Genomic DNA, 144,179 nt, shown 5'->3' on the forward strand with positions numbered 1-144,179 from the left:
AACAAAACTACTTGACCCAGCAGTTGTTTGCTACATTTTCCCCAATTTGCACATAGCATATATATGTTATCTAAATATACTCACCAGTGGCCACCTAATTTCCCTATTTTTTCCTGACTTGTTACTATTTTTGTTTCCCCCACATATTTTCCATTTTTTATTTCTCTCTCCTAAGGAACCAATCAAACATTTATATCTCAGACACTGAAAGATAAAAGTGAAAATGTGCCTGCTCTCAACCAAACAACCTAGGGCATTGAGCAGCAGTGGGTAAATTTCGGGGTGGCATTAAACTAAATCAGCACATTGGTTCACTCCAAGCCCTGAAAGCTAGGGAGAAAAGAAAGATGATCCTTTCCAGTTCTAGACCTTAGAATTAAGGAGGAAATTGTTGTTTTTCAGGGTGTTTTACAGCATGATTCTAATCATATCAGGGGCAAGTTTAAAGAAAATGTGGGCCAAAAAATTCTATCTTCAAAACTAGGCAAATAAATGATATCCTAAATTCCTCTAGGTCTAAAATTATATGAATTTCTTATCCCCTTATTCCTTTTGCCTATCAATTAACCACTATTTTAGCATAGCTTGAAATAGGGACCATTTCCATGGAAGATAATCCTTGAGCTTGTTCCATTCAAAAGTGTACATTTATGTTCTAACCAACATCTCAATCTTTAGTTTACTAAAGTTTCCTGTTATACTAACTGAAATCTAAGAATTTGATCTATACCAGAGTTCTGTTGATCCACATGATCTGATTTGAACACCTTTTAGAATTCTGGCTTGTTAACAATTACAGACAGGAAAACTTACCTGAAAAAATCTGTATGCACCTGAGACTGGCAGAAGGTGGCAGGACCACATTCTTTTGAGGTCAGGGAATGAGTCATAGAAACAGAAACTCCCAGTGGATGAAAAAACTTCTTGTAATACCAGATTTGGGGGGCAGAAGATAAGGCAGCTGTTCTACGGGGTTTCAGGATAGCAACTGGCTTAATAAGGTAAAGCAATCAGATTTTCCTGAAGGATGTGTATGTTTTTTACATAGTGATTGTCTAATTAGATACAAAAAGCCGTTAATTTGAGTATGAAGGTAGTTATCCAGCAGGATTGGCCCATGTATTGGGGAAGGAAGGCTCATTCAGGAGATTGTTAGTTGGGGAAAGAATCCATGGTTTTACTACTGACTGCATAACACTTAGGAGCTACTGAGAATGAGAAACCATAGTCCACCATACCTTCCCCCAATTTTAAGAAGGAAGGTGAGGTCTAGAAAGTTCCCACTATTTACTCAAGGAGATTAAGCTGGCTTATATGAGAATTTAAGATTCAAGTCTAACATATTTAATGCTCTTTCAGCATACTAGCCTATGAGCTGTTCCTTACCCTAACTCACTCCATAGTAAGGAAAAAGATCCAAATAGACATATACAAGAATAGCAATGCTATTTTGTCAACATCTATTCTCAATATGGCACAATCATTCATGGAATTGAAAATTGAACTCTGAAACTCCAGGACTGAGCTGGATAGAAACTATATGCCTAATTAGATGTCAAAAATCTATCCCAGATAAGATATAGGCCCTATTGATTTTCTAATTGCCTTTGATGTCAAATAAACAGCAAAATCTAAGTATTCCCTGAGGCTCAACTGATACCATATCCTTCAAAGTCCTCTGGATAAGTGGTCAGCTCTTCCCAGGAATGTTCCTATTGTTAGTTGGGAAAGCTTTTATTTATTTTTTTCCTTTTGGACCTTCATGGTTGGTCTTAGAAGTAGCCAGTGTAGAAGGGAGGGACTGATGTGGAAACACTAACACAGCTTGTTGGACTGGTTTACAGTTAAAAGTTCTTCTCAAACTACATACTCCTTACTTTAGGAAAGGCTTTCGAGTCCTCATTATCTAAATGCATGGGGCAACAAGAGGTGGGCTCCTCTGAACTCTCAACAGATAATAGTCCAAGGATGTGAATGTGTAATTTTCAATAGAAGAAATTTAAACTATCAAAATTCACATAAGACCCTACACAAGATGTTACAGGTACAGGTAACAAACCATAACTGAACTCTCAACAATTCCTCCCAAACAATTTAAAAATTATATCTCAAGTCAAACTTGGGGGCAACAGAACCAACAAAAAGGTCAAGATAAGACATTTTTCTAGCCTAAGAACTGTGGAGGTGAACAGAAGTCTGTGACAGTAGAGTAGGCAAGGGCCTAGAACACTATAAAGGCCTTGAAAATAGCTTTGGCAGTAGCAAGAAGAGCTTTAGGACTGTCAGTTCCGGGATAATAAGGTGATTGGACAACTGGTCAAAAGAAATTTCAAGGACCTTTGCTAGCACTGGAGGGCAACTGGTCTTGATTGGCACAAGCAGTTCTGGATCACAGAGTTATAAGTGGAATGGAGTGCTTGTGGTCAGTCACAGAAGAACAGGGGACTTGGACCCAGTTGCAGGGCCAAAAAGAGCGCTAGAATTTGTGATGGCAAGCCATCAGGAGTCTTCCCTGGACAACGACCATAAACAAAGAACAGAACAGTAACCATGACTCTCATTGAATTCTACCACCTTGGAAACACTGAAACCTGTAGATCCCCAGAATTAACTCTGAAAACAGCAATGTGGAAAAAGCCTGGATGGAGCTTAGGTCAGAGGCTCTCCCTTCTTTCCCTCCCCCCCGGGGAAGCAGATTCCAACTTTAACATAAAGTACAAAGTTAAGAAATAGGCTGCAGGAAGGAAGATCGATCATAAAAAGCTATAGTGATATCAAAGAAGATTGAGACACAAAGCTAGGGATAGGGATGAAAACAATCAAAACCAATGAAAACAAAACCAATACCTCAAAAAAAAAAAAAAATGCTAACTAGACTCAAGGCCAGCAGGAATTCCTAGAAGAGTTAAAGAGATAAGAATGGTAGAAGAAAAATTGGAAAAGGAAATGAGAGTGATGCAAGAAATTATTAAAAAAGAACCAAGAGTCTGGTAAAAGAAGCGCAAAAAATACTGAAGAAAACATCTTAAAAAACCAGAATTAGTCCAATGGAAAAGATGTGAGCACCACATTGAAGTAATATTGAGATGAGATGCTAGAAATCATAAGGAATTAAGTAAGTTTAAACCATTTACATTCCTAAGCAGAGATGATAACTTGCAACTCCTAAGAATTTTATCATTATTAGGAAGTTAAAAGGAGTCTACACATATGTAGAGAGAGGGCACAGGTGTGAGTCAATTATGTTGGGATGATTCTCCCCATAAAAAAAAAAAAGAAAGAAAGAAAGAAAGAAAGAAAGAAAGAAAGAAAGAAAGAAAGAAAGAAAGAAAGAAAGAAAGAAAGAAAGAAAGAAAGAAAGAAAGAAAAAGAAAGAGGGATGCACTGGAAGAAGGAAGAAGGTAAAATGGGAGAAATTTCCTCAAATAAAAATGAAGGAGAAAATGAGGGGTGGTAGTGCTGGGCAATGCTTGAATCTCATTTTTTCATTAGAACTAATTCAAAGAGAAAAGAATACACAGACACAAATGCACACAGAACTTCGTTGGGTATAAATATCTAATAAGGGAAACAAGGAAGGGGATAAGAGAAAGGGAGAGACAAGAATAAGAAACAAGAAAAGGCAGAATAAAGTGAAGAAACAAAAGAAATGGGGGGAGAAGGGAACACAGTAATCAAAACTATGAAAGTAAATGGAAGGAGTTTACCTTTAACATGGAAGAAGAAAGCAGAATGGATTAAGAAACAGAAACCAACGAGATGTTTAACAAAGAAATACACTTGAAAGAGACACAAAGAGATTAAAATAATGGACATAATCTGATATGCTTCAACAGAATTTGTAAAGGAAAGATTTTTAAAGTCATGACCTCAAGCAAACCAAAAGCAAAAATGGATCTAATTAAAAAGGATAATCAGGAAAACATTTTGCTAAAATATACCATAAACAATGAATATGAAAAGTTCATAGCCTCACCTTTCAAGTATTTAAGAAATTAAATTTATAAAAAACAGCTCATTCCCTATACCCCCAAAAAAATCATTAAAAGGGGAAAATATTTTTAGCAGCTCTTTTTATAGTGATAAAAAACTGGCAAGTGAGGGGATGCTCATCAATTGGGGAATGGATGAACAAGTTGTGACATATGATTGTGATGGAATACAACTGTCAAAAGGAAATATATGAGGAGACTTGTATGAACTGATAAAGGACAGTGAGTAACAAGCAAAAACAATAAAAAGAAAATATTGTTTAAAAAAAAACAACAACTTTGAAAAGACATAACAACTTTGAGCAAAGATCAACCACCATTCTAGAAACTCATGATAAATATCCTACTTACCTCTTGCTAGATACACCAATAGATCCAAGATACAGATTGAAATATATTTTTTAATTTGGCCAACATGGGAATTTAACATTATAACAAGGGCTCTCCACCCTCCCCTCCCCCCCCAATTAGGGATGGGACGGAGGAGGGACAAATTTTGGTTCAATGAAAATAATAAAATTTAATTCACTCCCTGCAAAAAGAAGTGTAGACTCTGCTAGATCAGTGCCTAAAATCTCCTTTATATCTCATGCCTATAAGTATACCCAGAAAGAGATGTTATTTTAAAAAATCACTTATAAGAAAAAAATATCTTACTGGAAAGGATGGATTTGGAAGTCTTGGGAGGTATTAGGAAGCCTGGATTTGAGTTTTGATTGCTCTGTTTGTGAACTCTGAAGAACTGGACCTCAGTTTTCTCTAGATTAGATGTCTTTTAGACCTCCCTCCACACCCCATATGGAAAGTTTCTGAATGCGCAGAACACTTGTGGAAGATCAAATAAGCAAACACTTGCCACCTTCCTCATGACAAGAGACTGGGGGCCCTCTAGTGGCAGTACGCTACAGAAAAAAAATTCACAAATTACAAGAGAATTCTACAAGTCACTGCAGAAATCCAAATATAGGCCTTGTTTATTCTTTCAGGAATCATGCTTCAGAAATCCAAGGAAATATTTCAAGATGAATATTCATGGAGCAGATTTCCCAATTTTTATTTTTTCAAAATGTTAAGAGACCCTACTAATGGGCAGGATTTAATAGGGATTAAATTCCTGATAGTTCATAGCTATGTGAACTTGAGCAAGTCAGGGAAATCCTTTCTGCCTCAGGCACTTACCTAATATAATTCAAAGGCTGGGTAGAAATCTACTTTAGTGAAAGGAATTCCCAAGGTTACCCAGATCCCTACATGAAAAATGTTCTGGGCTCAGAACCTATGGGCTTCTTTGTATAATTAGACTAATCTGAAACCCTGCAATAAAACAATCACTTTTCTTAGAAAGATACAGTTATTTAGATATAGAAATAAATGATGCCAATGAATAATGCAAGGATTCTCTGTGGAAGTTAAAGTGTTTATTGATGTGTTTAAACTTTGTACATTCCCCACAGACCACACTAAGGAGTTTGCAGGTTAAGTTTAATCTGTGCATAGTGGGAGAGACATGGGTGGGAAACGGGGAAAAAAAAGGAAAACCCAAAAAGTCACAGAAAAATAGAAAAAATACACCACAGGTTACCAGAACCTCCAAATTTAAAAAAAGCTGTGAGCATCAACATCAACTATACAAGCATTACAAAGACATGATGGTGAATGCAACAAAAATTGTCACTGCTCTCCATGGTGCCTATAGATCCAGTTTTCTATAAAAGTTGCAGTATCCTTTTTTCCAAATGAAAGCAAACATTCAAATTCTCCCCACCTTTTTTCCCTTCTCCCCATGACAGCAATAGGGAATGTCTAGGTCCAGGAGTATTATAAGCAGCCCAGTCGCTCCCATGATTATAAATATTCTACAGGTGGACACCAAATAACTTGATGACAAGGGCAAGGGAGAGGTGGTGAGATGAAAACATGTTTAAAAGGGTAAATGCCAATGAAGCAAAAATTCAAAGCTTTGTTCAAGGAAAGAGTCAAATAAAGTCAAATAAACTTGATTTTGTTTGGGGGAGGGAGGAGGGAAAGTAAGTTACATAACAGACCGGAGAGGGATGGCAAGCATTGAGCACAACTGCACAGACTTAAAAGAGAACAGATTTAAGAAGAAAAGTGGTTACAGTTACTGCCCTATCTGTGTACATCATGCTGGCGAAAGACCTCAAAATACAACCTTGGGTTCTTCAAATGCACATTGGTGCATGCAAACACCAAGTAACCCAGCAGTGGAAGCACCAGATCTCTAAGAAACTAATTTTTTAAAAAGTAATGTTTAAGAGATGCCACACAATGTGCTGCAGTGGTCCAGCACTACATCTCTACCTTTCATTTGATCACTTTGCAACTTTCCACAAGTTCATTTAAAGGAATACTGCTTTTATATATAAAAGCCAGAATGATAAATGAGCTACAAGTTCATTTATACAATGCAGTACAAACGACCTTCATATACAGTCTATTAGAAATAAAAATCAACATCTTCCATTTATAGAGAGAGCTTGTGTGAGACAATACAATAGAATTGGATTTTCAGATTAATTTAAAAAAAGAAAAAACTACAGTCATATATCTGCAATAGATCAATTTTCATTTCATTTAAGAAGATTTATATATCATATAGTTATATTATCATTTTTCACCCATTTAAAAGAATGGAAATTGCAACTCTACAGTAGTACTTATAGTCTTAATGATCCAGGAGTTCTGAATGTAAGATGAAATCCTCTTGAAGCAACAGTTGGTCAGTAGTTGATCCAAAACACTGGACCCTTTTGGCCCGCCTTTTACCACCTCCCTTCCCACCAGGAGTGCTACATTTTCACATTATTTAAATCTGCATCTGCTCCAGGTATTTGTAAGTTGGGTTCTCGTAGCCATGGTTCTGCATCTTGTTCAGGTGGCGCTCCTCAGGAGTGAGCATTGGATCAACCTGGGAAAATGATACACAGCAAAAGTCAAAGCTACATAATCTAAAATCCAGCTTCTTAAACTGTACTGTGCAACCCCATATAGAACCTCATCACAATGTGGGGGGGAGGGAGAGGATCACAAAATTATGATTATCAATAAATGTTTGATTTGTACACCTATTTTATATACCTATATACTCTCAGGGCCACATAAAAATTTCTCTGGGGAAAAGAGGTTACAAGTGGGGAAAATGTTAAGTAAAAAAAATGTTTAAGAAGCCCAAGGCTAAAATAACTGGGCTTTCAAGTCTAATTCAAACAGTACAAACCCACCCCCCACATAGGTATGAGTCTGAATTTCCTTTGCTCAAAATGTATTTCAAACAATTGCATTCAGGATCCCAAGCCTGAGTCAATAATCTACATAGTGAAAATAATAACTTACTGTTTTCATCTAAGTAGTGGTGAGAAGATAATCCAATTATGATTTAGGAGGAATTATAAAAAGATAACCTACTATGTTGATTATTCCTATGTATTGAATTATGATTCTAAAAATCAGTTTTCTTCTACTAGGAAAAAATAGTTCTGTAAATTTTATAATCTATAATTATATAATTAGAGAAGATTTAGCCTTTCTTTTGGGATTTAAAGGATGGGAGAATACTCAAAAGCACAGAAAGCAACATAAGATGGGATCAAGATGGAAATAACATTCCAGTGTAATAAAGATGCCAGTGAACTTGTAGTCTGGAAGACCTGGATCAAATCCTGACCCAGAATCGTAATTTAAAGGATCCCCTTACTGACTATGCAACTCTGGGTCAACTCACAGGTTTTCAATTTGTTCCCTTATCTATAAAACTAGTCAATTATTCTAAGGGGCCTTCTAGCTTGGCTATCCATGGACTAAAGAAAAGGAACAAAAAAGACTGGAGAAGTGTAACTGCATCTTATCACAGGGAATTAAGTCTCAACTTCAAGTAGTAGAGGTTAAAAATATGAAGGGTGTAATTAGAGATAGTCATAAAGATAATCAAGGCAGTAGAATCACTGCAAAGGGAAAGTAGGGTTGTGGAGAAAATAAACAACTCAATTTTGGACATACAATTCAGCTTGGGAACCTTTTTCATAAGATCTAATAATATAATGAACAACACAACTGAAAAAACTTAAATGTGTCCAATACTTGGAAAGGTTAAGATGATAAACTTCCAAGAAAAACTTGTCATAATCGTCTGGAAACTCAAAATCAGCCTGAAATAAAAATAACAGAAAATTATTTCTTACCTCCACAATCCCATGGCTAATGGTGCCATATTGCCTTTTCCTCAGCATCACCAGGCTGATGACGATAACAGTAGCAATAGCTACAGCAATGACGAGCAGGCCAATGAGAGCACTACTACTTAGGCTGAAATCATCCCGTAGTGATCCTTCAGACTCCTGAAATAACAACCCACAAAAAAGGGAAAAAACCAGCAAGAACCCTCAGGTTATCTTCTGTACACAATGAAAACTTCCCTAGAGGCTAGTGCCTCACTGAGGGCACTCAAATGATATTTACCCATAACAAACTAGACATCTATCCCTCAAATACAATGTAACACCAAAACACACATATATCATGACTCTCAATCAAATGAACATATGTAGACACTGGCAGAAAACTCCAAATCTGTGCCCAAGCGTAAGCCCCTACACAAAGGTTTTAAGATCATCTCCCAAAGGTCTGAAAAATCAGGAACTAACAAGATGCTGAAGATATGTTAAAAGCAGGTTTAATATAATTCTCCTTTCCAGCTCAAATGAAGGAAGGGGGAATAGAGAAGCCTCAGAAAGAATGGCACTATGCCCTGGGACTACATACATACCGGCTCTTCCACAAGTCCTCCAACTCTCTCAGCATTGAAAATCATTTCTTTAACATCCAGGGTTTCGTCAATGACCTAAAACAGTCATGAAGGGATGAGTGACTGTGCAGAAGGGGAGATTTAGGATGGAACACTTGGGAGATATTGTTCATCTTCCATACCAACAGGAATGTGGCAGAGGAAGTCAAATATATACCTCTGGACACCAGTCACTAGCATTGCCCATGCTCCATCCCTCAAATTGGGGGTAATTTGTAGGCAAGACTATGCTGCAACTCATCCAAGTGGTTTTGGAGTGCTGGTTCTTCATTCTATCATGAAAACTTTGCATTATCATGACACTGCATTAAGGTTACTTAAAAAACTAATCACACATCGACGTGGCACAATATTTTGGGATCCACAAGGCCAGTAGACTTGGCTTCAAGTATCAGACTTCAGTAACTAAAGCCCAGAAAGTACAGTTTTAGGGAATAGGACTGTGAAAACAAGACAAATCTCCGGGCAATCAGAGAGTCAAACCTAACTTTTGCCCTCAGTCAAGTTACCAATCCTCCACTCACTTGAAAGTGGCCTCATTCAGTTTTCCTGCTAAGAAACCTTCCTCCCCCCACCTCCAAAGTTCAGCAAGTAATAGGCAATGACAAGTCTTGCTTCTGCTGTAATAGAGGTTCTCTACTCCCTCTTCAAACCCAGATGTGAATCAGGATAGTTAAGTCTGTAAGCAGTCAACCCAGACCTACTAAATCTTCTGGCACCATAAGGATAATGCACACATGATTATTCATCTGTAAAGCATGTGAAACAATGCTACTTGTTTTAATTATACTTTCAAAATGAAAATGAGAGGAGAGAAAAGAAGGCTCACCACATTCTCATCCACTTTATTCTTGCTGTTAATCACTTTCTCTTCAGCGCCAATCAATCCATCTAGCTCTGCCACACCAGATCCTATGCACAAAAATATTGCTAATAAGGTTTCAAGAATTTGCTGGCCAAATGTAAACCTCATAATGTCAAGGACCACTGAAAGAATAGGGGAACCTTTCACATACAACTGATATTACATTGTTTTTCCCCCTTACATTTTAGGAGATGTACTATAAACTATAATGAAGAAGAGTGACACTGGTGCTTTTTTTGAAGATTATATGGTTATGATGGAAAGGAAGACAGAACTGACCTAGGAAAATGGAAGCTGAAGCCCTGAGAGGTTCCCAGGAATGAATGAATAACCTAAATAATGGAATCTTTTATAATGTAGATCACCTTCTATCATGCCCTAACTGCTCCTGCAAAGACATGCTGGTGCCCTTCAGAATGAACAGTGAATGAAATCGATCCTAGACCCAGAGATGGGAATATTTCTAACCTAAAGATATCCTCCTACCAGCACAGAATATCACCATCCAACATCACACATTTGTGGTTCTGTAACACCAAGTATCATAGTGTGAACAAACCCAGAAACAAAACTCAAGAAGAGAACAAATTTCTTACTATTTTAGATGTAAAATATAGACTGAGTATATATTGAGGGAAGGAAAAGGGGGAGCAAAGAAAAGGAAAGTGAGAAAATTATTGGGGGGAGAGGGGAAGGAGAGAAGCACAGAAAAGGGAAAATAAGAGAGGGGAAGAAAAAAGAGGTGAAGGTACAAAGGAAGGGGAAAGCAAAGAGTTCAACTCAAATATCAGCATATGTAAAGGTACTATCCTTCCTAGAGAAAAAGACAATGAAGCTTTAAGTCAGGGAAATAAAACTTTTCAGCTCACAAACTAAAACAGTATTTAATATTCAGCAATTAATAACAGAGCTACCAGAGTTGCTGAGTTTGCAGCTTTGCTAATGCATGACGCATTAACTCATTATACTGAAGCCAAAACAGGCACAATTTTCCTCAAGCTTCCCTTTTAAGGAAGAACTGCAGACTTGGCTGTTGGTTAAGTTAAATAAGGACAGGTTTTATTGTTTTAAAAAATGCCAAGGAGACAGCAAAGCTATGCTCCAACTATTTAAGAAGGAAGAACCTGGAAATTTATTGCCTTAATCAGTATTGCTCACTTTAATTTTAAAAGCTTACATTTTATGGAACTAGAACCTAAAAAAAATAAATGGCAGCATTAAATTAAATGAGAGAAAAAATTCCAAATAGCAACTGAAACTAGCTTAATTTTTTTTGTGCTTCAACTTAAAAGTGTTTCTTTAAAATGGCAACTCATTTTGATTTGGGGGCCTCAAAAGTCAAACAAGTAATTTCTAGAGAGCAAGCGGTAAATAGCATCTTAAAATAAGTCAACAATGCACCTAAAAAAATAGATAATGGTAAATTAAATGTCTTAACACAAAGGAAGGCCATACTTTATTGGTTATATATGACATCTGAAAAAAATTCTGGAGACAACTCAACTTCACTAATAACAGTCCTAGTGACACAGATTTGCAAACAAATTTCCAAAAACAGATGCGAAAATTGATTCTATACTTAGACTACTTCATTAAATAAGGACATTGTTCTCTAATAGGAAATTCACATTAAGGTGGATGAGGATGCATTTATATGAATGTACTATCCAGACCCACCTAGATATACTCAACCATAGACTACTTTAACAACCACAGAATGTTTATGTAGTGCTCTTGACCGTATCCTGTTTATATAAGGATGTCAAACAAGAAAATCCTGTAAACTGGAAACAGCCCATTGCTACCAAAGAAGTTACAAACCAACCTGTAAACGAGGTGCTGTCCCAAACACTGAGGAGGAGCATAGTACAGGGGAAAGCATGTCTGACATGAGTCCAGAGAACAAAGTCTTGTGTACTAGCTCTGCCACTTAATAGCTGTATGACTGAACAAGTTCCCATTTCTTGTTCTTCGTTTCCTCAACAGTATAATAGGTACCACATGTTTACTACCTACAAGTGCTCTGTAAACCAAGAAGCAACACACAAATGTGTAATGTTTTTGGAAGAACAATGACATATGACTGCCCTTGTATGGGCAAATCTTGTTAGGGTAACTTTCCCCAAGTGCAAAGTAGGAACCAACCCATATTTTATAATCTTCTGAGTTACCTGTGACAAAGTTTAAGATTTTCTCCTGGTCACATCAATATTATTTGTTAGAGGCAGGAATTGGAACCTTCCTGATTACAAGACAAATCATACAAAGCCTCTACTCATTACACCAAGCTATCTCTCAAAGGTACCAATTGTGGAAGTCATTAAAAAATTTAGTTTGTTTTCCAAATAACCCTTTTCTTCATCCTAATTTCTAATGACTTAGGGAATACTACAAGCCAGAAAGAAAAGCCCTCTGAAGATGAAAGACTTCTAAAAAGGAAGATAAAAGGTAATGAAGAAATGCTTAAACAAGAAAGATCAGTGGCTAAGACTAATATTTCTTGCTGGCAAAAATATCCCTCAATAATCCAAGACAAAGTTCAAAGACACAGGTATGTCCATTAGCTACTATATATCAGATATTCTGTAAGAAGGCTAAATCATAACTATGTCAGAGGGCCCTCTTTGGCTGCCTTCAGTGCCACAATTGAAAAATGAGGTGGAAAAAAAAAAATCAGGTGATGGTATGAAACATAAAATGAAACTACCAACACACTGAGGAAGTGGAAAGTGATGGAAGGCTTATAAGGAGCAGCTTTTACAAACCAACCTTTTTTCATTGGATGGTACAAATCCGGCTGGGTGTCTAGCAGAAGGGAAAACAACAAACACAAAATAGCAAAAAAGAGGAGATTAAGAAAAAGAAAATGGCTCTCCTTCAAGATTCTTGTTTTAGAGCTTTTGCAACTTCTGTAAAGAACAAGGGGCTTTGTATTAAAAACAAGACAAAATCCTGAAACTTCCTACTATTAAGACCCAAAGATTTACTAGAAAATACTCTGGTTTAGGATTCTTGAGCCTTTGGTGGTAACTGCAGGTTAGTATACCCTTAAAAGATGAAGCTTAGTCTGCAGGATAAAAGTTCCTTAGGGGGGGAAAAAAGAAGAAATCTAAATTAGAATTATCTATGATATGCTAACAAAGTAATATTGTCACTTCCAAATACCCAGTTAGATGTACAACCAAATCAATGTGCCCTTAAAATATGAAAAGAACCTTGGCCAATTAAAAGGATATACATTTTCAAGGGAATGTGAGGAGATATAATAGGAGAAATAGCTTTAGGAATGAAGTAGTGAAATAGGGCATCATTAAATTATGCTTAATCAATTATCTTTACACTCCAAGAAAATGAGGATAATGGAAATTTCTACTGCTCTTCTGACCTGGAAGCAAAGCCCAATCCCACCACTTTCTACATATCCCATCATTCCCCTTCCAGTAACAGAACTAAGGATTTAATGCAATGACTGAGGCATGTGACCACATGCCCATACGTAGCCTGTCGATAGTAATTCTCAGTAGGCATTGGGCCCAGAAGCTTGTTTACTTTCAGTGCATATTCAAAGCTTTCCAAGTTCTTTGTGGAGACATACAACTCTCTCTTCTTCCCATCAAATCCATCCCAGTATTTAAAATAAGTGATATCAGTATCCTAGCTCCCTGACAGGGAGTCACACTTTCAGCCATACATACCTTCATTCTCAGGTAAGGATGGGAAAGGATGGAATGAATGGAAAGGTGGAACCTCATCACTTTCTTCAGAGCTAACCCGAACATCTACTGGAGACTCTGAGATGGATGAGGTAAACTGATCCATATCAGCACGCTGTTCTTGAAGTAATTCATCTTTAAAAAATTAGGCAAGGAGCAAAAGAGAATAAAATTAAATTAAAAAGACTTTTCATATGCCTTGTTTTCAAAGAATTTCAAGAACAAGACTGAAGGTACAAATGCATATGACTTTAGATAAATGTTCTTGGCTTGGTTGAATAAATAGAAGGGAAGGGAAGGGAAGAAAAAAAAAGACTGAGAAATAGCAGTTGTGAAGAAAAAAATGTTAACACAGGCTACTTTCCTGCATACTTGCTATTTTACACCCTAGATTTTCTTCCTATATTCAAATTTATTACATGGTCAGTGAAACAAAAGGCATTTGTGGATCAGTCATTCTAGCAACTCCCATGTCATTTTCCTAAGCTTGGAATATAGATCCCACACAGAAAATTTTGATTTCAACCTTCAAATATATAAAGTATTGGCATAATAACTAAGTTAACCTCACCTTCAGTTGTTCCCATCTTCTCTAGCTTCTTGCCAACATAATTAGTAACAACTAATTCTAGACAGAAAAAAGCTTAGGACCACATAGGTGGCGCAGTCAATAAGCCCTGAAATCAAGAAGATTTGAGTTCAAATCCAGCCTCAGATATTTAACACTTCTGCTACTTACCAATTTCTTCCTGGATTTCCTGCGCCACATAAGGTACTTTGTATAACAGAGACAAACTCTGATTTCTTCTCTCTTCAATCACATGGAGATGAGTCATTACCTACACAGACACAATCATAGTTAAACTGGTAGCTTTCCTTTTTCAATAGCAACTACTATAAAATATATCTCCCTACAAGACCATTTCCAGACCATTCAAAATCTCAAACAGACTAACACAACTTACTAATAAGAACCCACTCATCACTAACGACTAAATTAATACTTTAACAATAAAATATAAAAAAATCCATGCCCAGAAGAAATTAGGAACTTAGTAAATATAGACTTCATTCATAATGATGCCTATTATTTAATTTTAAACTTAAGATACATTTTGATTAATTCACGTAATTAAGAAAAAGAGATTAGTCTAGTCCAGAGCTTCTTAAACTTTTCCACTTGTGACACCTCTTCACCCAAGAAATTTTTACATGATCCCGGGTTTAGATATGTACAGAAATAAAATATTTACTGATAATAAATCATAATTTCACAATCTCACATTCAGTCACAAGAACCCATATGGGGTTGCAAACCACAGTTAGCTTAAGAAGCTGGAGTCTAATCAACTCATCACCTAAAATATAGTGAAGCCTGCTATCTTGGAGAGAGAGAAAGGAAAAGAAAAAATTTTGGAAATCAAAATCTTACAAAAATGAATGCTGGAAACTTTAAAATTCTATTAGAACTCAACCTATACAGAACTGTAATTTCAATTATATGGGGCCAAAATATCCAAATCATGGAATTCTCTTACTTCTATTTTCCTAGGAATATGTTAATGTTTATCTCCAGGGTCTAATAGAAGAGACTAAGGTCAATTCAAAACAATTTTAGTATTTGACACAAAATACTAAATCTGATAAAAAGTTACAAGAGATAAGGCTGAAACTATTGCTAAAGTAGACAAGGCTGAAACTATTGCTAAAGCAGATTTTCTGAATGTCACCCCAAAGCAAAACTTTTTTCTAGATAAAAACACCATAGTATTAAAAGTATTAAAAAAAGGTCACTTATTACAAACAACTGACATAAGTTTAAGTAACTAACTTGGTAATATCTGACCTTATTATATAAAATCCAATGGTCAAATAAAAAGACTAAAATAAAACATCCACCTTGATAACGAGAGAGCTATTCAATCTTAGTAGTCAACCAAGAAAACTGTGACCTCTCCCTTCCAAAAACAAAACAAAATAAAACCAAGTACTATAGTTCAAAAGCCACAAATCCTACCTAGGATGTGCAGGAGAAAACTAAACATGTATTGACAACTTTTTACCTACAGAGGGTACTATAAGCCAAGAATCCCAAACATCTGAACTGGAAAATTAAAAGGAACTGCTTTTATTATAGATTAAAGTCTTTCTAACTTTTAAAAATAAGGATGAAAGCAATTTCATTTTATCTTTTCCAGTCTGTCAGTCAAATAAACTGATGGAAAAGCAGAGTAATGGGAGAAATAATGTGAAATAAAATGGAACTTAAATATTCTATTTTAACATAAGTGTGTTGATGTTATAACTGAACAAACCAGCAAAAACACTCAAAGAAATGAAAGCTAACAAATGAGTTTCATTTGCACATAAACCTGGAGACAAGTTACAAGGGCATAAAAGCCAAGTCTATCACCTCTGGGATCTTATGGAGATCAAACTAGAATATCACAAAATGATAAAAGAAAAGTTAGAAAGCAGGAATAACAGAATGTTTAATGCACTTATTGTGACAATCAAAAATTCGTGAGGTCATAAAAATAAAGGCTAGCTGAGGACATGACTGCTGCTCTGAGAAAAGCTATTCAAACTCTAGGGGTGAGACTCCCTCCTCTCCTATTGTGCTTGTTGATATGACTCTTTCTACACTGCAGCCTTGTGACTCATATTAGAAAAATTAAATTTAACACACAGGAAGGCACCATGGCATCACTGATAAAAAGTAGGCCTCAAGAGTCAGGAAGTCCCTGGGATTCTATAACCTTGAGCAGGACACCTGAACTCTCAACAGCCCTGGGAAACTGAGCTGCACAGACCTAATTGAAAACAGGTCCAGAAAAAAATGACATAAAATAAGAATACTCAAGAGAAAGAATAAGGTCCAACCACCTATCCTTAGTAAGGACAGGGCAAAAATTCAGTACAATTCTCTTTGTTTATTTATCTCAGGCTTCACAATTCTAGTTAGTAACACAGCCAAAGAGTCAGCTTTTTATTTTGTTCTTTTCATTTAAAATCTTTGTAGAAGCAAAAAAAAAAAAAAAAGAAAAGAAGCAGCAGCAGCAGCAGCAGCAGCAGCTAAATATGTTTGTTGATACCTCCAAAATGTTAAGAGTAAAAAGCAAGTCTGCTCACACTGGGCAGATCAACTATGAAACAAAGATATGAACAAAAAGGTACACATAGAAAAATTTGGGGAAATAGTAATTTATGCTAAGTAGTAAAGACTGGAAAAGGGATATCATAGATCAAGTAAGTATTTAAATAATATCCCCTTTGAAGAGCAAATTTAAGAAAAAAGATACAGATCTGATAAAATCAGTTGGTCTATGAAATGTATATATTTTTTGCATAATTCCACAGGACTATTTCCTCTCCAGGTACCTGATAATATTCAATCAATGACTGAACAGTTTTTAAATGGTCAGTGTCAGATAAAGCATAATAATTTCAGAGTTTTATATTCTATAAAATTAATTCTGGTTTGTCCTCAGTTGAATGTTTAGTCCTGGGGATTGACCACCATTTCTTTGCTCCTTTTTAAAGGAGACACCTGGTTCTTGAAAATGGAAAAGTACTTACTTTTTTAAGTGCACTTTGTCTATAGGAAAACTGAGTATCCACTAGCTCAATGGCACTGTTTTAATAGCTACATCACAAATTAACCAAGGAAAAGTGATTCATTTGCAAATCCTATCCTCCATTAAAACACTTCAGTGAGAACTAATATGGATTATTAGGTTGTACAAAAGTCACTGAATTTCCAAGGTTAGAAGTTTATTGACGTGATGTACCTTAAATCACCAGATAGAAGTGAACAAACTATCAATTAATTACTTCAGACAATATCATAATCAGCTCAAGTTAACTATGCTGAAAAACGCAAATCACTTCAGAAATAGTTTCTTTCAAATATAATTTCACATATCTATAGTTAGGTGTTAGTGCCCAAAAACTATAGTTCCTTTGCAACAAGAAACACATATATCATATCATGTCATTATCCATGGATTACGATTATCACGTCAAATAATGATTGCATAAGCAATCAATTAACCATCTCAAATTACTTTCTTCAAGACTCAGTTCAAATTTTCCCCCCTTAATTTCTTTTTTTTTCTATTTTAACCTATATTTATGAAATTAAAACAAGCATTTCCACAATAAAGTATAATAAAAAAGATGATTGAACATGAAACTGCAAATTTTATACAATTTATTCTTCCTTATAAATGTATAATAAAGTTGTCATGTGATATTATTGCTAGTTATATTATTTCTATCATACCTGGGATTTCATCTGGGCAGCCTTTTCTGGGTCAACTGCCAAAACATGCTGGTAATGGCGGATAGTATGCAGGCGATCCTTATTCTCTGCACGAACATAACGCCTCAAGGCCTGGAGGATTCGATGGGGCTGAGGGAGGAAGAATGCAAAAATCCAGTGACTAAAGTACTAGAGACAAAATAGAAAACAACTATTAAAAGACAAAGGTGGTTTTAATTTCTATATGTTTATTCTGCAGCTGAAATAATTTTGGAGTTCTATTCACAGTGATGATAAAAGTTCAATATAGTTTTTTATTGGGCACATAACTAATTCTCCATTATTATTAGCCCAACTTCCATTCTCAATCCATCAATTCTAGTGTGTCTCTCTTTTTTTGCCTTTTCATTGCTCCCCAATTCGTGACAGTTAGTAATGTACTCAATTCTTGATCTATTAATTTAGAATTACAAAAGTTAAAAGATACTGGTTCACAATTCTCATGTTCTAAGAGCACAGACATGTCCAGAAGGTAATGAGGGTGGAATAATGGAAAAAAAGAATTTGAGACCATGGAAATGAATATCTCTCCATTTAGGACATGAACCTTTCACAGTCAGCTTGAAGAATAAGTTCTTGCTATTTTATGCCCCATTTATCTCATATGAAATGGTAGAGGAAGATGTTAGGACATTAAAATTTGATTCAATTTGGAAGGATTATTTTTATTGTTATTCTCCTTACACTTCAATCTGAGCAAAAACTATCAGAGGGACATTTAATGATACATTATTTCACAATTTAGTTTGATCCTGCTTCTCCATATTGACCAAAGTCACAAGCACAAATTGGTATCCAAAAGAGGCAACTTCTTTTACAAAAATGTGGTTCATCAAGAATAAACTAAGAACACAGCTCACCCGTGGTGGGTCAGACTGCAAGGCAGCCAGGTAATTCTCTAGAGCCATGCGACGACGATCATTCAGCATAGCTTCCACTCGAGCCAAGTGAGTCTCCACCAGCTGCTGCTTCTCACTGGCTGCTTCTTTCTCTAGAGATTTAACCATTGCTTGGAAGTGCTATACCAAGAGAAGTAGAAAAACTGTGCCATTTACTAAAAACCAAAAAGTTGCATTAAATTCAGGGGAAGAGAAACACACATGTGAATATATATGTGAGCTCTACAAATAAGAGAAATGAGATTCTCCTGCAAATGAGATTGCCTATTTGTGAAGGATGATGTTATTCTACAGCATTTTAGGGAAAGTAAAGGCTTAATTTTTTATACTATATTTTGCCTGCTTAAGATAAACACTATGAATCATATAATAGATTATGCTCAATCATCTCCATTCACTTCTAGGATTACTGGCAAGAATGTATAGCTGACTGGGTTTAGGATAAAATAGAATGTGCTGAATATTTTCTATGAAAAACTCATTGGTATATAGAGGAATTAAATTCTTTGATCTTGGACTCATGAATGTCATGCTCTAAGTCACTGACCCATATCCATACACTGAAAGAAGTGAAGACATAGTTGAATTGCTAAACATCTAAAATAACAAGTCTGGGAGTAATAAAATATCTCAACTTTTAAGATGACAGTCAAAAAAAATTATTTCAATCAACCCATGTGAAATCCTAAATAAATATGCAGAAAGAATAGCAGCTTCCTCTATAGCCTACATATACTATTGATCTCGAGACGGCATGCTTTGCCACTGCTACTTTAAAGGTTACATTCTTATAAACCTGGAAATCAAGTTTATCAAAAATTGTTATTTTCTATCTTTTCAATTGATATACAAAAAAGATTCAGTTTTGTTAGGTAAAGCCATAATATAAGACTGAAAATGTCAAAAGACATCTTCCAGAAAAGCAAAACAATGGCGAAATACCATAGATACATCTTGTTATCAGCTAGAAGATGGTCTGATGGAGAGTTGTCTTTCTTCCTACCAGAGGTAAGCTAGCTAGATAGATAAAAACACAAACTATGCAATATAAGCTCTCCCACCAAAAGGTATTAGAATTCCAAAGACAGACAGTCTCTCCTACCTGAATCAAGGTCTGTCTTTCTGCCTTAGGAAGGTTCTTTGCTTGATGTTCTGCTTCTTCCCATTCCTTCTTGACCTATAAGGCAAAAAATTAAGGAATGTACCTAATGATGTCTCTCCCCCTCTTCTAGGGAATAGTTTTTGTCCTGAGCACATGGAGAACTCTATATGGGAATATCTATGGGCAAAGTTTCTTATCATTTTTTCTAATGGTTATTTCCAAACAGTAAAATGAGGTTGTTGGACTAGATTATTACTGAAACTCCTTCCAAAGCTAACACTGTATGGGTATGATTGGATTAGCACTACTTCAGATGTGTTCACTTTTAGAATATTTCTATATATCTACAATCTGACCCCATACTCCTGTTTTTCCCATCCACAGTGAATCTTCAAAACCTCATTTGCTCAGTTGGCCATTTTAGATTGAGGTACCTGTTTTCTGAATTCAAAAAATATTGGTATAAAAACTATACATAGGTTGGTGTACAATTTTAAAAGTTCTAGTTTTAATGGCCTTCTTACTTAAGAATTCCAAACCTCTATTTTCTAACTGATGTTCTCAATGTGAAAAACTACATACAAGTAATTTGTGTCAGGTGATAAATTGGGTTTTTTGGTGGCTGTTTTGTTGGGGTTTTTTGGGTGTGGTTTTTTTTTTTTGTGTTTTTTTTTGTTGTTATTGAGGCAACTAGGGTTAAATGACTTGCCCAAGGTCACACAGGTAGGAAATATTAAGTAGCTGAGGTCACATTTGAACTCAGGTCCTCCTGACTTCAGGACTGGTGTTCTATCCACTGTGCCCACCTAGCTGCCCCCAGGTGATCAATTGTTAAGATTATCAGTGATGTTTTACTGTGTTTGTAGAACTGTTGTCTCAAAATAGTTTGATGTTTCACTAAGGAAACCAAAATGGTTAACTATGATTAACTATAGAAAAGTGTAATCCTAGTTACTTGGAGTTTAGGGTTGGAATGTGAAAAAGGCAAAGGAAACCAAAACTTCTGTTTATGGACTGTGGGACTCAGTTTCCCTTTTTGAAAAAAATGGAGAGGGTTGGTTTAGAAGACCTTTGAAGATAGGGTAACAGGTTTGGCTTTTGATAATGAAAACTCTTGTTAGCAGAGCATCAAACTGACATGATGCTAATATCAGAATCTTTGCTTACTCGGTCCATTCGATTGCGATGACGAATTTCTAGCTGCTCCTTAGCCTTTTGGAATCGAGCATGTTCATTGTCATCTGCAGAGGTCTCGAAATACACATCAACATCATTAGTTGGCAGAGGAGTTGGAGGAACTGAAACAAAATTAGAAGAAAGATTTTGGAATCAAGACCTAGAGCTAAAATTGTTGCTCTTCTCCTAGTGGGAGAAATGGAGGCCTGGGACCTGTAAGTTGACTTAGGTTGTCTTAAGTTATGCTAAGGAGTATAGAATTTTTGTTGTCTGCCAAGACTTCACTTTGCTACATTGCAATAAGCAATTTTCTACACAGAAATGTTAGTCAACTATATCAGATCAAATTAGTACAGAAATTTAATGATATATCAACCACTTACAACCGCCTAGATTATCTTCAGCAACAGCAAATCTTCAGTTCATGAATGCAAGGTAAAGGATTTACTTACTCTATCCTATTCCATAATTTCTTGTAATCTTAACTGTTAACCACTTTTCAAATTCTTCTATTCTTCACAACTAGTACAATATGAACCAAGATGGATCTACAGGATAAATCTGTGACTTCAAAGAAACCAACTTTGATTTATGAACATATATTTGATTTAAAATTATTCAAAGCTGAATGTTCTAGCTCCATTTCTCTTTCTATTCTCCACCTTTATATATGATTTTCTCAATTCTTTACCTCCTTTATAGGACAGGCAAGGTAAAAAAAAAAAAAAAGAAAGAAAGGAAAAGGAAAGGTGATATGTATAAAGGCCAAGTTATGTTTTTGTTTCACAGGTTCTATGAGGACCTGAAAAGAACCAACTAAAAATTAAGTTATGTACTGCTGAAAAGCACATGTTAAACCTAATATTTACTAGGAACATGGAAAAATAAGCTGTTATACTGAACAAAGACAGGAAACACTAACTCTAAGTTACATTTGAATTTATGAACATACATTTAGTTAACATCTCCTGTCCATTAAGTAGGAAAAAAATTTATTTAAAAACGAAAACATTCTTCATTCTATAAACTGTTAGACCCAGGAAAGTAGTTATCTTGCACAGCTGATTCTGCCAACATGATAAGAATAAGGATTGATGAAACAAATCCATTTGTTCAAACTTTTAAGACAATATTTATGGAAGTTCTTGACATGCCAACATAGTTTAAAAAAACAAACAAACAAAACCCTCCCACAACTGTGTAATGCACACAACTTTAAATGAAAGACAAATGTCAGAAACCTATAAGATTATGTCTTCACAAAACCCCTGTGACTATTTACCTTCCTCAGCTATTATAAGATTAAAGCAAGTAAGTGACATGCACTTATTCCAAACTCACACAAATTTAACATGCTACTGCCAAAGGGTTTTTGTACCTTATCAAGCTAAATCTTTTTAAATATATTTATGTACTAATAGGTGAACAAAATAGAAGGTACCTCACAGAGGCATTCTAGTCCAACCCTTCCTTTTATAGATGAGGAAACTGAGACAACTCAGAGCATTTAAGTGACTTCCCTCAAGTCCCACTCATTTAGTTAAGTGACAATAAAGAAAATGTAAACTGCTGCTTACACCAACCATTCCCTGGTTTGACTATAAAGGCTTTATAACTGGTATTATTGGAAAAAGGAGACCCAAATTTGATTCCTAAATCTATCGTAGTTGACATTTACCAAATAATACTGAGACTCATTTTTCTAAGCTACAAATGAAGATATTAAGACATACCTCATAAGATTTTTAGGGAAAACCAAATCAGAAAAAGTTTTAAAAAAAAGAAGGTTAACACTCAGAGAATGTAACACTCAGAGAATGCTTTGGAGCTTACAAAACATTTTCCTCATAATTATGGAAAGAAGTTTACACAATTATTATCCATAGCATATAAATAAGGGAAGATTCAACTTGGCTATATTACACAAATGGTCAATATGATTTAAAAACAGGAGGACTCTTCTATTGGCTCCAAGTGCAGTGTCACATATTAGAATACATCTCTCTATATATAAAAGTAGGGTGTGATCAGAAGGTACGGTTAGGTTACTGTGAAATGTACTTTTGTTCCATCTAAATTCGACATGCTGAAAATAGGTCTTTTCTATCTATAAGTGATACCCCACACATACAATCACACCCTAAAACCCAAAGACACAACACAATAGGCATAATTTGCCTTTAAAGGGGATATTAACTTTATGAATTGAATAATTTTCATAGAGTCCTGGACAGGTATCATTACCACCATTTTAGGCAACATATATAATTTAATGAGTTCTTACTATCTAATTTCAGATTCTTTAAATTTAAGCAGAAACTAAAGAAAAGTTTCTGATTATTTGCATAAAAAATGGTTTTTACCAACCATTTTTAAAAGCAAAGAAAAAAAATGAATAAAGTGAATAAATTAGTGAATAAATGAATTTTAACTACTGATCATAAATAATGGATCTCCACATCTAAGCATGTGCCTGCTTCTGGAAGTACATACATACACTTAACAGTGTCGTCTTAAATTTCATATAGGTCCCAGCTAGAAATAATTTCTTAACATCAAAGTCTCCAAAGCTATCAGGTGTATACCTATTTGCCAACTATCAGTTATTGTACACACACACACACACATCAAATGTATGAAGCTAGAAGGAAAAAAAATAAGTTTAAGCATAAGCTAAACTTCAAAGCTCCCACAAATGCAAAGTGAAAGTGTTAAATTAAGAAGATTTTTTAAAAACCTTATTTTTGTTCTGATTCTTCTTCACAACATGACTAATATGAAAACATGTTTAATATCATTATATGTGTTTAACCTATACCAGGTTATCTGCCATATTGAGAAGGGGAGGATCATGGAAAATTAATATGGAACTCATACTCTTATAAAAGTGAATGTTGAAAACTATATATGTAATTATTAAAAAATACTATTAAGAAATTATGTGGAGGATGAGGTAGGAAAACGTTACTTTGATTAGGACCTATCAAAAAGTAGAATGAAATAAACTCTAGAACAAATTCCAAGATCAAGTAGTAGCTAACCATTCTAATGAACTGCAGAGTGCAGAGAATGGCCTTGAATGTGTTCCAAGAATATTAAGAAGAACTGCAAAATAAGGAAGAAATCTTAACAAAAGAACATGTTACTTAGACAGCTGGGGAAAGGGAAGGCAATCTTCTTACTCCTATCTAAAAAAGGCCCAGGCTCATACCCTGAAGCTGTCATTTACATTAACTTCTTAGTTGTACAGGGGATTTTTCCTATTGTATAAGGCCAAGAATCACAGGAACCTAATAATATTGACATCTAAAATATAAGCATGAGCAGTGATACCTCAAACACTGGCATGTCCTGATTTCACAGTTTTCCAAGCTAGTATCTTAGTTTCCAGGCACATTCCAACCAATGAAGGAACCAAAACAACCAAATCCTGGGTCAGCAATCCAAAATGCTAAAAACAAATCTCCAGACGGCTAGAGCCAAACCAGGAAATAGCCATATATCACCAACACTAGCAGCAGACAAAAGAATGAGTTCTTGCAACTGTCAAAAGGAAAGTGAAACCTAAAATCTAGGAAGCACAGAAATGAAAAAGCAAAAACAGAAACAGAAACAGAAAACAACTGCAAACATCAGCAAGAGTCAGCAGCAGGGCACACTACACAGTTGTGGTCACAGGGACTAGCCAGAGAAGGGACAGAACGCCAGACAAGACAGGGGCTTGCTGCCCAGAGCCAGCCTGAGGCAGGACTTACTCATCGTTTTACACACAGCCATACAATAGTCCTCAGACTCAAAATTGTTCCTGTTGCCTCCGCAGCCGCCATATATAAAGCGCACGCATTTTCCCTTGGAGAGGTCGAAGTACCAGCGGGGCATCACGGCCCGGCAGGGCCCTGTCATCGCCTCCTGGGAGCAGACAGCTGTGTGGAGATGGTTAGAGTGTCAGCAGGGAAGAGGCAGCAGCTTCAAATGCTTTTAACATGCTACAAACCAGCAGCCTTTGGGTAAGGTTAATGTTGTAGGTTATGCAACATCCAGGAAGCATCAAAACTGGAAAATCAGTGCCAAGTACTTTATCAGCTACCTGACTGTTCACAACCTCCAAGGGTTCTTAATTTTAAAAGGTAAGCAACTATCAAGAAAATGCAAGTTAAAAGTCATTTGCACTGTATGATGCCTATGACAATATCATGAATAGATGACAGATGGAGGTATCTGTAATGTGCAACTAGAGGCCTGGAATCTTCCATAGCTCTACTCCCTAAATATAGACACTTGACCATGGCCTATGCCTATCTTTATTTTTCAGCTCTACAATGAACTCTTAACATGCAACCTTCTCTAATTTCAGGAAATTACCTTATCTCTTCAGTATGCTATTAAACTTGCTAGATAATTTTTACCTAAGAGATTAAAATTTTTTTCCCTGATTCAGTGACATACTAATAACATACTAAGCTAATTTTGTAATCAATATTTCTAACTATGAAATGCTGCTCTGGACAGTCACAGCAATCTATACTTTGGAGAAAAGAGAAGTGAAAGGGACTTTACTACATATATATAATATAGATGAATAGGCACAGATGTCTCTATGAATATATGTATATGTATGTATATATAAACATATTAATACATATGTATGTGTGTCTATAGATACATAAAGGAAGGAAAGAGAAAGGGACTTTCCACTTGGGTCAATATCTCATTAGCATATTTAACATATGTTTAACATATTGATTAAAGTAGACTATCATGCCTCTCATTTCCTAGTAAAAGGAAGCAAGCAGTTTTTAAAAAAACAAAATAAAACAAAAAAACTCTAAATATTCCAACTGGTGGTAAAGCCTTAAATATGCTGATATCCTATTCTATAATTATATAAAAAAAATTGTTTATGATTCAATATCTCTCTCACAACATATATTAGCTGCTAGGGGTACTTTGTCAAGAAAAGTGCCTACCAACTGTCAGAATGGGATTATCAATGCACTCCTGACAGTTAATTTCACTTTTTGTGCAATACAAACACTATTCTTTAATTTCTGATTTACAAAGTGATTAAAATTGAAGTACTAACAATAACAGGATTCAATTATAATATGAATTGAAAAGTCATGATCTTACCCACAGACAAGGCAGGAATTACCTTTAACATCATGAGTTATTTCCTTCTCAGAGAGAGTCCCATCACTGCTAGGTTCAGTTGGAGTCTCTTCAACATAGCTATCTACTTTGTAGTTGTTATCATAGTAATAATCACGATCTTCTACCACTTCTTCTTCTTCTTCCTCCTCCTCCTCCTCCTCCTCCTCTTCTTCTTCTTCATCCCCTTCTTCCTCATCATCTTCTACAGCTGCTTCTGTGAAGTCTTCTATATCTGCCTCAGTAGGAAATTCACTGAAAGATCAAAATTAGAAATGAGGATTATTTTAATCCTACATACACAAATTCTAACCTACCAAATGATTCTTAGCATTCACACATAAGTTTTCCTATAAAGGTTTCAATTGTCAAAACATAGTGCTATGGCTTGGAACGATCTAAACATTAATTATTACTAAGATTCTTCATGACTGACTGAGATTATTTTAATTAGCTACTTCAGGATGAAATGAAGTCTGCTTCCATATTCTCCTTCTAGAAGATTTCTAAAAGTGATATGGAGCCTCATGTGTGTACACTAACAAAACAAACTTTTTCTAAACTTAGAAAAATATTACCTTTTATAAATATCATAGTCTTCATCTTCTTCTTCATCTTCATCTTCATCCGCATCCTCATCTTCATCTTCCTCTTTTGAGGAAATGGATTCAACTATTTTTGTTTGGGGGCAGCACACATACTCAGTGCCATGAAACTGGTCAAGCCCACAAGGTAGTAGCATGCCATAACTATACAAGGTCATTCCCTGAGACATACATGCCTAGAAGAGAAACAGAGATCAATATAGTGAATTTGGTTCAAATCTTTCCCATTTCTACCATAGCACTTACCTACAGAAATACTTTATGGGGGGAAAAAAAATCAAAGTCACTATCTAAAATTGGAGAGAAACAGAGCATCCTGGAGATAGATTATCTAAATCCAACCTGCTCTTTGATTCTGTTTTTTATGCAACAAGAAAACAGATAAGTAGAGAGGCAAGAGAAGTTTGTCTAAGGTCACAAAACAATTTAAGGGCAGAGTCATAACAAATTCAAATTCCCTAAATAAGTACAAGACTCTTTCCTTTATACCAGCCTCTATGAATTTCCTGAAATGTACAATAATTTATGTTACTCTGAATAGGAGTAATATTGAAATACTTACCTAACACCCACAATAAAAGCTCTATTCCTATCACCAAAAAGGAAAGCTATATGTCAATCATTTAGGGAGATTCACAAATTTTATAGTGATTTGCTATGGAGCAAATGAACAAAATCAGATTTTTTTCATTTACTTAACAAAACAGAAACAAAAAACCCAAGATTTCCATTGCTATCTATACAAATACACTAACATACTGGCTGTTAGTGGCTATTACTTGTCAGTAAGCCAATGTGCTTTTAGAAAGGACCTAATATTTTCAGGCACTCAACATTCATTTTTGAACTTGAACAACCTATCAATCACAGATCTAGTAGCACAGCTATATCATCAATGACAAACTCTGTTCACAAGGATTACTAATTTTCCACTACAGTTTTCTTATTAGAACACTCATATCTCAACTCTAAAAAAATTAGCTCTTCTCAGAAATACAATAATTTAAGACAATTCCAAAAGACATGAGACAGAAAATGCCATCCACATTCAGAAAAAGAACTATGGAGTATGAATGCAGAAAAAAAGCATACTAATTTCACTTTTTATTTGTTTTTTTGATTTTTTCCTTTCTTGTGATTTTCTCCTATTGCTCTGATTCTTTTTATATAACATGAATAATATAGAAATATGTTTAACAGGATCACAGTACAATCTTACAACACTGAATATTGAAAACTATCTTTCCATATAATTGAAAAAATTAAAATATTCTTAAATGCAAAAAGCAAATTCATAAAGACAAAATAATGAATCAAATAAAGTACAAGCTAAGTATTCATAATTCTCATTTGTACTTAGCCTTCTTTTTCTTCTTCTTCTTTTTTTTTTTTTTTTTTTACCTCTTTTGTCACAGCATGCCAGTGCTGGTGATACTCGCATACATCGGTTTTCTCTTTATGGAAAAACTGACACCTCTCTGGGACCAGTAGAACATCACTTACAAACTCACCCACTGGGAGGGGAAAAAAAAAAAAAAAGGTTTATCAGAGGCAAATTTGGTTTTCAGATTTGTTGAACAAAGTAATCTACCATGCAAGCACAAATATTTAAGGCTATTTATAGAAATAATGACAACTCTATTTGTAATTCATTTGAAAATTACTTTACATTTCTACAGCCACCCCCCAAAAATAAACTGGCTTCAAGTGACTTTGCTGGTTTAGCAAAATTTAGGTCTCAAACAACATCTCACACCAAATAACCCTAATAACCTCCAAATGGATACAGAAACTAAATATAAAAGGCCACATCATAAACTAAATGGAGGAACAAGAAAAGAGACACTTTTTTGTTACCAGAGATAGAGAACTTTCTTGGACAAACATGTGGGAGGAGAGGATCAAAATAAACAAAATGAACAATATTTTGATTATAGAAAAACTAATACCTTTTGCACAAACAAGATTAATAGAGCTAGAACCAAAAAGAAAATGGTGAAACGAGGGGTAAAACTTTGTAGCAATTTACTCTCACTCAATTGGAACTCAATAAATACAGAAGTAAGCCATTCCACAATAAATAAATGGCTTAAGGATAAACAGACATTTCTCAAAGGGCAAGTCATCAATAACTATATAAAAAACATATCAAATTATTGAATAAGAAAAAAATGAAAATTACAACCATTATGAAGTTCTATCTCACATCCATCAGACTGCCAAAGAGGACAAAAAAGGAAAAGGGCAAATGCTGGAGGAAATAAAGAAGAAAAGGTACATTTTTGGTACTCTTTGTAGAGCTGTGAATTAGTACAGCCATTAAAAAAAAAGTCTAGAATTGTATGCAAAAAATTAATTGATCTGGGAATGGCCCTTGACCTAGTGATATCACCATTAGGCACATGTTCAAGAAACATCAAGGAAAAAGGAAAAGGAAAAGAATCGATATGTAACAAATATATTGTGATAGCCCTTTTTTTCCTAATAGACAACTGAAACTAAAGCTCTGCTTAAAAACTAAGCAATGGTAGGACAAATCTTGTTACATAAATATAACAATATTTTGTTGTAGCATAAAAATGACAAGGAATAGATCAGAGAAATCTGGGAAAACTAGTATAAGTGATACAAAGTAAGACTCAGAACAACATATATAATTAGCACCTACACTGTAAATAAAACCAATCTAAAATACTGAAGAACTTGAGGACGAAATAGTGATGATGCCAAAAGAAGCAAGAAATACTGTTTATTCAATAAAGTATTTTTTAAATACACATAAGGAAATAAGGTTCAAAGGGAAACAAACAGCTGGTACTAATATGCCAAATTTAGTAATACTCTTTTTTAAAAAATCTGTAATAATGAGACAACTTTATATACATATTACTTCTATTTTTTATATGTAGAAAAAATTAACATTTATGAACTTCAGAATAAGAAACAAGAATAATTTTGCTACATTCTTATGTGCTAACAAATAGCTCTTGTAAAAACAACAATAAAGGACACAATGATGGGAAGCTGGCTTACAAAAAAGATAGGATAAAAGTAAATTAAAGAGTCCAACCAATCCAGTTAGATCTAAAATTATGGCCCAATCTATCAATATATTTTCAAAGTTTAAGTTCCCCAAACTTTACTTTTAAACTTTTGGTTTTGGAGATAGATGGGGATATAAGACAGGATGTGAATTAAATAAAAAAGAGAACTGCTGGGAAGATGCAGATGAGAATGTTCTCTGGAAAATAGAATCTTTTTGTTTTTACAATTATTACTTCATCCTGCCACTTTCATTCAACAAGAATATATTCTTTTTCCTTTCCAACTACCCCTTGAAAAATAAAAGAGTTACAAGTATCATTTTCCCATCTAGGGATTTGTAAACAGTCTAACCTTTAAATAATGTTAGGTTTTGTTTTTGCTGTTTACCTTTCTGTGTTTATCTTTAGTACAATTGTTTGAAGATAAGATTTTATTTATTTCTGGCTTTTTGAATAGAAATAACTGAAAGTTCCTTACTTCACTGAAGATCCATCTCATTCCCTGAAAGATGATGCTGAGTCTCCCTGGTGGTTGATTCTTGGTTGTGTAAACCCCGGTCCTTTGCTTTCCAGAATATGATATTCCAGGTCCTCGGATCTTTTATTATAGAAGCTGCCAAATTCTGGGTAATCTTGACTGTTTCTCCTTGATATTTTTTTTGGGGGGGAGAAGGTGGGGAGAGTGGGAGGGTGCGCAGTTTGTAATATTTTTTTCTTGAGATGGTAGTTCTGAACTAATGTTCCTTGGGGCTTTCCTCATAAGATCTCTTTCTGGAGATGATCAATGGATTCTTTCAATGACTATTTTGCCCTCTGGTTCAAGTGTATCAGGGAAATGTATCTGAATGACCTCTTGAAGAATGCCTTCCAGGTTCTTTTTTTTGGTTGTGACCTTCACATAGACCAATAATTTTTAAACTGTCTCTCCCTGGATCTATTTTCCAGGCCAGATGTTTTTCTAAAGAGGTATTTTACATTTTCTTCCATTTTTCCATTCTTTTTAGTTTGACTGAGTCTTGATGTCTCATAGCTTCCATTTGTCCTGTTCCAGTTTTTAACATAGGATTTTTCTTTAATTAGCTTTTCTATCTCTTTTTCCATTTGATTAATTCTACTTTTCTTCACTGGATTTTTTTTTTTTTTCATTTGACCAATGACATTTTTAAGGGACTGTTTTCCTTTTCCAAGCTACTGACTATCTCTTACATATAACTTTTATTTCTTTTTTCATTTTTCTTCTACCTCTCTTATTTGCCTTTTAAAATTTTTTAAGAGCTAAGAAGCTTCTTTGAGATTGAGTCAAATTCACATAATCCTTTGAGATTTCCCATGTAGGCATTTTGTCCTTATCTAAGTTGGTGATCTGGTGGTCTTCTCTATTCATCATAGTAGCTTTCTATGGTTAAGGTTCTTGCGAATTTTCTTTCTTTCCTTCCCCCTATTTTATTAGGTTGAGCTCTGTAGACAGTGGCCCAGCAGCCATTTTTGTAGTGGCAAGGAACTGGAAATTGAATGGATGCCCATCAATTGGAGAATGGCTGAATAAATTGTGGTATGTGAATGTTATGAAATAGTATTGTTCTGTAAGAAATGACGAGCAGGATGATTTCAGAGAGGCTTGGAGAGGCTTACAGGAACTGATGCTGAGTGAAATGAGCAGAACCAAGAGATCATTATACATGGCAACAACAAGACTATAAGATGATCAATTCTGATGGATATGGCTCTCTTCAACATTGAGATGATTCAAACCAATTCCACTTGTGCAGTGACAAAGAGAGCCATCTACACCCAGAGAGAGAACTGTGGGAGGTGTGGAACACAACATAGCATTCTCACTCTCTCTATTGTTGTTTGCTTGTATTTTGTTTTCTTTCTCAGTTTTTCGTTTTCTTCCTTCTTGATTTGATTTTTCTTGTGCATCAAGAAAACTGTATAAATATTTATATATATATTGGATTTAACATGTATTTCAACATATTTAACATGTATTAGACTACCTGCTAGCTAAGGGAGGGGGGTGTGGGGAAGGAGGGGAAATTGTGCTTTTGCATATGTTTTGTAAATAAAAAGCTTTAATAATAAAATTTAAAAAACAAAAACAAAATAAAAAAAAACCAACTGTGCATATCCTTTGTCCAGCAGTGCCACTACTGGATTTTTTTTCCCCCAAAGAGACCATAAAACAGAAAAAAAGACCTCCATGAGCAAAAATGCTTGTAGTACTCTTTTTATGATGGCAAAGAACTGGAAAATGAGTAGATGCTCATCAATTGGGGAATGGATGAATAAGTTATGATATGTGAAAATAATGGAATATTATTGTTACATAAAAAATGATGAACAAATTGATTTTAGAAAGGCCTGGAAAGATTTACATGAATTGATGCTGAGTGAAACAAGCAGAACCAGGAAAACATTGTATATAGAGCAGGAAGATTGTTCAATGATTGAACTTGGACCTTCTCAGAGGTACAGTGAACCAAGGCAATCCCAATGAACTATAAAGACTGAATATAAATCAGCACATGCTATATATTCAAGGAAAAATATAGCCCTTGTAAAAAAATAGTCAAACAAAATAAATTCTCATCTTGACTAAGTCATGCCAACATGCTTCATCATAGGTGCTCTGGAATCGGGGCTTGTCATTGCAATGACCAGAGTTCTCCTACATTTCAAAATTGTTTTTCTATAAAAAGTTGGTGGATGAAATTGGCAAACCTGACAAAAGAAAGCAAAATAAAAAATGCTAGAGAAGCTATGGGAAACAGGGTTTTTAATGCTCTCTTGGTGAAGATGTGAACTGGGTTCCAGCCATTCTGGAAAACAATTTGGAACTACGCCACTAAAACTATTAAATTCTACATATAGGACAGCTAGATAGATGGCACAGTGGATAGAACATCCATCCAGGAGTCAGGAGGACCCAAGCTCAAATCTGACTTTGGAACTTAACACTTACTAGGCCTAATTATTAGGTGTGTGACCTTGGGCAAGTCACTTAACACCCCAACTGCCTCTCAAAAAGAAATTTTACGTACCCTTTAACTCTGTGGTAACTGCTTTTAGTCTATACTACAAAGAGATCAAAAAAAAAAGGAGAAAGAATTCAAAATTTACAAACACATTTACAGTAGTCCCTTTTTGGAAAGAATTAAATATTTGAGAATGGCTAAATAAGTTATAGTACATAAAGGTGACATAATAGTATTGTACTCTAAGAAATGTGATGCAGAATAGCTTCAGAAAAATTTAGAATGCTGCAACATATTCAAAGTGAACTAAGCAGAAACAGTAGGACAATTTAATGCATAACTTTAAAAAACAGTAACTGAATGACACAATGATCAACCACATTTCTGAAGGACTCATATGACAAAACAAGCAACCCATTTGCAGATAAAGAGTTGATGGAGTCAAAGTGTAGACTGAAGCAACATTGGGAAGAGGACATGGCTGATAGAGTAATGAGTTATTTTAGGATAATTTTTTTTAATAATCTATGGTTATTAATTAATTTAAAAATTGTTCCTCTGATTCTGTTCACCTCATTCTAAGTTCGTGGAAGCCCTCCAAAGTTTCCCTGAAACTGTTTTATGCCAGTGATATTCCAATATAATTATAAACCACAATTTCTTCAGCCACTGTCCAAGTTCCCTGTATTTTGAAATTTTATTTTTGCCAATACAAAACTCTTTTGTACATATGGATCCTTTTAGGTTAAATATCTATTTATTAATGGTATTGTTTGATCAAAGAGTATTATCATTTTGATAATTTTTTTTCATATTGCTTTGCAAAAATGCTTATCTGACCATCTCTTCATCTCTTCAACAGAAAACTGGTATGCCTATTTTCCCACAGCCCTTCTAACATTTGTTATGATCTTAAAAATTAAATTTTTACAAGGCAAGTAGGGGATGCAATGGATAAAGTGCTGAATCTTGCCAGAGTCCCTTAACCTATGTTTTTCTCAGTTTTTTCAACTATACAAAATAGGGAGAATTTGTGAGGATCAAATGAAATGGTATTTTTTAAAGCTTAAAAGACAGTACACCTGGAACATAGTAGGCATTACATAAATGCTTAATATCATCCTATCAACAAATGTGCCACAATGACTTTTCCCAGTTAATTTTTTTTCCTTCTACTTCTTCTAATTTAAATCTATAATATTCCTTTTTCAGTGAATGGTATACGATTTTTAAAAAAAATATTTTATTTTATTTTATAATAACTTTATATTGACAGAATCCATGCCAGGGTAATTTTTTTTACAACATTATCCCTTGCACTCGTTTTTGTTCCGATTTTTCCCCTCCCTCAGATGGCAAGCAGTCCTATATATGTTAGATATGTTGCAGTATATCCTAGATACAATATATGTTTGCAGAACCGAACAGTTCTCTTGTTGCACAGGGAGAATTGGATTCAGAAGGTAAAAATAACCCGGGAAGAAAAACAAAAATGCAGATAGTTCACATTCATTTCCCAGTGTTCTTTCTTTGGGTGTAGCTGTTTCTGTCCATCATTTATCAATTGAAACTCAGTTAGGTCTCTGTCAAAGAAGTCCACTTCCATCAGAATACATCCTCATACAATATCGTTGTCGAAGTGTATAATGATCTACAATCTGGTTCTGCTCATTTCACTTAGCATCAGTTCATGTAAGTCTCGCCAGTCCTCTCTGTATTCATCCTGCTGGTCATTTCTTACAGAACAATAATATTTGAATGGTATATGAATAATAGGTACAGATGAGTTTTCCATTTACATTATCTTTTACCCTAAACTTTACTATTTCCTTGGAAGGTACAACAATCTTTCCATTCTTCTAATCTTCTTAATTTCTTCCCCTCTTTATCTCTAAATCTACAAATCTAAATTCAAGCTGCATCATTCAACATTACTTATGATCTTTGTTTATCAAATGTGATGGTCTGTTTGACTTAATAATTTTTCTGCTATATTTTATACTACTGATCATGTCTTTCTCCTGGATATTCTTTCTCTCTTGAGTCTCCATCCTAGATAACTTTATCCATTTTCCCTAGCTAATAATTGTCTACAAATCATTGTCCCTAACTAAGGAAGAGCCGTAAAATTCTCTATTCTTAATTTCCTCTCTATGGACTCTTTATCTCCACTGATTCTTCAAAGAGCTGCCAAAATGATTTTCCTAAAATGTAGGTCCAAAGATATAATTTCTTTATGCTCAAGAAACTCCAAGTAGAATTCCCTAATCCTATCTACTCTATGATTAAATATTTTTTCATCCTTTTTTTATTTTATGTTTTGGCATGAGTTCTACAGCATACACAATTATTAGTTCAATTGTATACGTGTATAATTAATAAATAAATGCATGTGTTTATAAATAGATACATGAGTGAATGTGAAATTTAAAAAAAAACTGATTGGAGTATGTAATCAAAAAAAATCTGGCAACTACTGAAAAAACTAAGTAGCTTATTCCTCAGTCACATGACCAGGCTATGTCTGAGGTGAGGCAGGATTTGAACATAGGTGGTCTTCACTCTGAGATTAGCTCTCAATTCATTATGCTGTGCTGTTTCTCAGTAATATCATTGTAAAAATTAAATACTCAATTCTACTTACATACCAATCAACTTACAATAATTTACTGATTCAATTACAGCTGATTTATAAGAAATATTTAAATGACAATCAGAAAAACAATGAAAACTTAACTTTAAAAAATCTATTTCCATAATCAGTCTTAATTATATAAAGGAATGAGTTACTAAATCTTTGTTTACTTTTGTTGAATGCACTAAATTTTTGTTTACTTTTGTTGAATGCTTACTCTGAATATTCTATGAAAAAGTAAGACTTACCAGATAGAAGAATTCTGTTTTAAGCTTTGTGGAAGGTTTTATGACAGGATGAATTTATAATTTTGTAAGCCACAGAGCTTAATACAATATATTTTTTTTTAATTAGAACCCTGGTTTTAATTGGCTAAGAAATAATAGCTATGATCTAAAAAGTAAAGTCACAGGATAAAAGCTGCAAAATGCTCATTTATTCATAGATCAATATAAAGCTAATACTTGCTTTGCATTTCAGTATAAGAAAGTGAACCACATGAAAGCATGACATAAATGTCTAAAGGATTATGATTTATACTAGAAGCAGAAGAGTTACAATTTATATCCACTTTTCACTTCTCAATCATGAAGTTTATATTAACAATCTTCATGATGCATAGTAGTGGTTAACTGATCTGGAGTTTTTCTCTTTTTATGGTTGCTGAAACTCTTTTCCATGACAAAAGACTGTCTTCTACTCCCCTAATATTTCCCATTTCTCATCTGATACTAAATTCCAAGGAGGTGGAAATAAGAGTCTTATTCCTGACTATCACAGTTTCAAAGTACAAAGGAATGGAGAAATTTCTATCTTTCCTGGGAATATGCCTTGGGCTTCAGTTTTGAATATTTACATTCTATAAAAATGAACTGGGCCTCAAGGATCAAATTTCCTATAGTATGGTAAAGTTAAGTTTCACAGAACATTTTCAAATGGCTCAATCACCTCCTCCAATAAGAATAAAATATTTAATTTATAGATTAGTTGTCCTAAAGAAACCAAATTATAGTTGTTAAAAATCGGTACTTCACTGCTTCAAGGATCAGTTTTGAGGGACTTTAAAAGTTAATCATCTGAAAAGACAGATTGAAGCTACACTTTTTCAAGAGTTCTACAAACCAATTCAGAAGCATTTATTTATTAGAAGATTATAAAGTTCTATATTACACATGTATTCAATCCCACTTTTGTAGCCAATAAATCAATGTTTAGAAAACATTATTTTTGCAGTAAAGAAATTTTTATCTTTTCTTGTTTCAGAATAACTATCTCCAGTTCCATTATTCTGTTATTTTTTACTAATATAATTCAACAGAAAATGATTACTGGTAATGTAGAAAATAATAGAGCTATGACTATTAAGTACTGAATTAAAACTTCTACTGGAAAGATATTAACTTAAATAAATTCGAACAGTTTTACCAAAGTGTATTTTAGAATTCTTTCAGGGATCATGGAAAAAACTTCATGACTAGAGAAGAGGAAAAAAAGCTACACAATACTTTAAGATTACTATATTTTAGCCACATCAGTTACCAGTAACTTTTAAACCACTCTCAAGCTTGGTAATCAAGGCAATATTTTAAGAAGTCTAATGCTAGCAAAAATCAATACTCAAAAGCTAAAGTAAACAATTTGTGGCACTCAAATTGATTGTAAGAGGTACTGCCTATTAAGTAAAGCTCTTCTCCCATTCTCATCTTTCTTCACCACTTTTCCTTTATTCTTCTTCTGTCAATATATTTGAGTTTTTCAGGAACAATCACAGTCACTGCTAAGTCACTGACAGGCTAATTCAACAAGCAGTTTGAATACTATAGATAAATTCATTTTTATGACAAACAAAAAACAAAAAAACACAATAAACAAAAACCAAAAACTTTTTCTAAGGACTAATTAATACATAAAATGTATACCAAGTACCAAGAAGTGGATATAAAAATGATTAAAAGATTTTGTCATTGTCTTCAATGAACTTTTAATTCATAAATAAGATACATAAATTGAAAATTGAAAAATAAACAATACAAAGTACAGTGTGAATAAAATGTTATTTAAAAGTTCATGAGAAAAAGATGACCCAAAGGTTTTAAAAAAAAAAAAAAAGGAAAAACTGATACTAATAAGCTTTGGTGGCTCATTAGAAAAGTAAGTAGGCCCTATTCCCTGTTAGTTTCTATTAAATAACACTTTATTTTTTCAAGGAATAAAAAAAAAAAAAAACTTCTGGTTAGACGTCATTAATGTAAAGAAGACAAGGATTCTGACTTGTAATTAGTATTTAGGTAAGTACTAGCTACTATACTGAGACTAGCTGAGGAACCCTTTCCCAATGTCAGAAGCAATCCTCCCTTATTCCAGGGAATAGAGATAAATGATAACTTGTTTCTACCCTGAGATTTCAAAAACTTCACCTGGAAGATGTACTAAAGAAATCTCTCATAATTATTAGTTATTAAAATCTTATAATAGTCATTGTTCCCCTAGATAAAGTCACTTCACTAACATTTCTAATGCAGAAATCAAGGAACAAATGTTGCTTTGAAGAGGAAAAACTCAAGGAAGAAAATAGTGAGTGAATCACATTATTTAGAAATAAAAGGGACTTTAGAAATCATTGATAAAAAAAAAGAAAAAAAAAAAGAAATCATTGATAAGCCTATCCCCTTCTCCTCATTTTCAGATGAAAAAAGAAAGGCCTAGAGAGATAAATGAAAATCTAAAAGGAACAAGCAGAGCAGATATAAGGGACAAAAAACAGGAAAGGGTATTTTTGCCAGCAATTCAGATTTGCTGACACCCATTATCCTCCATGCCTTGAATTAGAAGTGGATAGACCAGTTATAAAAGCACTTAGTACTCCCAATTCTTTCTTAGTGTCTTTCCTAGAGTTGCTAAAGATCTGTTGATTAAAAGCCTGAAACAACCAACCAGTCAGCACACTACCAGACGCTACCATTTTCCCCAAACTAAGTTCATGAGGGTCTGGAATGATTGCTCAAATTACTACCCTTGAGAAAGTTTTAACCACTGACAATATTCAAGGTCTAAACAAGTTAAATGTCTAGTATCTTGTTCAATGATCAAAAAGCAAACAGATTTGGGATGTCTATTTCTAAAACACAAAAAATGTATTTTATGCATTTTCTTGACTGGCAGCATCACCATTTAGCTAAGTATTGCTTTAAAATTCTGTTATTTAGGGGCAGCTAGATGGCACTGTGGATAGAGCACCAGCCCTGAAGTCAGGAGGACATGAGTTCAAATCCAAACTCAGACACATAACACTTCCTAGCTGTGTGGGCAAGTCACTTAACCCCAATTGCCTCAGCAAAAAAAGAAAAAGAAAAAGAAAAGAAAAATCTGCCATATCTGAGATAGACAATAAATTATCTCTAATTTAGTAGGGTAGTTACAAATATTGCTATTACCTAATATTTCATAAGGCAGCCTGGCATCAGCTACCTTAGCTGTTTTTTAGTTGATACTGTCTGAGTCCTTACTACTCCACACCTTACCATCTTAATACGCTCTAGTTTTCAGTTTATTGGAATAATCATTAAGAACTCAGGGTTATCTCCAATGAACAAAGTGCTAGATAATGACTTTAGAGGAGTGGGATTTTTAACAATTTGAAAAACAAGTTATAGCATTTGGCAAATGGAATGAGAAGGCAAAATGTTTTGTTGTATGTGTCTGCATGCAAATCTCTTTCAAGGTAATTATCACAAACAAAACCAAGTACAAATATCAAGACATATTAATTTGTAGTAGTATCAAAAATTATCTTTCTGAAAAATCATAACAGATATTTTCCCCCATCAGAGACAATTAGAAAATTTGTGCAAAATTTGCAAATGTTATTAGTATATTAACTAGTATCTAAATATGTTAATACAAAATCATCTTGTTAGGTGTGGCTCTTCTAAAACTATGAAGGTGATATGCTGTTCTAATTAAATGCAGAGAAACCTGTTGTGAATTAATGAAAACTTAGATCTATATCTTCTTTGATCATAGGTATGATGGGAGTATATCCATAAAGCAAACAACCTAAAGCCTTTAAATGAATGTACCATAAAAATGATGCATTTCAACTAATTATCAAAACACACACAAACGTCTTCTCTTTCCTTCCCCATTCAATAAGCCTTAAATAAAACAAAATGCTACTTATATTTGCTGAATCTCTATTTTCCTGTTATGGAAAAAATTATTTTTACTACTCTACTTTTCAAGGTTAACTTCCAAAACAAATTATAAATATGGTAAGTACAAGTTATTCCAGAAAATGGTATATAACTAAGCAACTGAAGCAATAGAATTATGAAGCAATAATTCTATTCTCCTATAAACAAAAGCTTTATTGGAAAAAAAATACTTCACTGTTTCAAAAAGTCACAAGTACCTTGACAAATCTTAAAGCTACAGTATTTTACATGGGGCAACAATACTTTTAGTGATTTCTGCCCTCTAAGACAGATATATCTCTTTTTTCCATACATAAAACACATATGTTGATCTGACCAAAGAAGAAAATCTATATATGTGATACTTCAAGAGATCATTCACAACAAGTCTGAGGCACAATCAGATTGTTTTAAGGACAATATGGCTAATTAGTTCCACAAAAAGGGAAAAATATACTTGTTTTAGCTGGAAAGAGAAACGTACAATTACTCTGGCAAAGGAAGTCAGACACCAAGATCTGCCAAGCAACAAAGGCTGCACTCTCCTTTCCCCTACTGCTCTCAACCCCCACCTTTGGGCCAAGAGAAGATAAACTTAAGAACAGGACGTAAGTTCCCCCTCCCCCCAAAAAAATGCTCACCTATACATTTGTAGGGAATAACAATATGAGACCGAGGCTTGCACTGCTTCTTGCCTTTCTTGCACCAGTTGTCAATAACAACGTGTTTGTTTGCTTCCATCACATTAGTGATCTCAAGTTCTGGATACATCTATCAAGAGGCAGGAGGAAGAGAAACCATCAAACAAACTACCCTTGAAGACTGATATTCAGAGTATGCAAATCTAGACCAAGTTACTACAGAAGTAGAACCTTTTTACCTCTTTTCAAGATGCTCTAAAGTTTTGTACCATAAAACCCTACTCATGTACAAGGTAATGTAGCTACAAAAACTAAGAATGTAGTAATCTCTGCTCTACATGGAGAATTTATACCCCATGGGGGAAACAACAGTTGCATAAGTTAAGCATATGTGGAACAAGTATGAAGATTAAAAATACAAGGTAATTGGGAAGATGACAATCATAATTTCAAGGATGAAGAAAAGGTTTGTATAGAAAGTGCTGCTTGAGATATGTATTGAAAAAAGGAGCAGTAACAACATATTTAACATACATAGGACTGCTTGCCATCTAGGAGAGGGGGTGGAGGGAGGGAGGGGAAAAATTGGAACAGAAGCAAGTGCAAGGGATAATGTTGTAAAAAAATTACCCTGGCATGGGTTCTGTCAATAAAAAGTTATAATAAAAAAAAAAAAAAAAGAAAAAGAAAAAGGAGCAGTAAGATACTAACTTGGGAGAGAGTTTTATTAGTAATTAAGGACTACTTTTTGGCAAAGCAACACTAGATAACATTCAATTGTATTAGGCAGGCACAAAGACAACCTCTGTAAAGACACCTGGAATTAGGTGAAAAAACACCAAAAAGAATCACACTCCCCTCCCTACCCCCCCAACCCCTATTTCCAAACATAACCCAAAAAATCTTAAATTCTGATTCTATTACTTTTTTTTTAAATATGAGGAACTGTAATATCCTAAATTGAAAGAATTTTAAATTTATGTCATACTAGTATAGCTCCTTATTCCATATTTCCCCACAAGTTAATCCTTGTAAGATATTATACCACCCAGGCGTGCATGCACGCACATACACATGTACATATACAAAATAGCATCTCTCAAATTATTTGCCTTTTATAGTAGAATTTAGATGATTGTTTCACTAGATAAAATTGTTCCATTAACATTTTTAAGGTGGGTTCAATGAAAACACACAGACACACACCCTTGAATCATTTTCTAGGCCAACAAATGAGATTTTTTGGGTTAGATGCGACTTTTGCCTTCAACTTTAGGCATTGAGACAATAAACTGGAAATCTTTAACCACCACTACTGGTTACTCCACATAAAAATGTGGACTTTCTGGAAACCATGCCATCTTTAAACTACTAAATGCTTGGAGTGAAAATTAGTCTAATAGCTAAAGTGAGTTCCTATCCACCTTCACTATGGGATATACTGCAAAAGTACTACTCCTTAAATCAAATTTTTAAAGTACATAGCTAAAATTCCCATGAAATCTTAATAATGAGCCCAGTAATAAAGGGCTGAAGTGAGATTTAAATGAGCAGTAATGAACTACTTAAAACCTATGTCTATTTATATGCAACCCAAATTGTAATAAAGAAAATAAATGAACAAAAATTTCTAACATCTTACCTCCTGACAATATTGAAGAACTTCCTCTCTTGTTCCAAAACAGGTCTTGGTTCCTGATGGGTCTGGTTCCCATTTCCCAGTTTGAATGTTGACATGCATATTCAACTTTCCACAAAACATTGCAATCTGAGGCTCAGCTACAGCAAATCCTGTTCCTGCATTTGCTGCAAGTGCCTGTAAAGAAAAAATAGTTGAATTTACTTTTATTTTCATCTTTTTTTTGAATATGTCTACCACTTACTGTCACAAAGGTGACCCTTGATTCTGGAAGGCGATAACACCAGAGTATAGCTCTGGCAGGTTCTACCATATTGGAAAGGCTTCAGATATGACTCTAGCAACGACAATATGCTGCCAAACAGTCAACTTAGCTAAGAAAAGAATTTCATCACCATTATGATTGGCAACAAAGAATAAATTATTTGGTTATGGCAATCCATGAAAAGGAAAAAAAACAATATTGAATCACTGTGGAGTATCTTCAGTTTTCACAATGACAATGATTTAATGGCAGAAAAAGGAGCAGAGTGAAATAGAAATACACCATTTAAAAAAATGTCTACTGGCTCTCTAAATGAGGTCTTTGCCCAATGATCAATGAATCAAACTATGATTGAAACTAAACAATCTAGAAAAGGCCTCTAGTACGTTGGGCACAATCTACCAAAAAAGCCTTCCTAGCTATGTGACCCTGGGCAAGTCATTTAACTCCAGTTGCCTCATCAAAAAAACAAACAAACAAAAAACCCTACCTACCAAAAAAGAAACGTTCTGATCAATGGAAGGACCTACAAAGGATTTACAAAAATCTGCTGCATTGTCTATAGATAAAGCAAATCAAACCTAGTTACATTAATTCAATGTTGAATTCTGCTAACATTGTACCTTCATACTGACCCAAAATCAGACTAATCTTTGCAGTTTGTAAGATTCAAAGTGAATTTTTCAGAAACATTTAACCCAAAATCCTTTCCTTGGAGGAAAGAAGCAAAGGATAACATAAAAATGTCTCCAAAAGTAATTTGATAATTTGAAGCCTATAAACAATTTACTTAGAACTCTTAAAATCCAAGTTGTTATAAATTCACTTTACTAACTACCAATTAGTTTCATGTAAAAATAAATATAATATTCTGAAAATATTTTCTTGGATAGCAATATCTTAACTGGTGGACAGAACAAAAATAATTATCCTATCTGTTTCCAGGTAACAAAGCACAAGCTAAGAAAACAGTGTGGATATTTTAATAAGATTCTTGTAAACTAGTGCAACTAATCAACTCTGACCCCTTTGCATTGTTAGTAACACCAAAATAATGAAGGTTATAACTTTATGTCAACAATAGTCCAAGTTTATTCCAAATATAATTCTTTTTTAAAAGCAAGAAAAAAATTATCAGGTCAAATTGGGCAAGATTTTATACAATTTTTGTTTCTGCAATCTCTTACAAAACACATACCAAAAACAAATTTGGTTTGAAATCTAAGAAACAAAAAGGCAAGCATAACTTATCCTATACTAAGGAAAGGGACCACTGCTACAGATGATCTCTTTAACAAGATAAGGTATTCATACCCAATTTTTAAATACATGGTTAATATTTTTTCTTTTGTCACCCATTTGCCTTCCTATTTTTGTATTGAACGAAAGTAAAATTAGTTCATATCCATGAGTAACAAAACAATTTTCAGGAGTAACAGGCATCTCAGAAACAAATTACAAAAGTTAAACACATTAAAAACTTGCCAAGACTCAAATTGGAAAATTTGTGACAATGTCCACAGGAAAGAATTATAGTTTTAAAGGAGAATAATACTTGTCCAACCTTCATATCAAGAATGAAACAACTTATTATGCCTTTATTGTGAAAGTATATAAAACAACTGACAAGATTAGGCTTCTGAAATATAGACAAGCAAAGTAAAGCTACTTCAGAAATCTAAACTCCTATTTGTTATACCATAGTTCTCGGGTTTCCATAATTTTCCTGACTGCATTTCCCAGCTTCTCTGCAAAACCTTCCCTCACTCTTTATCAGAATACTGGATAAGGATAAAAGATCTTATGTTTTAGAATATCAGAATGCCTCTCCTCATCCAAGCTATTGGAATGTCAGATACTGTCTTATCAAGACGCCTCTCCACATGTCAAGGGTGCTTCCCCCTGATTATGTCATCTCATCTCCAGTGGCTCACCCACCCTATCAGAGTCCCATTCCCGTTTTCAGCACCCTGACTCTGCCCCTGCCTCAGTCTACTCCCTGCATCTGAGCCTAGTGTCTTTGAGAACTCAAATTGTGGGATGGATTCTTGGAGATGATAGTCTCATTCAGCCCCGGGACCAAACCATGGATCTATTTGATCCCAGTATATCTCTCCATTCAATAAATTATTAAATATTCTCTAATCATCTTGCTAAGTTTCTCTGGCATTACGTATTCATCTAAACATCTAATGATTCATTTCAAATAAGATGACAATGAATACTAGATCCAAATTAATGGAGTGCTAAAAATGATTTTCATATCTAAATAAAATATTCCTCTAATCCAAGTCCACCTTCTTTAGCCATTTAATAAGTATTTCTAAGGAAAAATCTTGATAATTTTTGCATTGATTGATTTTGCTAGATTTTTTTTTCCACTAAAATTATTTGTTACAAGTAATATAGTTAATAACTGGAAGAACAAAAAAGAGACACAACACAGAAAATCTAGACGGGGTTTATTTTTTTAAATTTACAAAAATATATTTAAAAAAGACATTTTCAAAGTCCCATTCTAAAACTCTACTGCAATAAGAGAGTTCCTTGAATTCTAATTGAACGAGATGAGGTGAGATCTTTCAAGACAGTTGTGAAAATCGAGTAAGGCTTCATCTATTTCAGAGTTTGAGTAGGCCTGAAGGACTTTAAGCATTGAGTCAAGGGCATCTTAAGTCCCCTTCCTGATATCCTCCTATGACATCAGTGTCTCCCTATTTCAGTCAAATATGGGCAACTATGTACTTAATTGGTCAAGTTCAATTTCTTGGGTAGTAGAATGTAAGATCCTCAGCCAATAAGGATGAGGCTCAATGGTGGGAGGGGGTATTTGCGTTAGGGATTAAAAGTGTTGACCCTGCCCCCGACGGTGCTTCCTCTCTTCCATTGTCTGCTAGAAGAGTAAGACCCCTTCTTGCTAGAATGTATAATAAACTTTTGCTTTGCCTCTAGAGATCTCTCCAGTTTTTTTATTAAATGATGACCCCTTCACCATTTCTCAACCACACATAATCAAGCAAATCAACAGGTCTGATCAAGAGTTACCATTAAGATTCAAAAACTCAAAGTACAGACCTAACAAGGGAATAGTTGAACTAAATTATATTAATTATATCAATATTATTTAATATAATAATTACATTATAATTATCAATTATTATAATTATGTTGTTATAATTTTTATAAATAATATAATAATAAATTGGTATCAATATAATTATAATGTGTGGTCTTAATAACAATATATTAATTATATTAATAATTATATTAAATTATACTAAGGCTTATTATTGCCACAAAATTGACTACTAGGTGATAGGATATTTTTCTATTTATATGGCTTACTATTAGTCCTGAAGATTCACCTTGATGAAAGACAAAGAATTTTACAGATTTCAATAAAGCAAAACATTTCACAGGACAACTTCAGTTGAGCTTAAATAAAACCACTACATTGAATCAGATCACCATACCAAATTTGTGATAAAGGAAGAAGTATTAAAAAAATTCTATAAAGGATTTGACAGGATCCTCTGAAATAAGATATAGTGATATAATAGGACTCTTTGGTCCCCTGATTTTTATGGGGGTCCTGGGTCAGAAAACCCTGAATCTTCTGGCTTTGGACCATCCCCCACCCCTAATTCACCTGGAGATCACTCTTTAATTTCTAGCCTGGGAAACTTCTAAAATAATCACCACCTTAATTCACCTGGAGATTACTCTTCAGGCTACCACCCTCCATCCTTAATTCATTCAGAAATCGATCCCTAGCCTCCAGGTACAGAAGACAAAATAAAATTAATCTCTATCCCCCAGTTCCCAGCTACTTTGTTAATCAGGATCTTAGCCTGCTGAGAAAACTCTCAGTGTCAATAAATCCTCTGGAGTCAACCTTAACTTAAAAGAAGGGAAGTTCAAATTCTTTCACAAAACCTACGACACTGACCTGTGAACCCTCAAAAGCTGTTAAGAGTGTCTCATCCCTCAACAACAGTGTATCTGATTATTTTAATTTGATGATGAATGTAGAAGAGGAAAATTTAGTTTAGGAATAAGAAATATTTGTTTATTATTTTATAATTTAAGTATGAAGATACTGAACTTGTAAGCACCAATAATATCACAAAATACTAGTTCTCAAAGCAGCAATCACTTCAAAATGAGTTGTCTATGAGGAGTCAGATCATACGGTTTGGAGGCAAAAGGTCATAATGAGTACCAAATTAGAAAAAAGATGAAGAGACACTATGCTATTAAAGAAGTTCCAGCCAGAGTTAAATATATTGTTGAATCTGAAAAATGAAACCAAAGCAACTATTTTAAGCAGTACAGGATCTGTAAGGGGTCAGAAGAGATTAAACTGTTCCATAGAAAGTGGAGAAACATGGCAGGCTAAGCTAACTTTCTTTTACAAAACATTATGGGAAGTTAGGAAAAGAACTTTAAACAATATCACCTCAATAGATAGTAGAAAGAAGTTGAGATGAAAATGACCTTGCACAGAGCTTAGTGTTAGATCCAACTTTCCCAAGAGTGATCCTAGATCAAAGTGAAAGGACAATAAATAGCAACGGCAACTATGTAGTGAATGAAGTGAACAGTAAACGCTATCTCACAAATTCTGAAAATTGAGTGAAGGTCGGCTGTGTCCCAGGCCCAAGTTTCTTTCTCTAGAGATCATATATGGTTTACAAAGAAAGGGATCATATAGCCCTTTTCTTTGTGAGACTAAGTTAGGGCCACCTTGGCATTAAGATTCCCATATAAGGTAATTAATAATCCTAAAGATGTGATTGGGTTAGAAGTTTTTCCTAGTTGATGATTTAGAATGTGAAGTCATTTGGCCTGATTAATCAGAGCAAAGGTTCAACTTATAGGGAGTACTACTACACCAGACACCTCTATATAGTCATTGTTTGTTTACTGTAACTTGCCTCTTCTTGTCTGACTACTTGTTGGGAGGGAGAAGCCCTTTCTCGAGAGATCTTAATAAAATTCCTTTCTGCTTCTACATTGAGAATCTCCTGGATTTATTTGAATCATTGTTCTTTGTCCCACACACTAATGACATATGATATATCAACACTCATCTACCTACTCTCAAATGACAGTGAAATTATCACATCTGAACTTTAAGAACTCAATACTTAATTTCAGAGGTATAAAAAAGTACATCGAGAAAAATATGGATTCATCTAAATGTGGTTAGAAAAAAAGGATTCAGCAGAAACTAAGAGAATGAGAACAGAGATGAAAAGAAGGAAACATTTCTGAAAGGCAGTAAAGAGTCTGCACTTGAAATTTCCCTATTTTTAGCTTGTTTAAAATTCAAAGAGCTTTTCAACTCATTGCTTTCTATTCCTATAACCTACATAGAGAAATATGAAAAAAAAATCTGGAAAGTTTTAACAAATATATGAATTAGTAAGGAATTCAGAAGAAAAAAATAGATTTTTTTTTTTTTTTTAATATTTTGAGCTATAACAGCTCAACTTTAACAAAACCTCAAAGATAGCCTTAATTTTCTCACCTGGGTTCTTGCAAATTTTATACAAAAACCTGTAATAAAAAAGCAAGCTTCTATTACTACCCTTTTTTTTGTTATAAGTATTTAATCCTTTAAAGATAAAAGCCAGAAATGAACTTAATTCTGAAAGCAGAATAGAAGATTCACCTCAGTTAACTTGTATCTCAGAGTCATGACTGTTAAAAGTGGCCAAATTTTAACAGAAACAGCTATAAATCGGGCCAAAAGATTGTATTTCACATATTACTTACTCATTATCATTGGTGACCGAAAGACCACAAGAATTCAAAGTGTGTAAGTGTTCAGTTTATAGGTCAACCACCAAGGTCAATACACCAATGGTAAGTGCATTTGATATTTGTGCCAAGGTGGTCAATTATCTCCCCTAAAGAGATTCTAAAATACCAGAGGTTAGAAAGCAGGAAGAAGCAGACAAACAACATATCAGTTACTACCACGCATAAAAAATAAAAAAAGAATCTGGAATCATTCCAGACAGCTAATATGCTACAGTGATTCACTTTTAAGTTCAGAGAGATTAATCATTGTGGTCATGAGAGACTCTCAAAGAGTTATCATTTGAAACACAAAAAGTCTCAGTGGACCACACACATCTAGGAACCAACACATCAAATTTTCACTTCCTTCTTGCTAAGACTAGAGCAATAAGGCTATATCTTCCCATTTTTTCTAACTTATGCCTCTTACTAAATAAATACCAAATCTGTCCTATTTTCTTTATATGGAATGACATAGACATCTATTATCAATTTGTTATCTAATCTAAAATGTTACAAATGCTAATTCTGTGTTAAGTGAGCATTTTTGATGGCCTATGAACCGGGAACCTCCAGTTAAGAAATTAATGTTAGTTCTTTTGGCACTTAAACTGGTGTTCCTGTGATCTATGCAGATTGCAGCATTTTTAAGAATCTAAAACCAAACTTTATTCAAATGCTTTTCTGGTCCAGTACTTCCATTTTAATTAATAATTTGGTCTCAAAGTTGAAATCTCATTTTATAAAAAGGCTTAGCTACACAATACCATGTAGCTTCTGAAAATTTAGAACTTTAATTAGGAGAAAAAAATTTCAGGTCTAAATCTCTCACACCTTGATTAAATCCAATACAAAAATAAATCCCAGACACTGTACTAGAAACAGTCCAACCCACATCCACACCCAAAATATTATATTCTATGGTGATTTTATGAACACGAAGTTTCAACTTTGAGGGAATAACTAGAGTGACAGAAAAAGGTAAGGGGGAATCACATGCTTTGAAGAAAGCTAAGGATTTTGAGTGAAAAGTGAAAATGAAATGCATTCCAAGTAGAGAGATACTGAGGCATGGGGGCAGGAGATGAAAGCTTTTGTAGAATTAATAAAACTGTATTAAGCACCTACTGTATTTGAGGCTGTGCTGGGGATACAAAAAGAGACAAGGACAATACCAGTCCTCATCCAGCTTTACACCAAAGCAAGCTATACAGAGATTGAATAGGAAATAATTAACAAAGGAAAGGCAGCGGAATAAAGAGGGGTGAGAAAAGCTTCCTGGAGTTGGCGGGTTTCAGTTGAAACTTTACAAGGAAATCAGGGAAGACCCACAGGTGGAAATGAAGGGGGAGAGCTTTCCCAGCATGAAGAAAATAGTTAGAATCAAGAACTGGAAAAAGGAAAAGAAGTTAAGGAAGAAAGAAATATGAAATAACACTGGAAAACTAAAAAGAGACCAAACTTTGAAAAGCTTTAAATTCTGGATTTAAGAGTTTGTCATTTATCCTAAAGTTAATCAAACTATGGAGGTTTTTTTTAATGGAGAGGTGACATGGTCAGATCTGTTTCAGGATATTCAATTAGGCAATTATGAAGGACAGACTGAAAGGGGAGAAAATTAGGAAGAAAGTAAAACTGAGTGAAGGCCTCTCCTAACAATGTGGCTTCAGACCTATGCCCTAATTGTGACTTGAGACATTGCAATAACATGTTGAGCTATAGCTGAAAAACTGCTGGTGTTCCATTGCCTTGAATGAACATTCCCTTCAACTTTCTCACTACCTCTTAATTAGCATGTAAATACTTCTTTTAAAGGCAATTTATTCTTTTGTTTCTGGGATAACTTTCTACTTAGAATGAAAGCCATGATCCCAGACAATGGGAGAAAAAGTCAAGAGGGGGGTTGTGTTTTGCAGTTTGTGCTTTGCACTCTTCTACTGAGGTCTTGTCTGTGGGGAGTTGTCCCTTCTGAAGAGACCATAATGAATTCCTTTTTGCTTTTCTTCCTATGAGAATCTCTGATTTTAATTTGAGTTCACTGTCCTACACAGGGACACTAAGTAAAAAGTAGCTAGAAAGAGACAGCAGAGACTCCCAGATCAGGAAAGACCGATTTTCTCAAACTGTTAATCACTTGGCAATTCATTCAACCTCTTTCATTTCATATTTCTCATATCTAAACTGGGGTTAAAAAAAGTACCTACATTCACAAGATAATCATAAGGATAAAGATAACAACTGAAGTTCTCTATAAATGTTAAAAGTAAAATGTAATTTTACCAACTAGTAGTAGTGGTGGTGATATAAATTTTGTGTCCCCTTTAACCTTTGGGGGGGTCTTAAACTATGTCCACTTTAATCTGAGAGAGAAGGGTGATTCGGAGTCTCAAGCTTTCCCCAGGAGGGGCACACCATTCTGTCCATAAGGGAAACACCCAGTTAAGTAGTCCCAGTAGGTCTGGGGCATACTCAATAATGAGTGGCTCAAATTCCCAGTTAAGTGATTTCATTCAATTGGAGATCTCATAGTCAATAGTCCTCTATAATTCAAACTGCTCCCCCTCCCAAAGTGTACCCAATATAACCAAAGTTTGGTCAAACCTATCTTAGAAGAAGTCCTAACAGGACCTTGCCCACTGCTGAAGATATTTTCTTCTCAGTGCAACCCACCTTTGCTACATTCCTTGCCCACTAAGAAGTCTGTATTCCTAGCAAGCTGGCTTCTTAGTGTAATTAAATCCTATCCTTTGCCACAAACCTTGTGCTTATATTCATTGGGGTTTGTGAATTTTTTTGCAAAGCCTGCCATTGGCCAAGGGGATCCCACTGCTGTTAGGGGATCTCTTTCTATTTTGTACCTCATCATTTGCACCTCATCAGTGGCAGTAAGGATATGACAAAGGTGGAGTAATGTGAGTAGGGCAAAAGGGACTATGTAACACATATTGTGGAGACAGGATTGACAAGATTTGGCACTCTTGGCTTTGCAGATTTACAACCCAATATGCAGGTAAAAATGTCTAGCAGGCAGCTGGTGATGTATGAAACGAATTCAGGAGAGAGATTAGGGATGAGTACATAGGCTAGGTTTGAACTCCATTCTTCCTGATTTCAGGCCCAATGCTCTATCTACTTCCTTGTTTCCTGCCCTGATGAATACATAAGAGCTGATCAGATCACCAAGGAAGACAGAAAGGGAGAAGAGATCAGAACTCATATTTAGTGGCTAAGAAAGGGTTGATGATGCAGCAGAAAAGACAGAAGAACAGAAAGGTGGAAAATCAAGAAAACAAAGAAAAAAGACTGGTTGCATACTTCTTTCTCCTCCTTTTCAAGGAGTTATCTGGCAAAGTCAAAATGATTTGGGTCAAACAGAAAAGAAAAATGACAAAAGATTTAGGAAACCATTGTTGACCTCAGAGAAAAAGTATTCAGTCAAATAGTAGTACAAATGGAGGTACTAGTACAACTGCAAAGAACGAGGAATACCTAAGAATTTCAGAAATGGAGACATAAGTTTAGAATAATATGTACAATGATCAATGATTATAAGATAATTTAAAGGAGAAATCACTTTAAAAAGGGAAGAGATTCAGGAAGAAAGCAGCTTGGAGAAAGTAAGCAGCTGAGGTGAACCTTAAAGAAAGATAGAGATAGATTTGCAGTATAATTTAACAACTAAGGCTTGACACTACATAAGATAGAAGAAAGCACCCCTTTCTTCTCAGTGGAAAGTGGGGGGGGGTTAAGGAATGGAACACTACATATGTTGTCAGGTTTAAGTGGTGTCAGTTTTGCTGAATTACTATTTTTCCCTTTTTCTTATAAAAATTTTGTTACATAGAATAGACTCCCTGGGAGGAGATTGGGAGAAGAAAGAAATGATGAAATGATGGTACCCAGCTACCACATATTGCTTCCATGGAAAATCTGAAATTAAAGCAAAACCAAATAATGATCCAGAATCCCAATGAGAAACTACTGTGACTTCTTCCAATCCGAGAGCTGCACAAAGTTGTCAGGGAAAAGTCTATTGGTACCAAAAAAGAGTGCTAACAGCAAGACCAGCACGAATACTGGCAAACAAAACTGCAACTTCCACAAAAGCAATGCTTGGATACTGTTTTTCAAAATGGGTCAGATACATTTTTAACCTGCAAGGCTCTGGGTCTGGAGGCAGCAAGGACAAAGGGGCCAATGTGATTAAAACCTGGGAAGATTAAAAGGCATTAAAGTGAATAATTTGGAAGCCACCAAGAGCAGGAGTCCAGGTCTGAGGATCAAAGGTATCAACCATTCTAAGATGCCACAGAAGGCTCTGAAAATCTTGAACACTCATGGAAGCCTAGTGAATCCAGATGATCTATAAAGAAACCAAGCAAATAATCCACCCAAAAGTGAAGCATGAGCCAATATCTGGCCTTAGCACAAAGCCCTGAGGAATTCAGAAACTAAAGCTGGACAACTGAATAAAACCACAGAACACCAGTCCATATCCAAAATTGTTGCAAATCTAAAGATGTGTCCAAATCAGGAGGAAACAACTCCACAGACTCAAAGGGGGAAAAATGGATTTTCTACAAGCATTACAAGAATAGCAGGAAGAAATAACTTAAAACAGAAACCAGTAAACCTTATCCAAAAAACAGAATCCTGAAAATTAAACAAAACAGAAATCAATGACTGCATAATATGGCCAAAATAATAATAATAATAATAATAACAATAAATAATATAGTGCAAAATGAAGATTTGGAGCACAAAATACCTAATTTTAAAGCTAATGGGAAAATGATTAGGGGAAGAAAGAATTTTTTGTTTAACCCTAGAGAACTTTTTTTTTTTTTATTATTTTTTTAAAATAGCTTTTTATTTACATGTTATATGTATGGGTAATTTTACAGCATTGACAATTGCCAAACCTTTTGCTCCAATTTTTCCTCTCCTTCCCCCCACCTCCCCCCTCCTCCTCTAGATGGCAGGATGACCAGTATAAAATATATTAAAGTATAAATTAGATACACAATAAGTATACATGACCAAACCGTTATTTTGCTGTACAAAAAGAATTGGACTCTGAAATATTGTACAATTAGCCTGTGAAGAAAATCCAAAATGCAGGCAGGCAAAAATATAGGGATTGGGAATTCAATGTAATGGTTCTTAGTCATCTCCCAGAGTACTTTTGCTGGGCATAGCTGGTTCAGTTCATTACTGCTCCATTGGAACTGATTTGGTTCATCTCATTGCTGAAGATGGCCAGGTCCATCAGAATTGTTCAAAAACAATCAGTATTGTTGTTGAAGTATATAATGATCTCCTGGCCTTGCTCGTTTCACTCAGCATCAGTTCATGTAAGTCTCTCCAGGCCTTTCTGAAATCATCCTGCTGGTCATTTCTTACTGGACAATAATATTCCATAATATTCATATACCACAATTTATTCAGCCATTCTCCAACTGATGGGCATCTACTCAGTTGGGGAAGAAAGAATTTAAGAATCATCGGACTCCTTGAAAACATGACACAGAGGGAGAAAAGATGTTTGGACATTGTTTTTCAAAAACAACAAATGGAAATAGGCACACTCTCTTAGAATTAAAGAGTAAAGTAACAATAGAAAGAATCCATCAAACAACCACTCTGTGAAAGGAATTCAAAAAAAAAAAATTCTTATTAGTGTCAGAGCCAAAATCCAGAGCTCATATGGCAAAGAAAAAAATAATGCAAGCATCAGAAAGAATCAATTCAATTACCAAGGAACTATAGAATCATGACCATACAAGACTTGGCAATTTTGTTAAAAAGAGATCTTAGAATACAATATTATATTGCATAAGCAAAAGATACAAACTTAGAATGATTTGAAGGATAGCCTACAATGCAAAAATAGTCACAATTGTGGAAATATGTATAGAAGAATTGCACATGTTTAACATATATTAGATTACCTGCCATCCACAGGAGGGGTTAGGGGGAAGGGAGAGAAAAAATTTGGAACACAAGGTTTTGCAAGGATGAATGTTGAAAATTATCTATGCATATGTTTTCAAAATAAAAAGCTTTAATAAAAAGCTTTTATTTATTATTATATTTATATTTAACTTAAAAAGGTTAAATAATCATTAAGTAGAAAAAGATGAGCTTTTTTGAGAAAGAACTTCAAAAATTTCTGAGGAAAACATAAAGCTTAGTAGAATCTTTTTTTTAAATGAATTTTTAATTTTTTTTTGCCTCATTGTTGTTTTCCCATATATCTCTCCCCATATCTTTCCCAATCACCTCCCCCCCCCCCAAAAAGTGTTTGTTTATTGAGAAGAGAAGAAAAAAGAAAGAGGGAAAAGAATGGAAAGGGGAACAGGAAGAAGAGAGGAAGCCAAAAAAAAAAAAAAAGTATAATTAATTAATGCAAGGAGGGGAAAGGCTAATGTGTACAATTTACTATACCTGTGAATCTGCCACTCCCATTCCATGGAGTGGGCTTGGGGACATCCTATAATATAATATCTCCTTATTCTAAACATACATAACCTTTTAAATTTTGCTGATTTCTGTGTAACACCTTTATCTTTCCGCCATTTAGTGTGATCACTGTGTGTGTATTGTTTTCTTGGCTCTGCTTGCTTCAATCTGCATCAGTTAATGTAGATCTTTGTTTACAGGATAGTAATACTCCATTATTCATGTAGCACAATTTGTTTCATCATTCTCCAATTTACGAGCAAGAATTTTAAAACACAAACACAAGAGTCCAAAAACATTTAGGAAAGGTAAATTTATCTGACAATTGATATGACTGTTTGATGCAGTGTTAACATTCTAAAAGTAAGAGAAAATACGACTTTTCAGAACATAATTGTTTTCAGAGGGACAGAAGATGTGGGGTTGGACTGGTTCTGTTCTGAGGGTTTTAAGAAGGGAAGGACAGATGACAATGTAAAAGGAATATACTTCCATATGTAAAAAGGAAGAAGATGGGAATGGAACTTCACATAATTGAGGCATGTGAGAAGAGAATAAAATCAATGAAGTCAGTAAAGTATGTGATGGGAGTGACATAAAATAAACATCAGTCTTCTCTGAAATGGACAAAAAAGGGTTGAAAAGGTGTTCATGTAGCACAGTCAAATCTGGTCTGTGAAGAGTTTTTGTAGCTTTGTAGGGGGACAGATTGAAGAGGGAAGAAACCGGAAGCATGAAAGCAATTGGAGAGGTTATTTTAATAATTCAGTCAAATCAAATTTAGCATTCACAGAATGAAACTACTGCACTAAATATATACTATAAAAATGTGCTAATATTAAATTAGTCAAGTTAGGCTATTAACTTTCTGAAGGTGCTACATAATTTTGTTAAATTTGAAATGGAATCATTTCTACATTAAGGAGTAAGTTATTACTATTTCTCTTGGAAAATATGAGCAAAGATATTGGGAGGAGACATCCTAACTGCTTCACTCTTGGCAGTCACACTAATTAGTAGAGGCTTGTGAACCATACTTGTAACCTATGACTTTTGTTCACTACAGAAACAAATAAGAAAATTCACAATAAGGCCTAATGTTCTATTCAACACCTGGATTTAAGATAGAATCAACATGGAAAATATCAGTCTAAAGAATTTAGCTCAATGTTTCTCAACTGTACTAAATGAAATACCTCTGCTGTCATATTATGTGAAAACGGTCTATGAAAATATTACTGTTAACAATATCTAAAATGTTAAGATATGAAATCATATATTAAAATGTTACACACAGGGGCAGCTAGATGGCATAGTAGACTGACCACCGGCCCTGAAGTCAGGAGGACATGAGTTCAAATCTGACTTTGGACACTTAACATTTCCTAGCTATGTGACTCTGGCCACGTCACTTAACCCCAAATGCCTCAGCAAAAAAAAAAAAAAAAAAATTCTATATGCAACACTACAAAATCATACTTCCCATTATGAAATTTAAGACTATTACTTCTGATACAAGATCTAATAAGAAATATATCATTCTTGGATAGTTTCAAATGTTGACTATCCTTAACAAGGCCTAAATTTCTCAAAACATCAATTGTGGAATAGGTGAAGATTAAAATTTAGTGCCTAAAAGACAAGCTTGAAACATTTCAACCCACACCCACCAAAAAGAATCAAGATTCTTAATATAAAAAATAGCTTCATGCATTAAAACACTAGCCAAAAGAACATATTCCTAAGACTGATAGCTTTGCATCATGTCAACTTGAAAATACTCAATTCCTTCTTACATTTTAACCTAATTCAAATTACAAATATTTCCAAATTTGGTCTGTAAATAACCTCAAATTGTAAATGGCTGATTGAATGACTCAGCCACTGAAATCTAACAGCTGCAAGCTACTTTTATGGGTCTAAAATTTACACAATTAACCTCTGCTTTTAATAGAGCATTAAATATTTAAGTATAAATGAAGTATCATTTCCAAGAATGAAAATGGTAAGGATTGTCGCCAAAGCTTTTTATAGGAACTTGGTAATTTGTCCATCTGCATCACACTGGGAAGGATCCAAGAACCAACATTCAAGAATATTGCCTTTTAATGTCTGGTTTAAAAGAAGGATTCTTTCAAGAGCAAGTTATTAGAAGAAAGTCTAAAAAAAATTCTGCCCTCTATGACATTCTCTTCCCTAATGTTTTAGATCAGACCAGTGTTAGCCTAAGTTTATGCCAAATAATTTTTATCCTTTCTCCTAGATAGCACTTTAGAGTATTTTTGTAATATAAAAATAGACTTAATTATCCTTAAGTCACCCTTTCATAATGCTGGAAGTAGCTATATAGCTGGATTTCCCCAAATTAGCTTTTATGGGCCCATCAATATAATAATTCAAACTCCAAATTGCTCCATAGTTGAAGTCCTTTAACACTTTAAGAATATGTAATTTTATCAGTGTACAGACTTTTACCCAAAATGAAGGCACCAATCCCTGTAACTTATCTGAAGATATTCAAGCTGTTGAAGCCATGGCCAGCCTGGTGATGATCTAAGACAATATTTAAATTGTCACAAATCTCTCAAGGCTCAGCTTCCCTAAAAGACTTCCCTGCTTTTTCCAACCTCAAATTACTTTGAATTTTCTTATTTGTCTATGAATTTCTATGCCCAATTTCATGAGGGCAATGACAATTTTTTGTTTTTGTATGCTCAATGCCTAGTAGTTACTAATAGAGAAGGTTTTTTAAATTTATATATATGTAAATATATATAATACATACATAGATCAGACCAGTGTTAGCCTAAGTTTGTGTCAAATAATTTTTATCCTTTCTCCTAGATAGCACTTTAGAGTATTTTTGTAATATAAATACTTAATTATATATAATATATATGTTTGTGTATTATATGTGCAATGAAATATTTTTCTATAAAAAATGAACAGTTTAGAAAGACTTACATGACCTCAAGCTAAGTGAAGCAGGCAGAAGGAAGAGAATACTATACAGAGAAATAGCAAGATTATATGATAATGAACTATGATGGCCTAGGTTCTTAACAACAATGAAGTAATTCAAGGCAATTCAAATACACTTGATGGAAAATACCATCCACATCCAGAGAACTATGGAGACTGAATGTGGATCTAAGTTTAGTATTTTCACCCTTTTTGTTTATAGTTTTCTCCCCCTCCTCATGGTTTTCTTTTTTCCCCCTTTTAGTGCGATTTTTCTTAACTGCTTAAAAGAATTGCACATATTTAATACATAAGACTGCTATCTTGTAAAGGAAGGAGGGAGAAAAATCTGGAACATAAAAGTTTTACAAAAATTAATGTTGAAAACTATCTTTACATGTATTTGGAAAATAAAATTTAAAATTAATAAAAAAGAATCCTGACAAATTGCAAAAATAAAAAAAAAACTTATTTTTATTTTGAAGTTAAACATGCACACATATATATAGCAGAATATGTTTCTATACATATAGCAGAACAGAAAAGGAATTTTATATCAATTTGATATATCCATTTGATAAAATGCTTGTGTGTTCCATAAAATGCTTTTCTAAATGTATAATAAACTCCATGTGTTTCTTTTTAAACTATCTTGATTGTCTAGACTTCCTTCTCAATTTCCTTCTATTCTCTTAATGCTCATTTTTTAAAATGTCTAAATGGTCCTCTCTTTTTTTGTCATTATTACTAACTTTTTTCCTACCTTCCCCACACTCATGCCAAATTAACCATGAAGAAAGGTAAGAAATTAATCTTTGTAACAAGTTACTAAGCAGAATCAATACAAATGGTTGTGTAAAAATAAACAACATTTCTTTGTATCTTGGGTGTCCAACATCTTAATCAAGAGATAGATATGTTTCATTATAAAGCTATAGTTGATCATTGCTCTGATGTGGGTAGATAAGTTTGTTTTTTTAAATTACATTTTATTTTGCTTTCAGGTCAAACTTTTTTCTCTCACTTATTCCATATGTCATTAAGAAAGCAAGAAAAACAAAACTGTTATGTAGTCAAGCAATATAAATTTCCATAATGACCAATGTTCTTTTTTTTTTAATCTTAATCTGCAGAAAGTGTTTAAGACTTTCAAAGTTGTTTTTATTTATAATACTATTATACTTGTATACCTTGTATAAAGGTCCTCTTGGTTCTGATCAGTTTCAATATGTTATTTCCAGAATTCTCTGAAATTACATCTTTTGTAATTCCTTTACAGCAGATAAAGATAGCAGAGTAAATAAGAATATTAAGCCTGGAGTCAGAAAGCTCTAAAATCAAATCTAGCCTCAAACTTTTTTTTTTAATTTTTATTTACTTTATATTGACATTATCCGTTGCACTCATTTCTGTTCCGATTTTTCCCCTCCCTCCCTCCATCCCTTCCCCCAGATGGCAAGCAGTCCTATATATGTTGCATATGTTGCAGTATATCCTAGATACAATATATGTTTGCAGAACCAAACAGTTCTCTTGTTGCACAGGGAGAATTGGATTCAGAAGGTATAAATAGCCCGGGAAGAAAAACAAAAATGCAGATAGTTCACATTCGTTTCCCAGTGTTCTTTCTTTGGGTGTAGCTGCTTTTGTCCATCATTTATCAATTGAAACTCAGATCTCTTTGTCAAAGAAATCCACTTCCATCAAAATACATCCTCATACAATATTGTTGTCGAAGTGTATAATGATCTCCTAGTTCTGCTCATTTCACTTAGCATCAGTTCATGTAAGTCTCGCCAGTCCTCTCTGTATTCATCCTGCTGGTCATTTCTTATAGAACAATAATATTCCATAACATTCATATACCACAATTTACCCAGCCATTCTCCAATTGATAGGCATCCATTCATTTTTCAGTTTCTAGCCACTACAAATAGGGCTGCTACAAACATTTTGGCACATACAGATCCCTTTCCCTTCTTTAGTATTTCTTTGGGATATAACCCCAATAGAAACACTGCTGGGTCAAAGGGTATGTAGCCTCAAACTTTTAATAGTTCTGTGACCATAGATGAATCACTTGAACTGTTTCCTCAAATGTAAAATGGGGACAATAATAGCACCTACTACCTAAAGTTGTTGTGAAGATTAAGTGAAAATATTCATAAAGTGCTTAATGGAGTATCTGGAACGTAATAAATACTTAATAAATGCTTTTTCCCTCTCCCTCTAACCCCTTCCCTTTACAAAGTTCCTACGGAAGTGTTTCACTAGACACATTAGAAAGTCCTCTATTCCATTCAAATTCTAGTTATTCCCTATAATATTTTATACTAATCTTTATAGGATAAATTACTGTCGTTTATAAGTCTGGATCTTGGAATTTCAGTAAGGGACACCTTAGAGTCAATATGGATTATTGGTTGGTCTTCATTCTCAAAGAGAATCATGACATCAGGGAAGTGCCGCCATAATGTACAAGTAAACTGGATTTAAATGAGAGAGAACTATGTAAGGTCACCTCCCTCAATTTTCCCCTCCAGGGAGTCTGGGTAGCTGGCACACAGTACCAATATTCTGCTGCTCCTCTAGACTTTCATTGTTCACATAATGGAGTTTGCTCAGAGCCCTCTATTTCTGCTTCATGAGGACATGTAGTCTGTGAAACAGACTACAAATGCGTTATCTCGCCACGATGGTATTCACTTTTGCTGGAATTGATCCATTTTCTATTGTTTCTAGGTTTCTGGCTGACTGCAATTTTGGGATGGAAGATATCACATATTTTGTTTGGACTAATGAGAACTTCAGGGTTTGCTAGAGTATTTTTGAGAGAGCTGGGCAACCTGCCGCATGTTTTAGGCAACAATTTTAGCAGTCCACACTTAAGGCACACAAAAAGGTTTAAGTGAACTAAAGAAATTTTGACTTAACCCATTATGAATTCTAGATTTTGGGAAAACAGATATCAAAGAGTTCACTGGAAAAAAAGGTTTGAGGTGACTAATATGCTTCAGGAAAAGCTAGCCCAGGAGGACAAGAAAAACTCACAACAAAACACACACACACACACACACACACACACACACACACACACACACACACCCCAAAGTAAAATAGTTCCAATGAGCAGAAAAAAATGACTTTTGTCTAAGAGTTAACAGATTCAGAGGGCTCTTATCAATTTAGATTTTTAAAGGAAATATGCAGAAGATGAAAACAAGACCAGATAACAGACTTAAAAGTATAACAGAAGGTATAGTCCTATTTTTAATAAGGAATGCAAAAGCTTGGAGTAGAACTGGAAAATGATGTGAAAATAAATGGAAAGTTTTTGTTTCAGGACAATTGTTTGTAGTGGATAGAATGAAGATAATACAATGGAGATCAGAGTTATTCCATCTCCTTTATACCAGAAGTGATAAAACAAGAAAGATAACAAGGATTATTCAATACTCAAAATGAATAGGTTTATAAAGAACAACTGAATGAATTCAAGTCACCTGACCTAGATGAACTATGTCCTTGCTACTACTGGAAGAACAGATCTAATTCTTGAAATATTGTTAATAATATTATTATTATTATTAACCATGCAAAATAAAAGATGTATTCCAGAGATGCCCCAATTTAAAAATTTAAGTCTGAAAACTACAAGCTAGTGAACTGAATGAAATGAAAAATTCTACAACAAATCATTTAAAAAATGTTTTATATAAACATCTAGGAAAGTGAAATGGGGATTGCAGATAGTCAATATAGGTTTATAAAGAATGCCAAATTAAGCTCATTTCCTTTTGGAGAGGGGAGGAGATGTAGAGAAGAACATGGTTACAAAAACTAGTAGATGGGAGGCATGCATGCTATGAATGTAGTTTCTGGCTATTGTATTTTGTTTGTTTGTTTGCTTCTTGTTTGGTTTAATTATCTAGATTTTGTCAGACTTTTCTACAAAATAACAGCCAAGGAAATGGAGATAAGAATCAGGTGATAATAGAATCAAATGGATTCAGGAGACTGAGTAAAGTATAAAGCAGCAAGAGATAACAAAGTGAATGGAGCACCTGGGATCCAAAAAGATCTTGAAAGTTTAAATTAATTAGTATAAATAGAAAAACATTTCACTTGGATACCAAAAAAACAAAAACAAAAACAAAAAACCCTCAAATATAAAATGAGGAAGAAGCATAGATAGACAGCAATTTAAAAATATCTCCGAGTTAAGTTTCAGAAAACAAGGAAAGAAACAAGCAGTCATTAAGTTCTAACTCAGTTTCAGGCACTATGGGGATATAAATATATAAGGTTAAAAAACATTCCCTGGCCTCAAAGAGACTATACATTATACTGAGAGAAACCAAAACATACAAAAGGGAGCTGAAGCAGAGGTGGGGAAAGGGGACAAGGGAGACCGGGTTTCTGAAATCCTGAAGCCAAAAAGTAACTATTACTCCAATAGACTATAAATTCCATGGATCAGGAGTATCAGGTAGAAGGCAAACAATGTAATTTGATTTTGAACTGTATGGGGAGGAAGAGGGAGTATTACTTTCAGTAGGTGAAAAATCACATCATGTACTTTGCTCTCAGACAATGAATGGAGTATTGTTCTCAATTGTTAGGGTTCAAGAAAGACTTCACAATCTCAGATATGTCCAGAGAAGGGCAACCAGCATGCTAAAGGTCCTTAAGTCCATGTCAAATGAAGGTAGACTGAATTGAAGGGCACAAGGTTATGCTTAAAACGACAAAAACGATTTTTTTTAATGGGGGGAAGGGAGAGGAAAGGGGAAAAACACAGACATAACATCTAGCTTCTATTATCTGAAGGAATTTAAAGTGAAAGAGGATTAGATTTTTCTATCTGACTGGCCCCACAAGTTAGAATTAGGCACAAAGAGTAAAAGTTTCAAGGAAGCAATTTTGTGCTTGCTGTCAGGAAAAAACTGTCTTATAGTAAGAGCTGCCAAAGAGTGAAATAAGCTACACTCAAACGTGGCAAATTTTCCCTGCATCGAAGTCTTCAGAATATACTGGAAACCTAAAATTATGAGATGTTTTAATTAAAATTTCTTTTACTTATGGACTGAATTAAATAAAGATCCCCTTCCTACTCTCAAATTCTGCGAACTTAATTAGACTATAAGATATTATATCTTTCCTCATATCTACAAGCTAATTTAGAATATAATGGGAAATATGGCTTCAAGAATTTCTTAGTTCAAGTGGTGAGGTCTTGAATGGTGTTTTTGACAGAGTGAAACTAAAGAATTGATCTGGGAGGCAAGCAGGGAAATCAGTTTAGCTCCATGTTCCCATCCTCTGGGAAGATGTCCAATCTAAAATCCAAGTTGTGTCAAACTCCTGAAACCTACCCTCTGTAGACTTGAGCAGTCTCATCTTGCCATTCCTGGTCAAATTCCAGTCTGAGGCTAAATTTTCCTTATAAAATATACTTATGGGCCATCCCATGGCTGCCTTCCTTTGGGTCAGGGTGCCATGGCACTCTGCCTCATGATGTCTTTCCCCTTCCCCTATGCTATGTGGTCAGTCTCCTAACTCCACTCTGCTTCCCAACTCCACCTCTCTTTCTTATAGCTAACTCTTTTAGGGGGTCCAAGTCTCTTTCAGGATTTAGCCTGTCAACTAAGGGCATGCCCCAACCTCATGGAGTGCTCCCTTTCTGCTGGGTAATTGTGAGTTCCACTGAAGCACTTGTCTTTCATATGCTCTCCCACTCATTTCATATTTACCATTTCTGGTATTTATTGTGTCCCTTCATTTTGTCTGTAACCTATTCCCCTAAATAAATCTACCTTTTGCCAAAGAGAATTGGCCATTGGGAATTCTTCACATGACCAAACCCCAACTTTTGGTGTCTGCCATCATTTGGTATCTACATCAACAACATTGTTTGATGCCAAACTCTGTATTATAAATCACAAGTACATCAACTTTTGGTGCCTTTTGGTTCCAGAATCATCATCATAAACACTTAAGTAGTATCTGAAGTTTATAAAACACTTCTCCCAAACAACATTATTAAGATAATATTATGTGAAAAATCCTTATTTCCCCCTTTTGAGTCTCTACTTATAGTTATTTAAACCGTTAAAATTGCAACAATCTTTGATACTGGCTGGAATTTTGATTTATTCATCTCTCCATTATCACTGATTAAGGTTTTTCTCTCTATTGTCATGTTAACACTTTGTCATCATACAAATGTAGAGAAAAACCAGGAATTGGTTTTTGCTGCACTTTCAAATGGGGTGGTAGGCACTTGTTTGGTCTCCAAGTGAGCTCATTATGAAACTGTTGTTCTGACACTGTGTACTGGGTTATGCTGCGGCTTTCTTTGGGAAATCTCTCAACCTTACTACTTTTCCAGGGCTTATTTGATTGCACAAGTGCTCCCCCCCCCCCCCCCCCCTGCTTACTGAAGAGGTCACCTTTCATATTGCATAGAAATTTCTAGCTGACTTTTTGTGCCATCTTAGAGTAGAAAAAATGTCATTTAATACAGATTCTCAACTGAGTTTCCTTTCATCATTCAGACTGGCTAGATCTTCAGGATTTTGCTGAAGTAAATACTTGGTAGGGGGGTAATCAGGCAATCATGGTAAAATTCTTGTTAGGTTTGCTTATTTATAAACAAACTTTCTAAAAATTTTAAGTAAATAGCACACAACATTTACAAAGAAATATCTAATAGGAAAAGCTGTATGCATCTTAAATAACAATTAGCATGTTAAATCTATTCAAAGCTGTTAACAGGATATATCTAAGGATACTTCTACTGCTAACACTATCAGAAATGCTTACTTGGCTAGTATAATCCTGTAATCACATTTCTAGTTTTTTTTTCCCCATTAAAAACCTTACTAGATAGTAATGCTAAACCTGTTTCAACTTACAGGCTCAGTGAAGAAGATATACAATAAACCTTTAAGTCCTACTTACTCCAACTATTATTGGCACAATAACTATTATTGTGCCATGAACTTTTAAGTGAATTAAATTTATTTTAAGGCCCTCTTAAGAAATATCCCCAAACCTAAAACAAACTATCCTAAATGACAAAAAATGGACTTTTCTCAAATATAATAGTTTATTTCCACTAGAACTGCTAGTCTAGAACTATGTTATCCAAGCATGCTGAAAAGTCTAAAACTAAAGGAAATAACATGTACAATGGAAAACAAGAATTAACTAAGTTGTTTTTTAAACTGTAAAAAGTAACTGATCAAATTATGCATTTTATTTTTACAAAGAACTCAAATTTCAAACAGTATGTAGTGCAAACTTCTGTATTCAAGACTACAAATTGCAATTATCAAATACCCAATTTTACAAAAAAAAAGTTTGTTTTTTTTTTACTTTTTTGAGAGGCAAAGAAAAAAAGATGTTTACTACTATCCCCACCCCAAAATAGAGGAAGCATTATACAAATGCCAAATTCTTGGTGTCAGATGCTCATTTTTTATTATTTGTTATTCCATAATAGAAACAGTTAAACCTGCTAAGTTCAAAGGATCTAGAAACTTTTACTCTGGTTTATGTAACATAAAAAGCGAAAAACAAATACAAGGGAATATTATCAGATCACACCAGATCTACTTGCAGACAATAATTCTTCCTGTCTTGGACCTCTGCCCAAGTACATTATTGTAATTATCAGCAATTTCAAAAAATAAAGCAATAAAACTAGGGATGAGCTGCTCAACTGTTGCCTGCTGTAGATTTACTGCCTGCTGTGTCAGACATTGATTAGTCTTTCTGGGTTCAAGCCACCATACTACTAAATAAATGCAAAAAAAAAGCAGAAAGAAATACGTAGCACAAATGGAAAATTATGTTCCTTTATAAACTATAACAAATTTTATGCTTTATATAATATTTATGCTTAAAAAAAATTTCCAAATATTATGTTACAACTCCTGTCAAATTACAAGATAACGCCATAGTGATTTCTTGGAGTATTTATTTAAAAATTATCATATATTTTGAAATTTAGTAAGAATACTACTAATTCTAATGTTTACTTATTAGAACCTTGACTGATGTTATCAAACAAAGAAAATACTTCCTATTAATTTTATGGTGTTGTTTGTTTTATTAGGTCACAAGCAAGAAAGGGTTAGTTCAGGAACTATGGTTTTACCAGCCATTCAAAAACACAACTCAACTTGGGGCAGCTAGGTGGCACAGTGGATTGAGCACCAGCCCTGAAGTCAGAAAGACCCAGGTCAAAGGTGGTCTCAGACACTTAACACTTCCTAACTGTGTGGTCCCTTGACCCCAAATTGCCTCAGGAGAAAAAAAACACAACCAACACAATGACTAAAGAAAACCTTAAACAAATTAGGATATACAAATGTATAACATAAATAACACTGTGCTATAAGAAAAAATGAATACATAGAAGCATAGAAAGACATGAAATGATAAAAGGAAGCAGTCAGTAAAACAAACACAATGAAAATTACAATGTAAATATAAATCAAAAATGACTTGCAAAATGACAAGCTTGGCTTTCTAAAGAGGAAGTAACTAAAAACATCTCTATCTCACATATTTCTTTGCAGAGTGCCTCTGTGTTCTGAATTGGTGAATCTGTGAATATGGATTATTATATATGTCATCATTTTTCAATCTATTGATTCATTTTGCTTAAATTTTTTCTATTTTTTTCCTATTTTAAAAAATTGTTACTCTTTGTGAAATAAAGATTTCAAAATGAATGAATAAATAGTAATTGTTCATGTGCATTTTGAGCTAATGTATTAAAAATGATTATTACCAAATTAATTTATTCAGTGCCATACAAAACTAGCAAAGGATTAGAATTAGAAAAATAATAAAAATCATAAGGAGGAAAAAGAATCTCAAAGATAATAATGAAAAAAAATAAAGCAGCAAAGAAGAGAATACCAGTATCAAACCTCAAACAATATACAAAGTTGAGCAGAAATCATTCACAATGGTTTGGTATTGCTTATCAAATAAAGAAGCCACATCAGTGGGACAGATTAGCTGTATAATATGCTAACATAGCAAACTAATTTTAGACAAACCCAAAGGGTAAGAACTCATTATTTTTCCCAAAGACTCAAGATGGAAAGTGAAGACTAAAGATGGAAAATGCTATACACATTCAGAGAAAGAACTGTAGAGTCAGATTAAAGCATACTATTTTCACCTTTTTATTTTTTCTTTCTCATGTTTTTTCCTTTTGGTTTTGATTCTTCTTTCCCAAAATGACTAATGTGGAAATATGCTTAATATGATTGTACATATAAAATCTGTAGCAGATTGTTTGCAGTCTTGCAGGACAAGTGAATGCCTCCACAGGGAGGGAAGGAAGAAGGGAAAAAAATGGGGATCAAAATTTTATAAAAGTAAATGTTGACGCCTTATAATCAGATAAGGTTGAAATGGGTTCATGATTAAACATAAAGGATACCATAATAAAATTAGGAGAGCAAGAGAGAATTTACCCCAGATCTTTAGAGAAGGAAGAATTTATGGACAAACCAGAAATAGAGAACATTATGAAATGCAAAATGGTTAATTTTGATTACATTAAATTTGAAAAGTTTTGCACAAACAAAAACCAATGTAGCCATGATTAGAAGAGAAGCAGAAAACTGGGGGGGGGAAATTTTACAACCAATTATTTCTGATAAAAGCCTCATCTAAAATATATAGAGAACCTAATCAAATTTATAAGAATACAAATCATTCCCCATTTGATAAGTGGTCAAAATCTACGAACAGACAATTTTCAGAAGAAATTAACATCTAATCATATGAAAAAAATCTAAATCATCACCGATTAAAGAAACACCAATAAAAGCAATTTTAAGATACCACATCACATCTCAGATTGGCTAAAATCTTAGCCAATCTGAGAGATATAATATGGCACACCAGAACTGTTTTAATTTGTATTTTTTTAAACATTTATTTTTGTAAGATTTTTAAGTTCCAAATTTTCCCCTTGATGTGAGAAAACATAGACACTAAAGCATTGTTTTTGAGTTGTGAAATGATCCAGCCATTCAGGAGAGAAATTTGGAACTATGCTCAAAGGGTTATCAAACTGTGCATGATCCCTTTTGATAGAGTAGTGTTTCTACTGGGTCTAAATTCCAAAGAGCTCATAAAAGAGGGAGGGGAAAGGATGCACATGAAGAGATTTACATAAACCGATGCTAAGTGAAGTGAGAAGAGCCAAGAGAACATTGTACACAGAAACAAGTAGATTATGTGATGATCAACTTTGATGGACATGGCTCCTTTCAACAATGAGGTAATTCAGGCCAATTCCAAGTCTTGGAATTAAAAAATAGAGATTGGAAATAGAGAGCCATCCACATCCAGAGAGAGAACTATAAAGGACAGAATGTGGATGAAAGCATACTTTTTTCTTGTCATGATTGTGTGTATTTTTTCCCCTTTTGATCTGATTTTTCTTGCACAGCATTATATATCTGGAAATATATTTAGAAGAATTTCACATATTTAACTTATATTGGATTACTCTGCTGTTTAGGGGAAGGAGGAGGAGGTGAGAGAGAGAGAGATATAAGGTTTTGAAAATAACCTGTTCGTATATTTTGAAAAATAAAAGCTATTATTATTAATTTTTAAAAATTTTAATCTAGAAAAATGTTATCAATTTCAGGCCATTTCAAATCTATCTGTCATTTCCATATATACAGAAAAATTTCAGAGTCATAGGCTTATTTTTGAGAACCGGATCATGGTACTAGAGTTGGAAGAAATGCTCAGGGAGGATCCCTCAAATTGGATGCTAGGTCATTTAATCTTTTTTTTTTTTTTTTTTGATTTTTTTTAAAATTTAATAATAACTTTGTATTGACAGAATCCATGCCAGGATAATTTTTACACAGCATTATCCCTTGCAATCACTTATGTTTCGTTTTTTCCCCTCCCTCCCTCCTCCCCCCCCCCAAGATGGCAAGCAGTCCTATATATGTTAAATATGTAGCAGTATATCTAGGTCATTTAATCTTAAAACACATCAATAAGTCTCTTTCAAATTCATGTTTCCTTTTCTTTTTTCTTTTTTCTTCTTTCTTTCTTTATTCTTATTTTTTAAATAGCTTTTTATTTACAAGATATATGCATGGGAAATTTTTCAGCATTGACAATTGCAAAAACCTTTTGTTCCAATTTTTCCCCTCCTTCCTCCCACTCCCTCTCCCCCAGATGGCAGGTAGTCCAATACATGTTAAATATGTTAAATACAATATATGTATACATGTCCATACAGTTGTTTTGCTGTACAAAAAGAATTGGACTTTGAAATAATGTATAATTAACCTGTGAAGGAAATAAAAAATGCAGGCGGACAAAAATAGAGGGATTGGGAATTCTATGTAGTGGTTCACACTCATTTCCCAGAGTTCTTTCACTGGGTGTAGCTGATTCTATTCATTACTGCACTATTGGAACTGATTTGGTTCATCTCACTGTTGAAGAGAGCCACGTCCACCAGAATTGATCACCATATAGTATTGTTGTTGAAGTATATAACAATCTCCTGGTCCTGCTCATTTCACTCAGCATCAGTTCATGTAAGTTTCTCCAGGCCTTTCTGAAATCATCCTGCAGGTCATTTCTTATAGAACAATAATATTCCATAACATTCATATACCACAATTTATTCAATCATCCTCCAATTGATGGGCATCCACTAAGTTTTCAGTTTCTGGCCATTAGAAAGAAGGCTACCACAAATCATGTTTCCTTTTCTGTAAAATGAAGATAATGAATTTCCAAAGCAGAAAGAGAACAATGAAGTTAGTGGAGATGTTAAATGATCTTGTAATTGTCATTTATATTATGACAGGATTTGAACTTAGGTTTTTCTGATTCCAAGTTCAGAGCTTTTTCCACTAACTTTATCCAAATTCAGACATCTTCCCTATTATAGCATAATAAGTTAAAAGCTTTGATGTTTGAATTCTATTAGAAATGAGTTTATTTTTTAAAATATTGGTGAATAAATCATTTTGCTTAAAAAATGAATGTTGAAAACTATATATACTGTAAAAATAAAATACTAATAAAACAAAAAGTACTAAAAAAAGGTAAAGATTAAAAACTAAAAAATAAATTAAACAATGATAATGATGAAAAAACTGAATGGTGAAAATTATCTTTATGTATAATTGGAAAAAATAAACTATTACTAAATAGAGAGGAAACTCACTTTCCAACAAAAATTACTTGTAAAACTGGAAAACAATCTGGCAGAAATGTTTCTTCTCCATTCTACGATGTATAATGTGAAGACAGAAAACAAAAAAGCTAATAGTAAGTGGTTGCTGACTCCCTACTAAGGGGAGCAGTTATTTGTAGAAGGTAACAAAAAAAGAGATCTGATGCAACAAAGAAACTGCCCAAGATTTGTCCAACCAAGGGGTGACCAATCACATCTTGCTACTAATTTGGACCCAGATAATAATGCCAAAAAGATTAGAAAACATTCTTAAAATGCTATAATAGAATCTTGACAAATAATAGAAGATATTTGGGACACAGATGTCAGTTTCATAATTTCTGTCATTCAATCACTCCCCTCATTAAGGGGATTTAGAAAAAGAAAGCTGTTAAAAAGAACAGCAAGGATAAGATGATACTATGAACAAAACATTTTCAAAAGAAAAACAGCAAACTATTATGAAAGAAAGAGAAATGTAAATGAAAACAACCATAAGGTTTCATCTCACACCCTAAAAATAGACAAAGATAACAAAAGATGGGAATAATAAATGCTGGAGGGATTGTCAAAGTTAAGATACATCAACATATCAAGTTCCCATCTTTCTTTATAATTAGACATTTTCAGTCGACAATCTCTACCTGGTAATCTCAAAGGCATTTTAAACTTAAATACAATGCAGAACAAATCAGATTTTCTTCCATCTCCTATCCTTCCCCCCAAAATCCCCAGTTCCATGAGGATACCACAATCCTTCAATTCCCCCCAACCTAAAAATCAGTCTTCCTTCACTTCTAGTCTTTTCCACTCCTACCTTGATAAAAATTTTCATCTCTGTGTTTTTCTCTATTCACACAATCTCTATCCTAATTTAAGGACATCTCATTTCTCTTCTAAATTACTTCAATGGTCTCCTAAATAATTGGTCTCTGCACTGAATCAAGCTCTTCTTTCAAATTGACCGCAGCCCAGTTTAAACAAAAAATCTGGCCATTAACTATTTAATCATATTCAGTGGATGTCAACTGCCTCTAAAATAATTATAAACTATTCAACCTGACACTTAAAAGTCTTCTAAAATAAGCTTCTTACTATTCCCTCTATGCTCCAGTCAAATCTTCTCTATTTATAATATTCAGTCTATTACTTTCCCTAACAGGAAAGCCTTTCTGACATGATAAAATCCCAGTTTATCACAATTTTGCACTGCTTCTGTCTGTGTAGCCTTGGAAGTCCTTCCAATGCAAATTTATGTTCCTAGGAATGAACTTACTTTTTAGAATTCCTAGTTTCCAAGTATTCCCCCTACACAAGGTCTTCCCAAATTCTCATTCCCTTCCAATTTGTCAAAGCTTTTTCCTTCCTAAAACTACTCTGTAAAACTATGTTACATCTTTCAAAACTTATTTTAAAAATTTCTTTAGTATATCATTTCACTGAATATAAACTGCTTGCATTTTTATTTTTCTTCCCAGGTTATTTATACTTTCTGAATCCAATTCTCCCTGTGCATCAAGAAGACTGTTCGGTTCTGCACACATATATTGTATCTAGGATATACTGTAACCTATTTAACATGTAAAGGACTGCTTGCCATCAGGAGGAGGGGATGGAGGGAGGGAGGGGAAAAATCGGAACAGAAGTGAGTACAAGGGATAATGCTGTAAAAAATTACCTTGGCATGGGTTCTGTCAATAAAAAGTTATTAAAAAATAGTATATCATTTCACCTCAGTTATTTAACACAAATAAACTATTCTCCTTCCTCCCTCCACATACTCTCTTCCCCAGAGAATGCAAGCAATTCAATATAGGTTATACATGTGTAATCATGCAAAATATTTTCATAATGGTGATGTGAAAGAAAACATGGACCCAAAAGGAAAAAAAAAAACCCTCAAGAAAAATAAAGTTAAAAAAAAAAAAAAACCAACATGCTTTAATCAGCATTCAGACACTATCAGTTCTTCTTCTGGGTATGGATAGCATTTTTTCAACCAAAATCCTAAAGAGTTGTCTGAGTTCATTGTATTGCTTACAATAGTTATGTCATTTATAGCTGATCATTTTACAACCCTGCTATTACTTTGCACACCATATATTTCACTTTATATCAATTCATGGATGTCTTTCCAGGTTTTTCTGAGACCAATTCCATCATAATTACATGTCACAATTTTCAGCCATTCCTAGAAAGGAGCTGCTATAAATATTTTTTTAAAAATCTCTTTTGGTATATAGATCTAATCTTTTTTGATACAGACTTAATAGTAGTATTGTTAAGTCAAAAGGTATGGCATGGCTTTATGGGAAATAGTCCCAAATTACTCAACAGAATAGTTCAATCAGTTGTCATCCCTGTGTTTACTTGCTGAATTCCCCCCACAGAAATTCAATGTTGGAGGATTTGCAGAATTAGCAACCATGTTGACTGGACTGTAAATTAATCCAACCATTCTGGAAGCAATTTGAAATTTTGTGGAGAAAGTGACTAAAATATCTGTACCCTATGACCCAGAAATTCCAGTGTAAGGCATAATGAGCTCAAAAAATTAGGGAAAGGGAAGGGGGGAGAGAAAGGAACACAATAACAAAATATTTTAACAGCATCTTCTGTATTAACAAATTAGATGCCCATCATTTGGGGGGGATAAATAGATATAAATACATGACCATTCCTTGAAAAAATAATGGAGGCTCAAATTAACTGATGGCAAAATGAAATAAGGAGAAGCAGGAAAAACAGACATAAACTCATAAAAAAAAGATAAATGGGAAAAAAAAAAAACCACTGAGACCCATTTGCCTCTGCAACCAAATTTAGCACACCAAAAATATGAGAAATGCTTCTTTGTAGAAGTGGGGGACTATGGTTGGACACACTACAAATCTCATCTTACAAATATGGTTACTTTTCAGGCTCTTTTTTCTTCTGTGCTATAATGGATTGCTTTGAGAAGGGGTTAGAAAGAAGGGAGAGATAAGTAGGACAAGTAGGTGATATAAAACACCAAGGCTTTTTAAAAAAAAACTATATCCTTTGATTCAGGCTAATTCCAACGCTCTTGTGATAAAGAGAGCCATCTGCACCCAGAGAGGGGACTATGAGAACCGAGTGTGGATCACAACATAGTATTTTCTCTTTTTGTTTGTGTGTATTTTGTTTTTCTCATTTTTTTCCTTTTTGATCTTATTTTTTTTCTTGTGCAGCACAATAATTGTGAAAATACGTATATAAGAATTGCACATGTATGACATATATTGGGTTACTTGCCATCTAGGGGAAGGAAAAAATTTGGAACACAAGATTTTGCAAGGGTGAATGCTGAAAATTATCCATGCACGTTTTGAAAATGAAAAGCTTTAATTCAAAACAAAAAACAACAACTATATCCTCAAGTGGGGATTTTTTTTTAAATCTGTTACATTTTAAAGTATTTAACTATCTCCTTTCCCTCCCCTTCTCATCCCATACTAGAGAAGGTCACCATTTGACTCAAATACACAGAGATGCATGCAAGCACATATGCATATATATGTAAACCATACTATGCATATTTTTTTAATCAAATTTTCTCTGGAGATGAATAGGCACTTTCTTATATGTATCCTTTGTAGCAGATTTGAATATAATACTCAGAATAACTAGGTAATTTAGAATTATTCTTCAAACAATGTTGCTGTTACTGTATACAATGTTTTCTTGATTCTGGTCATTTCACTTTTTCATTATTTTACGCAAATCTCACCATATCTTTCTAAAACCAACCAGCTCGTCACTTCTTGCAATACAGTAATATTTCTTCATATTCATATACCACAACTTATTTACCTATTCCAATTGAATAATTCCTCAATTTCTAGTTTTCTGCCACCACAAAGAGAACTGCTATAAATTTTTTAAAACATGGACATTCTTTTCCTTTTCTTCTGATCACTTTGAGAAACACAGCTAATAGTAGTATTGAAGAGGGGACCCCAAAACTCTGAAAATTCTTGAAGGAGAAAATCTTCATCTCTGCTTCAATGAGGGACCCTGTACCAAGGGACAAACAGTTTCATCCTTGTTATCTGGGTGGGGTCAGCTCAGTCCTGAAATTCATTGAATTCAATTCAAATTCCAGCTCAAGCTGAAACCCAGCAAAGCTAACTTGGGACTTCACATACCATCCCCCATCCCCCCAAACCCCCTTCAGCTTGTTAGCCAAAGCTCCCATTATAGAAGAGCCAAACTAAAACTCTCTCTTTACAGAGGTTCCAAACATGCCATGCTAGGCTATGCTTGGGATGCCAAAGGCCTCTGTCCACTGGAAGACTCTTTCCAGTGCCATCCTTTCTTTATCCTCACTTATTTCCTAACCAGACTTTATGCCTCTGTCAGGATTTCTAACCTTACTTCCAATCCCCATAATGAATCTCTTTTCTTAATCTAGGTTTTCAGGTCTGTAAATTCTTTTACAGAGAACCTCCATGCCGCCAGAAGGGAGTCCCCAAAACTCCCTACCCTTGTGTCGAATCCCAAAGGGTTGCAGGGGAGCAAATCTCTCCCCTTTGGTTCCTAAATCCTGAACCTGCCACTAGACCTTATCATTTAACTCCCTGACCACCAGAAACCCTAATTTCATTTTGGTTCCCTAAATCTAAACCTCATCAGTATTGCTAGGTCAAAGGATATACACAAGTCTAAAACTCAAAATTCCAAAATGCTTTCCAAAATGCTTGGATCAGTTTCACAGTTCTACCAACAGTGTATTATTGTCAAAATTTTCCCACATCCCCTCCAACATATAATTTTTCCTTCTATTATTTTAACCAATTTTAAAGACGTAAAATATTATTCTCAGTTGTTTTAATTTGCATTTCTCTAATTAATAAAAAAAAGAACACTGTTATATGGCATAAATATAAATATAATTAATTTTCTCAAAGAGCAGGATTTCTCTTGTCTCTACATCTACAATTCCAAGGACAATTCTCTTTTTATATAGTAGGTATTTAAAATGGAGATAAAATAGCAGTACTTTTGTGATAGCCAATAACTAAAAACAAAATAGATTCCTATATAGTGTGGGAATGCCTAAAGAAATGGTAGTACATGAATACATTGAATTACTATACTAAAGAAATGACAAATATGAAGAATTCAAAAGTGTAAGAGATAAAATTATGCCCAATGAAACTGAAAAAGAAAAAAATTATCTACACAATGGCTACAAACAACAAAGAAAATGGAATACAATAACCCAAAATAAATGTGTCATAATTATGATCGATTTTAGTACCCTTTTAGAATTGAGAATGTGTATTCCCCTAACTTATTCATATTTCAGAGAACAGGAGGTGGGCACTGAATATTGAATATACTGCCAAATATGCCTGTGTTGATTTGTTTTGCTAAACTACTTTTTTTGTTTCCTGTTTTAAATTCCAGTTACATAGGGAAGGCTCAGTGAGTGGAGGAGATATTCAGGAACGAACATAATGTAAAAATAAAAGATATAACAATAGATTTTAAAAACAAAATGGGAATAATGACTGTAATTTCAAGATTGCCACAATCAAGATAGTACATGTAAAGTAGGACTAAACTTAAGCAAAACAGGCTTCAAGTATCAGGGAAGTTTTGTTTTTAACTTAAGAAACAGGACTTTATGGCAGAAGAAAGAACTTTAATTAATGGTCTGGGCTGTCTCACAAATGGAAAGAGCAACAAAATGGATTAGAAAAAAATTCAACAAATTGCTACATATAACACATTTTAAAAATTCTAATGATCAAAAATGAAAAGCTCAGGGAAAATGTAATATGTTCTGCCTGAATCAAAAAAAAAAAAAAAAAAAAGAGAGAGAGAGAGAGATAGCAATAATAATTACAGACAAGATAACGATAAAAATTGAGACTAGCAGAAGAGAAACATGGGTTAAAAAAAAAAAAAAACAGAAAAAAAAAGTTATTATTTGACCCTTGCAATGTAATTCACAACAATAAGAATAGAAACAACATCATAGAGGAGTATATATCATGGGAAAGGAAAGAATTCAATATATGAAAGTTACAAGATCAGTAAGTGGCACAAAAGTAGAGCATATCTACCAACATTTACCAAAATGAGAAGTTCTGATTTTATAATGGTTCTAAAACTTGAAGGGAGATTTTTGGTGAGTCTGTATGTGGACAAATGAATGGACTGAAACATGCACCATTCATAACAATATATATCTACTTATAGATATATATATATAGAGAGAGAGAGAGAGAGAGATATTAAGTTCTCTGCCTATCTATGCCAGGCATGACAACCATCAAATAATGTTGACAATTTCAAAATAGATCATTATTTCTAAATTTTTAATAAATCAATAATCTTCTAAAGTGCCTTCCATTTCCTCTACATTATTTCCCTGCATAATTTTTCTCAAAATTAAAAATGTGCTTTAAAAGCCTTGAATTTAACATCACTTCCTCCAAGCCTAAATCTACAGCTAAGCAAGGCAAAGTAAAATGTACTGCTTATTTAAATGAGAAATGAGACATGGAAAGAATGAATTTATATCTGGACCATCTTCCACAGATAGCAGAGAAAGAATTCATAGCTTTGGATTAATTGAGCCAAGATTACTCTGGTAATATTAAGATGTTTGCTAATTTGTTTTTGATAATTCCGTTGGTTTTTGAAATAATCTGTCTATAAGCTATCATTAAAGATGTCATCACTCTTTCGCACTAAAGAGATTTAAAGATTTAGTCTCTAACATTAACCACAGGATGACACACAATTGAATCAATTGCCCCCAAACAACCTTTCAGGACAAGGAAACAAACTCTTAGATTTGTTTAAAGATAAACATAGGCAGGTGATTTTATGATGAATTTCCTGGAGACACAATAGTTTCAGGTAGCTAACCATGTCTGCTCAGAGCAATTAAAGTCCTAGAATTTATCCAGTTAACAAAAGTAAAGGAAAACTAAGAAAATGAACTACCTTATTTCCTTTTCTCTTTTTTCAATGAATACAGGGGCCAAGAGTTCAGGTACTTACTTACATAACTTTCCTTCCTTTTAACAAAGAGTAAATTACAAAAGTGCAAAGTTTTATCTACCATCAGTGGAAGTCTCAATTTTTCTACTACTTTGCTAAGGAACTATACTGTGGTAGGGAAATTTCTTGTGTGGGCTGTATTCAAAGTAAAATTTATCAATTAAAAAGAGATTGGGGGGGGGGAGAGGAAGGGAGGAATAAGAAGAGTAAAAGTACTTTCCTAGAAATTCATTCTTAATATTACTAACCATTGACAAAATATCCTAGAGGATTCTAAAAATTCACTGATTAAAATTAATTTAATTTAATTAGAGATTAAAACATTAAAAATTTACTGATAAAATACTTCAGTAAAGTAGCAATATATAAAATAAGCTCATAGAAAAAGGACCCATATATGCAAAAATGTTTATAGCAGTCACCCTTTATGTAGTGGCAAGGAATCAGAAATTGAGTGAAGGCCCATCAGTTGGAGAATGACTGAATAAGTTATGGTATATGAATGTAATGGAATATTATTGTTCTATAAGAAATGATGACCAGGATGACTTCAGAAAAGCCTAGAAAGACTTATGCTGAGTGAAATGAGCAGAACCAAGAGAACATTGTACATAGCAACAAGACAATTTTGTGATAATGAGCAACAAGACAATTATGTGATAATTAGCTGTGATGGACTTGATTCTCCTCCACAACTGAGTGATCCAAGGCAATTTCAATAGAGTCAGGATGGAAAATGCCACCTGCATACGAAGAGAAAACTATGGAGACTGAATGTGAATCAAAAGATAATATTTTCAGATTTTATTGTTGCTTGTGTGCTTGGTTTTTTATTTCTTAATCATGGTTTTTTTTCCTTTTGATTCGATTTTTCTTGCACCACTGACAAAATGGAAATGGACATAATAAAATGGAAATATGTTTAAAAGAACTGTGCACATTTAACCTACATAAGACTGCTTGCCACCTAGGGGGTGAAAGAAATGAGAAGGGAGAAAATTCGGAACAAAGTTTTACAAAAATGAATGTTGCTCAATGAGGTGGTTCAGGCCAATTCCTACAGATTTGTGATGAAGAGAGCCATCTAAACCCAGAAAGAACACGGCTAGGACTGAATATAGATCACAACATTTTCACCTTTTTTGTTGTCTATCATCAAGTCTAGGATTTAAGGCATCCCAAGCAAAGTGAGAGGATTAATTTGGCAATAGTAATATATAAGTGAGGCAGCATAATAAAAGGGAAAAAAATGACTTCGAAAATCAACTAACCTAGTCACAGTCCTATAATTATATAATTTTGGACACAAAATTTCACACCCATTGGTAATCAAATTACCTAATCCATAAAATGACAAAACAGATCTTGTAAGATCCTTTCAACTCTAATGAGGGCTAATAACTTTGGGAAGTGACAGATGTGCAGAGACCATCTAAAAATCATTTGTAATAATACAACTAATCAGGAGATTGTAGGAACTGAAAAAGCTAAAGCAAATAATTTCAAAGACAAGACAGAACTTGATAACTACTTAGATGTAAAGAATGAAAAATAATATAGTAAGTGACAGAAAGCTTAAAAGCCTACCAGCAAAAATATGCCAATATTACATGATGAAACCTAATAGGGACAAAATATAAATATATGATATAAATATATATTATAAAAACATAAAATAGGGATAAAATAAATATAAAGTTCAAAAATTCAACAGCAGAAGTATAGTATGACGAGACAACAATTCACATGAGAAAGCCAACAGTATAATTTAGCTGCCAAAACAGCTAATGTAATCTTAAACTACATTAATAGAAGCATATTGTCCAAAACAAAGGGAGGCAATATTCCCATCATACTCTGCACTAATGAGGCCATCTCTAGTATATTATATTCAATTTGGACATGTTTTAAGGAAAATGCTGACATACTAGAGTATCTCCAGGAGGAGACAACTTGGGGTTCAAAAAGATCTGAAAAATTAAATTACATTTACAAGGAACTACTGTGTTTAGTCCCAAAATGAAAAGATTTAGAGGGACACAATTGCAATCTTTAAGGATTTGAATGTCCTATGAAGAAATTAGACTTCTGTATACATTATAGAGAGATAAGATCTTTGCTCTAATAAGTAAATATTACAGAGAAGCAAATTACAGCTAAATCCAATTAGGAAGCACTCTACTACAATAAAGTCCTAGGTCTGATTCTAGAGTCTAAAAATCTATGCAGGAAAAGCATAAGTTCTAGAAAACCTTAAGAGATTATTTATTACAAACTTTTTATTTTACACAAAAACTGAAAGAATGGTTATTTATCCGCTAATCTCATCATCCCTTTTGCGACTTCTATGTATATTCACAGATTCACAAAGTATTGCTTTGATCCAGCAATACTACAATTAAGCATATACCCCAAAAGGATCAAAGAAAGAGGAAAAGAACTTTTATGTGTAAAGGACTTTTATAGTAACTTTTTGTAGGGGACAAAAAACTAAAACTAGCTGAAGAATGGCTGAATAAATTGTAGTATGGATTTAATATTAAAGCATTAAAAATGATGAAAGATGTGTTTCAAAGAAATATGGCAAGACTTGTATGAACTGATGAAGAATGAAGTGAACAGAATATCAGAGAGAAGTCAAATCTAGATAACATTAAATTAACAATTGAAGAAAGGATATATAATAGAAGAAATTATATTCAGGGTGTCCAACTTTGCTTTGTTTTTTTGTTCTCTGCTACACACTTTTTAAATTCTTTTTTTCTCCTTTTTATCTCCTCTCCCCTCCTCCCCATTCTACCAAGGAGGCTATAGATAAGCAGAGAGATATACACACACAATCATGCACATTCCCATACACATACACACACACACACACACACACATATAGTCACACCCACCTAGAGACCCTCTTTTTCATGTATACAAATATCTATCTATACACAGAACATACCTACATTTATCTATATGTAAACATGTATCTAAAACAATATTAGTTTGGCTAATGTATAATGTAGATTCCTCTCTTGATTGAATCTTTTAAGTTCTACTTTGTGCAAGATCAATCAATGATTACTAGCCATGCTTTCTTTTAATAGTAAATTCTACTCCTAATCCTTATTGTAGTATGTTCCTATACATCTCTTCTTTCCTAACAGTATTTTCTGCTTTAAATTCTACTTCTTATGTTGCTTATTACTTAACCTCTCCCCATTCATGGATCCCTCCATTTTCTTCTTCCCCCACCCTCTGCTTTCCCCTTTGCCCATCTCTCATCTCTTATTTTTTTAAATAGATTTTAGAGGATGCTTTATCCTTCATGATATATATATCATGATATATAAATAGGCAAATTTATATTTATCCTATTTAACCCATTCCCAATGTGAGTGGGTTTTCAGATTTATGAGCTCTCCTCTTCCCTCTAATGTCTGTGTCCATTCTTTCTCTATACCTTATTTGTGTAACATAATTACTATTTTTACCTTTTCTAGGTGATTTTGCTTTGTAGTCAGATCATACTCAACTGTACTCTAATCTTTCTTTTGAGATAAGCAATTGCTGATGTCCATCTTAAACATATACATTTCCATGTAAAAAACAATTTGTCTATGTTAATTTCTTTTATTTGATATTTTTGGTCAAACATATGGTTCTTTTGATTGCCAGTACATATGATTCTAGGACCTGTGGTCTTTTATTGAGGCTGCTGCTAAGTCCTGAACAATTGTAATTATAGCTCCAGCATATTTTGATTTTTTTTCCCCTTATTTCTTGCAAAATTATTCTCTTTGATCTGGAGATTTCAAAATTTGACAATAATATTTCAATATGTTTTTCAAACAAGATCTCTCTTTGATGTGGCAATTGGTGGGTTTTTTTCTATTTTACTTTGTCCTCATTTTTTATCACTCCAGAACAATTGTCTTAAAACAATTTTTGTATTATTGTGTCAAAGTTCCTTTGTTGGTCACAACTTTTAGGTAATTCAATTATTTGTGTATCTTTTCTTCTTGATCTGTTGTTTTTCTCATAAGATGTTTTATAAACTATTCTACTTTTTCATTTTTTATATTCTTGTGTTATTTTTTGGTCTCTTTTAGCTTTACTGGCTTTCCTTTGCCCAATTCTAATTTTCAAAATTATTATCATCTTTAAAACTCTTATCTCCTTTTCCAGTCAACTTTTTTTTCATAATCTTGTTTTTCTTGGATTTTAAAAAAAAATTTATTTTTTAAGTTTCTCCTCAAAGTCTTTCATTTTATTTTTAAATTATAAATTCTCAGGGCAGGGAGCCATTTAACATTATTAATAAGAAATATTAGTGTAAAGATCTCTAAATTGTGGGGTGTGGTGATGATACCTTGAGCTTCACTTCAGCTCTCTCCCCTCTAACCTGGAACCCCAAACCCAAACTACCCTCCTACAAGAGTCAGCCCTACGGCTTCTGCACTCATGTGGTGTTCTGGTTCCTTCTCACTAAGGGCTGCCTCTCTGCAGCACAGCTGGGCCTAGTGTGCCTGGCCTTCCTAATCAGCAAGCAGATTCAGATTCCCCTCCTTCCCCCTTTCCAAGAGGTGAAAGTTTCGGTAATTCCCGTAGAGGTCCTAGCCTGGAGGTGTTTGTATTTCACACTGGTTAATCCCTAGCCTAGGGTCTTTCTTCAATATTCTTGGGTAGTGCCAGGAAGACTCCTGAAGTCTTCTTGATTTTTCATCAGTCCACGTTTGCCCTGAGGTGCAAATTTGTTCTTTTAGGGAAAATCCAGAGAGATTGAAATTTTCAGTCCTATTTTGCCATCTTCCAATAATCTTCCATCTGCTTGATTGTTTTGCTTCATTTTCCTCATTCCCAGTTGAGAATTAAGAAGAATAGAAACAGTCACAAATTAAACCTAAAGACTCCAGCTTCTGGAATAATAACTCACTCTATGACAAAAACTACTAGAAAAAGTGGAAAACAGCATAACATAAATTAACCTTTCACATCCTGTACCAAGATATGAATGAAATGAGTATATGATTTAGACATAAAGGGTGAAAGCATATTAAGAGAACAAGGATTAGTTTACTTGTCAGATCTATGGAGAATGGAAGTTTCTGATAAAGCAAAAGAACATTGTAAAGTGTATTCACACTACATATATACCCTTTGATCCAGCAATATTACTACTGAGGAGTCCATCCTGAAGAGATCTCAAAAAAGGGGAAAGGAGCTACATGTGCAAAAATATTTGTAATAGCAACCTTTTTGGTAGTGACAAGAACTGGAAATTCAGTGAATGCCCACCAGTTGGAGAATGGCTGAATAAGCTATGGTATATGAATATTATGGAATATTATTGTTCTATAAGAAATGATGAGCAGGATTCATTTCAAAAAATCCTAGAAAAATTTACAGGAACTGATGCTAAGTGAAATGAGCAGAACCAAGAAAATACTGTATATAATAACAAAGATTATGTGATGTTCAACAATGAGGTGATTCAACACAGTTCCAACAGACTTGTGAAGGTAAGAGCTATCTTTACCCAGAGAGAGAAATGGTGGAGATTGAATGTGGATCAAAGCATAGTATTCTCATCTCACTTGTTTTTTCTTTCTTGTGTTTTTCCCCTTTTGATCTGATTTTTCTTTCTTTCTATTTTTTTTTTGTGGATTTTTTATTTTTAAAGCTTTTTATTTTTAAAACACATGCATGGATAATTTTCAACATTCACCCTTGCAAAACTTTATGTTCCAATTTTTTTTCCCTCCCTTCTCCACACCTCCTCCTCTAGAGGGCAAGGAATCCAATATATGTAAAGCATATGCAATTCTTCTATACATATTTCTACAATTATGCTGGCAAGAAAAATCAGATGAGAAAGAAAACAAAATGCAAGCAAACAACAACAAAGAGAGTGAAAATGTTATGTTGTGATTCACACTCAGTTCCCACAATCCTCTCTCTGGGTGTAGATGGCTCTTTTCATCACAAAACATTGGAACTGGCCTGAATTATCTCATTGATGAAAAGAGCCATGCTCATCAGAATTTGACCTGATTTTTCTTGCGCAGCATGATGAACATGATTTAAAAAGAACTGCACAGATAGAAGCAGCTACACCCAAAGAAAGAACACTGGGAAATGAATATAAACTGCTTGCATTTTTGTTTTTCTTCTCGGGTTATTTATACCTTCTGAATCCAATTCTCCCTGTGCAACAAGAGAATTGTTCGATTCTGCACATATATATTGTGTCTAGAATATACTGTAACCTATTTAACATGTAAAGGACTGCTTGCCATCTGGGGAGGAGGTGGAGGGAGGGAGGGGAAAAATCGGAACAGAAGTGAGTGCAAGGGATAATGCTGTAAAAAATTACCCTGGCATGGGTTCTATCAATATAAAATTTTAAAAAAATTTACGCACAAATTTAACCTACATCAGATTACTTGCTGTCTTTTGGGGGGTAGGGGGAGGTAGAGGGGGAAAAATTTGGAACACAAAGTTTAGCTAAGGTGAATGCTCAAAATTATCTTTGACGGAGAGGAGAAATTTGGAATACAAGGTTTTTGCAAAAGTGTGCATTGAAGGGCAGCTAGATGGCACAGTGGATAGAGCACCAGCCCTTAAGTTAGGAGGACCCAAGTTCATATCTGAGCTCAGACACTTAACACTTTCTAACTGTATAACCCTGGGCAAGTCATTTAACCTCAATTGCCCCAGACCAAAAAAAAAAAAAAAAAGTGTTCACTGTAAACTAACTTTGTATGTATTTATTAAAACAAAATACTATTTTGATCCTCTAGGATTCTCTAAAGTTGACTATAAATTTGGCTCTTTTTAATAATAAGTTGATTGAGGGTAATTCCAACATCCTTGTGAAGGAGAGAGCCATTTGCATCCAGAGAGAACACTATGGAGACTGAATGTGAATTACATAGTAATTTCACCTTTTTTTTTTGTTTGCTTGCTTGTTTTTTTCTCTCTCATTTTTTTCTCTTTTTGATCTGATTTTTCTTGCGCAGCATGATAAATGTGGGAACATGTTTAGAAGAATTGCATATGTTTAAGCTATACTGTCTAGGACAGGGCTGTCTAGGGAAGGGTGAGGGAAGGAGGAGAGAAAAAATTAGAACACAAGGTTTTGCAAAAGTGAATACTGAAAAATATCTTTGCATATATTTTGGGGGAAAAACTAATTATAAGATAAAGTAAGACCCTCATATCATCTGTAAAGAGTGAGTTTTGTTTCCTCATTACCTACTCTTCTTCCTTCAATTCTTTTTCTACTCTTATTGCTAAAGCTAACATTTCTAGTAAAATATTGACTAGTATACCATGATAATGGCCAACTTTGTTTCATCCCTGATCTTACTTGGGAATACTTCTAGCTTTTATCCCCAATTACATATAATGCTTGCTGATGGTTTTAGATAGATGCTACTTATCATATTAAGGAAAACTATTCCAATGCTTTCTAGTATTTTTAATAGGATTGTGTGTTGTATTTTGTCAAATGCTTTTTCTGCATCTATTGATATAAAGCCTTAATTTGTTAGCTTTGGTTTTTGACCCGGTCAATTATGCTACTATTTTTTTTTTTTCAGTTTTCCTGATATTGCCCTACATTCCTAGTTATAAATCCCATTTATATTATCCTGGTGTCAAGTTGCATTGCTAATATTTTATTTAAGATCTTTGCATCAACATTAATTAGAGAAATCGGTCTATAATTTTTCTCTATTTTGGCCCTTCCTAGTTTTGGTATCAGCATCACATATCTGTGACATAGAAGAAATTTGGTATGATTCCTTCCTTCCTCTATTTTCCCAAAGTTTATATAGTATTGGAAGAAATTGTTCTTTAAATGTTTGGTAGTTTTTTGGTAGAATTCACTTGTAAATGCATCTGGCCCTGGAGATTTTTTCTTAGGGAGTTCATTAATGGCTTGTTCAACTTCTTTTTCTAAAATGGAACTATTTGGGAAGAAACTGGAACTGAGTGAATGCCCAACAGTTGCAGAAAAGCTGAATAAGTTACAGTATATGAATGTTGTGTAATATTGTTGTTCTATAAGAAACGATCAGCAGGATGATTTCAGAGAGTTACATTAACTGATGCTAAGTGAAATGAGCAGAACCAGGATTTCATTTTACTTGGTAACAGCAAGATTGTACAATGATCAATTCTGATCTCAACAATGAGAAGATTTAGGCCAGTTCCAATGATCTTGTGATGTTGAAAGCCATCTAGACCCAGAGAGAGGACTATGGCAACTGAATGTGGATCACAACATAGTATTTTTACTTCTTTTGTTGTAGTTTGCTTGAATTCTATTTTCTTTCTCATTTTTTTTTCTTTTTGATCCGATTCTTTTTGTGAAGCAAAATAATTGTACAAATATGTATGCCTATATTAGTTTTACACATTTTTTTACCATATTTAACATATATTGGACTACTTGCCATCTAAGAGACAGAGTGGAGGGAAGGGGGAAGGGGGGATGGAACATAAGGTTTTTCGAGGATCAATGATGAAAAATTATCCTTGCATATATTTTGAAAAAAAAAAAAGCTTCAATAAATAGATGAATGAATGAATTAAGTGGAACTCTTTAAGTAATTTATTTTTGTGTGTATTCATCCATTTCACTTAGATTATCAGATTCATTGGCATACAACTGGACAAAATAGATCCTAATTATTCCTTAAATTTCCTCTTCATTGGTTATAAGTTCACCCTCTTCATTTTTGGTGCTATTTATTTGGTTTTCTTCTTTCCTTTTTCTAATCAAATTAACCAACAGTTTATCTGTTTTGTTGGTTTTCTCATAAAAACAAGTTTTATTTCAATTTTATTAATCTCTCCTTTGATTTTCAGAATTTCTAATTTGATATTTGATTGGGAGGGTTAATTTGTTCTTTTTCTAGCTTTTTTAACTGCACGCCTAGTTCATTGATCTCTTTCTCTTTTATTCATGTAAACATTTAGGGATATAAAATTTCCCTTAAGAACTGTTTTGACTATATTCCCCAAAGTTTTGGTATGTTGTCTCATTTTTGTTAATTCTCTTGGAAGAAGGGTCTATTCAGGCTGATTTGCTGCCTGTTAATGTGTGCTAATGTTTCCAGTAGTTATAGAAGTCTGAGCAATCTAAGAAGATAAGATCCCCACTGAGGAAGAGTCTATTGTTTTAAACTAACAGAGATGGCAAAAGTGAACACTTGCTTCTAACATCAACAATTAAACAATAAGGTATTCATTCCAAAGATGCATTTACTTCTGAATCATAGAATTTTCTTCTGAAACAACCTTTCATTTTCTTCATCTCTAGTATTCTTAAGGATTCAAAAAAAAATGTCTCAATACTAAAACGAGTACAAACTATTCAAATTCCCCTAAATCCTGTATTTGCTAAAAAATTAACCTTCTATTTAGGAACAGTAAAACAATTCAATAACAAGACATTCCATTGTCAGAAATATATATATATATTCCAAGGAAGTAAATTTGTTTTTTATAAGTTTTTTTTCCCAAAAAAATACATAGAAAAGAGAATTTTTAACATTCATCCTTGCAAAACCTTGTGTTCCATATTTTTGTCCCTTCCTCTTCCCCTAGATAGCAAGTAATCCAATATAGGTTAAGCATGTGCAATTCTTCTAGACATATTTCCACATGTATCATGCTCCACAAGAAAAATCAAGATCAAAAAGGAAAAAAAAATGAGAGGAAAAAAAAAAAAAAAAACAAACAAGCAAGCAAACAACAGTAACAACAAAAAAGGTGAAAATACTATGCTGTGATGCACATTCAGTCCCTATCATCTTTTCTCTGGATGCAGATGGCTCTCTCTCCATTACATGTCTATTAGAATTGCCCGGAATCACCTCATTGTTTTTACATATGTGTGTGTGTATGTATATATATGTATATGTATATTTTTATAGACATCCAACTGTATATATACATATATACGACAAATCCAAGCTTAATTGTTACCTTGGGGAGTGGGGGGGAATGGAAGGGAAGGGGGTAGAACACAAAGCACATAGCAGACAAAAAAAAATAGAAGGAAGTAAAGAAAAATGGGATGGCTTTAAAAACAATGTAGTATTTATTATGTAGGTTTTCTTGAAATGGAAATGTATTGCTTTACATTGAATCCTTTTTTCTTCTGTTGTATACATGGCAACTTAAAAAAAATCATATTTAAGTTGAAAATAGATTTAAAAGCTTAAAAAAATGATACCTAGAATTGAAGGCAGTATTGCAAAGGTGGTCTCATTAAGCACAAAGAGGCTATCACTTTCTCATTCTAGAGTACTGTCTTTTACTGAAAATACGGAGATATACCCTAGACAAAGCTAGGATTCTAACCTGGGTCTGCTCATTTCAATTCTAATATTCTTCCCTTCAAACTACCTTCAAAATATAAAGCCACTAAAGCGTGAGATAAACCAAGACACCATGGGCAGAAGAGTGGCATTAAACAAATCATTTAACCACTATTAAATCTTTACTTCCTTACTAGTGTAATAGGAATATTAATTATTTATTGCTTTATGGTGAAAAGTATGTAAATTGATTTATAGATCCTATCTATCAACCATTATTATTATTTTGCCCCTTATGCAGTAGTATTTAACAAATGCTTACTGAATGAAATTAAAATAAAGTTTCCAATCCAAAAGAGATTTTGGATGAAAAATATTTGTTACAAGAGATGTGTACTTTTAAGTTCTTATCACTGTCATCTTAGATAATGCAATATGATTAGCAGGATTGATCAGATTTAAATGGAAAGGACTGTATAGCGTAAAAAGTTAAGCACTGAAAATATACTAAGAACACTGAAGTGGCTTCAATACAATGAAAAGTATTGTTTTCAATTAGATTTTACAAAGACTAAATCTCATAAAAAATTGACTTTAAAGATGTAAATTGTTTGAATTACACCATTTGCCCTAGTCTACAGGTTGTTTTTTTTTATATATATATATACCATAACCTGAAATTAGCAGGGTTCTTTTTAAATTCGATCAAAATCTATGAAGAAAAATAATTAAGACTAGTTAGAATGAAACAATCTAAGGGCAAATTAGACAGAAAATCTTTTAAATTTTATCTACCATGCAAAAAAATTTAAAGCGTTTTTTACCAATTCAATTATTTTGTAGCTAAGAGCACTAGAGTCACAAGCAATTAATTATTCAATAAATGTTTATGATCATTATCAATTGCTTCAGAACATTCAAAAAATCTGACAAAAACGTTCTCATAAATCCTTAGGAGCACTAAAATTCTTAAATTCCATAATGTAACTATGTTTCAAAAGTTTATTTGCAAATACAAATAAAAATAAATACAAGTCTAGATTTTGGGTCCAGAAGTAAATTTTGGAACATGAATATAGGATGTAAGAAAAGAAAAAAAATCTCAACTGGTATGTGGAAAAGATGATTACTGAATTAATCTACACAGATGTGGTAGAAAGTTCCTTCAGCTTCCAGAGGCAAGTACACCAAATGTAAAAATAATATACTAAAAAATTATGTCAGCAAGGGCAAAGGCATTTAAAGGTAAAAGATAAGCTGAAAGATTTTCTTGAAAGTTGTTCTTCAATTTGAAACTATGCTCAAAAGGCTATCAAACTATGCATATTCTTTGATTCAGAAATGCCTCTACTCTGTCTACATCCCAAAGAAATTATTTAAAAAAGGGAACCCACATGTGCAAAAAATGTTTATAGCAGCCTTTTTGTGGTGGCAAGGAACTGGAAACTGAGTAGACAGATGCCCATTAGTTGGGGAATGACTGAATAAGTGATGGTATGTGAATGTTATGGAATATTACTGCTCTATAAGAAACGATCTGCAGGATGATTTCAGAAAACCAGGAAAGATTTATATAAACTGTTGCTAAGTGAAGTAAATAGGACCAAGAGAACAGAATACACAGCAACATTATGTGATAATCAATTCTGGTGATTAAGGCCAGTTCCAATGGTTTTGTGATGAAGAATGCCATCTGCACCCAGAGAGAGAACTGTGGCAACTGAATATAAATCACAACATAGAATTTTCACCTTTTTTATTGTTGTTTGCTTGGGCTTTTTTTTTCTTTTCCTTTTCAATCTGATTTTTCTTGTAACAGCATGAAAAATATAGAAATATGCATGAAAGAATTGTGCATCTTTAACATATATTGGATTTCTTGCTGTCTAGGGGAAGTGGGGGGGAAAGAAAGGGGAAAATTTTGAAATAAGATTTCAAGACAATTTTCAGATGAAAAATTGAAACTATTTCTAGTTATATGAAAAGATGCTCTAAATCACTATTGATCAGAAAAATGCAAATTGAGGCAATTCTGAGATACTATTACACACCTCTCAGATTGGGTAAGATGACAGGAAAATGTAATGTTCTTCTCTTCTCTAAATTGTAATCATTCTCTGGAAGTAAGTTTCCTGGGGAACTTCTGGAGGCAGCCTTAGTTTCAGTCCAGTTCAATAATCACCTCAAATGCAGCCAGGAGCTAAAATCCGGACCTTTATTGTCTCTTCCAAAATAGCCCAGTTAGCTTTCTTAGAGGCCTATCTCTCTCCTTGGTTCCAAGAGCTCTTGTTGCTAGTCCTTTTGCCTCTGCCAGCTTCAGCCTCCAGCTCTCTCTGAATCCTTTGTTCTGCCCAACTGAATCCTGGCTTCCCAATCTCCCCAACTGAGGCTCCCAGCTTATATATGCTCTCCAAAGGTGCGAACTCCAGTGTGTGAACCAATTACATAAGCATTGTTTCTATCAACTCTAGTGATTTAACACCTTGTTTCAAGTTCTGGCCCATAACAGGAAAAGATAATAACAAATGTTGGAGGGGATGTGGGAAAATTGGGACACTACTACATTGTGAACAGATCCAACCATTCTGGAGAGCAATTTGGAACTATGCTCAAAATGTTATCAAACTGTGCATACTTTTTGATCCAGCAGCGTTTCTACTGGGCTTTAATGTCAAAGAAATCTTAAAGGAGGGAAAGGGACTTGTATGTACAAAAATGTGGAACCCTTTTTATAGTGGCAAAAAAAATGGAAATTGAGTGGATGCCCATCAGTTGGAGAATGGCTGAAAAAGTTATGGTATATGAATGTTATGAAATATTATTGTTCTGTAAAAAACAACCAGCAGTATGATTTCAAAGAGGAAAGACTTACATGAACTAATGTTAAGTGAAATGAGCAGAACCAGGAAACCATTATACTCAGCAACAACAAGACTATACAATGATCAATTCTGATGGACATGACTATCTTCAACAATAAGGTATTCAAACCAGTTCCAATTGTTCAGTGATGAAGAGAGCCATCTATACCCAGAGAGAGGACTGAGTGTGGTTCACAACATAACATTCTCACTCTTTATGTTGTTTTTTGCTTGCATTTTATTTTGCTTCTTTTTTTTTTCTTGTGAGGTATGCATATATTGAATTTAACATAAAAAAATAGTAAATGTTCAAAATTAGCTTTGCATATATTTTAAAAGTAAAAAACCATTTTAAAAAAAGCTATTTTTAATAAGAAAGTTGCTCTTGATTTCCATAACTTTTCTTTTATACTACTAGAATCCAAAAATTGAACTTTTACACAAAGTTTTTCCACAATTCTGTTTGAATGGCAGGAAGCATTTATGTAATTGTGCCACTAGGATATGTGTGCAATTTTTAAATCAGGTACAGCTTTCTCCTTCCTATCAACTCAAAAAAAGCTAACATTTCAGATTATGATAAAGTGTTCAATTTACCCTAAGAGAAAATACCATATATCCAAAAAAGGAAAAAGCCCTTGTCCTCAGAGTTTATATCAAATTGGAAGCTATAAGGCACACTTCTAGGGTAAACAAGTATAAACCAATGGACAAAATAGGGTTCACTGAAATGACTGAGGACATCTTGATGAATGAGTAACAGGGTTTCAATGTGGATTTTAACCACACTTTTACAGTGAATGTATAAAAGGTTATAACAAACAGAGCTGCCAACTTCTAATGGGGGGGAAGGGGAAAGATTTGAACAAAGATCTAGATTTCTAAGTAAATAATGCCTTTCTTCATAGTTGAACAGAGGACCTCACAGGGGGCAGAAATAGAACTCAGACTGAAAAATGGCAGCTACTAGGATACTGGAGCAGTAGTAAGAGTTCAGCTCTGTAGAAACCCAAAAGACGGCAGCCCTGATAAGATTTCTTGTGCAGAGGATTAAACATTGGTCCCAATACTGCAAAATCAACAAGAGCTGCAGAGCATGGAGTTTTATAACCAAAACTCAGACTCTGTCTTTCACTTTACAGCCATTGTGCAGATGCAGATCCAACCAGAAAGACATTGTCTATGAATCCCTAAATCCATTTGCCTTCCCAGGAAGACTCCAGTCCCTTACAGTATTAAGGGTAGAGTTAGAAGGATGAAGGAAGGTCTAGAAATAAATGCCTGGAACTTTTAAAAAAAAAAAAAGTGCTCTGGAATGTGAAAGGTTGATTCTAATTTATGCCTCTAGGGGAGGCCAAACACTTATGGTGGTAAGAATTAGGCTAAAGGCCTGTATGTATCTGGCCAGAATCCTTTAGAGAAGGGAGACAGAGATTCTAGGAAGAAAGGTGAGCGTCTGGATTGTGAGGCTTTTGTGAGTCCTTTGTGTTTTTAGGCTTTGTTTCTGTAGGGTGAAATAAAGTTGTCTAGTACTGACTGGCATTGTTACCAAGTGTACACTGAATGCTTTCAGAAGAACTGAGACCCTTTTGTTCTAAGACTCCAAAAAACTCTGGGTGAGAACTGAGGAGCCTAACTCTGAAGATCCCAAAGAAAAACACCTACCTCACTCCACCCTCAGAAGTTGAGAGTAATTTAACCTGATATTTATAATAAGCCAAGAAATTTGGGGTTGTGGGTGAATTACAAATAACTAAATACTAGATAACTTGAGGGGAAAAAAATGGAAACATAAGGATTCTAAAGAAGGAGATAATATCTAAGCCTTTGAGGGGAGAAGGGTAAAAGAGTCAAATAGTAACAGGCTGGCAAACCAGACTGAAGGTGTATGAAAAAGTATTATTTTATCCATTAAACTGACAAATCATTTAATGAAGGCTAGTTATCATAGTCATATCCATGTAATATATAGCCTTCACTTTTTAGCTACTGTTCATTACATCTTCAAAAGCTTGTCAAAACCTCTGATTTTTAAAAATCCTTCTAATTTAGTTCCTTTCCTCCTCCCTTTCCAGATTTCTTACACTCTTTACTCCCCCACCTCAGAATTATCTCCACAATTGATTCCATATTCTTGTGGGTATGTATTTGTTTGAATGTTGACTATCCCATTGGATTGTGAGCTTGAAGCAAGGTTTTTTCCCTTATATTCTCAAAGATTAGCACAATGCCTGGTATACAGTAAGTGCCTAATAAACATCTACCCACAGAAGCATACAACTACTTCCCAATTAATTACCACATGTAACTTCACTTTCTGAGTACCTCTTCGTAATCTTAGTCCAAATTATCCATTTTACAGGGAAACACAAAGAATTTAGCCCCAGCAAAGATAGTTAATATGTGTAGCTCACCATATCTTTACAGTGTTTAACAATTATAGGGACTACTGATGCTAATAACAGTGGCAGCTAAGTGACATAGTGGAGTGCCAGCCTGAAGTCAAGTGCATTGATTCATCTCCTTGAGTTCAAATCTGACCTCTGACACTTACTAGTTATGTGAACTTGGATGCTTAACCCTCTTTGTCTCGATTTCCTCACCTATAAAATAAGAGGGAGAAGAAAATGGCAAACCACTCCAGTATCTTTGCCAAGAAAACTCCAAATGGGATTATGACCAAAATGACTAAACAACAACAGCTAATGATTCACACCAACCTCTTAAATCATGCATATTCCCTTGAGAACCACCATATATCTGGCCAAAATCTAACAATTAAAAAGTTATTACCGTCTTTCTACCCCAATGCTTTTTTTTTTTAATTTTTTATTTAATAATTACATTAAATTGACACTCGTTTCTGTTCCGATTTTTTTTTCCCCTCCCTCCCTCCACCCCCTCCCCTAGATGGCAAGCAGTCCTTTATATGTTGGATATGTTGCAGTATATCCTAGATACAATATATGTTTGCAGAACCGAACAGTTCTCTTGTTGCTTTCTACCCCAATGCTAACGTGACCTCTGAATTCAAAATTATATAGGCTGAAGCAATCACATGGAAATGTGTTTAAAAGGATTGTATGGCATGTAACATAAAACATGCTGTCATAGAAAGGGGGTAAAGTAAGGTAGAGAGAAAATTTGGAACATAATCTTACAAAAATGAATGTTGAAAACTATCTTTAATTTTGAGAAAAAATACATCACATTTTAGTATTTGAGATTTCTATTATTGCATCTAAATAAAGAATCATCCATATTTAGGAGGCCTCCTAAAGTTTTTACATGGATAAAATGTAATCCCTACTCAGAAAGGTAGTACAATAAATAGAAAAACCTTGAAGTATGGGCCTACTGTTCAAAGAGTATCACCAGACTGGTTCCTTCCCTACTAGACTGTAAGTCTATTCAGGGTAAATATTTTCTATTACTTAGCATAACAGAAGCAACTATTAATAGGTGTTCAATATATATTAGTTTATTGATGAAATTAAAAAATTCTCCATGGGAACAGATATTTGTTGTACTTGGTACAAATTAGGAGGATTCAAAAGATAGATAAAAACTATTTCAGCCTGAATATATCTGAATGTTACATTGAATCTAAGTCATGAATCAAGAAATACTGTATTAAACACATTTAAACCTCAAGATGATATAACTCATTTCACTAAAAATCTACCTTTATTGTAAACTGAGTTGCTTTCAACAATGGTTATTTTTGAAAAGAAGGATCATTATACCAAATTTTATGTATTTCTAGAGTTCTTACAGAAAAACAACATATAAGGCCAGACGCCTAAGGAGACAATATGATATGTAAAGAGCTCTGCATGGGACAATGGTCTTTGCTTAATCACTAAATTCTCCAACTTTTTAGAACTTTCTAAATCTGTAAAAGATAAAGAACTTAATGGCTAGGTAGCATATTAAATTAAATAAATGGATGTGATAGCCATTGTCTTTCATAGGTTAACTTCTTTTCCTTCCTCTCCCCCAACAAAAGAAACTTTTGAATTTGTTCTTAGATCATATTAGTATTCAAGAGTGTAAAACTTTTACACTCAATTTTAGCTGATAACATATTTTATGCAAAATGTTAAAATGCTCATGAATTTTAAAAGAAATTTAAATAAAAATGGAAAGTGTATAAAGTTAATTGATCTCAAAATGCTACAGCAGATTACTACCATACTAGATAAATGAAATTTAAACTTAAAAACTCACCATTTACCAAGTAGTTCAAAGTTCAGTAAATGATAGTTTAAATTTTTAAAACATTTACCTCAACATTATTTTAGGCATCTATTGGATTGGGGGGAAGAAGTAAGAATGCAAAAGATATATAACCTTGAAAATTACCATCACACACACACACACACACACACGTATAACACTGATTTAAAGCTTTTGAGGAAAATAACTCTTCAATGAAATGTATTTGTAAATTTAGGATGCCGCAGTGAATTATGTTTGTATATAAAAGATATTATTATGTATATATAATTATATATTATTTGTGTATGTAGTATATTTTCATATAATTATATATTTATATATTATGAATAACACAACCTTCTAAGTAGTATGTAGATTTCTCTAAGTCAAAATGTCTTTTAGATATTCCAGAACAAGGCTGACTACTTCTTCTATAGGACTGTTTTCATATTTTGACTTTTAATATCCTGGAAGTTGCTTTGCTTTCAAATATGAGAAAGCAAACTAGCTCTTGCTTTGTGATTCCAGAGTGAGCCCTCTGGGAAGTCAAATAGTTTCAACCTAGTATCCAGACTGCCAAATAGGAAGATGAAAACTACCTTGTATCGGATGTAAAAGAGGAAGTGACCTACAGGCAGAAGTTTTTCAACAGGTGTAAGAGATTAATTCAGGCATCACCAAGCAACAGCTAAAAGTTTTCCAATAATTCAGTGCCAAGCAACCTGATCGGGGCTTTGGCCAGAATCCCTTCAGAAAGTCTTAATAAGGACTCTTACTATGTTCAGAACTTCCAAAGATTTTCTCGATTAAATTTCCTTTCACTTTTAAATTCCAAGGTATAGAAATTCTCTTATATACAGGCAGATATAAGAATCAAATTCTTTAAATGAGGATTTAATTAATGCCATTACCCTTACAAGGAAAACTTTAACTTCTTTTAAAGAAAACCTGAAAAATAGTTTTTAAATCGAATCTAAATGATAGTCCTAAATACTAATGGTTTTCTCTCTCCGTAGAACTTTTAAACTGCCCAGAAAGAGGTTTTTGTTTCCATAATTACTCCTTTTATATCATTAGACTACTAATGAATTTAATAAGATAATTAATTCTCACAACTTCTCTTTACTCTTTAAAAGCACTAAAAATTTCTCTTAAAATTCATGACAGTTCAACATTTTGCTTAAAATGTATTAAGTGTATGCTAAAAATCAGAAAAGAAGCAATGGAATTTTAAGTCCTCAAATGTTTTCAAAAATCAAATTTAAATGTGGGAGGGGGGATAAATTAGATTTTGAAAGTCAATAGCTATTCATACCTCTTAATTTCTCTTCTAACCAGTCACAACTCACACAGAAAACCAAATCCCAATTTACTCAAGATTCTTTTTTCCCAGTCCCATCCCCCACCCCAATTTGTTTTCCAGCTAACCCATTCAGAAAAAGTACAAACATATATTTTTGTTTCTAGAAAATATGATGCCCCAAAAACATTTATTAACACAATTATTGCTGGATATGATCTTTTTAAAATATGGAACACAACTGAATTAAATATTTTGTTTAAAATGTGGAAATAATTAAATGTTCTCTCTGGGGAAAAGACATCTTTTTTAACTGGGATTTTTTTCAAAGGAAAATGTAAGCTAATGCTAAAACTCATTCAAAATGAATCTTACATTCACCTAGGAACACAAAGGTCAATTCAAATTTTTTAAAGCAGTGAACAGAAACATGAAGTCAACAACTACACAAGAAAACACATTCCAGTGCAGCAGTTCAAACACTATTTCAAGAACCCGATTATTTATAAAGTCCCACATCTCACTTAGCAACCTAAGGTTTACATAAACTAGCAAACTCATGACCACACTGCAGATTCTTTAAAGAACCTAAAACCCTGCATGTTCCAGTGACTTGAAATATATCTGAATAAGTCATGAAATTAAGTTACGGGGAAAACCTTAAAAGTGTAGAGATTTTAAAACTCATCTCAGATTCACTTCTGGTATGTAAACTTGAGGGAAATTGAGCTGAGAATTTTAGACACATTTATATTATAGATCCCTCATTTCTCTAAAGTGAACAAAACGTCTGTGTTGTAGACAGAGTCCTCCCTAGTGTAGGTGTTTAGACACTTAACACACCTAACGCGGGGAAGACCACAGACATTCATTCTGTTTTAGCAAGAGTGTTTTCTTGCTTATCAGATTTAGATAAATAGGTCAATATCAAAAAAATCTCCGGAAAGTCTGCTAGTAGGAGTGTTCACTTTTCATTTATTTAAAAAAAAAAAAAGAGTTCCCTAATTAAACAGAAATCTATAGGAAGCAGGAAAGCAGAAGGAACTGACACGCACACCCGAAGTGCAACCCCAGCTTTCCTACAACCCAACCCCGTCTCTTTCACGCCCAGGCATTAAGGATACTTTAAAAAAAAAAAAAAAAAAAAAAAAAAAACACCACACAATAAGCCAGGAAATCCGGATCAGAAACCCACCTAGACAAGCTGAAGGCTCCATCCATTCACTGCCTCGTTCTCCAGTGGGGAATACCCTTGCCTCACCCTGGCCATACACAGAAGACTGTAGGAATTTTTAGGATCCTGGGAAAGAAGGCGCTTGCCCTCTCTTCCAGCGTTATCCTAGTCCAAGATTTATTTGTCACGTTAAGGAGGAGGGGGTGGCGGAGCCAGATCATCAAGGGCACCTCACTTAGGGTCTCCCACTTTACCTCTCCCCTCTAGGGATGGAGCAGCACACAAAGATCTGGGAGCTGCAGTCTCAGATGAACAGCAATCGCTTTAGCCAAGACGGCTAAGCCGCAAAAATACTCGCCAGGGGAGAGGCTAGCATACTCCTGCGGGAAGGAGGGAAGAGAGGGAGCGCCACAGGGGATCCCCGGGGGAGAAGAGGGGGGGCAAAAAGGGTGGGTGCAGGGGAGGAAAGGAGCGCGCCGCGCGCCTCTCCCTACCTCCTCACCTGCGACAAGGGGGGGGGGGGATCCTTCCCCATGCGCGCACCCCCTCCCTCACCTCTTCACCCTCCCCCCCCGCCTTGATGCCTTTCATTTGGCCTCTGCAGCGGAGTAGCCGACCGACCTCCAACACCGAGCACTGCGCCAAGGAGAAGGAGGAGGGAGGCGAGCGGGGGGGAGGATTGGCCCCGCTCTGCAGCACCCGACCCTCTCCATCACAGAGGCTCCATCTATCACTAGAGGAATGGGGGTTGGAGAGGAGATCAGCGTGGGCTCGTCCCCGCCCCCACGCACACGCAGGCCTCCCTTAGGAGTGGAAAGGAGGGCAGCCCCCACGGGGGCGAGCGCGCAGCATCCACCCCAGCGAAAACACACTCTCCACACCCTCGGAGGATAGAAGGAGGCAGGAGAGAAGGGAAGGAGGGTCGGTGCTCAGGCCCGTAAACGCAGGGGAAGAGCACTCACCTCAATGTAGCCGGCCAGCGCAGCCGAGGGCGCCATGAGACCGAGCAGCACCAGAGCTAGAAATCTGCCCATAGCGGCGGCCGTCCTCACTGCCGCCGCCATCCCTTCGCAGAGCTTGTCTCACTCCCAGGCTCAACCAACCACACCACAAGGACAGCCAGCAAAGGAACTAATACCTCAGCGACTCACAAGCGACTGAACCCAGTCCGCCGCCGCCCCGGGGGTTTTACACCAACCGGAACTGACTTCACAAAACTACGCCCACCCTATTGCCCGCCGCCCAATTCTTAGAGCAGAGATTTAGCCCAAGGACCGCCCCTCTCCTGTCCTAAAAAGCCAATCAGAAAACCGCAAGACTGGGAGGCCCGAACCTACTCCTCCTCAACTACAAGCTGTTCCCGCCCCGTTCTTCTTTTAAGTAGGGATGGCTCTGCCAACTTCCCAACCCATTCTAGGTAGTGGTGGGGCAGGTCCCCGAGGTAGGGGGAGGCGCGAGGGACGTGTCCAAGCTGTGGTTGAAGGTGTGGGCTCGCTAACCGCAGATAAACCGCAACAATCTGTAGGGCAAGTGACTCCCTCCCACGGTGATCAGCCTTGTACTCGCACCTTGTTACCTCTCTTGCGACTTAGTAATGTGCTCGCAAAAGGTTGTAGCGCACCCACTGTCACAACGTTGCAACCATCACGATCTTTCTAAGAGTAAGGTCCATATATAGAGAGGGGATTTTCTTGAGTGCCTTCATCACTTCTAGGACCTTCTCACTACATGCACACACACCTCCCCTATCCTGATCAAAGGTCACTGCTCCCTTAACCAGTCCTGGCTTCTCGAAAAAAGAATATCTATGTCCCAGTAGCAATTATGCTAAGGCATTTTTTCAGTCTGGTGGCAGAATTCTGAGATTCCTCAAACTTCAGCTCTACCCTTCCAGCTCTGGACACCGCTTAAACCAACAATTAATTCTTCCTGATCCGGACAAATCCCATTGTATTTCAGGGACAGATCATTTTGTCTGATTTACTAGGTTGTCTTCCCATTACAGTTATACAGGAAAAGGTTTATTGCACCATTTTTAATTGGCATGGAATCACAAAAAGCTGTTTTCAAGATGTCTCTTTAGCCAACAATATTTGGGTATACATTTGTGTACGTACAGAATATATACAGTAATATAATAGTCCATTAGTTTATCAAGGTCCTACTATGTGCCAGATACTATGCCAAAAAAAAATTATCTAGTAGACATCACAAAACTTTCCTAAAAGTACAAAGGGAAGTATAAAACTATCCTTAGGACCTAGCACATAGTACCTATGTGCTCTACATGTAGAGCTTTGCATGTGTGCAAAACATTGTGCAGGTTGAAAAGCACTTTGAAAAACATAGGGCATTCCATATTCAAATTCCATACCTTTGCACAGCAGATTACCCCTGTCTGGAATGTACTTCCTCCTCATCTTTCCTTTTTGGAATTCCAAGTTTCCTTCCACAATAGTGCATGTGATAGCTTTTCCTGATATAACTGTTTGGTAGTCTCTTCCTTTTGAAATCATTTTGTATATATTTTCCTATGTAGATGTTGCAGTCTCCCATGAAATGTAACTCTTTAAAAATGAAAAGATAACTAGTACAAAGTCCAACTCTGAGTAACTGAAAAATCAATGCTGATCCTAGAAAACAAATAAGGAAAAACATACTGCCTCTTCTCAGTAGAAAGACAGAAAACTTCAAGAACAGCCTTTTGTACACATTGACAGAGTAAGGGGCAGAGTTATGTAATACCACTACCAGCAGCAGCAACAACTAGCATTTTTATAGCTCTTAAGGGTTTGTAAAGCACTTTAGTCTCCTGGCATTCTAAGAGTCTACTAAAAAAAGGTATATTTAAATGATTCCCTTAAGTCCTAGAAGATTACTCAGTAATTTAGAGAATTGTCCCTTGATCCTCATCATGACCCTATGAAGTAGATATTATCACATATAATAACAAGGAAACTGAGGCTGATAAGTAACTTGAGTAGAGTTACATAATTAGTAAATATCTAAGTTAGGAAGGGAGGAAAGGCAAACATTTATAAAGCACCTACTGTGTACTAGGCCGTGATGATTCACTTAAAAATATAGTCTCATCTTCACAACAACCTTGTGAAGTAGATACTATTATCCCCATTTTAGTGAAGTAAATACTATTATCCCCATTTTAAAATTGAAAAAATTGAAACAGGCTGAGGTATGTGACTTGCTCAGAATCACAGGGCTAGGAAGTGTCTGAGATCAGATGTGGATTCAGATTTCCTTGTCTCCAGATCAAATGTAAACACTGTGCAACTTAGCTACCTTTAGGACTTTCAGACTCCAAGTCCCAGCACCCAAATCTGCTATACAACCTAGTTGCATCCATATCCAGGAATGAGTATGATGTTGAAATAAAATATATCAATCCATAATAATAATAGCAATTATATTGGAAAGTTTTCAAAGTGCTTTACAAATATCTCTTTTTATCTTCACAATTTGAGTTGAATTTCTTGAACATAAAGCACTACATTTAATTAAGGATATTATTATTTTGTGAAGTCATATTTAAGAATATACACATAAAACACAGAGTAATAAGTGCAAATAGATGTATATACATTAATTTGCCTTCCCTCTATTTAATATCTCCATTTTTTCCTGAAAGTAGCTTGTTTGTAAGTATTCATTTGCTTGCTGACATCCTCCTTCCCCATTAGACTATGAGTTCCTTGAGAACAGGGATTGCCTTTTGGTTTTCTTTTTTTTTTTTTTTTCCTATAACAAACATATATAGATGTTCCATAAATGTTTATTGACTGACTACAAGTGTGAATAGACTAACAACATTAATACTGAGAAGTAAAATAAAATAATCAAATAGAATTGAATGGAGCTGAACATCCAGAACTGTGCTCTGATATCGTGGAAAACAAGGAAAGGAATTAGAGAGACACAAGAAAGGGATTTAAAGGCTTTTCATCTAAAAATCTGGGGAACCATTTTAGTTAGGTTCTGAAAGAGGCATATTCCTTCCCTCTCTGAGCCCACTGAGGGACCATTGAGGTAGGTATTATTACTCTATTCATCAGTGTTCTTGACTTAAACATGTTACCTTTTTTGTTATTTAGTGAGGCTGTTAAAACATAGCTCATTTTATGAAACTCAAACATCAATTTCTCTTCCCCAGATATGTTCATGTCAATGACTGATGAATTTAGAGCGTTATGTTTTGTTTTATAAATGTATGTGTTGAAAGTGAAATGCCCTAAATGGAACCAGCTATTTTCTTCTCCTTTAAAGAGTTTTCCCTTTACATTTAAGAGTCTCCTGGCATTCTAAGAGACTATTTAAAAAAGGTATATTTAAATTATTCCCTTCAGTCCTAGAAGATTACTCAGTAAACACATAAATTATCTTCATGAATGGAGAGGTGATAGAGCCTGGATTAGATAATCCCATTAGGACCTAATTTTTTTTGGGGGGAGTGACAAAGGCTAGTTAAATTTAACATTGGAATGTTTGTGCTTACATTTTAACTGGTTTTGCCTATTTTGAGCAGTCACAGAATTTGCTATGACTATGGAGCTGACTAAGGAAGAACTGGAATGTTATATATATTCTTCATCTTTCTCCTTTGATCAGATTTTCCTTTGTTCTATTCTGTTGCTGAGTCAAGAGCATCACTTTTCTGACTGAAGTAAACCCACAAATCAAGCGGATTTAACCTCATGTAGATTATCACTTCCTTGAAATGAAGATAATTAAATAATTTTTAATTAAAAGGCCTTTTTTTTCAACTCCTGCTGAACAAAAAAAAAAAAAAAAAAAAAAAACCTAGTTTGTATCAAAGATGTATTAAACTGAGCAGGTAACAATATTGATAAGGACTTCAAAGCAAAAATTTTCACAACCTAATTGAGTTGATTTTTTTTCAGGACTGAATTTAGACATGAAAGAAAATCTGATATGTAGCTATAGATATAGCTGCTTAAATTTATATCTATATTTTTATACACAGATATTTTGTGTCTATATATGTTTTTATATATGTATATATATATAGAAAATTTTATTTTCAAAGATTATGTTCTGTGTATACGAGTTTCTGGAAAGGTTAATGCTAATTTAAAAAATGATAGCACCTATCTCTATATTATGTGCTTAAGGGTTTATAGAGTACTTCCTCAAGATAACACAGAGAACTTACTGCAGTATAATATTATGTGTATATTTCCTTTTGAATATGAAGAAACTTGCCCAAAGTCACATACCTAATAAAGGATGGAGTCCAGATCTTGGTCTCAAGTCTTTGGACTCCAGGTCCAATGCTTTTTTTCATTAGTCATGTTAACAAACATTTATGACGCATCCTAATGTGTGGCAGTCACTTTGCTGAGCCCTGGAGGTACAAGAAAAGGGGTGGGGAGGGGAGGGAACAAAAACAATGCCTACTCTCAAAAAGGTCTCAGTCTAATCATGGAGCAACTTGTAAACAACTATGTTCAAACAAGTTATTGATAAGCTAAATTGGAGACAATGAGAGAGGAAAGGCACTAATTATTAATTGGGAAAGGTTTCTTGTAGAATGTAGCGTTTTTCGCTGAGATTTAAAGCCAAGAGGTAGAGATAAAGAGGGACAGAATTCCAGAGATGGAGACACCCAGCAAAAAAAGATAGAGTATCTTGTTTGATGAAAAGCAAGCAGGGAGGAACAGCACTACATCAAAAATATTTTATGTTTTTTTTTTTTTTTTTTTTGGAGAATCTATCATTGTTTATGACTTTGCCTCTTTGACCCCACACCTAATCCTTGAACCTTTCAGAAAAAAGAGCTACTCATTTTCTTAAAGCTCACTTGATCCTGGAGATCAGACAGCATTTCTTCAGTATTTTTATTATTAAGAAAAAGCTGAAACTGGAATCTGAACCATGTTTCCCTTGCCTGCTTGAAAATATCAATAGGCATGATATCATTTCTTTCAAGATAGCGCCAGTGTCTAAGCAAATAAACTAAACATTATGTTCAGTTAATCATATTTATAAAAAATAGTATTATATACATATTTTATATGTACATATATATGTATGTAAAACATGAGTATATATGCATATGTATATATACATATATAAATCAAGCAACTGCTTCTTTCCATACTATTCTTCTATCTCCATTTCCTTCCATGTCACGCTGATAGAGAGCCAAAGCAAGTTCAAGACTATTGTTCAGAACTGATATTTAGGTAAAGGAAAAAGAAAAATAGTGAGCCAATTCTCTATTATCTGTACTAATAGAGGGATATAGATTCTCTCTGCTTTACCTCATGTCTCCCTGTTCCCCCAACCCAAATCACTACAAATGCCTTTAAACCAAAATATTTAATTACTTAATACTTTTAATTTTTTCTCATATTTTCTTTGTTATTTGTTTATCTTTCTGACTATTATTTAACTAATATGGTTGTTTACATTTTCTTGCACATAATATGGCTTATCTCTCCCATTAAATCATAGCAAAGGTTTTATATTAAAATTATTTGTATTCTCAGAATTTAAATGTTTAATGAATATTTCTTGATTGATTATTTCATTTAGGCTAATAAGCAAAATTAATCTCCTTTCTTTTAGTGTGCCCATTGTTTAGAAAGTAAGAGCCTTTCTAAACACAAACTACAAAGGTCAAATATGGAGTCTTGCCAAATTGATGAATTCACTCACATGAGTCTATCTAAAAGGGTAACAATGCTGAAATGAGACACTATAATTGGATAACCCCTTTTGCTTTACCACACCACAGAAAACAGAATGTTGTCATGGAAAGAGTCTTGAATTTGGTGATTAAAGACTTGGGTCCATACTTTGGCTCTTCTCATAACTACTTACTTGGATAAGTTATTTGAAATTTTAGGACTTCAGTTCCCTAGATTGTAAAAAGAGGGGATTAATTAGAGATGATCTCTAAGGTAACATAATACTACAAGATTATTTTAAAACTAAGGAAGCTAAAGATAAAAGAGTTCTATAATCTATGAAACTATTTTACAGATGAGGAAACCAAAGGCCTTCATGTATATGATTTTCCCATTCACTCTGCGAGTAAATAGGCTTGAGTTTCTTGAAGCAGAATCCAATCGGAAAATAAGCATTTAATAAACATCTATGTTTCAGATGCTGTTTAAGCGCTGAAGATACAAAAAACTCAAAAAAACAGTTCCTATCCTCAAGGAATTTACAATTTAATAGGGGAGACAGCATATAAACAAATATATAAAAAGCAAGCTATATACAAGATAAATGAAAAATAAATTAACGGAAGGCACTAGAATTAAGAGAGGTTTTTGTATAAGGTGAGATTTTCATTATGACTTAAAGATAAGAAAATCAGTAGTTGGAATTGAGAAAAGAAAAACATTCCATGGATGGGGACAGTTAGAGAAAATGCCTGGAGAGAAGAGATGGAATGTATGCTTTATGGAGCATTCAGGAAGCTAGTGTTACTAGACTGAACAGTACATGTTAGGGAGTAAGATATAAGAACATAGAAAGGGATTAGGTTATAGAGGACTTTAAATATCAAACAGTAGCTAAAATCCTTTGTTACTATGATTCATGAATTTGAATTCAGTAAGGTAAATGTACAGGTATAAGAATATCATATGATTTCCTAGCATGATTGAGAAAGCTAGGATTTCAACCCAGTCTCTTTTTCTAGAAATGGCTTTTCTTTGACCAGATGGTCAGCTTTGTAGCTGAAACCATGAGCAGCTCAGCTTTTCTCTGTTTCTAGATATCAATTTGCTATTTTTAAAACCAAATAGATCTTTCAGTCTAGTGACTGTACTATTCTCTCTCATTGTCATTTTTGTCAGATTATGTAATATAGATATAGACAGTTTCTTATCAAAATAAAAAGAGTCAACTTTTACGACAGAATGTTGTCCCACAAGCATTTCATAAACCATAAACACCATAGAAAAGTGAGGTATTATGATTATTATTGATCAACATCTTTAATGTCTATTACATGATATATGAATCTTTTGTTTTTGATCTGAGAAAATTATATGATCTAATGCTAAGTGAAGAGAGCAAAATGAGAATAATTTATGTAATAATAACAATATTATAAAGATAAACAACTTTGAAAGATTTAGAAATTCTGTTCGACGGGAAACTGAGTGGATGCCCATCAGTTGGGGAATGGCTGAATAAGCTATGGTATATGGACGCTTTGGAATATTATTGTTCTTTAAGAAACAATCAGCAGGATGATTTTAGAGAGGCCTGGAGAGCCTTACATGAAGTGATGCTGAGTGAAATGAGCAGAACCAGGAGATCATTGTATAAGGCAAGATGAAAATTATATGATGATTCATTCTGATGGATACGGCTCTTTTAGACAGCGAGGAGATTCAGGCCAGTTCCACTGTCCTTGTGATGAAGAGAATCATCTGCACTCAGAGAGGACTGGGGGTACTGAGTGTGGATAACAAGATAGTTATTTTCACTTTTTTTATTGTTGTTGTTTCCTTGCATTTTGTTTTCTTTCTCATTTTTTTTCCTTTTTGATCTGATTTTTCTTGGGCATCATGATAATTGTAGAAATATTTATAGAAGAATTGCACGAGTTTAATATATATTGGATTACTTACTATCTAGGGGAGGGGTAGGAGGAAGGGAAGGAAAAATTTGGAAGGCATGCGAGGGTGAATGTTGAAAATTATCCATACATATGTTTTGAAATAAAAAGTTTTAATAAAAAAAGAAGGCAATGTGAAGTTATTAAAAACATTTTATAAAAATTATGTTGTGAACAAAAACATACCCTAGCCCCCCCCAAAACAACCTCAAAAATAAATAAAAGAAAAGGAGTATGCTTCAAAAAAACAAAGAAAGAAAATTCCTTGATAGTAAAATCTATTTCATTTTTGCCTTGGTATCCCCCTTATCTAGCTACTGCTTGTCAGATAATATACTAATACTTAATAACAAATTGTTGAATAAATCATTAAATGAATGCATGAATTGAGGGATGAGTGAATTGATTCTATCTTTCTAGGAAAAATTAGAATTATGTTTTAAAAATAACTAAAATGTCCATTACTGTTATTTCAGAGATACCATTTATTCCAAGAAAGGCCAAAGGCAGAAAGAAAGTCCCCATACATATCTTAATATTCTAGCAGCAATTTTTATGACAGCAAAGAACTGGAAACAAGGTAGGTATCTATCAGTTGAAGGATGGCTAAAGAAATTATGGTACATAGAATATTGTGTCAAAAAAAACGACTATGAAGAATTCAGAGAATTATACGGGTGAAAGTTTATATAAACTGATACAAAGTGAAATAAGCAGACTTAGGAAAATAATATGCACAATGATTACAACAATGTAAATGAAGAGAACAATAAAACAAAACTGTATATTATATAATTATTTTTGAAAGGTAAAATGTATATTTTATTTTTTCCAAATACACATAAAAACAACTTTTAACATTCATCTTAAAAATTTTTGAGTTGCAAATTCTCACCCTTTCTCTTCTCTTTCCCTGAGGCGATAAGCAATTTGATGCAAGTTATATATGGTCAGTCATGTAAAACATATTTTATATTAATCAGATTTGAAAGAAAATATGCATCCCAAAAAATTTCTCAAAAAAATAAAGTGAAAAATAGTATGTTGTAATCTGAATTCAAATTCCACTGGATTTTTTTTTGAAGGCGGATAATATTTTTCATTGAGTCATTTGAAGTTATCTTGGATCATTGTATTATTGAGAATAGTTAAGTCATTCACAGTTGATCATTATACAATATTGCTATTACTATATACAATGTTCTTTTATTTCTGCTCACTTTATTTTGCATGTCCGTCCAGTTTTTTCTGAAATCATCCTGCTCATCATTTCTTATAGTACAATGGCATTACATTATAATCAATGTTATATAATTATAATGACTAAATTTGGCCCTGAAGAAGAAAAGAAAAACATACTTCTTATCTTTCATTAAAGAAATGGAGATCTTTGATTTTAGTATGTTATATACTCTCATATCTAATCAATGAATTGGTTGGTTTAGATGAACTATTAAAAAAAATCTTTGTTATAAGAGATGGTCCAATATAGAGAAAACTAGGGAGAAATATATTCATAAATGAATGTGATTCAAAAGCAAAATACATCAATAAAACTTTTTTTAAAAAAAGAAAAGGAAAAAAGTCTGGCCTAAGACAAACTAATTCAGATCATTCCAACAGCATTTTAAAATTAAATTGTAAGGAAGACAACAGGCCAAAAAAAAAAAAAAGAGTATATATTTGCTAGCATTTCTATAGCAATTTTTTAAAATCAATATAGCTGATTCACCATATTTGAACTCTAACAGTAGCCAGTGTGTTATATCAAGAGGTAAAAATGACACCTAAAATGAAGTATGAACCAGACCAAAGACAAAAATCTATACCAGGTGGGGGTGATACAACTATGCAATTCTTGAGGGAGTGATTTTCAGGCTAACTAAAAAAAAAGGAAGATATCAAATGCCTGGAGGGGAAAAAAAACACAGATGATATCATTCCCAAAAGGCAATTAAAGAACCTTAGTAACTATGATCTCTATGCCTTCTTTCTCTTTTATAAAATCTTTATGACAATGATCAAAACTCTTATCAAGGGGAGATCTAAGAAGAAAATAAGGGAAGGGAGCAGGCAGACTTTCATGATTGAATTTCCATAGCAATCCACAATCAACTAAAAAATATAGAAAATATCTGTCATTTCTCACTAATTAAAAAACAATAAAAAAAAAGCAATTAGCTCAGTAAAATAGAGCAATACTTTAAAGGCTACAATCCTTCAAGATAGCTCCCATGCATGTGTTAATGTCTTATAAGACTAAATAAATACACTCAAAGGAGTATCTTTGTCCAATGATTCTTTAAATATCAGTATCTACTGAAGGATAAAACAGGGAAGTATCTTCATCAAGTTATTAAACATTGTTGTGGAGAATATTCTATGAAGGATTCAAATACAAGAAAGATATCATATAACATAGATGGTAAAATTCTTCAAATTTTCCTGCTTTCCCAATTCCCACCCCAAGTCCAACTGGCAATGCCACAGCTCCCAAACTACCTTATAGTTTAACTACTTTAAATTTATCCATATGTATTGTCTTCATATTTATGTTCACATATCAATATATTCATCTTCTCCATTAAAATAAAAGTTTTTTGAGAACAAGAATTGTTTTATTATTCATATTTTTATCCCTAGTGCTTAGTACCATACCTGGAATATAGTAGATACTTAATAATACTCTTCTCAACAATACAGAGATTCAAGACAATTCCAATAAACTTGGGATGGAAAACATCATCTGCATCCAGAAAGCAAGGTATGGAGACTGAATGTGGATTGAAGTATAGTATTTTTACTTTTTTTTGGTTTGTTTTCTTTATCATGGTTTTTTCCCCTTTTGGTCTGATTTTTTCTTGCATATGACAAACATAGAAATATGTTTTAAAAGACTGCACATATTTAATCTATATCAGATTGCTTGCTGTCTTGGGGAGTGAGAAAGTAAGAGAGGGAGGGAGAAAAGTTTGGAACAAAAAGTTACAAAAATGAATGCTGAAAACTATCTTTACACATATTTATTTGCAAAAGAAAATACTATTGAAATTTTTTTAAAAAAAGAAAAAACTTATCTTTGGATATTTGGAAAAATAAAATGCTATTGAGAAAAGAATAAAATTATAGGTAATACAATTTTTAAAATGCCCTTATTGTTTGATTAATACTGCTTGCAAGAGACGATGCACTAATTGCATCAAACTCTAAAAATATTACAAATTCTTCTAAGTTGTAAATATATAAATACGTGAAGAGATGACATTTTTCAGACTAAAATATACAGTTCAATTGACAACTCATTGAATTAGTCCACCAATACATATATCTCTTGTAGGAACTAGAGATAGACAATGGCAGAGTCCCAAATCTTTGGGGCATACTCTCTTCTAAATCATCTTGGTCTCTAGGGAGAGTGAAATTCAAACTTAACACTGTTTTTACATGTGCTTCCAAATTCACCATCACCAAATGGACCAAAATTACTGTCACTCTCTCATCCTATGCCAGGTTAAACAAATCACAAGACTTCATTTCTTATTATTTGGCTTCTAGCATATCAAAACTTAGAAGGTTTTATCCATTTCTAATACTTCTTCAGCTAGAATTAGGAATAACAGACATAAGAGATTGGAGCAACAGGCTGACAATGCATCCAGGAATCCAGTGGAAAGACAAAAACCTGAAACTTATCTCTCCACCAAGGGGTTAATCTTTGCTTCCTCACTTGATCACAATAAGACAAGATATGGCGTCCTCTAGTCTTTGAATGTATCCCAGTTCTGGCTATTTGGCAATCAAAAATCTGTATCTTCTTCATCATATAACTAAACTACCAGAACCAAGTTATCGAATGTCTGTTCATTCTCCAAACTATCATCTCTTAAGCAGGCTCCCTAGCCTCTTCCATATGAGGATTATATTTTCCTAACATAATGTTCATGTTCACCAATCCCCAGTTATCCTATAAACAAAAGTTAAAGGAATTGGAGTGATTTGAATTTTATTTATGAATGTAAAAAGAATCAATGCAGTTTAGCTAATCTAGTCATGTCTGCTACTTCATCAATTTATGAAAAAGCATATAATCAATGCAGTTGTGGTCAAAAGATTTTATCAAAAAGCTGATCAAAATGAATGGATTGTCTGGGCTTTATCATAGCTCACTCAGTTTGTACAGAAGTGGACCTAATATATAAAAAAGACTAAATTAGACATTGTTTTTGAGAATTAGAAAGAATTGATTGAAGTAAGATATTCACAATGTTTCCTAGCTAGAGAACTTTAAATTAAGCCTAAAGAAAAATTTCTTGGTCAACATCATTGTTAAAGACTAAAATGGAGTGGAGTTGCTATTCCTGGAGACTCAGATACCAATTTTGGATAGTGTGGGTACAGTTTGGCCTAGGAATTGGTCTAAACCTCTCCTTAGGAGACTTGTCAGTTTAGATTCCTTTATGTCTATGATTTCTTTTCAAAATTGTTTCTCAGATCTCAGATACATCATTATACATTTTGGTTAAAAATCTAACTATGTACATTTCTCCTCTACCTGCTTCTAAAGCACTTGTTTTTTTTTTTTTTCTTATCCCCTAAATTATATCTTGAACAATAGGCACAATTATTATAAGCATGACTCAATGTGGCTGATTAAAACCAAAGAGGTTTTTCAGAGCTTTCTAAGCTCATTATCTCTATAGCAAAATGGCAAAGATCAGGAGCAGTAAATGATGATTAGTCTCTAGTGGGTTCAGTGAAGTCAGCAGTGGCAGCACAACGTACAAATATTTGCCCAGGACAGAAACAGAATTTAGGAGTTCTGAAAAATCAAGCTAAAACTTAAAACTATTTTTCTGTCTTCTCTGAAACACTGTACTTTGAAAGTATGCAACTGAACTGGTTCTTGGAGGACCTGAGCTAACTGGCCTTTTGATTCCAAGAATTCTAAGTGTTGACTAGGAAGACTTAAGTGGTTTGAGCTTTGGTTACCTTGGTGATTCTTTCTTTTTCCCAGTGCACCATTGCTGCAATTAAGCTCAGTCTAGGCACTCCCACTTACAATTCCCAAATTCCATCTACTAGGAACTGGAGGCTTCAGGGGAACCAACCATGGAGGGCTTTTGTTTATGTTACTCCTTGCCCAATATGGTTCATGTAAAGCATCAGCTTGCCGTCTTTTAGATTTTTGTAAGAGATTCATCTATTTAAACTAGCCTTCCCTTAAGGAAAGAATATTTTTGTCCAAGTTGCTTTTAAAAATGATTTAAATAATTGTTTAATGTTTAAAGCACACATTTATCTTGGAGCTAAAGGCTTTTACATTTTCATATAACTTATTGAATATTTTTTAACTTTATGCTCATACCCCAAAGCAATTATTGCAAAGGGCATAATTTCATAAATTGAAATAATAAATATTTTATAAGTGTTTTAATGAAATGTGTGATTAAAGGTTTGAATAGTAGACTGTCATTTTGTAATGGCCATATATCAATAAGAGCCAGGCTGAAATATTTAGTGAGAGATTAGACAAAGAAAAATGAAAAAAGTAAAATAAATAAGATCATAGAGATTTTCTAAACCTATACTGCTGCAGCCTCTCACTATTGCCAATTTTATAAAAACAGAGTCTATCTGAAAATTAGTCTTGTTTCCATTATTCTTATTTGAAAACCTTGAAAAATCTATGTTATCTATACAATGTCTGGCTCCTTCCTCAGAGGATATATATATAGGGATCTGCTTTGCTTCTTCCTTGCTGCAGGCCCAAATATTTCAAAAGGTCTATACCTTTACCCTACCAAACTGGCTCTGCTCCCCATGCATCTACCTTTGGGCAACTAGAAAGCCTCCTAGATTAATGAATATATACCTAGGAGAATACAATGAAAAAGTATAATATACAGAAAAGTATAGATATTCCTAAAGTACACATGGGTCCTTCTAGGAGAAAGCCTCAAACACAAGGATTAGGCATATATAAATGTAATTAAACTTTGTCCACCATAATGGAAAAAAAGATTATTGGAAATAATAATTTATTTGGGGATCATTTTCCCTCCCCAAGATTTAATTTTCTCCTTATGTTTTGCATAAGTTAATGCCCACATATTTATTTTTTAATTCTTAAGTTTTATAAATGACTTTTTATTATTTACAAATCACACACACACACACACACACACACACACACACACACACACACACAATCTCCATTCTCAGTAAACCCTTCTCTTGTAACAGAGAAACAGTTAAGTAAAATGAATGAACACAACAACATCTGAGAATATATACCACATTCCACAATCTCAGTACTAACTTCTTCAGGTAAAGAAGGGTAGCTCAGTTCTTTATCTCTTCCTTGGGGTCAAGATTGGTTATTATAAATGTATAGGTAAGGTTTGCTCAAAAAGAAGTTTACTAAGTGTTTTTATGAAAGAGATTTTTAATAAATGGGTTCTTGCCTGTCTGATTATTCATCCATTTGTTTCTCTCTCAACATTATTCATTAATTCCTAATACTTCTCCCCTACTTCAGTCATTAGTAGATGTCAAATTTTTAGCTGACCTAAGCTTTTCCTTACACTTGTTGTGCTGTGTATTTCAGAGGAGAATGAATGTTCTGTGGATCACGGGAAGAATTATTCTGAGTTATGAGCCCTCACAGACCTCACCAGCCTTTTAACACTTATTGGCCAATTGCCCACTGTTCTAAATTCTGCATATACCAGCAAGCAATTAATCTGTCTTTCAAGAGATGACGTAAGGTAGATTCTTTGATTAAAAGTATTTTTAAGGATGAAATTGTGGATTATCTGTTAAACTGAGGGATTAGGTCTGCTCCAAACCCTAAACTCTTTCTTCTTTCAAAATAATACTGTTTTTCCTCACCCTAGTGTAAGTCCTCAGAATTGTGAATCCGCTTCTACTATTTGTGTTTGGGAGAGAAGGGGGGTTAGGAGGATTCTTCTCTGAAGACTCATAATGAGAGCTTAAATTTATAAAAACCTGACAAATCCACTTTTTTTCATAATAACCTTGAGAAGTAATTAATTAATACCAGTATTGGTTTTTTCTCATTTTATGAATAAAGAAAATGAGCATCCAAGAGCTTAAGGGTGTTGCCCAGAATTACACAGCTAGACAGAGCCATGAAACTCAGATGTAAGTTTTGTGAAGGGTTTTTTTTTAACATCAAGTTCAAGGTTACTTCTGCTATCCAATATTGCCACCGTGTAAGATACAAGCATAGGAAAGGCAGATCATGTTTGAATGGTTTATCAGCACTACAGGTCTGTGGGAGAGTAGGGAGAATTTAGAAAGAGAATTTTAAGATAAGGACTTCTAGACTATCTATCTTCCTCCAGCATTTGCCACTCCTAGATCATTCAGACAGTTTATTTTGCTAAAAGGGGGACTAAGCCCAGAGGTGAATTTAAAATATAGATGTATGGGCAGAGTGAAAGCTCAGTGCCGGAGTAAGGAAGATCTAAGTTCAAATGTCACCTCAGACACTAGTTATATGACCATGAGCAAGTCACATAACCAAATTTGCCTCAGTTTCCTCATTTAAAAGCTGGAGAAAGAAACAGCAAACTAGAAAACCCCAAATGGAGTCATGAAAAGTTGGGCACAACTGAAACAAATGCATGAGGTAACTTGGAAAATCTAAGAAAATGGTGATGATGGGATCTATGATAACTGCTTTCAGAAGATTGTTCCACAGAGACAACTCTTTTTTGTACTGTTGAAATCTGGCAAATTGACTGCTTTAATTATATCCTGTCTATCCAAATGGTGCACAGTTTGAAAGAGAGTAAAAGAAAAATAAAGAGGAAATGTTCCTTGAACAATTGCTCAAAAGCAATGATAAATCATCTTAATCATCATAATGAGTAAATCATAAGACATCCTAGCCTCAGGGAGCTAGAGACAGAAGGGGCATTGAGCCAAAGGATTCTTTACACTCACAAAAGCTGAACTATAATGGGGGGCCAAAGGTTTTGAAGGGTCTCTGCTCTGGAGGGCTCAGGTGTATAGTCAGATGCTTACTATATTTTTTGGGTCTCTCTTAAGCATGTCTTAAGAACACCTTCAGGGAATTGTCACATGTGGCAGACTGTGAGTTCATTCTAGCCCAGGGAAACAGTTTTTACTAGCCTGAATGCCTGACTAGAACTCAGTTACTTCTATCCTAGATAGTCCCTAGCCTCCCCCTCCCTCATGTTCCTCTCCCTTTAGTTACATTTCCCCACCCCTTCCCCAGTTCCTTTGTGTCATGCTGTGCTCAGTCATTACAGAACCCTGGAGGTAGGTTTTTCATCACACTACAACTTCCTGATCCCTAATTCCCATGATTCAGCTTCACCATATGTTGAGGCAAAAATTCTTTAACCTTGTTATCTCTCCCCAACCTCTCATCTCTTTTCATTTCATCTTTGGCTCATCATGGTCCATGGCAATGTGATCTATAATGTGGGAAGGGCACCAAATGATGTGGTTCAAGGACCAAAATGATGTGGATGATATAGATTCCAGATAACAGGAGGCCCCCAAATTTGGGTTTGGTCACATGAAGGATTCACAGTCGCCATTCTCTTTGGCAAATTTAGAGGAGGAGGTTACAGACAAAAGGAAGGGACACAGTAGGCACCGGGCATGGTAAATATAAATAAAGTGGGAGAGCATGTGAAAGACAAGGTCCTCAGTGGAATTCACAATTACCCAGCAGAAAGGGAGCACCCCATGAGGCTGGGACATGCCCTCAGCAGGCAGCTAACTCCTGAAAGGGACTTAGCCCTCTAAAAGAGTGAGTTAGCTGTAAGGAGGAGAAGGGGGTTGGGGAGGTAGAGTGGGGTTAAAGGGAGAGACCACATGGCGTGGGAGAAGGGAACGGGGAGAGACACCATAAGGCAGAGTGACTCAAAGGAGGGCAGCAGTTGTGAGATGGCCCACAAGTAGATTTTACAGAGAAAATTTAGCCTCAGCGACATGACTGGGATTTCTGATCAGGTATGGCAAGGTAAGACTGCTCAAGAGGGTGAGTTTCCGGAGTTTGACATAACTTGGGTGACTGGAAGCTTTCCTCAGAAAGTGGACCATGGAACTAAGCTGATTTCTTTTTTTTTTTTTTTTTTTCTTTGTAACTGAAGAGGGAAAATCTTTCCTCATTTTTTTTCTTTCCTTTTTTAAAAAAATTTTTTAATAACTTTTTATTGACAGAACCCATGCCAGGGTAATTTTTTACAGCATTATCCCTTGCATTCACTTCTGTTCCAATTTTTCCCCTCCCTCCCTCTACCCCCTCCCCCAGATGGCAAGCAGTCCTTTACATGTTGAATAGGTTACAGTATATCCTAGATACAATATATGTGTGCAGAACCGAACAGTTTTCTTGTTGCACGGGGAGAATTGAATTCAGAAGGTAAAAATAACCGGGAAAGAAAAACAAAAATGCGAGCAGTTTATATTCATTTCCCAGTGTTCTTTCTCTGGGTGTAGCTGCTTCTGTCTATCTTTGATCAATTGAAACTGAATAACTCTCTTTATCGAAGAGAACCACTTCCATCAGAGTACATCCTCAAACAGTACTTGAGTAATCCTCAAGTTATTGAGGTTTATAATGATCTCCTGGTTCTGCTCATTTCACTTAGCATCAGTTCATGTAAGTCTCTCCAGTCCTCTCTGTATTCATCCCGCTGGTCATTCCTTACAGAACAATAATATTCCATAACATTCATATACCACAATTTACCCAACCATTCTCCAATTGATGGGCATCCATTCATTTTCCAGCTTCTAGCCACTACAAACAGGGCTGCCACAAACATTTTGGCACATACTGGTCCCTTTCCCTTCTTTAGTATCTCTTTGGGGTATAACTCCAGTAGAAACACTGCTGGATCAAAGGGTATGCACAGTTTGATAACTTTTTGAGCATAGTTCCAAATTGTTCTCCAGAATGGCTGGATGTGTTCACAGTTCCACCAACAATGTGTCAATGTCCCTGTTTTCCCACATCCCCTCCAACATTCCACATTATCTTTCCCTGTCACTCTAGCCAATCTGACAGGTGTGTAGTGGTATCCCAGAGTTGCCTTAATTTGCATTTCTCTGATTAATAATGATTTGGAGCATATTTTCATATGGCTATAAATAGTTTCAATTTCTTCGTCTGAGAATTGTCTGTTCATATCCTTTGACCATTTATCAATTGGAGAATGGTTTAAGCTGATTTCTTTCAGAGTTTTCTCCCTGCCTGACTCAGGGATCAATTCCTCTGCTAACTACACCTAACATTGAAGACTCATCATATATCTTTTTTCTTCTCATTCCATTGTTCCTTTGGAAATATTCTGTTAGCTCTATTGTTAACAAACACCCTTCATCTTAGCTGTCTCATCCCATGTAGAATGCAAAGAGCTGAGCTTTTCCAGGGTTCCCTTTTGTTTTCAAATATGCTGGAAGGTGGTGGGGAGGGGATGTTTTTACCTCTGCTACATCTTCATCTTACACTTTCATTCTTCTGACTTTCATGAAAATTTGGCATTTCTCCAAAACATACTTCCTCCTGACCACTTTCTCCAATATATATTGCTCTGTTTCTCTGTTTGCTAATTTGACTGAATTAAGTAGTTTTCTCCTTGCTTCCCACAGACACTTCCATACCTTTCCTTTATATCTATCATTACAAAACTCTTCCTTTGAATTTCACTCCACTCATCTACAATCCATACCATCTTTGCCATAAAATGGCAGCCTCTAAGTCACTATGCTTTCTCGAGGAACTCAGCAGCTCTTTTTGTAGTGGCAAAGAATTGCAAATTAAAGGAATGTCCATCAACTGAGGAATGGCCAAACCAGTTGTAGTATGTAATTGTAACAGAATACAATTATGCACTAAGAAATAACAAGCAGATGATTTCAGAAAAAACCTGGAAAGACTTATATGAACTGATCAAAAGTAGAATGAGCAGAACCAGAACATTGTACACAGTAACAGCAATATTGCATAATAAATGTGAATGACAACTATTGTCAGTAATACAATGATCCAATTCCAAAGGACTTAAGATGAAAAACTCTATACACTTCCAAAGAAAGAATTGATGGAGTCTAAACATTGATCAAAGCATACTATTTTTCACTTTATTTTTCTTATGGTAGGGTGTTGTTTTTTGTTTATTGTTATTGTTCTGTATTTTTTTTTTCACAACTTAACTAATATGGGTGGGGGAAAAAACAAAAGAAAAACTACACTTTACCCTACTATCTCATGGAACTTTGGTACTCTCATATTCCTGATCAAACTACTAGAGAAAGCTATCTTTTCTAAATGCTTCCACTTTTTGACCTACTACTGAAGGAAAATTATTTTCTCCAAGGTTTTGATAATTGTTTACTGACAAATTTGGTAGTCTTTCTATTCCACTTTTTTGTTTTGTTTTTTGGGTTTGGGAGGGTTTGGGAGGCAATGGGGGTTAAGTGACTTATCCAAGGTCACACAACTAGGAAGTCTTAAATATCCAAGGCCAAATTTGGATTTAGGTCCTCCTGACTCTGGGGGTCATCTTTTTAGGCATAGATCAGATCAAATAACTCTTCTGCTTCAAAATCCTTCAGTGGACCACTATTTTCTATAGGATGAAATACAAATTTGTCAGTCTGGAATTCAAGGCCCTCTACAGTGTACTTTTAACTTATTTTTCCAGTCTTATTTCATATCATTTCCCTATTTATTTTATGTTATGGTTAACCATTCCCCCAACTAAGCAATTCATCTTCTCTTTCTATTCTCTTACATAAGTGATCTCATCTCCTCAGAGGCAGGTTGGTATAATGAGTAGAGTATAGTATGCAGAGTCAATACTTTATAGTCATGTGACTCTAGATATTTAAACCTTTGTAAGATTTAATTCTGCATCTAGAAAATGGGGGTAGCAATTGGGTTATTGTAAGCCTGAAATAACATTATACATCTACAACTCTTTGTAAGAGTCAGCAGTCACAGATTCTCAACCTCTCAGAATCCATATCATCTTTCATCAAAGCTTTGTTCAGCTGGTTATTCCCTCGTGCTAACTTTTCTTCTACTCTTCCCTCCACTTTAGCCATTTTCTTTTTCACTTGAGGGTTCAAACTGTGTGCTTTTTGTCTTTGTATTCTTTACCTTGTCCAAAGTAGGCTATGCATAAATATTAGTTGAATTTTAATCAAATCATCATAACAAGGCACATATCTGGTATATGAGAAAGACCACTGGACTAAGGAACAGGGAAATCTGGATTCTGGTACAGACCATGCCATTATTTGTCAGCCTCAGTCTAGCTCAGATATTTTAGTTGTGAGCATCTCCATCTTCTGGCTTTAAATCAAAAGAGTGACATAGACAATAAGGAAAATCCACTTTGGTTCTCTTGTTCTATGATTCCAACTAAGAAGCTCTGCTATTGGACCCTAGAAAGATAGAGAACTTGTTCTATCCTTGTCCTGTGCATCCAATAAATTCCAGCCTGTCCAATTCTACCCATTATTTCACCTCAGGGGGAGGATACATGTCTCAATCAACCATCTCATCAGTCCTGTCATGGCTTACTCTCCAACCTGCCCTACCTCCCCTGCTACTCTCTGGAGATGATGATGATCTACCTGAAATCATTTCTTAATGAATAGGAAACTCCAATCAATCTAATGATCCTGAATCCCTAGCTACCATTATACAAACCCTCCTGTCCAATTCCCTACTACTTATTCTCTTGATTTCATCTCCCTCAATTTGACCTCCTGTAAAATCTCCCTGAAGATTTACCCATCCTTTCCACTCTGCCATCTTGAATGCTTCTTCACAGGTAACAAATTTGCTTTCATCTTAAAATTTTTTCCTTTCTCATTCCTTCCATCTTTTGGCATTCATTGAGACCTGGTTCCTTCCTAATAACATGGGAAGCTCATCCACCCCTTCCAACATTGGCTGCATTTTCACTTATACTCTCTTCTCAATGAATACTAGTTGTTAGGACAATAAGAATCTTCCTTATTCACCACTACCAGTCAGTTCCAGACTCCCACCCTACCTCCATCATTCAGTAATCTCTTCTTCTTTGAAGGTCACTCAATCCATATTTTTCCAATTCTTTCAGTATTCTGGTAACTATTATTGAACAAAGTCCAACACTCTCTCCTTTCTTCTTCAATGAGTTCAGAGCCTTCTCAATTGCTATCCTTGAACAAGAAGATACTCCCTCAAATGATATTCCCTCAAACTTCCCATTTCTTTAATGTACTCCATTTCTGTTTTCATGAACTCTGAAATTCTTGTATCTGATTACAAACTTTTTTGTCACTCTACCTTTCTGTCTGCTTAGCAATCCCTAAACTTGTTCATCCTTATTGTGATCTTCAATCTCTCCATCCTCAGTTCTTTCCCATCACTCTTATACTGACTGTAGTCTCCCTTTTTCCCCATCCTGACCCATGTGAACTCATTAACTCCATTCTATCTACTGCTTCTTTTAATCAATCCTTCCCTGAAAGGTTCTGATCTGACTACCTCTTTCTTACTCCCCTTTGCTGGATCTTCATCCAAGTCAAATTTGCTAATCATGGGTGTCCTCAAGGTTTATTTTCTGTACCCTCTTTTCTTCTTCTTCTTCTTTTTTTTATAGTTCTATGCTCGGAAATATCAGTAGTTCCCATGGATTCAATGATCATCTGTATTCAGATGCTTTCCAAATCTACTTAACTGACTCTAACCTTTCTCGGGACTTTCTGGCTAACATCTCTAAGCTGTTTTCTTACACTGTGACTTTCCTCATCATCTAAGATTTTCTTACCCTGAAACAGTTCTCTACCATCCTGGCCCCCTTTTCTCAATTAAAATTCCAGCTTCTGCAAGAAGCCTTTCCCTGATAATGGCTTCCCTCTGAGATTGCCCCCAATTTATCTTGTACACAATTATTTGCATGTTGTCTCTCCAGTTTCCATCCTTCTTTGTAATCCCAGCATTTAGCTCAAGCCTAATGCATTAGAACACTTAATAAATTCTTGTTGAAAAATTATATGATGATTAGTTCTGATGGATGTGGCTCTCTACAACAATTAGGTGATTCAGGCCACTGATAGAGAGAGCCATTTGCACCCAGAGAAAGGACTGTGGAGATTGAGTGTGGATCACAACATAGTATTTTCACTTTTTGTTGTTGTTTGCTTGCATCTTATTTTCTTTCTGTTTTTTCCCCTTTTTGATCTGATTTTTTTGTGTGTGTACACAACTGTACAGCAGTTGTGGAAATGTATGTAAAAGAATTGCACATGTTTAACATATATTGGATTGCTTATTATCTAGGGTTTTGCAACTGAAAACTATCTATGCATATTTTTTGAAAATAAAAAGCTTTTTAAAAAAATGCTTGTGGACTTGACCCACAGAAACTCTTTCACTCTTTACAAGCCAACCCAAGAATCCTATAATCAATCACTTAAAGTTTAGGTTTACTCATATCTAGTGTTTCTCTAAAAGGGTGAAATGGAAAAGTATTGAATGTACAGTGGGTTACAGGACACATATTTATTTCTTCCACATAAAAGAAATGCTTAAAACACAAGAGACTCAGAAGCATGCATTAACAAAGACTTTAAAAAATAGCAGTAATTACTTATAACTACTATCATACTCTCCTATGGGTCTAAATATCAAAACAAAGTACTTTATCAGGCTGCTGAATTGATATTTAACCTTTATGTCTGTATTTTCTAAACAACTCTCAAAGTCTTTCTATGTCTTCTGGCAAGGCAAGCCAAGAAATGGGCTCATCCTTCTCCCAATAGTCATCTTCTCCTCCAAGGAACATTGGGAGAGTTGTTGGGGATTTCTTCCATATCGTAGCCAGCAATAACTGAGGTCCCACAAACTCCTAATTTATCATTTCACAAGATTGCCTCCAAGGCTAGATACATCCATCTCAAGATCTGTTCACATAAGTATGTTCAGGAAAAAAAGAGAAGAAAAAAAGCTAGAATTTTTAAAGTATAGTACCCAATTCACCTAGACCCAAACATGGGCTTTACAGTGGTATCTTCATCTTGCTATCCCAATCAAACCAAAGGACTAATAAGGATAGTGTCATTCCAACGCACTTGGCTCAGGATATATCTCCTTGCTTTTCTTCTCACAAAACACTCCATCTTCTGACTGAGACTTTTCACTGTTTCTTGTGTCTGGAAGTCTCTCCCTCATCACTTCTGCCTCTAGCTTCCCTCACTTCCTTTAAGTCTCAGCTAGTCTCACCTTTAAGAAATTTTTTCCAGTTCTCCTGAATTTTATTACCTTCCTCCTGGCACTATCTCCAGTTTATCCTTTATATTTTGTTTATTCTTAGCTTTTTGCATATTGTATCTCCCATTCAACTAAGCTCCTTGAAAGCCTATTTGAATTTTTTGCTTTTTTGGAGGAGGGAGTAGGCAGGTATCCCCAGTGCTTTGTACAGTAAACACATGGTAGGTGCCATAAATGCTCTATAAGATTGACATGTTCCAGTAAGGGTCATTTTGTGTGTAGCTAGCAATTTAAAAAGTAAGACCCTACCTTGGAGTAGACTCAGGGGTCCTCAAACTACGCCCGCGGGCCAGATGCAGCAGCTGAGGATGTTTAACCCCCTCACCCAGAGCTATGAAGTTTCTTTATTTAAAGGCCCACAAAACAAAGTTTTTGTTTTTACTATAGTCCAGCCCTCCAACAGTCTGAGGGACAGTGAACTGGCGCCCTATTTAAAAAGTTTAAGGACCCCTGATGATGATGCAGTGGATAGCGCACTGACCCTTAAGACAGGAGGACCAGAGTTGAAATCCAGCCTCAGACACTTGATACTTATCAGCTGTGTGACTCTGGGCAAAGTCACTTAACTGCCACCCCCTCAGATACACACAAACCAATCCCCCCTCCCCCCAAAAAAGACTCTATCTGGAAGCTCACAGTGATGTAAAGAATAATAGAGCCTAGTAGAAAGAATATTCTACCTGGTGTCAGATTGACTTAAAAACTCTTCTAACATTTACTAGTGGTGTCACTTCTCTTAAAATCAGTTTCCTCATTTGTCATATGGGGAGAATAATAATTTATTACCTATATCACAGAGTTGTTGGGAAGAAAACATTTTCTAAATATTAAAGGTTTATATAAGCATACAGAGTTCTTACTGAGAAACATAATAATTAAAACTAAAAATAAATAAATAAATATTTGGTGTACAGATAACACTAAAAGGTAGTTTTAACTGTTTTTTTTTTTTTTAAACTAAATTGACTGAATCGACAGACAGATGGTTTTGGCATCTAGTAGATACAGCCACACAGTTGAAAAATAAACACTGAACAGACACATAAGTGGATTAAATTAAATATTTATACTTCCCTACAACAGTTCTTTTGTACAGGGTAGGCCAGTAAGCCAGAAGCTTTAACAATGAAAGGGAGTGGGGGTTGCTTCTTGTTGACAATGCTTCCTGCTGTTCAGCACCCATTCGGGCAAAGTGGAAAGCCTCAAAGCAAGGGAGCAAAGCTCAGCCCAGCCCAGCAGCTATTTCCTGCGGTAGAAATGGAAGTTCTAGCTCAGCTTTCAGCAATTCAACACATTTTGTACCGGGCCTTCTTATGAAGCTCTAGGGAGTACGTCGATAAGATTTTCGTCCAGCCTAAATAGTGCAATCAAACAAGGGGTTAAGGAATTCTTTGGAGAAAAGATTGAATAAAAGAAGGAGGATGATGAAAATTGGAGAAAAGAAAAAGAAAACAAATCCATCTTGTGAAGAATGTCGTAAAGCATTGTCTTAGATCCCTGGTTCATACCTTTCACCACGTGAATCCACTTATAAAAGAGGGAATGAAATCCCTGAAGAGAAATCAAGGGAGGAAAGGATATAGAAGCCCTTAGATATCATCTACTCCAACCATCTTATTTTGCAGCGAGGACATTGAGTTCCAGGGAACTGAAATGACTTTCCTGAAGTCACAGAGGTATTATTGGCTGATCCAGCATGTGTCCCTGGGCTCTGTTCCCTGACTCCGAAGGTAGAGATCTTTCCATTACACTATCCTGAACTTTCCCTAAATTGGTATCCTTTTCTTTCTCCAACAGGAAAAGGACTTTTAAACAGACACAGCCCTGAGGGGGTTTCCACTGCTTTCCTCTTATCTCAGGTCGCGGAGCAGATCTGTGTCATTTTCACTTAGGGACAGCATTTGTAATTGTCCTGCAATTCCAGGTGATGCATAAATATAACCAAGCAAGGATATCAGACTGGTTGGAGCCAAATTCCAGCGTTATCTGTTTGCCCCCTGGTCTAGACTCCCAGCTCTGTATCACTGCATTGTTCATATCTCCTTCGGAGGCTGGAAGTTAATTTCATTTTAGCCTAAGGAATAACACACCAAGAAGCAAGCTGGGCAAAACAGAGAAAGGTCCATTACCATTACCATCTATGATCCTCCCATGTGCTTTGGATAGTTGTGTCTAGGCTGGCAAATGTTACAGAACAGTGAGTGGAATTTTATTCTGTCCCTCCCTTCCATTCTGAGTCAGCAAGTAGTCATTGACTGAAAGCACACCAGTTAGCAAGTCCTGGCAATCGCCCCTTGCATTGTTCCTATTGGTTTGTTTTGGATGTTTTCTCAATATGCAAGCAGCAGAGTGTGCAAACCGATTGTATAACACTCAGGGCCACTGGCTGAAAGGGCCAGACTAGAACAATGGTTTCATAGAAGCCAGATCTTTAATAAGACGTGCAAACAATTAACTGATCAATCAAACATTTATCAAATCTTTACTTAACTGGTCCAGGTGCTACAAAGAATAAAGCAATCCCTGTCCACAAGGAGTCTACATGTTAGTGGGAAAGACCACTGGAACATAATAAATGTAATACAATATAATTACAGAATAAATATAAAGTGAAAAGCACAATGTTGTTTCAGGCAGAATTCCTGACCAGTTTTTTGCCGCTACTCCCAGGGACTTGTGATGGGGGGAGTTCAATATTCACACACACACACACACACATCTAGAAGCTGGTCTAAATTTTCATCCATGTAAATTCCTTCCCTGGAAGCAATTTGGAGAGTCACCTGTAACATCACTTTAGAAAATGCTTTGGGGAACCTGGAAAATGAGGGGATGCCCATCAGTTGGGAATGGCTGAACAAGTTACACTATATGAATGTTATGGAATATTATTTTTCTGTAAGAAATGATCAGAGGCCTGGGGAGACTTACATGAACTGATGCTGAGTGGAATGAGCAGAACCAGGAGATCATTGTACCTGGCAATCAGATTATACCATGATCATTTCTATACCTCAGCAATGAGGTAATTCAGGCAGGTCCAATGATCTTGTGATGAAGAGAGACAGAGAGGACTGTGGGGACTGAATGTAGATCACAACATAGAATTTTTTCCTTTTTTACTGTTGTTTGCTTGCATTTTGTTTTCTTTCTCATTTTTTCCTTTTTCATCTGATTTTTCTTGTGCAGCATGATATTTGTGGAAATATGTTTAGAAGAAGTGCATATGTTTAACATATATTGGATACTTGCTGTCTAGGGAAGGAGGTGGGGGAGGGCAGAGAGAAAAATTTGGAACACAAAGTTTTGCAAGGATGAATGCTGAAAATTATCTTTGAATGTATTTTGAAAATAAAAAGCTATTATTTAAAAAACCAAGAAAATAAAAAATGAATGTACATGTACAATCAAAAAAGAAAGAAAGAAAAATTCTTTTGGGTGTTAATAAGGGGTTAAGGGACTCACCTATGGTCATATAACAGTATTGGAAGCTCGGGTGGGGGTGGGGGGAAGAATAAGACTTGAAGCCAAGGGCTTTCTGGCTCCAAAATCAGGCTCTGCCAGGCATGTTGTTTTGAATAAATATTTGCTCTTATAAGCAAGACAATGCTAGGAACTGGGAAGGATTTGAAGTATCCTGCTCTCCAGCAATTTATAGTATAACTCACGAGCTAGGAAGAAACATAATGGTGACTTTGGACACTTGATCTCTCTGGGTCAGCCTCCTAGTTAGTAAAATGAAAAGGCTAGACTGACTGACCTCAAGAGTCCTTTATGATTTTTAAATATATGATTCTAAAATGGAAACTTCCTTCTTTTTGTGACTTTAAAAGACAGAAAAAGGAAGAATGGAATGAAGCAAGGAAGGAAATAAGGAAGAGGAAAAAGAGAAAGAGAGGAGAAAGAAACAAAAAGAAAAAAAAAAAAGAAAGAAAGGGGAACAATAACCAAAAAAGAAAAGTGATGACCAGGATTAAAGAGAAGGCAGCCAAAGAGCAAAAATTATGATCTTTAGTTGGGGCAAGGATTACTATAGGGATTCCCCACAGCAGCAAAAGATGGGCAACCCAAAGAAGACCATTATCTGAATGGTCTTCAGATAAAGTATTTGGATAGAGGACTGGAGATATTCTTGGGTTTCTCCAGTTAAGCTGTTTTGCAAACTATAGCTAAGTCCATTAAGAAAATTTGGGGAGGCAGAATTTAGGATATTTACAAAATAGTCAAAGGCTAGGAGAGATTAAGTCTAGTCAGCTGCAAGCAATTTATGGCTCTGGAAATGGGGACCAGGTCAGCTTCAGTGAGCAGCATTTGACAAAAGAAAGAAAAAAAAAGAAAAATTTACAATTAATATCAAAGTTATTTCCATTTCACAAACAGCAGTGAAGGTCAACATTTAACAGGCTAATTGATGACATTCTGGGAAATGTGGTTGAGTTAAATCCATCAAGAGAAACTTAAATTTGGCATTTTCAGAATTTGTTGCTTTAATGATGTATTAAGAAGTTTTAGGATCATATTGTATATCATGTGCATGGCACTTCCAACATACAAGCCAATATTATAATGAGACCATTTATCAAAGCCATCAGTTAGAACATACCTATAATGCAGTGTCTGAGAAGCATACATTGGATAGAGGACCTTAGAGTTAGGAAAACTTGGCTTCAAATCCACCTCTGACACAGACTAACTGCTATGTGGCTATGACCAAGTCACTTAATCACTCAATGCCCCCAGACACTTATCTGTACATAAGTTAGAGGGAAGCAGCTAAGCTGATCAGTAGTAAGAGTTCAAACACCAGTGAAATCATAGGTCTGGACCAGACACACACACACACACACACACACACACAAAGCTTCTGAGAAACTGGGCCATCATGTATTCATTACTTTAAAAAACATTTTTCCTATGGTGATTTATGAAATAGAAATCCACTAAAGCTAGGGATTAAAGAATCATGAGCAAATGCGCTTGGCTAGAGCACGGGGAGAGAGGAATGAGATTGCATAGGTACCAGTAGAATGTGGTAGATCTGTGAATACCAGGATGGGGAAGTATTTGTTTTGATAGCTAACAAGCCATTGCATTAATAATTGACATTTTATTATTTTGTCCTGAACCTGAGATTTAATGCATAGGAGGAACCCTTGATAAAGAAATTCTCTCTAAAGAGGCAGATCTTCAATTATTTTATTCTTAGGTAGGCAGGTGAATGGAATAGGAGGAGGCTCTGAGTTAAAATCTGACCTACTTATTTACTAGCTATCTGACCCCGGGCAAGTCATTCACATCTAAAGTGTATAGCACAATACCTGGCCCATAGTATAAACACTATGTGAATTTAGTTATTGTTATTATTAGCTTAGAATAATAGTATTAAAGTTCACTGGGGCATTGAAAGTTAATTCACTTATTCATGGTTCCATAAATAGTGTCAGACAGAACTTGAACTCAAGTCTTTCTGATGTTAAATTTAGTTCTGTTGCTTTTGTCTTGCTGGCTTGCTACAGCACTATATGATGAAGCACTTCTAAAATTTTGCAAAGCACTTTACATGTGTAGAAACTTTCTCTTGTTTAACTCTCCCAGAGCTACTTTGATGAGGTCCTGGGTAACTAAGTGGGGTTAGCAGAGAAAGCCTGAGGTACTGATAAGATTATAATAGTCCCTAAGGCAAGCTGGAAAAAGGAACTGATGGGGATCAGCTCAGCCTTATAGCACTCCGTTTGTAGAGGTCTTGGGTAATTCCAATTTACTGTATCTAATCAGAAAACCAAGTTATGATGTCAAAGCTCCTGAGTTTAAATTTCCCCTCTAAATCTGCTCATGGCCTATGCCATCTTTGCTGAATTTCTTCTGGGTGAGCCCCATTTTTCTCACCCTTCCCCCATGCTTCGTAATATCTTTCTCCTTGTTAATAGCTAACTAACTCTTTTCCAGTGTTAAATCTCTTAGAATTTAGCTGGTCAGTCAATGGTGTTCTTCCTCCTCATGGCATTTTCCCTTTCTCCTGGTTGTGTTTCACTGGGGAGCTTATCTTTTCCCTTGCTAATTATTAAAACTCTTTCCCCTACTAACTCTATGCTCTCCCAAATCTATTTTACATTTACCACTGCTGGTGCCTATTTTGCCTCTTCATTTAGTCTGTAACTTTTTCTCATAAATAAATGTGCCTTTTAGCAAGGAGAAAGCCCTGGTGAGTTCTTCACATATGGGTTGCTACTGAACCTCATCATTTGATACCAGTTGCTCTCCTCAGCTCCAACATTTGATGCTGGACCCCAGCCTCATCATACATTTCTAGCCAAATCTGGGTTGGGGGTATCTTTTTCTACTGATAATGGTTTCAGACTCTTCACTGTGAGCCACCAACTGTCTGGTCCTTAAAGGTTCCATTTAACCAACTAACATTAACTTTTACAAATGGATATTTATTTTGAAGATGTAACAAATACAGAATTAGAAATATTCCACCCAACCTCTCAAGGGCACACTCTCCTCGTACCACCTTGGTCTCTGAAGAGAGTGAGTTCAGACTAAATCAGCTTCTACATAACATCAGTCCCACCAAATTCATGTCCGAATGAAGCAATGTTGTTGGATGAAGTCCAGTTTAGTCCAGCTTTTAGACTTAATCCAAATAGTCCAAAAGGCTATTCATGACTTCTAACCTCATTCCTATACTGGCTGTAAAATCTAACTGGAATCTGCTGCTAGATCTTATTCTCTTGATCTCTAGAAGCTCACAATCTCCATTCTCTATCACCAGTCTCCTAAACTGAAAAAGCTGCTGTCAAGTCAAAGAACCAAAGCAGGTATTCCTAATTCACCAGTTGGTTTTGAATATGGAAGACTCTCCTAACCTTGGGCAGAAAGAAGTTTAATTAAGAGGAGGACAGAGTCTGGTCAAATAGAGTCCTTTGTAATTTCTCCCTTTTTCCCTCCTCTTTACCATAAATTCCACCTCATTTTTGGTTATGCAGCCAATTATTGAGGCTCCTTTGCCTTGGGATTAGCTGTAGAACTGCTTGGAAAATGTCTACTCCAAAATTCTGTTGGAGATTACCTCAGGAAAGCATTGTGCAGATTTATAATGACCTTATTGGCCAGTCTTCTATTACATATGCATTATCTTGCATGAGTTTTGTAAAAACCCTGAGAGGTCAGTATTTTCAAAATCTTTATCCTCATACAATAGTCCTGTTGACTTGAGTCCTTGATTCTTTGTCTCCTAGTTTTTCTGCTTCTATTTTCTCCAAGTTCCATCTAGTATTTCCAGATTTGTCTTAGAATGATATTTTTGTTTCATGCATCTATGATAAATGAATTTCAGTGTATCGATTACCATTCAACATCATTACATGAGCAGCCCACCTCCTTTTCAGTCTTCTCTTTGTATCAATTGTTCTTTTACTGCTCTAATCACCAAAAAAGGAATGAGATAACAAAGTATTAATCTAACTGTAAAAATGCCATTGGGTGATTTTTTAATAAGGTGTGAACGATACCTTGAGCAGGTCAGAAGTGAAGCAAAGTATAGGATGAACACCACATCTCTAGATGTCCTTAAAAGTCAGCTAGATCACTGAGTATAAGGCATAGATAGGATAAGTGGATGACAACATGAAATTGGAAAAAGGGAAGCTATAAACAGACATTTGAAGTGTTGAGTATAAGCATAGGCAGGGGCAAAAGCCATATAGAAAGGGATCGGGACTCTGGGAGCAATAGGATCTGTACAGCAGAAATCTTTAGATATGGCAATTCTATACCTTCTTTCTTAGCTAGGTGTAATAGTAGATAGAACACTGAGTCTGCAGTCAAGATGATCTGAGTTAAAATCTAGCTTCAGGCATTTACTAGCTGTGTGATTTTAGGAAAGTCACTTAATCTCTGCCGGCCTCAGTTTCCTGAGCTAAAATGGAGACCTACCTCTCAAATGAGAGAATACTTGTAAAGCACTTAGCACAGTGTTGGGTATACAGTAGGTGCTTTCTTTCTTTTTCTTTCCCTCTTCCCCTTTAATTCTATCATGGAATAAAGTCTTTAACTCAGCCACAAAAAAGTCTGTTTATCTTTCTTTGTTTTAAATGTTTACTTTGTCTTTATAAATAGTGTTTATCATTGGCATTTGCTAGTCTAAGTGTACTTATTGGGAATGCCGTTAGAAAGAAGCAACTAAAGGGAAAACACTTCAAGAGAAAGTAATAGAACTAACACTGAAGTATTTTACAAGAAGTCTTATCTGATTTGGAGCTCAGAACTAAGTAAAAAAAAAAAAAAAAAGATAATAATATTTATGAATCCTTTGAAGCTACTTTCCAGAATGAAGAAGGAACCTTTATACTAAGAAACTCATTTGGGCAATGAGTCAGCAGCAGAATGTGAGGGAAATAGGAGTGGTTGAAAAATCTTTATCACTATGTCATTCCATCCCCTAAACACTGCTACATGCCATTCATCCTATGCAATTCTTTGTCATTAATGTGCAAAAACTTGCTCACACCCACTGAATGCCCATCTACATAGCCCTTTTTGTGATATACAATTTTAAATCTTTGAAAACTAATATTCTATGATTTGCAGTCATTCGTTATTGCCAAAAAAAAAATTTGTTGCTATTAGAAAAGGGAAGTTAAGGGGAAAACTTGAGATTATTAAAAGCATTTCCTAATTTCTCAACTATGACTCACTGGATCCAATTCATCATGTACCTGTCATATCTGTTCTATATATGTATTGATAAACTAGCTCTGTGAGTTCTCCATCTACCTGTATGTCATAGTCAAGACAAAAGGCAATCCTTATCTCTTGGTTTTTCCTGTGCAGATGGGCCTAACTCTTTTGAGTGATAATAGATCTCATTTAGAAAGCTCTATAAAGTTCTAGAGAATGACCCAATTAGCACAGTCCTCCACAAATAGAAGTGATGGGGTGAATGGGATCCAGCAGAAGACTACACCCCTGATAGCCACCCAGTATCTGAGTGGACCCCAGGGAGGAAAAAAATGATCCTGTAGAATTGTCTTGTACTGACATTTTCTTGTACTCACAGAACTATGTATTGACACCTCCTGTTACCTTTTATAATTTGGAGGTTAAGCTATAAATAGCAACTCTTGGGCTATCTTGCATTAATAGGACTACTGTGACTACCAGTTGATTTACTGACATATACAAATAAAATAATTAGAACACCTTGCTCTGGGTTCTTTCCCATAGAATGTCCCACTTCTCCTTTCTTTAATCAACAATTCATTAAGACCTTTGCTCACCTTATGTAGTTATAATAAAACTTTGCCCCTCGACCTGGAGATAGTTTGAACCTGTGAATTCATTCTGGATGACCCCCACACACACACACCGACTTTTATGATTTTTTTGGACCTCATCAGAAGCAAAATCTATGTGGAATCTCTCACGTAATTTTTTGACAAGGATACTAAACTGATAAATCAAAGAAAATATGTAGAGAGTGTTTACTTCCATTTTAGCTGAGCACTTGACAAAATATCTCATCCTAAACATGTAAAAAAATAAAAAGAAATGAATTGTAGAATAATATGATTTGATGGATTTGAACATTTTGAGTGACATGACTTAAATGGTTGTCACCAAGGACTTGGTGTTGTGGAAATTTAAATTATCCCATCTACAATAAGAGAGACTGAGGCAGAATTTTGAGTCAATGGCACTTTATTAAAAGGTCCACAGTCCTCTTTAATGAAGTGGATCTCAAATCTTCCTCATGAACTGAAATGCCACCTCCTTCCAGGGTCCTATTTTTATAAGGCTAGATGTCTAGTCATTCCTGAAAAGTTATACCATATACAAAATAATTCCACTGAATAAGCAATATGTCAACAAGATCACAAGTTGAATGAAGCAAGGAATATCTCCACATAAGATAATCAGTCTTCTCTTTAGTTTGGGAAGGAGGAAATGGTACAAGTCATCAAAGTCAGTGATCTAAGTGGTCATAAGATGATCTTCTGCTCCTAATGAGCAAGTGATTGATCCAGAGGTGCAAAAATATTTGGGGGCACTTTCTTTTTTTAAATAATCTTATTTTATTTTTTTATTTTATTATTATTATTAGTATAGCTTTTTATTTACAAAACATATGCATGGATAATTTTTCAACACTGAACTTTGCAAAACCTTCTGTTCCAACTTTTCCCCTCCTCCTCCCCACCTCCCCTAGATGATGGCAGGTAGTCCTATACATGTTAAATATGTTAAAGCATATGTTAAATCCAATATATGTATACATATTTATGCAGTTATCTTGCTGTGCAAGAAAAAATCGGATCTAGAAAGAAAGAAAAAAAAACCTGAGAAGGAAAACAAAAATGCAAGCAAACAATAACAACAGAAAGAGTGAAAATGCTATGTCGTGGTCCGCACTCAGTTCCCACTGTCCTCTCTCTGAGTATAGTTGACTTTCTTCATTACTGAACAACTGGAACTGGTTTGGTTCATCTCATTGTTGAAGAGAGCCACATCCATCAGAATTGATGATCATATAGTCTTGATGGGCTGTGAATAATGATCTCCTAGTTCTGCTCATTTCACTCAGCATTGGTTCATGTAAGTCTCCCCAGGTTTTTCTGAAATCATCCTGCTGGTTGTTTTTTACAGAACAATAATATTCCATAACATTAATATAACAAAATTTATTCAGCCATTCTTCAATTGATGGGCATCCATTCAGTTTCCAGTTTCTAGCCACTACAAAAAGGGCTGCCATGAACATTCTTGCACATGTGGGTCCATTTCCCTTCTTTGGTATCTCTTTGGGGTATAAGCCATAGTAGTAACACTGCTGGGTCAAAGGGTATGCACAGTTTGATAACTTTTTGAGCATAGTTCCAAATTGCTCTCCAGAATGGCTGGATGTGTTCACAATTCCACCAGCAATATATCAGTGTCCCAGTTATCCAGCATCCCCTCCAACATTCTGCATTATCTTTCCCTGTCATCTTAGCCAATCTGACAGGTGTGTAGTGGTATCTCAGAGTCGTCTTAATTTGCGTTTCTCTGATCAATAGTGATTTAGAGTATCTTTTCATATGATTAGAAATAATTTCAATTTCTTCATCTGAAAATTGTCTATTCATATCCTTTGACCATTTATCAATTGGAGAATGACTTGATTTCCTATAAATTTGAGTCAATTCTCTATATATTTTAGAAATGAGGGCTTTATCAGAACTTTTGACTATAAAAATGTTTTCCCAGTTTGTTGCTTCCCTTCTAATCTTGTCTGCATTAGTTTTGTTTGTACAAAAACTTTTTATCTTAATATAATCAAAATTATCTATTTTGTCATCAATGATGATCTCTAGTTCTTCTTTGGTCACAAGTTCCTTCCTCCTCCACAGGTCTGAGATATAAACTATCCTATGTTCTTCTAATTTATTTATAATCTCATTCTTTATGCTTAGATCATGAACCCATTTTGACCTTCTCTTGGTATATGATGTTAAGTGTCAGTGGGTCAATGCCTAGTTTCTGCCATACTCGTTTCCAATTTTCCCAACAGTTTTTGTCAAATAGTGAGAAAATTTGGTCATAAGATGATCTTATGATGACTTTTAGAAAGCTCTATAAAGTTCTAGAGAATGATCCAATTAGCACAGTCCTCCACAAATAGAAGTGATGGGGTAAATGGACTTCGGCAGAAGACTATACCTCTGGTATATCCACAGAACCTTTGATGAACATCAAAGTTTTTTTAGTTCCAAAAAGTTGGGGTCTTTGGGTTTGTCAAACACTATAGTTATTGATCATTTTGTCCTGTGAACCTAACCTATTCCATTGATCAACTAATCTATTTCTTAGCCAATACCAAATGATTTTGGTAACTGCTGCTTTATAATATAGTTTTAGATCTGGTACAGCTAGGCCACCTTCATTTGATTTTTTTTTTCATTAGTTCTTGGGGCACTTTCCATGTGGTTGTGATCTCTACCAGACTAACTTTCTATAGTTAAGCAAGTGAACTTAGAATCTGCAGCTCTATCAAATTGGTTAATGCTGATTGGAATAGAGTAGAGGTCCAAAATGAATTATTTCTCTCAGTGTCAAACTAGTAGGAGGTCTCCAAGGGAGAGCCCCAGGGATCCTTTAACATTATTGTCAATAATTTGGATAAAAGCATTGATTATATGTTCATCAAATTTGCAGATAACACAAAATAGGTAGGGATAGCTAAAGGATTTCGACAAGCTAAATCACTGGACTGAATCTAAGATGAAATTCCATAACTAAATGGAAATTATTACATTGGCTACCAAAAAAAATCAAATTTCACAAGTACGGGTTAAGAAAGTATACTTAGAAAGCAGTTTGTCTGAAAAAAATTTGGGGATCTTAGTAAACTATAAGCTCAACATAAAGGAACAATATGATTTGGGCATCGAAAAGGCTACAATTAAGAGAGGTATAGATACCAGAAATAAGAAGATGATAGTCACTTTGTACTCTGCCAAGATCAGACTGCATTTGGAGTACTGTTTAGTTTTGGGATACCTTAGTGTAAGAGGAATATTGATAAATTGTAGAGCTGGGGGGAAAAAAGCATCCTTTCCCTCAAAGTCTCCTTTGATCCTTTCTATATCCCATCACTCTCGTCTTTGCTCGGTAAGATAATTCCCTTCAGATCTCACTTAGCACTTTGATTTTCATTTCTCTAATGTATTTTTCAGGCAGTGTTGTATATTATTGTTATTTATGTCCCTTCCCCTCGCTAAATTATAAATTGTATTTGGGAGCGGGGGCTTTGTTTTCCACAATTCGATAATAATAATAGCTAGCATTTACATAGCATATTAAAGTTTGCAAAGCACTTTGCAGAATTGTCTCATCTGATCCTCACAACAATCGTGGGAGATGAGTGCAATTTTATCCCCACATTACAGGGAGTTGTAGGAAATAGTTAAGGGACTTATCCAGGGTCACCAAATTCCTAAGTAGCCCAGGCTGGATCCATTTCTCCACCACTGCTTCTTCACATGTTCTTCACACAGTAAGCACTAGGTCAATGTTATGAACACAAGGTTGGAAAGCTAACTGAGACCAGATTTTCCCCTGAAGATGCCATATTCCCTTTTGCCCTTTCACAAGTTGGGCCCTCCTCCTCTGCCCAGCTCTTGGTACCCAGAGAAACAGCCAGCGTTCATTTGACTTCCAGCTGCCACTTTCAGATGCTATAAGAGGTGAGGAAAGAGTCATGACGTCAGAAATCTTGTCTTACTGACTTTGAAAACCCTGCCTCCTTCCCATGCTAAGCACTGGGCTCTGCCCATGGGAAGGGCTTAATAAATTGGAGTTGGATAAATGACATCAGTGTTTTAAACACAAGTGACTATAGAAATAGAGAAGTAAATAAAAAGAACCAAGTTTTGGATGAATGAGAATAAATTCAGTCTGAGACCTGAAGAACTTGGGGGCACTGGTGGAGATATCCATTTAGGATTTGGAGATATGTGGGTCTAGAGTTTGGAAGAATAGACATAAATGTTGATTCAGATTCCAGAGTCAGATGTATGAGGAGAGTGCAAAGAGGGGAAGGGAGAAAGGACCAAAGACAAAACCTTGGGGAACATCAGCCTTAAAGGGCGGGGAACAGGAAAAGCTGGGAGCCGGCAAAAGAGGGTTAGAAATGGAAAATCAAAAGCGTTTTGGGGAGCCAGGGAAGGAGAAAATACAAAAAGGGAAAGAGACATCAATCACGTCAGCAAGGTTAAGGAAAATGAGGACTGTGAAAGTTTATTGAATTTGACAATTAGAAGACTATTAGTGATTTTTTTTTCTGAGAAAATTTTTTGACATTAGGTTGCTTAAGAAAATTTATTGACTGATTAATAGCTTGAGGGTGTGTCTGTGTGTGGGAAGGGGTGAATCTGGTGAATATTATTCCCTAAGAGCCACAGAGGTTAGTATAATATCACTTGGCCTCTGGGAAAAAAATACTTCCTCGATAAAGATGGTGGGATCCAAATGGTGACTCTAAACCAGAGGCTTAACTGGTCATCAGAGTTCCTATGAAATACACTGTTCAAGATCCTGAGAAGAAAGGATGAAGTCAGGAACTAAAGTGGGGGTTTTGAACCAGGCAATTTGTAGTCAAATCAGGAAGTTTGGTAAGATGATGGTTTGACTGATGTAATCCTCCTCCTTGAAGCTTTGCTATAATTAATAATAATAGTAACTAGTATTTATACAGCAATTTAAGGTTTGTAAGATGCTTTCCAAATATTATCTCATTTTAACTTCATATCCACCCTGGGAGACAGGTGCTATTTTTTTTTAACTCCTTTTACAGATGAAGACCCTGAAACTGAGAAGAAAACTAACTAGTCTATTACCAGAGACGCCCCCAGCACACACACTGTCTGTCTCTGTCTCTGTCTCTCTGTCTGTCTCTCTCTTTCTCTCTCCCTCCCTCCATCTCTCTTTTTCTTTCTCTGTGTGTCTCTGTCTTTGTCTCTCTGTCTTTGTTTCTCTGTCTCTGTTTCTGTCTCTGTCTCTGTCTCTTTCTCCTTTTCTCTTTTTCTTTCTCTCTGTGTGTGTCTCTTTTTCTGTCTCTCTCTGTCTCTGTCTCTGTCTCCCTCCCTTTCTTTCCCACTCTTTGACTTGGGTAGTTTTCTGAGATTTCACCTTGACTTAATACTTTGGTGAAATTGTGGTAGCAAAAGTGTGTAGATGCTCCAGGTTTTTTTTTTTTTTTTTGGTGATTTTAATAATGAATTTTGTTCTTTTATGAAAGGATGACCCAGGTCACACCAAATAATACTCCTATAGAACTTCACCTCTTACTTTCCTTCCTCTCTACCTTTCTTACTCCCCCTTGCCCAAAAGTTTGAATTCTAGGTATAGGAATCAAAGAGTTGAACTTGGAATTCAGAAGACCTGAGTTCAAATCCAGTATCAGGCACTTCTTAGATATATGGGTCCCTGAACAAGTGGCTTAAAAACCTGTCTCAGTTTCTTTTATAAAATATGAAAGCTAATACGAACTACTCAGAATTGTTAGAATAACATGAGATAAAGTTTGTGAAGCTTATCTTTGCCATTTTCCTGTCTTCTTCCCCGCTTTAAGCATCTCCACCCTTGGTAAATTTTAGAGACAATATGGGGTGAGGGCGAGGGGGAGGAGGTCAAATGGGATTTGATAAATAATTTGCTATAGGATTTGAAAGAGGAAAAAAGGTTAAAAAAAAAGAACTTGGAGATTTGAACTTAAAAAATAGGACAATGATAGCAAAATTGAGAGTAAATGTAATTTCATAAAAGGCTTCTAATTTGGTGTGGACATTTTCTTTCATTCATTCAACAATTGTTTATTTTGAATTTTTACTATATATAGACTCTTGGGGATACAAAGGTGAAGGAAACATTTCTTTTTCTAAAGGAGTTTATATTCTTTTACTGGGAAGAAGAGAGAATTCCATTTTTAACATGTTTAGTTTCAGGGCATTCCCATAAAAACAACTCTGTATGAGTTGATCATATTGGGCGGATAAGGAGATGAATGGGAGGATAGAATGAGAGGAAGATTTTCCCTTCATTGTTAGACAAACTCTATTTATTATTCTTATTTTGAATATCTTGGTAACAAGTCCTGTTTATGCCAGAGGCTACAAAGGAGGAGACTATATTTCACTGTCTTGGAGATAATGAAACACTGACAAGTACTTCTTTGTTATGTATCCAGGAGTACTCTCAATTTATATGAGACTCAATGCTGTTTGGGGGACATCATCTGTTATTCAACCCCTTCCACAGAATCAGTTTTGGGGATTTAGTGAGGGATGAGGGGAAACACTAAAAGAGAATTTAATTATAAAGTTTCAGGAGCACAACATATTTGTTTATATAAGTCATCAGACCTACAAATGATGAACAATGAAATGTTTTATTCGAAGTATATATTGCCTATTTCAAGTGTGGCAGAAACAAATATTAGGTGGGTAATTATTGTATGATAAAATATAATATTATAATCAAAAAGATACTAGAATTCTCTCATTGTGGAAAACCTGCTAAGTTCTACAACAAGAAGTCTATAGAACAGAAATGTGTGTCAGCCTGGCCTAGTTGTCTATAGTCAGCCAGCCATGTTTGCAAGGCAATCTCATCTTTGAATCAGAGCAGTAGCATATAAATGGCCATTAATAGGTGAGCAGATAGGATATGTGTAAAAAAGCAGGTTTCTCATAGGTAAAAGAGTCTATTGGAAAAATTACTTGGGAACTTAATCACTAGAAACAACAACCTTCTCTATCCCTGGGATTAAATTCAAACATTTACAGGACTTTTTTTCAGTTATCATTGTTGGCCTTTAAAGTAAAGATGATTATCTTCTTCTAGTATTACTGGCTTTTATTCATGATTTGTGTGCTTGTGGATGTGAAATCTAACTTAGAAAAAAAACAATTGGCTTGTAAATGCTAGTACTTGGTAAAACCTCTGGAATTCTACAGATAGATGTAGAGATGTAGAGATTTTAAAATCTCTAATTCCTGAACAATTTTATAACGATTTCATAGTTTCCTCTATAGTCTGTCTAGATTTACATGTAGAATTTGTCCAATAAGATTTTTAAAAATCTACATTTGCAAAATTTGTATGTGTCTGAAGATTATCTTTCAAACCACTAAGTTCATCAGTGATTAATGATTAGGTAGTACAACAATCTTGAACAGGCCCTAAATAATGACAATACATTTGAATAGGAATGGGAATAAATATTCTGGATTAGACTCAAGAAATTGTGTGGTTTTCAATAATTCCATGGTTGCCTTTGTAGCAAAAATACATTTGCTTAACACTATTATTCTTCTGTTAACAGTATATGGCTGCAAATCATTGAACTAAACAAATAAAAGTAATAAGTATTCCAAAAAGGGGAATGGAAAGATGTGTGAAGGTAAAATGGTATAGTAGGAATAACTGGTATGAAAACTTAAGTCCATATTCTGGCTTCTTCACTTATTAATTGTGTGAATTTGAGAAAGACAATTTAGCCTCCATGAGCCTCAACTGAAGAAATTATATTTCTACTATTATCTATTACCATTGTGAAGTGATCTATCATCTACCTATCCATCTATCTATCTATCTATCTATCTATCTATCTATCCAGTCTGTCTGTCTGTCTGTCTGTCTATATCTACCTAGATAAATATGTGTGTACAAATACATATATACCTGCAAATGTATAGACACACACATACATATATATGAATTGTTATTATGATCATGACTAGATTAGAACATAGTTCCAAAAAGATATTGAAAGACAAAGATTTTGGGCTGGAAGGAACCACAGAGAACATCTATTTTAGTCTAACCTTTTCACACTGCAAGTGAGGAAACTGAGACCCCAAAAGAGTAAGTGAATTTTCAAATCAAATAGATATAGCTGGAAAGGCTAGAATTTGACCTTAGCTTTCTAAGCCAAATCTAGGGCGCTATATCAGTGATATGTAAGAATGGAAAAAGGAACTAGGCCAGTCATATGGGAAACGCAAGGGATAAGACAGGCAGTAACACTGTGGCATAGCTATTCATGAAATATTAAAACCAGCTGAAGGCCTCCAGCTTGTTAAGTACATCCTCCATGGAAAACTTTCAGAGTCTCACAATAAGAAGGATGGGTGAGATGAGTTAAGAGCTACACTAGTAGAGATACACCATTAATGAGATTAGGAATCCATGGAAATATTAAAATTAATATATTTTATTATAAGTAATGTGGCAGCTACGTGGCACAGTGGATGGAGTGTCAGGTCTAGAGACAGAAAGATAACTTTTTCTAAGTTCAAATTTGACCTCAAACACTTACTAGCTGTGTGACCCTGAGCAAGTAAGTCACTTAACTCAATTTCCTCATCTTTAAAATGACTACTCCAATATCTCTGCCAAGAAAACCCCAAATGGAGCTGTGAAGAGTCAGACATGATAGAAATGGCTGAAAACAATAAAAAAGAGAGAGACTATTGCATAGTGGATAGAGAGCTAACCTCATAGGAGTATCTGGGTTCAAATACTGCTTTTGAAATATACTTTGTGATACTGGGCAAGTCACTTAATTTCTTGGTATTCTAGATGGTCCCTAAGATCATTTCATTGCAAGGAAATTGCTGCTGTAGGGAGCTCCCTACAATAATGAAATTATAAGATCAGTCCTTATTCCTATATCTGAAAGTTTGCAACTTTTCTGTAAGAACCTTTACCTAATAGAGCTATAGAGAAGTGATGGACAGGAGAGAAAGATTGTTTATTTTTAAATTTCTCCCTTCCTTCTGCTCTTCAAAACAGTTTTCTAAAGACCAACAAATTGGGTCAGATTTAGTTTCAGATTTGAAATCTCCCTTCCTGAATATTTTTGAGACTTTTTTTTAAAAATCAAAACACAAGTCCTGCATCCTTTAGAATTTAAAAAAAAAAAAAAAAAAAAGGTTTAGGAAAAATACCCACTGCAGAAAAAAAAATTTTTTTCCCTTAATTTCTTCACCATTAAAAATACTTAGGAAGTATGTCCTCTAAAAGGTTCTTTGTAAGGCAAGCAACTTTTTGGGAACTGATCCCACCCATCTCTCCCATTCTGTTTGGCCAAAGTTCTGTACTTTGTGGGCTAGGCCCTCTGGGATCCTGCTAATTCTCCAGAAAGTAGCCTCAGTAGAGGCCTGGAATCTACTTAGGCAGCCTCTTCTCCTCTACTTTCTATTTCTGTTGACAACATTTTCATGAAATTGCTGGGTTGGAAGCCAAGCTCAAAAGCAAACAGGAAAAGATTAAGGTACTCTAAGTGTACCTTTTGCCAACAAGTCTTTCTCTATTTAGTCAGCTTTATGCCTGGAGCTAGAACATTATTTTCCCATTATCACCTTGTTATCAGGTGGTTTAACTGCCTGTGAAAGGGGGAGAAATTGTTCCCTCTTCTGAGTAAGCAGAAAGCTGGGCCTGGGCAATTTTGGTACATGCTGGAGGTTAGGAGTGCTGTAGCAGCCAAAACTTTAGACTTTATTCAGCTGTTTCAGCCGTATCAGATTCCACATGACCCCATTTAGGGTTTTCTTGGCAAAGATACTGGAGTGTTTTCCACTTCCTTCTCCAGTTCATTTTATAGATGAGGGAACTGAGGCAAATAGAGTTAAGTGGCTTGCCCAAGGTCACACAGCTAGTGAGTGTCTGAAGCCATATAGGAACTCAGGTCTTCTTTACTCCAGACCCAGTGCTCTAGAACACCGTGCCATCTAGCTGCCCCAAAACTTAAACCAGGAGTTGTTGTTTTTTGTTTTTTTGAAAGAGAGTCTTTCTAGTGAGAGGGCTGTTTTCTTCTTGAAGTTCAGTTCTAAGCAAAAATATGTCCTGTTGTTTTTTCAGCTCCACCAACCTCCACCCCTTGGTACTCTATCCCACTTCTTACTCTTTCCTCCATCTTCATTGCTTCATCATCCACTCACTCCACAACCCATTGCAACATGATTTCCACTCATACCACTTCCAAAAACTGTAATCTCTAAGGTAGACATTCTTTTTTCTTTTCTTTATTTTTTTAAATTAATAGCTTTTTATCTTCAACATACATGCAAAGATGTTTTTTAAATAAAAGGATTTTTATTTTATTTTGTAGTTTTTTATTTTCAAAATACATGCAAAGATTGTTTTCCATATTCACTTTTGCAAAACCTTATGTTCTAAATTTTTCTCCCTCCCCTCCCATAGACAGCAAGTAATTCAAAGTATATTAAACATGTGCAATTCTTTTATACATATTTCCACAATTATCATGTTGCACAAGAAAAATCAGATCAAGGGCAAAGGACCCACATATGAAAAAATGTTTGAAGCACCCCTTTTTGTAGTCACAAGGAACTGGAAACTAAATGGATTTCCATGAGTTGGAGAATGGCTGAAAAAAATATAGTATATGAATGTCATGGAATGTTATTGTTCTATAAGAAACAATCAGTGGTATGATTTTAGAGAGGCCTGGAGTGACTTACATGAACTGATGCTAAGTGAAGGGAGAAAAACCAAGAGAACATTTTACACAGTAACAAGATTATGTGATGATCAATTTTGATGATGAATTTTGATTTTAACAATGAGGTAATTTAGCCAGTTCCAATGGTCTGGTGAGTCATCTGCATCCAGAGAGAGGACTCTGGGCACTGAGTATGAGTCACAATATAGTATTTTCACTTTTTTTGTTATTTGCTTGCATTTTCTTTTCTTAATCATTTTTTCCCTTTTTGATCTGATTTTTGTTGTGCAACAAGATAATTATGGAAATATATATAGAAGAATTATACATGTTTAACATATATTGGATTACTTGCCATCTAAGGGAGGAAGTGTGGGGAAGGGAGAGAGAAAAAAAATTGAAACAAAAGATTTTGCAAGGCTAAATGTTGAAAACTACTTATGCTTATGTGTTGAAAATAAAAAGCTTAAAAAAAGAAAAAAGTCAAAAAGGAGAAGAAATGAGAAAGAAAACAAACAACAAGCAAACAACAATAAAAAAGGTGAAAATATTATGTTGTGATCCACATTCAGTCCCCCCAGTCCTCTCTCTGCATGAAAATGGCTCCTTTCCATCACAAGTCTATTGGAATTGGCTTGAATCACATCATTGCTAAAAAGAGCCACGCCCATCAGAATTGATCATCACATAATCTTATTGCTGTGTACTATGTTCTCTCTTCTACTCACTTCTCTTACCATTGGTTCATATAAGTCTCTCCAGGCCTTTCTGAAATCAAGCTATTGATTGTTTCCTATAGAACAATAATGTTCCATTACCTTCCTATACCATGACTTACTCAGCCATTCTCCAACTGATGGGCAGCCATTCACTTTCCAGTTTCCTTCCACTACAAAAAGGCCTGATGCAAATATTCTTGCACATGTGGGTCCCTTTTCCTCCTTTATGGTATCTTTGGGATACAGACTCACTAGAAACATGGTTGCCTCAAATGTTGTGCACAGTTTGATAGTTCTTTGAGCATAGTTCCAAATTGCTCTGCAGAATGGTTGATTCAGTTCTATCTTACTCCATAAGGTAAAAATTCTCTAAAATAACTTTTTCAATTTTTTTCAGTTTTTCATATTTATTCATTTCTTACATATTTCCATATGAATCATGTTGGGAGAGAAAAATCAGAAGACAAGGAAAAACCATGAGAAAGAAAAAAAAAAAAACCAGAAGGAAAAAAAAAGGTGAAAACAATATGTGTCCATCCATATTCAGTCTTCATAATTCTTTCTTTGGATGTGAATGGCATTTTCTATCCAAAGTTTATTGAAATATCCTTGGACCACTGAATTGCTGAGAAGAGCTAAATCTTTCATAGTCAATCATCACACAATCACGCTGTTGTTAAGTGCAATATTTTCCTGGTTCTGTTCACTTCATTCAGCATCAGTTTATGTAAATCTTTGCAGGCTTTTCTGAAATCAGCCTGTTTAACATTTATTTCTTTCCTTTAGCTGTAGATTAATTCTTAATAATATTTTATTTTTTGAAATACATGTGAAGATAGTTTTCAACATTCACCTTTGCAAATATTGGTCCAAATTTTTCTCTCTTTCCTCCCTCCTGCCCCCTCCTCAAGACAGCAAGCAATCAATTAGGCTAAACATGTTAAATTTTTCTAAACATATTTCCATATTCGTTATGCTCACAAGAAAAATCAGATCAAGAGGGGAAAAACACAAGAGAGAAAAAAAACCAAACAAGCAAACAATACCACCCCAAAAATGGTTAAAATACTTCAGTCGCCATAGTTTTCTCTTTGGATGTGGATGGCACTTTCCACCCAAGTCCACTGGAATTACCTTGAATCACCACATTGTTAAGAAGAGCCCAAGTCCATCACAGTTGATCATCACACAAACTTGTTGCTATGTACAATATTCTCTCAGTTCTACTCACCTCATTCAGCATCAGTTCATGTCAGTCTTCCCATGCTTTCCTGAAATCAGGAAATGGAACAATAATATTCCATTACATAAATATATGTAAGGTAGGAATTCTTAGTCTGGCTAATTACTTATGTAAATATAAACAAATGTGTTTATGTGTTTATACACACATCTGCATATATGTAATATTGATGACTATATTTTCATATAAGCAGTTTCCCTTTTAATCTGTAATTGGCATTTTATGTGTAACCCCTGTACCAAAGCCCATTGCTATGAGACTCTCCCCTTATTGGTGGTGATGAATGTCCTGCCCATTGTGAGTTGGCAAGAAGGAAGAGTGCCAACTTTCCCTAGTCTTCTTTTGGGACTCTTCAGAGGACCAAGGGAGAATTGACTCCCAGTTCCAAGGGAAAAGGTGAAAGAAGTCCACTCCATTTCAAGTTACTGAAGGAAAAGACTCTGGGAAGATTTGAGAGGAGCAGGCAGTCTTCATCATATCCCTATTCCCAGCTTGCTACTCTGGAGCCAAAGTAAGCTTGCCAAAAAAAATTATTTTATGGAGCCCTCACACAGGGCAAGCGCCCACAAGGTGGTCAGAAAAGGACACTCTCAAGGTCTCTCTTAAGAACTTTAGAATCAATTGTATGACATGGGAGACCCTGGCACAGGACCCCCAGCATGGAGTGCCCTCACCAGATAAGGTGCTGTCTCTATGAGCAAAACAACTGAATTAGCCCAAAGGAAACACAAAATACACAAAATTAAGAATCCACCCCCAATGTCCAGAGGGACTACTTGTGTCCGGCCTGTGGCAGAGCATTCGGAGCTCCTATTGGTCTGCTCAGCCACAGTCAGACACGCTGTAACTTAGCTCTAACGTAGTGATGTCATTTTGGCCCTTTTTGAGAACGAAGGACCGCAACCAACTAACCAAGTCTGGAGTTTTAGGGAACACAGCTCCGTATCTGTCCTCAGCTTTAGCGCTACATTTTCCACTGCCTGCTAGACATCTCTGCCTTGATGATCCATTGACACCTCAAACACAGCATATTCAAAATGGAATTTCAAATGGTCCTCTATCCCGAAGTCCCCTAGTGCTATTGGTGGTCCCAGTCCTAGAGGGTAGAAACTAAGCTTCCGAGGGCAGGAAGGGGCATCTGTGCTTTTGTGCTCCTGGTGCAGTCCCTGGACCCAAAGAAGTGCTCATTAAATGCCCAGTGATAGTTCTTTGGCTCTGATCTCCTCCTCACTCCTCCTCCTGTCCTATAAACTGCTAAGTTTTGCCGGGGACAATGGGCAATATTTCTGAGCTCCCCCTGGTTTTTGTCTCTCAGGCCCTCATCGAGTCACTCCTGAACTTTTAGTTTCTTCAATGGTCTCCTTGTCTTTTGTCTTTCCTCTTTCAAATCCAAGCTTTCATGTAGTTGCGAAAAGAGTCTCCCTAATGTAAAAGTCTGGCATAATACCCCCATAAATATTCTCTTCAAAAATCTTCCATGGCTATCCATTGCTGATAGTACAAAGGCATCAGTAAGTGCATAGAGCATTGGGCTCTATCCACTGGCCTCAGTTTCCACATCTGCAAAATAAAGGGCCTTTAACTTCCTTCCAACTATAGCTCCATGATTCTAACTTATAGTCCATAGAGAAGAGAGTAAAGGAATCAGGAAGATGGGTTCAAATCTTGTTCCAGACATTTATTAGCAGTTTCTTTATTTTTATCAGCAAAGTGAGTTGATGACCTCTATAATCTCTTCTAGCTCTCAGTCTATGATCCTATAAAAGGCTCCAAAGTTCGACTTCTTCTAAATTTTCCTAGCCTCATTGTGT

General features: G+C 34.9%; 1 protein-coding gene and 1 long non-coding RNA gene across 5 annotated transcripts; one reads left to right on the plus strand and one right to left on the minus strand.

Annotated features, from left to right (window-relative positions):
* Positions 1–916: 916 nt before the first annotated feature.
* Positions 917–10,937, plus strand: LOC127554805 (uncharacterized). The gene is made up of 2 exons (XR_007952074.1): positions 917–1,001; positions 9,868–10,937. It is a non-coding gene; the product is annotated as an uncharacterized LOC127554805 (long non-coding RNA).
* APLP2 (amyloid beta precursor like protein 2) lies at positions 5,389–97,606 on the minus strand. 4 transcript variants are annotated; one of them, XM_051986672.1, is made up of 18 exons: positions 97,410–97,606; positions 41,780–41,953; positions 40,138–40,267; positions 28,048–28,160; positions 26,620–26,822; positions 26,046–26,296; positions 24,649–24,816; positions 20,885–21,015; positions 19,718–19,792; positions 18,577–18,735; positions 17,678–17,806; positions 14,132–14,231; positions 13,375–13,527; positions 12,449–12,484; positions 9,644–9,726; positions 8,776–8,850; positions 8,192–8,347; positions 5,389–6,921 (listed from the first exon to the last, which is right to left on the minus strand). In XM_051986672.1, the coding sequence occupies exons 1-18, from the start codon at positions 97,509–97,511 to the stop codon at positions 6,820–6,822; spliced, it is 2,340 nt and encodes a 779-aa protein (XP_051842632.1). In that variant the 5' UTR covers positions 97,512–97,606; the 3' UTR covers positions 5,389–6,819. The 4 variants fall into 4 exon arrangements, with proteins under 4 accessions (XP_051842632.1, XP_051842634.1, XP_051842633.1 ...); XM_051986674.1 differs by lacking the exon at positions 8,776–8,850; XM_051986673.1 differs by lacking the exon at positions 12,449–12,484 and having other exon boundaries at positions 97,410–97,604.
* Positions 97,607–144,179: the final 46,573 nt, after the last annotated feature.

The sequence above is a fragment of the Antechinus flavipes genome, chromosome 3 (genome assembly GCF_016432865.1).
Source record: "Antechinus flavipes isolate AdamAnt ecotype Samford, QLD, Australia chromosome 3, AdamAnt_v2, whole genome shotgun sequence".
NCBI classification, from domain to species: Eukaryota; Metazoa; Chordata; class Mammalia; order Dasyuromorphia; family Dasyuridae; genus Antechinus; species Antechinus flavipes.

What these genes read in the sequence shown, in the direction of transcription:
- APLP2 (XM_051986672.1), bottom strand. Translation starts at nt 97,511, where the DNA reads ATGGCGGCGGCAGTGAGGACGGCCGCCGCTATGGGCAGATTTCTAGCT. An exon ending in TTCTTCAATATTGTCAGGAG is followed by an intron (nt 40,268 to 41,779) that starts GTAAGATGTTAG and finishes GCCTCTTGATAG; the next exon opens with ATGTATCCAGAACTTGAGAT. An exon ending in GGCATGCTGTGACAAAAGAG is followed by an intron (nt 26,823 to 28,047) that starts GTAAAAAAAAAA and finishes TTTCTCTTCTAG; the next exon opens with GCATGTATGTCTCAGGGAAT.